At 49.4% G+C, this 137362-nt stretch overlaps 15 protein-coding genes, 2 long non-coding RNA genes and 1 other non-coding gene across 21 annotated transcripts; 9 read left to right on the top strand and 9 right to left on the bottom strand.

Annotated features, from left to right (window-relative positions):
• The first annotated feature begins 9668 nt into the window (after nt 1-9668).
• On the top strand, nt 9669-15764 carry LOC117866362 (uncharacterized). Of its 3 annotated transcripts, none has more exons than XR_011898490.1 (5): nt 9669-12238; nt 13877-14011; nt 14396-14476; nt 14712-15231; nt 15319-15764. It is a non-coding gene; the product is annotated as an uncharacterized lncRNA (long non-coding RNA). The 3 variants fall into 3 exon arrangements; XR_004642859.2 differs by having other exon boundaries at nt 9672-12238; nt 13854-14011; XR_011898489.1 differs by having other exon boundaries at nt 9677-14011.
• Nucleotides 15765-16378: 614 nt separating this feature from the next.
• LOC117866355 (uncharacterized) lies at nt 16379-19127 on the top strand. The gene is made up of 7 exons (XM_034750556.2): nt 16379-16807; nt 16927-17515; nt 17636-17755; nt 17867-17938; nt 18057-18122; nt 18599-18637; nt 18740-19127. Exons 1-7 carry the CDS (start codon nt 16419-16421, stop codon nt 18914-18916), a joined length of 1452 nt encoding a protein of 483 aa, XP_034606447.1. The 5' UTR covers nt 16379-16418; the 3' UTR covers nt 18917-19127.
• A 5359-nt stretch (nt 19128-24486) lies between these two features.
• On the bottom strand, nt 24487-26643 carry LOC117852414 (uncharacterized). The gene is made up of 2 exons (XM_034734546.2): nt 25403-26643; nt 24487-24908 (listed from the first exon to the last, which is right to left on the bottom strand). The coding sequence occupies exon 1, from the start codon at nt 26534-26536 to the stop codon at nt 25460-25462; it is 1077 nt and encodes a 358-aa protein (XP_034590437.1). The 5' UTR covers nt 26537-26643; the 3' UTR covers nt 24487-24908; nt 25403-25459.
• Nucleotides 26644-33332: 6689 nt separating this feature from the next.
• On the bottom strand, nt 33333-35496 carry LOC117866326 (amino acid transporter AVT3B). The gene has a single exon (XM_034750518.1). The coding sequence runs from the start codon at nt 35198-35200 to the stop codon at nt 33923-33925; it is 1278 nt and encodes a 425-aa protein (XP_034606409.1). The 5' UTR covers nt 35201-35496; the 3' UTR covers nt 33333-33922.
• Nucleotides 35497-37533: 2037 nt separating this feature from the next.
• On the bottom strand, nt 37534-37605 carry TRNAT-CGU (transfer RNA threonine (anticodon CGU)). The gene has a single exon. It is a non-coding gene; the product is annotated as a tRNA-Thr (tRNA).
• A 1316-nt stretch (nt 37606-38921) lies between these two features.
• LOC117841947 (high mobility group B protein 3) lies at nt 38922-40620 on the bottom strand. Its single transcript, XM_034722308.2, has 7 exons — nt 40438-40620; nt 40238-40327; nt 40058-40115; nt 39922-39966; nt 39502-39579; nt 39328-39423; nt 38922-39218 (listed from the first exon to the last, which is right to left on the bottom strand). Exons 1-7 carry the CDS (start codon nt 40476-40478, stop codon nt 39198-39200), a joined length of 429 nt encoding a protein of 142 aa, XP_034578199.1. The 5' UTR covers nt 40479-40620; the 3' UTR covers nt 38922-39197.
• Nucleotides 40621-42523: 1903 nt separating this feature from the next.
• Nucleotides 42524-45653, top strand: LOC117841796 (probable serine/threonine-protein kinase PIX13). The gene is made up of 5 exons (XM_034722246.2): nt 42524-42962; nt 43047-43462; nt 43956-44103; nt 44335-44480; nt 44564-45653. The coding sequence occupies exons 1-5, from the start codon at nt 42878-42880 to the stop codon at nt 45155-45157; spliced, it is 1389 nt and encodes a 462-aa protein (XP_034578137.1). The 5' UTR covers nt 42524-42877; the 3' UTR covers nt 45158-45653.
• Nucleotides 45654-56566: 10913 nt separating this feature from the next.
• Nucleotides 56567-57351, bottom strand: LOC117856047 (uncharacterized). Its single transcript, XM_034738470.1, has 3 exons — nt 57153-57351; nt 56975-57040; nt 56567-56820 (listed from the first exon to the last, which is right to left on the bottom strand). Exons 1-3 carry the CDS (start codon nt 57349-57351, stop codon nt 56567-56569), a joined length of 519 nt encoding a protein of 172 aa, XP_034594361.1.
• A 9254-nt stretch (nt 57352-66605) lies between these two features.
• LOC117866272 (protein LAZ1) lies at nt 66606-71184 on the top strand. The gene is made up of 9 exons (XM_034750441.2): nt 66606-66879; nt 67607-67884; nt 67982-68038; nt 68120-68228; nt 69051-69235; nt 69318-69406; nt 69751-70012; nt 70093-70344; nt 70520-71184. Exons 2-9 carry the CDS (start codon nt 67732-67734, stop codon nt 70835-70837), a joined length of 1425 nt encoding a protein of 474 aa, XP_034606332.1. The 5' UTR covers nt 66606-66879; nt 67607-67731; the 3' UTR covers nt 70838-71184.
• Nucleotides 71185-71304: 120 nt separating this feature from the next.
• On the top strand, nt 71305-75539 carry LOC117866258 (protein ROOT HAIR SPECIFIC 17). Its single transcript, XM_034750422.2, has 10 exons — nt 71305-71973; nt 72114-72188; nt 72257-72347; nt 72476-72552; nt 73111-73199; nt 73284-73467; nt 73565-73749; nt 73825-73927; nt 74007-74338; nt 74536-75539. The coding sequence occupies exons 1-10, from the start codon at nt 71788-71790 to the stop codon at nt 74945-74947; spliced, it is 1734 nt and encodes a 577-aa protein (XP_034606313.1). The 5' UTR covers nt 71305-71787; the 3' UTR covers nt 74948-75539.
• A 148-nt stretch (nt 75540-75687) lies between these two features.
• LOC117866248 (uncharacterized) lies at nt 75688-80149 on the bottom strand. The gene is made up of 4 exons (XM_034750412.2): nt 78432-80149; nt 78180-78340; nt 77157-77380; nt 75688-76774 (listed from the first exon to the last, which is right to left on the bottom strand). Exons 1-4 carry the CDS (start codon nt 79600-79602, stop codon nt 76045-76047), a joined length of 2286 nt encoding a protein of 761 aa, XP_034606303.1. The 5' UTR covers nt 79603-80149; the 3' UTR covers nt 75688-76044.
• A 13625-nt stretch (nt 80150-93774) lies between these two features.
• LOC117856040 (uncharacterized) lies at nt 93775-95444 on the bottom strand. Its single transcript, XM_072294455.1, has one exon. It carries the CDS (start codon nt 95047-95049, stop codon nt 93988-93990), a length of 1062 nt encoding a protein of 353 aa, XP_072150556.1. The 5' UTR covers nt 95050-95444; the 3' UTR covers nt 93775-93987.
• A 4917-nt stretch (nt 95445-100361) lies between these two features.
• Nucleotides 100362-104627, bottom strand: LOC117866236 (protein S-acyltransferase 10). 2 transcript variants are annotated; one of them, XM_034750392.2, is made up of 11 exons: nt 104420-104624; nt 104179-104293; nt 103555-103629; nt 103371-103442; nt 103106-103240; nt 102917-102950; nt 102286-102395; nt 101698-101784; nt 101491-101574; nt 100969-101034; nt 100362-100871 (listed from the first exon to the last, which is right to left on the bottom strand). In XM_034750392.2, exons 1-11 carry the CDS (start codon nt 104466-104468, stop codon nt 100697-100699), a joined length of 1002 nt encoding a protein of 333 aa, XP_034606283.1. In that variant the 5' UTR covers nt 104469-104624; the 3' UTR covers nt 100362-100696. The 2 variants fall into 2 exon arrangements, with proteins under 2 accessions (XP_034606283.1, XP_034606293.1); XM_034750402.2 differs by having other exon boundaries at nt 100725-100887; nt 104420-104627.
• Nucleotides 104628-111405: 6778 nt separating this feature from the next.
• LOC117834274 (dehydrin DHN1) lies at nt 111406-112814 on the top strand. Its single transcript, XM_034713890.2, has 2 exons — nt 111406-111807; nt 111933-112814. The coding sequence occupies exons 1-2, from the start codon at nt 111520-111522 to the stop codon at nt 112515-112517; spliced, it is 873 nt and encodes a 290-aa protein (XP_034569781.1). The 5' UTR covers nt 111406-111519; the 3' UTR covers nt 112518-112814.
• A 2431-nt stretch (nt 112815-115245) lies between these two features.
• LOC117841729 (GDSL esterase/lipase At5g55050) lies at nt 115246-118392 on the top strand. The gene is made up of 5 exons (XM_034722210.2): nt 115246-115836; nt 116980-117110; nt 117217-117453; nt 117558-117807; nt 117937-118392. The coding sequence occupies exons 1-5, from the start codon at nt 115527-115529 to the stop codon at nt 118161-118163; spliced, it is 1155 nt and encodes a 384-aa protein (XP_034578101.1). The 5' UTR covers nt 115246-115526; the 3' UTR covers nt 118164-118392.
• Nucleotides 118393-119060: 668 nt separating this feature from the next.
• On the top strand, nt 119061-119389 carry LOC117834284 (GDSL esterase/lipase At5g08460). The gene has a single exon (XM_034713899.2). It carries the CDS (start codon nt 119105-119107, stop codon nt 119387-119389), a length of 285 nt encoding a protein of 94 aa, XP_034569790.2. The 5' UTR covers nt 119061-119104.
• Nucleotides 119390-119663: 274 nt separating this feature from the next.
• LOC140221476 (GDSL esterase/lipase At2g04570-like) lies at nt 119664-120353 on the top strand. The gene has a single exon (XM_072291140.1). The coding sequence runs from the start codon at nt 119664-119666 to the stop codon at nt 120351-120353; it is 690 nt and encodes a 229-aa protein (XP_072147241.1).
• Nucleotides 120354-124476: 4123 nt separating this feature from the next.
• LOC117835625 (uncharacterized) lies at nt 124477-126893 on the bottom strand. Its single transcript, XR_004635956.2, has 2 exons — nt 125797-126893; nt 124477-124745 (listed from the first exon to the last, which is right to left on the bottom strand). It is a non-coding gene; the product is annotated as an uncharacterized lncRNA (long non-coding RNA).
• Nucleotides 126894-137362: the final 10469 nt, after the last annotated feature.

Below are 137362 nucleotides of genomic sequence, written 5' to 3'. Positions count from 1 at the left end.
GCGGGATGTTACCGCTACCTGATTCGGTAGTAGCTGGCCTAAAACGAGCGGAGTGGCCGGGGGACGGGCGTGCGCTTCTCATTCGTGATCGAAGAAACTAAGAGAAAGGGAGGGAGGAGAGGAACCGGGAAAGACGGGGAAGAAAGGGAGGGAGGAGAAGGGAAAGAAGGGAGGGAGGAGAGGAGCAGAGTAGGGTGGAGATTGAAGCTCGTATCTTCGCTTCGCTTGAGGTATTATTAGAAATCTCCTAATTTAGCTTAACTCATAGTTGGTAGATGTAGTAGTTGATATGCTATATAAGTGGTGTAGTGATTAATATTAGATGAAATCTAGGTGTTCATATCAGACATAAAAAATATAGGTGTTGGCGCTAAAAATCGGCTGATGATCTTTAGCGTTGGACACACGACCCAGGAGAATCTGCTTAGCTCCTGTTCGGGTAATCGCCCTGGTGCAGTTCGCGCGGCGTGCCAGTTAATCTGACCTGATGATTGACAAGGAAAGAAACGTTTTAAATTCTAGGGGTCTCGATCGGCTAAAGTTCCGATCTATCTCGAAAAGCGTATTAGCGAATCGGCCGATTTGCTATAGAGATGATCGGCTATAGAACAGCCGATAACCATGTAGCGATTGCAAGGAAACTACTAAAGTAGACTAAACGACGTTACAAATACAACACTTAAGACAGATCTAATCGGCTATATGACGATAAATAAGAATAACAGTAATAAAGCCGACAGTTCAAATCTCAAGCAGGATAACTGATGATAAAACTAGAACAATAGACAAAACCTATAATTCTAGTAAATATCGATAACTGGTGAATAAATCTAAACGAAACGACAGTGATGCGCCAGAAGTTAAAGCTTAGATATTACTCGATAAACGGAACTTACAGAATCAGCCGGAGATCGTGTCGATGCAGCCCTGCCAACCCGTACGAACTCGTGAAAGAAAAAGAAGTATTGGCGAAGTCACCGACTTGAAAGTAAAGTACGATGAAAAAATAGATTGTTTGTATTGATTGATGTGTTGTTTTACAAATCTCTAGAGATGGCTATTTATAGCCTATTACAACTGATTTCCTAACCGACCAGGGTCTATCTCTAATCTTAAACGAAAATAAATATTTACAAGCACAACTCATATCGGAGTTGGTTACCATATTCCCACGGGCCAATCTTTCTCTATCTTCCTTTCTTGCCCACCTTAAGCCCATATTGGCCCAGCTGCTCCAACCTTCCAATCGGCCGATCCCCACCAACTCCGTCTGCCAATCGTTCGAAATACTGTAGCACCAATCGTCCGATTACCAATTGTAGCGCCAATTGGCCGATTCCCAATCGTAACCTTTTAATCTGCCGCATCGGCCAATCCTTTCCTCTCTTGACGCCGATCCAAAACGTGTCAAAATCTGGCGTCAACAATAGGTTTGTCGATATAGTGGATTTAGCTTAGTTATTTATGTTATAGTAAAATTAGTTTGTTGATTTATTTAAATAAATTTTAAATGAATATTATTAGCTATGCACGAGTTATATTTTATATAGTTATTCAGAATGTAACTATTTTTGTGGTTAGTTGAAATTATTACATTTAGTTATAATTTTTATTCATGTCATGCATACCTATATATAATTTTTTGGAAGGTAGATGTGATTAGGGTTAGTTAAATTTAGTCATATTTAGTAATGCTCTCTGTTGCTGTCGTGTATATTGACAGGGTGAAGTAAAATTAAGTTGTTGCTATATTTAGAAAACTCTAAAATTGTTATTAGTTGCAATCCACGAGTTAGATCTTTATATAGTTGTTGAAATGTAGGTGTTGTTGGAGTTAGTTAAATTAAGAATATTTAGTAATAATATCTGTTCATGTCGTGTATATTGACAAGCATGTCGGAAAGTTTATTTTTCCAAGTGTTCTATGATCCGGGGGAGGTTAGATATAGTCCAGAAGGGGTAGATTTGTCTGAATTTCAGTCGTTTCGAAAACAATTACCAAGAGCAAGAGAGCTTTAATATACAACTGGCTATTTAAGGTTTTCAATCTTGTTAGAGATCAAGTTGAGCTGTCTGTTACGGCTGTAGTGAGGGTTCGACCTGACATAATATTTTGGGAGTTGATGCCGCTTAAAAGAACCCAGAACTGGAGAGCCTATGTAAATGCTTGTACTCAGTGCAGTTTACCGTTAATATTGTTTGTTGAAGTGTTCTAGAAGATTGGGTCTAGCAGATAGTTGCAAGAAGAAGTGCGAGGTGGGGAAGTTAGAGGTGAGGAAGGTGTGGAGATTACTAATGGGTAAACTAAAGAAAATAATGAAGATGGGGGTAGAAGAAGGAGAAGCAGAGGATGAAGAGGCACCCCGTGAGCCAAATGGCGAGGCTGATGAGGGGTAAGACATCTCTGAGTTACTTAAGGATGATGCTAATCCTGTACCACGGAACTGGTCAAGTTATGACCATTCCAACCTAGCAGTCAATGAAGGGGAAATATCCCTTGGGAGTATAAGGAAAATGAGGTTTGTGTGGGTGCTTTGTACCATAGTGGGGATGAGGTGAAGATAGTTGTGAACCCACTTTATCTTTGCAATGGCAGTTCAAGGTGGTGAAGAGCAACCCGACAGTGTATGATGTGTGTTGTGTCAGAAGTAATTACCCGTTTAGGGTGCACGCATACAAGGGAAAGTGGAAGGATTACTGGGAGGTGACTATAGTGGTGAAGCACCAATGCTTGCTGGATGAATTGCAAGCACAACACCGCAACCTCACTACTGATTTTGTTGCTCAATACATGTATCCTCAGATAGTGGAGAATTCTAGCTATGAGCCTAAGTCGATTATTTGTGCCATAGAGAAGGAGTTCAAGTACAAGATTAGCTACCACAAAGCTTACCGAGCCAAGCAGAAGGCATTAGAGATAAAGTAGGGTACATACGAAGCATCGTATGATAACCTCCCTGCCGTGTTGCACACTATATGCTAGAGGAATCCTGGAAGCTAGTACGACTTGTAAGCCTATCCCTGTGCTCAGATTCCAAGCAAACAGGTTCTGCAGTGGTCATTTTTGGCCTTTGGTCCTTGCATTGAGGCTTTTCAGCGATGTCGTCCAATCATTTGCATTGATGGCATGTTTTTTACTAGAAGGTATAAAGGCACAATCTTGACAACTATTCGGTCTGACGGTAACAACCAGGTGTTGCTGTTGGAGATCGCCTTTGTGGAGAAAGAGTCTAGAGATAGTTGGTATTGGTTCCTGGAGAGGGTTAAGCAGATGATTGTGAAGGACGTGAAGGGCATTTGTATGATTCATGATCAGCACAAAGGTATTCTATAAGCAATCGAAGACCTACAGAATGGTAGTGTGGAACGTCACGGGATGGCACAGTGGCCGTACTTGAAGAGTAGGTGGTGCATGAGGCATATGGGGGCAAACTTTCATAGCCAATTCAAAAACAAGATCCTTATGAAAATGTTTAAATGGCTATGTACCCAGAATTAGCAGAGAAAATTCCATCTACTTTGGAAGAAACTTGATAAGCTTACAAAAAAACAATCCGAAGAGCTAGGTAAAAGGCTGGTAAACAGCGAGGCCAACCACCCTGTATCTCTGGAGGATGTTGGAGTGAATGGTCCAAATATCAGGTGAAGACGGGGTAGGTCCATTGAGACATTCTCACAATGGATTGAGCATGAGCTGAAGGAAAAGTGGGCCTTACTGTTTGACGAGGGAGGTGCTAGGTGGGGTATAATGACTACAAACCTAGCTGAGGTGTACAGTTGGGTCTTGCGTGGTGTTATGGGACTGCCCCTAGTTGGTATCGTGGAATTCTTCATGTACCGCACCATGAAGTAGTTCAGGGAACGGTACGCGGTGGCTAATAAGTCAATGGCAGACAATCACAAAATTTATGAATACAAGATGACATAGTACATGGAGCAGCCGATTAAAAAGGCTCATAAGCATCGTGTTACTGAAGTGGGTGCCGTTGAACGCCGGTACGAGGTTGTTTCTAGGGACAAAGGTCGATTGGGAGGGAGGCACGAGAAGCACACACAGGAGTGCATCCTTACCAATGAAGGATGTGTTTGCTCATGCCACAAGCCAAGTATGCTTCATAGGCCTTGCACCCATGTCATTGCTGCATGCCTTGAGGCAAGGAAACTTCAGTCTCGTCGGTTCATACCACATTACTTCCTGAAGGAAACTATATGGGCCACTTGGAGGAACGAGGTTTATGGATATCGTTTACTAGGAAACTTCATAAATAATCCTGGTAATGCCACGCGTTACATTCCTGAACCTGATCCAGAAATGTTCCAGGGGGTAGGGCGACGCAAGAATAGATACATCCGAAATAACATGGATCAATCTGAAGCTGGTTCTAAAGTGCACATGTCCTCGAAGTGCCATGAAACAGGTGAGGACCGGCATGCGGCAATGCTGGACCATGTCTCTATAGGAGCACGAGTCGATGTATAAGACGGTAGAGCGCCTCAGTACTAGGTTCCTGCGGGCCGTCAGCTGCCGTGGTGATGACGCCGACATTCTACTTCCACCACGGGCTGCCTACCCCGGGTCGTCTTCAGCACCACCTACACAGCACGCCGGTTCGTCTTCAGCACCACCTACACACCACCTTGGTTCATTTTCTGCTGCACCCACACGTCCGGCGTAACCCGCGACGTCTTGTGCACCACAGGAACATGCAACCCCCCTCCTCCCCCCCCCCCCCGAGGGCATGGACTCCTCCACGTGCACTATCTTGGGCAGCTACTGCAGCAGGCCCTTCCACTTATGCGCTGGGTCCACAGTATTTGACCCCCACAAGTATGTGTTCGTTACTTTGTCATTTTCCATTCACCAATTGTTCTCTAATTGGTCGTACTAACTTATAATTTTGTGACACAATTCCGCAGCAGTTCAGAGGATATACTGTAGCAGGACCGCCTTCACATGGACTCCATGTGGATGACTTAGGTGCGTCATCAATACATGCATTCTATTCCATTACAAATACGGATTGAAATTGACAATAACACTTCTTGGTTCGATAACAACGTACATAGGCCGCGGAGGGACCGATGACAAGTCCGTAGAGGACAAGATGCAAAGGATGATATCTGCACAAGTGGACTCCTTTTTCAGCTATGACACTGGGAACATAGGTCCTTCGCAGTTGGGTGATGCGCCAGTGCCTCCGACACAGGGCTACACCCAGGAGTTCGTGACACCAACTGCAGAAGCACCAGGACGTCTAGCTCGCGAGGTTGCCCCTCCGGCGCCCTTTACGTATGACCGGTTGCATACTAGAGCAGCGCAGCGGGTCGCGAGATGTGGTCCTGGTGTTGTGCGTCACAAGCGAGAACGCATTTAGATATGGCCTCCTTTATCTTTTTATAGGCCGGTACAGACTATGATGTGTACGGTACTGTAGACTATGATGCGTGCTTCTTTGCAGACTACATTATGTAGGCTGGTGCAGAGACTTTGATAGGTAAGCCGGTGCAGACTATGATGTCCATACATGTCCTTTTCCTTTTGCCATTATGGACATGGTCCATGGACCATGTCAGTAGCGTTCTATATATCAGACATTCAGGCAACGTTCAAACACACTACTAACACTTCCCAACCCAAATCCAACGATTCTAGTGAGGTTACGTTTCCCTCTAAAAAATATCGTGGAGGGATGAGCAAGATGGCATTCCACCATGGAATGAGTGCCCCAAATACCACTGCGGCTTCCCTGCATGGTTGCAAGTATGGGAGGATCGAGTACCTAGGGGAAGAAGGGGTGTAGGTACTTCAAGTGTCCCGACATTGACAATGATTTCAAGATTAGTCCATCGGATTTCATTGAAAAGAATCCTAACACTTCATTGGGTGGGATGGCGGAACAAACAAAAAAATGGCTTTATTTGATAAGATTCTAAATTAACAGATAAGTAGGAAAGAGTAAATATTCGATCGCGAAATCCTTATTGGATTAGAATACTTCACCATCAGTTCATAAACATTTTAAATATGTTTTCTACGTACCGATACCTAGAACTAATCATGAATGAACATGTAGGCATGCACATTTATGGAATGGATCGACACTAGGCCTATAGGGGAGTTGCCATAATCCCAATGGTGCTAGAGACCAAAACCCAATACTATGGTAGGCTGGAAGCGGCTCGAGACGCGGCACGTGCTGCCCGGCTCGAGCAAGAGCGACGCATCCGCCAACAGCAAATCCGTTTGAAGGGCAAGGAGGATGAGCTGCAGAGGTGGTGCGAGTTAGGTGCTCGAGAGGCAGCACTAAAACGGCAGGAGGAAGAATTCAAAGCTCATCAGGCGCAACTCCTCCAGAAAGAAGAGTGACAGGAAAAAGATGAAGAAGCGGGAGGTAGAATGTTCCTCCAAAACAACGAGGAAGGGGAAACTTCCCTGATTCACCTAGTAGAACATTAGTTATGCTCCACCAATTTACATTACCTAAGGCATTTTATCCTAGGGAAAGTGCTCTTTAGGTTTGTCATGTTGGACGCCTCAAATGCCATTGTAGTGTTGTTTGTACTATGATAACATTTCATCTTCATACTTCAAGTACTCAGATTCTAGACTATTCCCATTATACTGCTCTGCTGCCAGTACAGTACTCAAATAGTGCTAAACCACTGTTGATGTAAACCATCACTGAAAAACCTACACTATAGATTGCAAGGACTCTAAACGTGAGCCTTCTCAGGTAGATGGGACTCGACACTAAGCCCTACATCCCTGCACCTGCAAAGCCTATATCTAGCCTTTTTCAGGATGATTGAACACGACGGGGTACTGAGCACATAGGGGCACAGTGCATCTCCATCTCAACACTCCTTATATTGGACCTCCCTCTCCCGTATCCTTCCACACCACTGAGCAGGAGGAAGAACAATGGCATCCTCAAGAGGGAGAGGTCGTGGGAGGAGGGGATGCTCCTATTCCCACCATCACTTGGGATCGCCCCCCATCTCTACCATCCTTTGGGGGTGCTGGCTACTATGAGGCTGGGCCCTCCCAGCTCTCGCAAAGTCAGTTCTACTAGAAAGTAGAGATGGCTCTATCCTCGGCTATTTCAATTACCCATGTTTAGGATAGCATCCGTGCCGCACTTGTCACTGCAATCTATAATTAATTATTCACTCTAGAGTTGTTGGTGTTCATATGTTGTGCACGAATTTCGTTTCTATTTGTTGTAATTTCGCTGGACAGCTATGTATCTAATGGCCGGGAGTTAATTCATTTTCAATTATTTCCTCGAAGCGTGCTGCCTCTCTTAAATTAGGAAGTTTCATATTGCAACCAATAATGACATATTTGAATATTTAGTGCTTCCAATGTAACTTGATATTTTTTTTAACTTGAAGAAAAAATTACACGAAAACACAATAAAAAAATTTAAGTTATAGCCGGTTCAAATGGCTATAGCCGTTTCAACCGTCTATAGCTGCCGGAGCGGGGTGGTAGCCGGCTGCTGCCCTTGGAACGGCGGTAACTAGCTACTGCCGATTGAAACTGCGGTAGTTAGCTCCACCGCTCCAACCACCATTTCAACTGGCGGTAACGTCCATTTAATTTTTTTATACCTACCGCCGTTTGGGTCCATTTCTACAAATTTTTGGATCGTCTATTTATTTTTGCAAATTTGTAAAGAAAATATAAAATAAAAAAATGGTCCATGTCATCGGGTTGGCCCATTGGCCCAAATGAAAGATGAGTTGGCGCCACCCCATCGCAGCCTCTTGAACCTGCACCGTCGCATCACCGTCCCTGAAGCCGATGCTGATGCATCGCGCCTCTTGACCCGGCGTCGGCGCATTGCCACCCCTGAACTGGCGCCACTGCATCGTCGACTCGCTGTTGTTGGCCGTTGGGTGACAGTACGTCATTACAGGCCAAAGTTTCGCTAGGAGTCGGCAGAGACTCCCTGCACAGGTGGACGGCAGGCGACGGCGAGCCCTATGCAGGCTAGCGGAGACGGAGACAGAGGGCGCGCTCGTTTTTGCTTCTGCTACGGCTGTTGCTGCAGCTGCACAACGCAGCTGCTCGGCTGCAGCTTGCAGCTCATGCAGTTCCAGCTAAAAAATAACTACGTAACCTTATCTTGAGACATAAAAAATTGCACAGCAATTCTCGACCGTATGCTTGTTGGCTGCAGCTATTATTAGCTTTCTGTTACAGCCACTGCCGCAGCGCAGCTGCTAGTCAGCTGATCCGAACAGCCAGAATATTTTTTCCGATCCGATAGCTCTCGGTCTGTCGGTGAACTGCCGTCCAAAATAATTAGACTAGCATAAATTACTATAATGCCCTTGTTTACAAACTAATTACGGTGGGAGGAACCTGAGGAGTACAAACAATAAGATATCAAATATGTACACTATGAAAGTAAACTTATTTCATGTTAAATCAAATAAATATTTCATATCATAAGTACTGTTGTATTGATGCACTTTTAAAAAAAATGATAAAACTTTAAGTTGCTTGACTTATAATGATACTTAGAAATGCACTCTTTTTAGGGAAAAAAAAGGGGAGCACTGTATACGTGAACATTCGATATACCTATGGACAAATTTGTATAAATTTGGCATTTTTACCATATCTTGGCTTTCCTTTTCATTGTTGCGTGCAAGGTTAGTGTACCTGATGATCCCTTAATCATACGTTGGCAGCAAACACGATAGACTGTTGCTGCTGGACCGTACCGGTGGTGGCAAACGATCGTTGTTGCTACTCTCACTGTAAATTTTATTCTCATTATTAATTATAGTGGCATGTCAACATTTGTGATTCTACTAAAGAGTAATGAATGTCAGCATTTGTGACAAAGTACTACTCTAAAGAGGTAATGAAGAGAAAGAGAAAACCACATGAACACTCTACAATACATTTATCCTCTAACATATCTTACATTCTTATCCATGAGTGCAGAGGCAGCAAACAATTTTCTTTTTCTAAAAAATATCTTATCCATGAAACAGTAAGATGAAATAAATGTATACATTAGCATCAACCAAATATGAGAAAACACTCTCCTTATATTCACGAGTTACGACAAGCGAGAGAGATCAACAGTGGGAACCAAGTCATTTCAAAGCATCGGAGATGCATTTTACCCCTGCTTACGTTTACGTACGTGGAGCGTGAAGACAAAAGACCAGATGAAGGTCACGTGTGTGTGTGTGTGTGGGGGGGGGGGGGGGGGGGGGGGGGGGGGGGGGTAGGGGACGGGGCGCCAGGGGCCCTGCCCTGGGGTCCGGGGACTCTGCTGGCGGGTTCACGCCTTCACGGGCGGCTCCAAGCCCCTAGAACCATTCTTCTCCAGTACTCGAGACCCCACTGATCACCACAGCGCAGCACGAAGATTCCCCTCTCGTGGCAGCGTCGATCATCAGCCTACCTGGCAGTGTGGCAGGCATGCACGAGCACGACAGCACGAGACCGAGGGAGCTAGGGCACTAGCTGGGCAGAGAGGGTAGGCTGGCGCCGGTCATGATGATCCGGTCACGTGAGTCGGGAAGGTTTTCTGTTCATTTCCGTTGTTTGTTGCGTTAGCTGGGCCAGGACGGCAGCGCAGCAGTAAAAAGAAAGGGCCCGCGTAGCAGAGCCCACGACCCGAGCGTTAACAGACGGCCTAGGGCCCATCAGGCACTGGTAGAGGCCTGGTGGTGGGCGGCCATCCAGTCCAACGGCAGCAGGGAAAGACTGCTAGGTCCGGCACGGCCGCTAGCGACGGACTCCTCGGCGCTCTTCACGGAGTCACAACTCAAAACTACACGAGGGCGCGCGGAGCACCGGACACCGGAGCCGGCACAACCACCGCACAAGGCACAACGCCGCCAGCCCGCCAGCCCGCGATAAACACGGTAACTCTACGCGCGCGCGAGACCCCGCCTGAATGTGAGCTCCGTTCGGCGGAATCCATGCAGTTCAATCGGGCTCCTCCTGGAGCCGCCGCCCGCCCGCCCTCCCCTCACCTGCTGCGGCAGCACGACTCCCCTCACCTTTGTCTATGGGCTGTGGCAGATCGAATGAGAGGAACCCAGCAGGCAGCTTGAGAAGAAGAGGAGCGGAATTGCGCGCGCCGGCGCCGTCTCAGCAAAATACAGGTGCCACGGACCCTCACCGCGTCGATCTCCAGCCACCGCGCGACCTCCCGATCGCCGGCGCCGGCGCTGCCGCGGAATGAACACCTGTGGGCGAGGGAAGCGCGGCGGGCTGGAGGTAGTGGCACGAGACCGATGGACGGGAGCGCGGGATGCATCAGCAGCAAGGTCAGCGGTGGCCGGCGAGCGGCAACGGTGCGCCGCCGGATGCCATGTCCGCCGCCCCCGATTGTTTCGCACAAGAGGCCCCGGTTCGTGATCCAGCTATTTTTTATTTGGCTCCTGAGGTTTACATATACCACCCTGATTTGGATCGCGATGATTTGGATCGCGATTATTAATCAAGATCCGAATATTTATATATAGACCCATTTTTTTACAAATACACCCCTAATTTGGATCGTGATCAATAATCGCGATCCAATTTAGGGGGTATTAGTAAAAAGCGATCCAAATATTTGCATGTGCACCCCTGCTTTGGTTTGGATCGGCGCTTCCGGCTCCGGTCTGTCCGCCGCCGCTCGCCGCCGGTCAGTATCGTGAAGCTCCGACCCGAATCAAGTCCAGGGAAAACGATTCGCTCCATTATTCCGTGGGAGGGGCGTCGATTCAACATCATCCCCGGCGAGCAGAGCTAGCAGCACTGCGCTTGACTTCACCGGCGGTTGGCCGGTCGTGGGCTCGCGGCGGCTTCTTTTGTAGCGAGCCTCGCCGCGAGGGTGCACTCCGTATCCACAGGCTGTAGGTCAGAGATCGACGGTGAGGGTCCGTGGCACCTGTATTTCGCTGAGACGGCGCCCGCGCGCGCAACTCCTGTTCCTCTTCTTCTCAGGCTGCCTGCTGGAGTGCTGGGTTCCTCTCATTCGATCTGCCACAGACAAGGTATGTGCGATCCACGAGGCGGTGCGAGCTCGACGACCGCGTGCGTCGTGGGCTGCGACGGAGGCCTCGGCTGCTGCGGCGAGTGTGGTAAGGCAGTCTTTGTAATTGCCCGTTCGGTTGTCTGACGAAATTGCTCGTCTGGGACCGGGTTGTGCGAACCTTAGAGAAGATTTAGTTTTGGCACGCGATAATTAGCAACCTTTCCCTCTCATACAGAAATCTACCACATGAGTGATGTTATCAGATACCGAGTAGAATCTTGTAATGGTATTCATCTGTCAACAGAAGTGGCTCCTGCTTTTTGCAATTCAAACTTCTGGTCCATATTTCTCATTGCTCCTGCTAATCTGTATTTCAGTTCCTCTTCTGCCCATAGAATTTATTTCTGAATGTAACTTTGCTCGTGGAGATTTGCACGATAAAAGTATACATGTCCGAAACTTGGATCAACAGAAACATCAGAATAATTGTGATCTGGGCCGTTCCAGTCTGACAGTTTTATTGGATTAGTTCTTCTGATCAGATATGTAATTTCCAATACATTCTATATACCTTTCAATGCTGCTATGATCAATTGTACAATCGTGAACACTACATACCTTATAAATCACTAAACGCTTTATAATCATATAAAATTTGCATTTTCTTCTCTTCGATGTAAATATATTTTTATGGCATCAACGTATTTCCTTGTTTTATTTTTATTCACATTTCTACCAACTAGATTAGGAAGTAAATCTGTATAAGAACAATAAGAGAAGTTCTGCAGAGTGAAACCTACGATAGCAATGCTAGCCATGCCAAATTAGAGATTCAAAGCTTCTATATGTAAAGAGGATATCAGGTTTTGGTTGAGGTAGATACTCTGGTAATTCCCATGGTTTACTATGCCATCGTTCTTTCTTGTGATATTTTTCTAGCATTGTTCATTCCAGTGGTTGTATTTTGCTGCACATCATCTATGGAAATATGGCCTTAGTGTTATTTTCCTAGCCGAACTAAATGTTCCTATAAATAATATATTTGCTTTGTAGCTGGTAAAACTGCCTCTCCCAGTTAAGTGGATTAATGTTTCCATCATCATCATCTAATTCTTGTTCAGCTCTACTTTTAAGCTTTTCTGAACCAATCTTAAGAAATGCTTAGAATACTGTCCGACTGCTGAACATGCTTTCAAGAAGGTGCAAGAAGCTGGGCTGTAGCATTCTGCTGTCTCGAGGTATTTTCTTGAAACCTGGTTTTATCACTCTTGATTTCTTAGGTCTTTAGTTGTGCATACATAATACCTATATGCAGCTTAAATCAGCTGCTGCTGACATCGATCATTATGAAGCTAGCATAGCCAGAGTGTGTTTGCATAAATGAACTGGTCAAACGATATGCAATACTATTTTGTCCTTTAGTACAATTTCCATTCTCACCATCGATCTATGATTGGTGATGAAGCTGAAGCCACTATCTTCTGCTTCGGTTTATATTCTGACCATATTGTAAGATGCTATCCACCCTGAGACATTTCAAGAGACATGACTGGCATTTTGACCATCATCTTCCCATTCAGAGTTATCAACGGCTTTGACTTAGTGACCATGTTTGCCTGTCCCATATCACGACAGAGAAAGGCTCAAGAAGAGTCCAAGACTAACCTACAACCGTCTCATAGCTTGTCACATATGAATGAACACAGAGCCCAGCAATTCTCATTGGTACATGTTTTTTCACCTATCATTGTCATCATCCACCAAACTATTCGGGTTGCTAGTGGGCGACCTTCACGCTTGATATCTTTCAAATTGAGCGTGAGCAAGCTGTCTGTCCTTGCCTTCAAGTTTCTATTCTTATATTATTCTAGTGGTTGACACATTTCAGTGAGGGTCAACTTGGAGTAAAGAAAAAGCACTCCTTTACCCGCCTGCCATTAGGTGCACCGTACACAGAGCCTCCTCCTGATGCTCTTTTCCTCTTCTATTAGAATATATGATGCGCGTGCTTAATGCTGCCTATCCCTGTTTTGTCTCTCTAACTTTCCTAAAGGTGAAGGGTCCTTATGTAGTCATTCATGCACATATAATATTCCCACTTGCGAAGCTTTATTAGCGGGCATGATGGGCCTGAAGTAGTTGTTAATTGTCTGCTTAACCGTACTGTAAATGCAGATAGGGTAGGGAGGGTGATTCTTCCTGTCTCTTGTCGAACCTCAAGTTGAAAACTTTTCCACCCCACTTAGGTTGACATCTCACCCCCAATCACCATTTGACACTGTTAACTTTGAGCTTAGGAAGGAAAATTCTCATGTCCATGCTTTTCTCAGTAAACAATCCAGAGTGCAGAATGAGTGTCCTGCACCACGAATGGAGACACCTTGGCGGCATTGCAAACACAATGCAGTCCTAAGTTTATCCCCTGCTAAATGAGAACATGTTGAAATGCTACTGTCCCTTTCACAACATTCCTTTAGGTCGAGAAGGAAGACAAATACAGGTATCTGACCCAGAGGATGATAGATTACTGAGTATTATTGGTGCACGCCTCCCCGTCCTCTATTTCAATTATTAAAAGTGCCAATGTTTATGGGTCAGATCAGGGCGGTGATCAGTGATGAGTTTTGTAAGGATTTTATAGTTAGAGTGGATGTCAAAGTAATTTTTGGTGGGAAGCCACCACTCTTGCAAGTCTAAAATTCATAAAAATTAAAGTACTGTATTTGTTTTTCATTTTAACATATGAGAGATGAATCATTCTGCCATTTGAATGCGGACCAAATGTTCTCATACTGACAAGTGTCATGAGCAATTCTGGTTCCCACTGAAGTTCCATTGTTAAATAAATTCCAGGCCTGTCCTTAATTTTTTTCTAGAATCTACGGGGGTCCAGGATATCATTGATTTGAAGAAAGGCTATCTGAGGCATGCTGCTTGTGATGGGACAGAATTTTAGCTTGGAGTCCACTATATGCCCTTTTACGTGGCCACGTGCCAGAGTCTGATCGGTGGTGAGTTATACCAGTGGCCAGCTTGTGTTTCAATTCAAGTATCATTATTTGACTTGATTAATAGTCACACTGGCCGACTCCTCATCTTCATGAAAAAGTATTTGCAGCTGCAACATCTTGTAAGCAAATTTTAGTCTCAAGTAACAGTTTTATTTGGAACCTGAAAGTGATATCCCTACATTAGTAGGTCAATCCGTTGCCGTAGATGAAAACTCCGCAGTTTATTTTCGGTGGAAATATGCAGAGTACTACTTTCTTAAGAAAAAGGGTTACATGTTCCATGTTTTACTTCGCCCATATTACTCCTTGACAGATATAGATTATAGACACTATCTGCTAGCTAATCAATTTCTGGCATCTGATCAGATTTCCCTGTGTTCGTAGCTCCTTTTTCAAAATCAAAAGGAAAAGAAGGGATGACGTGCGTCGCTTGGTTTCTGCTACCTGTTCCCTCAAAGTCTCAAGGCAAGTTCTACTTCCTTTTCTCCCTTCCTGTGTGTTAGCAGGTGCTGTCATTGAGTGTTAAGCACGGTCATAATATATACTCGATTGCTCATCTATTTAGGTTGTAGTTACAGACCAATCCAGTTGCCTGACAAGAGATGTGCTATCCTCAATTACGGAAAGGCAAACAAAATATTATGCTGTTTGCCTGTTCCCCTTTCCGCAGCTGACCCGCTGTTGATTTTGCTGTGTTCAGATTCTGGATCCATGCTTTCCTGGCATTCATACGCGTTAAGTGACACAAAGGAGTCAGAGAGTAAGTGATTGCAGCCCTGAAACCTTGCCCTCATCCACTGCCAGCGCCACCACCGTCCTTCACCAACCCTACGGTGAGCCCTTTCCACTGCGCCGCAACCTCTGCTCCAATGCTCGCCAAGTAAAAGGAACAGGGCAAGGTGGCGCGCAGCGCAGTGACAGCGTAGGGAACTATGCATAAACGACAGAGAGGTTTTGTTTTCTGAGAGTCAGTGATCGAAGATTTCAAGCTGCAGGCTGACCCACTCAAGTGGCAGGACGACTGTGTAAAGCATAGTGGCACTGATTACTGTTGTCTAGGAATATTCTCCTCTTTAACGGTTCAAGCAGAGTTATGATGTCTGTGGCTTCATTTAGCAATGATAAATCACCTGGCATGGTCACAGTGAAAGCCGAGGAGAAAATCAGCTGGGATTGGGGTATCGCCGAAGTCTAAAGTGACGTGATATGACGTTTCAAGTGTGAGTGCTCCCGGCATGAATGGCGTAGATCCTACTCGCTGAATGACATATCCTACAACTGATGTACGAGAGCATCTATCTTTGCAGGAATCATTTGGTGCAGGCAATGCTACATGTTCGGAGAAGGATATGGTCCGTATGGGGATCGGAAGAGGATGCTTTGAGTTGGAGAATGAAGCTCCTGCATCTATGGTGATGCAACTGGCTCTGACTAGCTCCTAATGGCGCATAAAACGAAAATTCCGATGACTACTTCCTTAGACCAAGTAGTAAAATGAAGTTTTGTTTGCGACTAGAAAAGGTCGACAGTTGGTACTTGGTAGGGAGTGATGTAATGTTACGAAATTCTTTTGTAAGCAATGTTTTAAATAGCGGGCTAAGGGGTTTAGCAGCAGCAGATAGCGGAGCTAAATGAGGTTATAGCGGGCTATAGCGGCTAAGTTGTTCATGAACACAAATAGTGGTACCATGCCTTAAATAGCTATAACTATAGCAGGAGATTTAAAATCTTGATTGTAAGTTAACGATACAAATGGACAATTGTGGTTATTTTGCTTGAAAGTTGAAACCCCCTAAATGTGTGCACGAGGAAGGCTATGACAAGTACCTTTCGTAGACCATCGGCCTCAGTCTTCCATCGTCTAATATGCTAACAGTCCCAGAGAGAAGGCTGCCACGTTAAGACTGCCGTCTCACTCGGACTTCAAATTTTCCTTCATTCTCGTCTGCTCTTCGCTGGCCATTTGCGACTGTGCTGGAATCTTCTTGAAGTTGATGTGTTATGTATACCTCTAAAAGTCGCGTTCTTCTCCTTGCATCTACAAAACATTAGATTCTTCTTGTGATATATCTGCAGAAACTACATCATGTGTAATGGTTAGCGGAAATAAAAGTAATAAGTTTGACTCTATCTAGAGAAAATTCGTGGTGAGACTGTAACATAAGAATTACTCACACGACTGAATCAAAGTACTCATTTAAAATTCGGCTAGTGCATATTTGTAAAACGAAAAGCGCCCCCCTAAATTCTCAATGATGTCTCGCCGCATGCTCGCATCATGCTGACGGTAGCAAGCGGATCATCCTCAAAAAACCCACCGGAAAATATTCCAAGCGCGCGTCCTACAAATAGGCCCCCACATGAATCAGCTTTGGTCCACGGCCCCTTCGATCCGTAGACGCATGCGATGCACCTGCACGCAGCCGGCGCGGTGCACCTCCAGTATTTCATGCCCCGGCACCAGCCGCATCAGGAAGCCACCGACCTACAGGTGCAGGATTCCTCCTCGGCCGTGTGCAGGCGCAGCTTGTCGTCGTCCACTTCGCCGGCGGGCGCCGCCATGTGGGAGTATCATCATCACCAGGCGGCGCATGCGGCAGCCTTGCAAGCTGCCTCCTCGTCGGCGTCTTCTCTATTCCCCTCCTGGAGCTCATCATACGCCGGGACCACGGCGGCGCTCCTCGGCTCCGCCGGCTCGGCCTTCGCCACCGACGCCTCGTCCTCGCCGCCCGACATGCGCCTCCCGGCTGCGGGGGAGCACGGCCACGGCCATCCATGGAGCCAGCACGGCGAACAGTGAGTACCCATTCATGACCCTCTAGCAACGCTCTATCGCATGCCTCTTGCTGTGTGAAGATCATGTAACTAAACTAGGTTATGGACACGCACGACTGTTTCTTCTGATGAAATTTCAGAAGCAACAGCACATGCTACAGGGAGAACTTCCTCGACCTGCTCGCGTCCAAGAACGTGACGCAGGAGATGTTCGAGGACGTCCCCGCCGACGCCGGTCACTACTCCGCGCATCATCAGGCTCTGTCAGGACGGCTCGGAGCAGGCTCCGATGTTGCACCGATCAAGTACGAGGCCACCGGCTCGCCGCTGTTCTTTGGGAACTCTAATCCTCCCGGTATGCACCAGGGGATGAACATGGCGGGTTGCACGCCATGCTACCCCTACGCAGACCACCACCAGATGAAGGAAGGCAGCAACCAGCAGCAAGAGCTTGCGGCACCGGCCATGGCTTCCTTTCTTCAGCAGCTGAGTACAAATACTAGTGTTGGCATGCATGGTAGTTTGGATTATTCGGGTATGGGACTTGACAAGATTTGCCAGGAGGGCCGAGCTGTGGAGGCTAGCGGCTCCTTTGGCATGAGGAGCTTGCCGGATCTCAGCTCTTTCAGTGGCTACAGATCAAACGCAGAATCGACATCGTCGGTGCAGCCGTACCTGAGATCCAGCAATCTGTCTGACAGCAGTAAACAAGAACAGGATATTGTGTCGGTAAGATATGAGCATGCATGTAATTGTTTATGCCAATGGCCAATAAACTACGAGTGATGGCAGCTACTGGCGAACCATTCTTTTGCAGAAGTGAACTGTTTTTGCTTGTGTTTCTTGAAGGCAAGGAGTAGCAGCAGCGGCAGTGGAGCTGCGAGTGAACGCAAGAAGCGGCCGTCCGAGGAGAGGACGAGCAACGTGAAGAAGTCGAAGCAAGAGGGCTCCAAAGCATCTCCTCCCAAGGTAACAACAAAGATGAGAACTGTCACTGAGATATTCAATTAACTTGGTACATCGTTTCCAATATTTCGCATGTCGACGAAATGATGATTTGAAAACAACAATCAAATGCAGCCACAAGTGCCTAAAGTGAAGATAGGAGAGAAGATCACCGCATTGCAGCAGATCGTTTCGCCATTCGGGAAGGTACTCCCATATGGTTAATGTTGTATTAAAATTTACTCTGTGCAAGCAGAGAAATTAAACTGCGAAAGAATGTTCCAATCTAACCTTTTTTATACACAATTATTTCATCTTCTTTCAGACTGATACAGCATCAGTGCTGTTTGAGACGATCAAGTACATCAAGTTTTTGCATGAACAAGTGCAGGTAAACATGTCCATTCCCCAAACCCCCTGCATTGCCCTGCACATTTTGACCTAGCTATAAAAGCTTCCGGAAAAGTAAAAGATTCCTATGCTCATCCTGACATTAGTAGCAAAAGGAAGTGTACCACAGATGTGCACTGTACATACACACAAACACAGAGGCACGCATCTTCAGAGATACAATGAATCGTTGCAACGACTGTATAGCTGGTTCCACATATGATATTGACCTAGTTGGACCCCCTTTTTCCATCAGTGGACTTCCTAGTCATGGCCCAGACGAACATAAAGAATGTTCGCATCTCGTCGTGTCCCACGCACACACACCACCGAGACATGAGAAAAGGACGGTGCCTGCTGCATAGTTGCACAGAGAATAGATGGCTGTCGCAATCGCAGGACCCTCGTTTTTTTTTCCAGTTGAGCTACGCATGCAGCTAGCTGATCGCATCCTGCTTTCTTTCTTTCTCCGTGCAGTTGCTGAGCGAGCCGTACACGAATTCGAGCAGGAACAAGGTACTATAGCGAAGTTCCATATGATTTCGTCGTTATCCAGAAGCTACATGCATCCAAAGGAGAGCAGAATTATTCACCCAGCTGCTGTTGCTTTTGTTTCAGGGTAACCTTCCATGGGTAGTGGAGCATGCAGAGACGAGCAAGGGAGATCAGGCAGAGCACGACCTGAGGAACAGGGGCCTCTGCTTGGTCCCTGTCTCGTGGACCCCGGAAGTGTACCGGGACGGCACCGCGATGGACTACTGGACGCCGGCGTACAGGGGCTGCCTGTACCGATGAGATCTCAATCGCCTGACTGCTAGCTGAAGAGTGTTCCTTGGCTCTGCTCGGTGTTACATAGGACGACGACAGCAGTTGATCTGCTTTATGGTGCTTTGTGGTTCGTAGCTAGCTTGTAGCACGATCTGGCTTGTTTAGTTTATTTGCAGTCCTGTGTTTGTTGATTTGTACTAATGAGTGCTGAAGAAATTATCTGAATTAATCGACCTTAGCTGCTCACAGCCGTCACATTTCGTAGCGAGGTTGCACCACAGCACCAGATGTAGTCACACGTTCGTTCGTTCGTTCGATGATGTACTTGTGATCGTTACAGAGTTTATATGATCTCAGACAAGAATTCTCTAGGCTCTACGCCGTGCATCAACCTAGCTTCCGCGCCTGGTGCTCCGTCCAATGCCTCGTGCGTGCAGTGTACAGACTACAGAGTGTACACGCACAGAAATCCAAGATTCCCAGCCTAGGAAGCACGAGCGATGCCAATGTGAGAAATAAAGCTGGGAACGACGCGGCCAGCTGAAGGCCACCGTTGCACCGACCGTGCATGCCACCGGGTTGCCCGGTGCCCGCGGGCCGCAGGCCGTGGAGGCAGACTTGCGTGTACGCCATACCGAAGTGGAACGCTAGCTGCCAGCAACGCCGTGCGAAGCGCCACCGCCTCCGCCCCCAGGTCCAAGCTAGATGCATGAGGGCCCTGCTCCCGGCCGGGAGGCCACGCGGCCGCCAGGCTCTGGCTGGCAGCGACGACGAATAGGGCCTTGTTTAGTTACTCCCAAATTACTAACTTTGGTACTATGTAAAAAGAAGATTCCCTATCACATCAAACTTGTACTAAATGTAGACGAAATTAAAAACTAATTACACAGTTTTGTTGTACTTTGCGAGACGAATCTTTTGAGCCTAATTAGTCGATGTTTGGACAATAATTCACAAATACAAACGAAATACTACAGTTGCGCATTTATGGCAAAATACCAACTTTACCCCTCCCAATTTAGGAACCAAACAGGTCCTAGAGCAACAAGGGGCGTGTTGTTCGGAGAAGGTGAGGCACCGATTACAGCCTCGGACCACGTACAAATACAATGAACTAGATTGCCGTGGTCGAGGTTCTCTGCGTTTAGCTAGATATTGACTGGAAGACAAAGACATGGGCCAATGGCGAAGGAACTGTCACAAGGTGGATAAAAACTGAGACCGAAAAATGTTGTATAACCAGCGAAGTGCACCAATAAAAAATTCCTAGGAAAAAGGCACATTAAACTAGCTTGTTATTACATAAAAAAATACCGCAACGGACAAAAATTTTGAGCTCAACCACTACAAGTAAGGGCCAGGGTGCTATAGTTTAGCACCCGTTACATTGGATGTTTGGATACTAATTAAGAGTATTAAATATAGGTTAATTATAAAATTAATTGCACAGATGAAGTCTAATTCACGAAACGAATCTATTAAACCTAATTAGTCCATGATTTGACAATGTGGTGCTACATTAACCATTTGCTAATGATGGATTAATTAGGCTTAATAGATTCATCTCGCGAATTAGACTCCCTCTATGCAATTAATTTTGTAATTAGCTCATGTTTAGTCAAAGATGTTCTTGCCGTCGGGGGTTTGATGCCTGGATGATTAGGCTGTACTTCACTCCGGACACTATCTGATATTGACCGCTCACCACTGTTGAATATGAGTGCAGCCTTGTCTCTCCTGTTGTGCTCGGCCATCACCCACCCGCCGAGCTCCTGAACATGCGGGTCGTTGATGTCCGGTAGCGGAAACCATCCTCCGGCGAGGGCTGCGGTGGGCGTCGCAGCAAGACATATGGCCACAACGGCGATGAGAAGAATGAGGCTGGTTCTCATGGCTAGACTTTGCGGGCGGTGATGGATTGGGGCAGTCCGGCAGATCGGATTTGCAAACTAGTAGTATGACTGAATCTTGGTTTTGGTGTGGCGATGCTGGAGGACAATGAGGCAGTTATATAGTGCTCGGCCTGGGCTGCATTGCCAACGATAGGCTGGCAATTGGTGGACAGCTGTACCATTGTTGAAAATCGTTTGATTGTTTCCTCCTATATAAGAGAAAATAATGGACTGATACGATTCAGAATCAGCTCCTGCCATGCGCATTCGCGTATAGTTTTAGCAGAGAATGATTCCTGGCGTGGTTTTTGGCGTGGAACGTTTCTAGTCGAGACGACGATGCTGTTATCAGCGAGTCGACGAGCGCTGTGGAAGCCGGAGCAGCCATGCATGCTAAATTCCCACATGCATCTCTTGAGTATATTTAGCAAAAGCAACAGATCTATAGGATCCATACCTGACGCGCCAATTGTCAGTATTTTAAACACGATAACCTACCAAAAGGTATCCCGAGGTAGTAGATTGGTGGGTGAGGAATCGCCGCACCTGGAGTTTCATAGTAAAGCACGGGATAAAGATACAGATTTATACAGGTTCGGGCTACCGGTTAGCGTAATATCCTACGTGATTTATACAAGTTTGGGTCACCAGTGTTGTATATTGTGTCCTACGCTTGGGCGTTGTTTAATTTTTGTTATAGTCCTGCTGATCTAGGTACCCCCGTCCTCCTTTATATACTCTGGGGTCGGGATAGCTGGTCTGTTATATGTAAGAGTCCTATTAGAACTACATGATATTAGTCATATTAGGATTATATGGGAATCTTAGTAGGAGTCCAGTTTCTTCCTTCCTTGCGGGTATTGAGATTTATCCCCGACAGATATAATATTAGTTATTATATCTCTATAAGAGAATAGGATTATTTGTTTCATAAAGTGTCGATATAAGCCTACTGTTCCCACAGATGAATGATATAAGGCATTAGTGAGCAGTAAAGTACTGAAGATTAAATTTAAAGCTAAGGATTTTATACCTTCTGTTTTTGCTGCTGCAGTGTTTTTCCTTTTTCTCTCTTTCCTTTTGTTTTTTTATTTCCTACATTTAGATAAAGAATGAATTTAAATTATATCATATCATAGAAGTTCTCCTAAATAGAAATCTGGAACTATTAAGGGAGCGATAAAAAAAAGTTAGTTTAGTGTCTTCATTTATTTTTTATCAAAATTCTGGAAGTATTTTTTTCACTTTTAAATTTGTGATCCCTACTTGACTTCCATATGAGCTAGAGCATAGATAACATGTAATTTTTCTCATGCATATTTCTTTATTTTTGAGTTTCTACATATATGCATTGAAACAGGACAAAAGGTTTACAAACGAGTAGAATTGGTATTTGTAGTTTTTGTACTGTCTATACTAATGCTAAGAACACCTTTTTTTTATTAATGCTATTATCTTGTTGGCGTATTGATTTGTAGTTCTAGGGACAGGTTTTCATTCCGCACACTATATTAAGAATTAGGATAGTTTTAGATCATTAATTGCTGATGCTCTTCGAAACAAAGATATAGGATTATCAATTCAGTATCTCAATCAGTTCCTATTTCATTTCTAATTTATTCTTGTCCCTTGTTATCAGAAATGCCTATTTTCTATGCTAGGAAGAACCTGGACAGAGATAAGACCTATGCATCATTCATCAATATGCACATCTCTTTCAGGTTTGATTCCTCCTTGTGCCCTGCTCCTGCTTTCCCAATTTTTTTCACAATCTAGTGCAATTGTAAAACTTCTGAATATTGAGTTAAGAAGAAACGCATTTACTGCTAGAATTCATCTACGAGAGAATCTTTTTTGTTTTAGTACTTTAGTTGTTAGCTTTTCAGGTTTGATTCCTCCATGTGCTCTGCTCCTGTTGTTTTCCCAGAATATTGAGTTAAGAACAAATGCTTCTACTGCTAGAATTCATTTACAACATAACTTTGTTTGCTCCAGTCCTTTAGTTATTAGCTTCATGTTGTCTGTCAGCTTTGGAAAAGATTAAAATATGATGAGATATTTTTGATATATTAATATGAGTTTGTCATTAGCACGGATGCCCCATACGGAAAAAGTAGATAAATATGTGAGGTCAGGATTAGAGTTATGGATATTTTTAGATCTTTAATTGCAGATGCTCAGCCGATGCTTAATCTTTAAGGAAAAAGGAGATTAAGGGAAGGGGGTCAATAATAGTTAACTTTCTTACCAGAGCAAGGTTCCGTCGACTCGCCTAGCGGCCTTCACGGTCGGAGGCCGACGGTGCGTCTCTTGCTTTCTTCCTGCGACCGTGATTTTGACTGGATTTTTCTGAGCCTCATTAGCTTTAGACAGGGATTTACTTCACTGATTTGGATTGAAAGCAACGGTGGGAACCAATGTCAGGTTCGTCAGCTTGACCAATGTCAGGATCTCGGATCATACCTTTCAAGGGGACACCCTCTTCCGATTGTTAACGGATGATTTGAATATATTGTCAATGATCGTGTGCTAGTTGTGTGGCTACAGGAGCGATGGATGTTTTCAGGAGTGACGGATGTTCTCAGCAGCGACGGTTCCGTCTCTTCCGTCATTCCACGAGACGGAAGATTTTATTAGCTGCGCGCTGTCGACGGGAGTCTTCCGGAGGGCTGCACATACATCGGGTAGGGTGTAGAACAAGGGTCACCGCTGCTAGCCGATCCAACGGTTTAGAATTAACGTTAGATTCCCCTGGACGGCTACGACGTCAACATGACGTGGATCAACGGCATTAGCGATTTGCCTGGGCCAATGGCGCGGGAAAGCAACCTTGTGAGGCTGCGGCCGGCCAGTTGCACCCGCCTCATGGTGTGTGCCCACCCGAAGACCGCATGGAACGGCCCCCTTGTTCGCGCGCCCTCTCCCAGGCTCCCAGCGGGATCAAGGTAAAGCTAGCGCGCCTACACGGCTACACCCGGTGCGGCCGGCGCAGAGGCCAAGCGCGCCGGAGATGGCTGCAGCGTGCAGCCAGTCCCACGTTGTTATTGCGATCGCGAAGCCCGTGTTCGGTTCGGTGATTCATTGGTTTTGCTCCCATGATTCCGGATTCCTTGACTTTAGCTTCGGCCGAGAAGGGTGCACACGGAAGGTGTGCTTTGCCGCGTGCGCTCCCGGAGTCACGGCGGTGTCTCAACTCTCGTGCCTCTCGGACAAGCAGAGACGGGCCAGACTGAAACGAATCATTTCAACCCTTCCACGCACGACGACGGTGAATTGGATTTATAGTGGATCCCTTCTCCACTGGCCCAATGCTGCGGCCTATCCCACGATTTCGGGCTGGGCCAAACTCTTTTATTGTAAGCTGGAAGTGGTATTGCCTAAGCGACTTATACCAAGGAAGGGAGAGTCATGGCAGCACACTTATTTGTATACAGTTTGACAACGCTTAAATTGACTTATTTGTATACAGTTCCATAACGCTTAAATTGAGTCGTTGTCTTATGATAGATGACCCTATCTATCATCCGGTGGCGGCAAGGCAAGGCAAGGCAACGCTAGGGTGCTATTCGATTGGACAACCCATCACAAAATAGTACTAATGATTGTCACGGCATATACCTCACCGAAGCTAAGATTGGTGCTTTCGAGTACCGATTGAAAGAAATAAGCTTACTGTGAAAAACGCTTTGTTTAAGACCATAGATCGACAACAAAGTAAAACCATGCCCGTTTTATTTTATTTTTGCGAAAGAAACCATGCCCATTTTGCACATGCCGACATGCGACAAATAAACGAATGCCGTCACAGGTTCCAGCGGGGCTATTTCAACATCTCCCTCCAGCCGCTGCTATCTTCGTCGAGTCAGACTCGATTATAACCGGTGATTCTTCCTTTTAGGTTCACGAGGAAATGATGGATAACTGGGTGCTTGTTTCATTACCGCACACAAGCAATCCTATCAGCTTCAATTCCCTGCTGCCCATGCATCATCTCCTTGTCATCCTTTCCTTTATGTCATCCATCCCTGTCCGTCTCCTAACCCCGGGGAATCGGCACATCCTTTTCAGGGTGTTTTCCTCCCCAGAAGGGCATCATTGTAGCCAGATCGCAAAGCTTCACCACGAATCTAGCAGAGTCAGACCACACAGGGCAGTTCAACGATTACCCAAGAGAAAGTCCTCAGTGGACCACAAACGCTACAGCATGTACCAAGTTAGAAATTATGCTAATATCTGATGACCATTCAAACTTGGAATGAGACAGAAAAGGACAAAAAAATCGAAACATGAACCTGACAGTATATACCTTGGTCCACAACACTGGATATATAATCATATTTCTCAACGTATAATCTTATATACTGAACTCAAGTACTCAACACGCTCAGCTCTGATATCACAAACCTTTATTCAACTTGAAAAATTAACGTAGGAACAGAGGATACAAACTTTATTCAACTTTAACATTAACAGAGGATACTTAATTTGAGTTAAGTTTGCACGACAGAAATTTAATCAAGTGACAGAACTTACAGGAGTGAACGTATATAAAAGGGGATTATTTCTGATATTGGACTTCAAAGAACGTATAATGCAACTGCAAGGATACCAAAGAATTTACCAAGAGCCATATATCAACACCGTTTGCCCAATAATGATGATCGCCATGGCCGCAGTCTCAACCTTCAATTAAGCTTGGTACGATCCACGATGGGGACTCGCCACGCATCGCCATGTTCCGGCCGTTAAGCCGGCACGCAAGTTTCTTGGAGCTCCGGCTCTCCAGGCTGAACGCCGACACGCTGTAGTTCACCTTGGTGGGACGCCTGTTGCTCACCTCATTGATGCTCACAGTGTAGATGGTGTTGCTCTCGAGGTTGCCAAATCCCGCCGTCGGCACCGCGAAGCCGTGGAGGGAATCGATGAAGAGCGCGCGGTCGCCGATGCCGGCGAGCTCCTGCCAAGCCGGATTGACGCCGCGGTGGTTGACGTGGAAGGCCTTGGAGAAGTCGACGTCGTCGCCGAAGAGGTACATCCACTTGGACTTGACGAGGAGGAAGAGCTCGTCGCCGGCGACCGCGAGGCGCGCCTCGGAGGGGAGCTCGACGGCCGGAGCCGGGATGACGGCTGCGACGGCGAGGGTGACGGCGTCGACGATGGCGGTGCGGCAAACGTCCTCCTCGAAGACGAAGAACTTGCCGCCTGCGTAGTTGATGCTGCTGGCGTTGCAGTCGGCGAGGGCGGGGATCGGGGCCCATGAGTCGGCGGCGGGCGGGCCGGAGGCGCAGAAATGGATGCCCTCGCCGCAGGACACCATGACGCCGTGCGGGGACCAGTCCCAGGCCAGGTCGTCGGTCTCCTTGAAGAAGGCCGGGAGCGGCGGGAGCGGGCGGGTGGCGCCGTTGAAGGGGTGGACGAGGGAGGCCGCGAGATCCGTGGGGTCGACGGCGAGGGCCCACCCGTGCGGTGACGCGTAGAGGCGGCGGCGGCGGTGGTGCGCCTCCGCTGCGGGGCGGGGCAGGCGGAGGTCCGGGTAGATGCGGTCCTCCCGGGGGCAGAAGAAGAGCCGGGACGGGGAGGACGGGAGGAGGAGCCACGGCGGCTGCGGCGGGGGCGCGGCCGCCGCGTCCCCCGCCGCCGAGCGCCAGGACGAGCAGACGGAGCGGAACCGCGCGATGTCAGCGAGCTCCGTGATCCCGCCGGCGATGTCGGTGAGGAGCTCCGGCGGGAGGTCCGACCAGCCCATGGCGGCCATGGCGATCGCAATTCGCAACCCGTATGCGGGGGGCCGATCGGCGATCGCGATCTGAATTGGGCCTTTTGTTTCTGGGCTGCGGCGTTTGCGCGACGGGAATACCGATTCGCTTCCCCCGTTTTTATGGGCGAATTGGGGATTTCTGAGGGCAGACGTGGCGCGTGCTGCGCCGTCAGCGGGGGAGGGGGCTCCCGTGGCTGTGGAGGGCGGTGCCGCTCGGGTTGGGTGCTCCGTTGCTTTCCGCTTGCCGCACGCGCCGTGCCCGTGTGTGCGGTGCGGGCACCTGTGACCAGCGTGTTGAGCGGAGGGGGTTGTTTGTTTGACTCGGGTGGGCTGGCTGCGCGCGATTGGGTTACCTTTGGGAGTTCAGGGCTCGTGGCTTCATGGCTCTCGTTGAAGCATCTGCGATTGCCACGCACGGTAATTGTTTGGGCTACCCAGAGTCGATAGGGTGCTGACGTGCTCGTTACAGAAGTTGCTGGGCCTGCTTATCTGCTGCAAGTCTGCGACAATCGGAAATTTTCCATAGATGCAGCTGGAAATCTGGAATGGTGTAGCTAGCGAGTGCTTTTGCGGCAGGCCGGCTACATTCTCGGGGGGGGGGGGGGGGGGGGGGGGGGGGGGGGGGGGGGGGGGGGGGGGATAAAGCGAGCCGGAGAGAGGGAGAGCTGGCGGCACAACCACAGGTCTACTGAGGGCCTGTTTCGTGTCCTGTATGGGGCTGAGTCAGGCTCACCGCATGCGGCTCTGTTAATTTGGTTGCCTGGTCAACCAGTGGAGTGAGGCTGGGCGTGTGCAAAAAAGGCCTCCCGGCCAGGCTCGAGGGATAGAGAGGAGTGGACGTTTCCGCTGGGCCTGGCTCACGCGGTGCAGGTGGAGCACGCGGGGCTTAGCATGCAGTGAGGGAAAAAGGATCGGCCAATGGCTAGGTGCATGTAACCAAACACGAGCTGCATCGGACCTGACTGTCTGGGTGCAGGCAACCAAACAATGGGCATTTGCATGATAACAACCTGGTCGGGTAGGGCTTGGCTCACTGGTGCGATGCAGGGATAGGGCGTGCAGGTAACCAAACAGGCCCTAACTAGCGCCACGAGGGCATCAGCGCACGCCGTGTTCGGCGATTTTGCTCCACCACAGCTGTTTTTCCTATAAGCTTTAGGGCAACTCCAGCCCTACAAATATATTCCCAGTAATCAGTTAATGACGACGATGCTCCACTATGTCTTTTCCAATAATCTAACCCTCCCCTACTTGAGGTGAGTTGAAATGAATTGTTGGTTCATTCTAATGATTATTGGCAAAAGCGAAAGATAAAAGAATCTGTTAGAACACTATTTTTGCATCGATTCCCCCAATTTGATAGTTGAATTGGGAAACGGTGATATGTTGGAAATGCTCTTAGTCTTAGAAGCCTTCTCAGGTTCTCAAGTTGCTTTCATCGAAGCCCATCTAATCTAATTTGAAGAAGAAGATGTACACCTTTACCATAAAAGTCGTACAAAAATCCAAAATATAATATATTAAACTATCGAGATGAACCCTAACAAGCTATTTTTCATCCTTGTCCTTCGAGGATGGGCGGGCGCGCCTACACGAGGAGGGGCATAGACCGGACTAGTGGCAGGCGACGTGTAGAGTCGGTACGGAGGAGCGACAGGATGTTAGCACGGAGCGGATGACAACGAAGTGGAGGTGCGATGGCGTAGTAGCATAGGGGTGGGGGCAACCACGATAGAGGCGTAGGACAGCGACCATGGAGACACGAGAAGAGTTGGAGGAAAAAGGAAAGGGTTGGGAAGGTAATGGAAAAAAGAAAGAAAGAAAAGGGAATGTGAAATGAATGAAAGAAAAAGAAATGGGAAGAAAGAAGATAAAAATATATAAAAAGCTAAGGGTATTATGGATATTTGATTTCTTCTAATCCATCTTAAAACCAAGCAAAGCCATTCTATTAAATGTCATTCTAACCAGAGATGTAGTACATATAAAAACTATTTTTGAAAATATGCAAGAGCTAGCAGCTATAGCTGTTTTGGTAGGAGGTAGAGCCTTGCCAAATGGTCCAATAGATTAAGCCTAATGAGGAGCTAATGGGTTCTTTTTATAAAAGAAGTACATATGATCTTGTCATTGTTGTCTCAGTCTCATTTCCCTCTCAACCGAAATTATTTAATATAGTACAAATCATGCTTCTAAATGAAATGGCTCAAATATGACCAGGGACCTGCATGTTATATGACAAGAGTAGTGTGGGTGCTCCAGGTGCATCAGGTGGTCCCCTGCACCCGACGATAAAACGTGCAACAACTATGAACGCACCAGATGGAACACCTACAAGCAATTCCTTTTCCATCAGGCGAGACTAGGCACTCAACGAAGTGAATTGATGAGTACCAAGGACCATCAAAGCAAGAGTGACAAAATAGATCAGAAGCATCAAGTGATCTGGCATGGATACCCATTGTTCACGTGATGGACTCCTGATATACCAATCTAGTGAGCGCAAGCGTGGATATATAAGCTTGCCACTCTGGAGATCCTTATCCTAACGCCTAATGTATGACCTTTGCGCAATTAGCCCACATAAACCACCTATAAAAGGCAAACCCTCCCGGTGATGGTAGAGCCCATTGAGGCATCAAACCAAAGTGAGATGCTTGTGGTGGCAGAGGACAAGTGGTCGCAGCTCCCACCGAAGCTTGTGCACCTCATTTGCTGTAAGTTTCCAGACACAGGCAACTTCATATGTATCCGTGCGGTGTGCACATCATGGAAAGTCGGCATTGCCCTATCTGCTCCACCTTGACATCTTCCCTGGTTCTTGAGCATCGTGGTCCTAGGCTCCAAGATAGACAACACATCCAATTCTAATGCCACAGCTCTGGTAAGATGTATTACATTCGTGTGGGTGGTCGCTCTTCTTGGTTCCTTGGGAGTGGTGCGTTCCAGGGTCACGTCATTGCCATCGTCGATCTAGTCAAGACCATGTTGTACAACCCATTGACAAGCAAGGCACAGGCCTTACGGCCTGCGCCATACCAGCCTTGGCTCGATGGTGTGTTCCAGGTATTGGGTGACGGTGATGCGGGATCCATGGTGGTGAACACTTGCACCATAACACGACACTTCGCATACTACCGCCCAGGGGTGCATGCAGAATGGAACATCTTCGATGAGCGCAAGGACATACGCCACAACACGTACAATGGTGGGAGGTTCTTTGACAACATGGTAGATGGAAAGACCTTTGTCATTGATGCTACTACACGTGATGTCATGACCATAGTGCTGGCACCATCAAGGGATAAGTTCTCCACTACACTCGGTGACTACCTAGTGGCATCGCACAGGAAGATTCTGAGGGCCCTTCAGTACCCACTTGATGGAAGCCAAGCTACATCTGCATCAGACTACTGCTTTAATGTGTATCGGCTGGACATGCTTGACGATAAGAAGGCCACATGGAGAAAGGTGGAGACCATCGGAAATGTAGTGCTCTTATTTGATTACCATGGCCATGGGAGAACCCAACAACGCAGCAGGGCTGATGCAAGACTGCATCTATTTCACGCACAAGAAGCGGATGTGGGTGCGATTATGTAATTACCGCTCTCTATGCCGTTATAACATTAAATGTGGAAGGGTTGACAAGACTATATCATTGGCTAACAAGCTTGGAGATACCTGGGTTATCCCTAGCTTGTGCGATGCTGATGAATAGGCTTGGTAAAGCAATTCAAATTTGATACGCACAAGTTGTGCTAGAAAGATCATGCGGCCTTCGTCGATCAGCTTGAAAACAATGGCATGCCTAAGTTCTTCGCTATGAGTTGTGTTATCAATACCTTTTATTATATCAATTTGTAAGTTTTGCAAGATTTAATAAAGTGGATTTTGCCATGATATGTTTTGTGCAAGTAGGACCAAGGACACAATTGATCCAATTTGTCCCAACTTTTCATCTTGTAGCCCTTTGTGTTAGGCTGATATGGGAACATCAAAGTATTTCACATGTCTCATCATGGCATGTTAGTCCCATCAACATTTTGAGTGAATATAATCAAATAATCATACTTGGTTGATATCGGAAGTGTATATGCTTTTTTCCCCCAAAGAATCAAGTTTTGTGGCAAATTTAGTTAGTGCAAATTAATCTATCAAGTTTAACATATCCAGATTGTGATTCAACATAATATCACTATTTATGCTTAAGTTGATATCGATTGTGAATGCATATCAACCTAACAAGTTATCAGTGTTATTAAATTCAAACATGTCATACTCAGTTAGACCAATATTGATCTTGAGTTTAAGTGTAAAGTACAATCATGTTGCGTATTTCAAAAACAAATATCTTAGCACCTGGATAGGTTCATGCACATAACATATCCATCTATTGAGTTGTAGATGTCATGTGTGATGCCAGAATTGCACGAGGATCATTCATGATCATGTTGATATGTAAAGTACAAATGTTCTAGAGTGTTCCAAAATAATTCCCTGGAGTCAAGCTCAGTTTGTGCACATATAGATCAAATGTGTTGTAGGTATTTGCAGGAATATATCGCATAAATTTTACATGATATGAAAAGTAGAACACTTTGCATGTTAAGAAATAGGTCTTCGAGTACCGAACTTAGTTTGCGGAATGTGTTGTGCCAAAGTCACATGAGGATTATTCATATGCTCATGATGTTGTGGAAAGTATGGATGATTTGGCATGTTTCGATACAGTTCCGCTAGCACCAAATTGAGTTTGTGCACTTTGTGAACTGAATGAGTTGAGTGTACCTCAGGAGTTTTCGGTACCGGCTAGAAATGGGCTATGCCAAAGTCACACGAGGATCATTCATGTTCACGCTGATGTGGAAAATACAGATGGTTTGGCGTGTTTTGATTCAATTCCATTAGCAACAAATTGAGTTTGCACATTTATGATTAGGATGAGTTGTTATTACTAACCTAGCAATGATGGCATATGCAATAGTTTCCACTATGAGCTCTTGGTGGGTACTCAAGGTGTGGTGCCCTTGGGCACCGTATCCACCAATTGCACAATGATAAGTTGCAAGTTTCACAATGCCAAGATGCCAACAATTGATCCACATTTTTAACATATCTTTCTATGTTATCCCAACTACTAGGTGGGCCATTCATAGGCAGGAGTTTCATTCCGAAAGTGCAACATCGAGAAAGGTTCAGGTGCTCACGCGGGTTAGGGTGCTACCATGCTCCCAACCCGCAGATGTGCCTCTAAATATGCATAAAAAATTCATCTAAAAATATGAATGGACACTCATTGTCATCTTCTACCATGCAAATTTTGAGAATGAACAAAAAAATTGTGCAAGATGAAAAAAAACGAATAGGTGCATAACGGGTGCGGATTCAGTTAGGCTGTCTGCACTCCTCGTACTTTATTTCCATCTCTAAAAGGAATATTCTATACTAGTCATCGAGATTCTCTCCTTTATACCAATTTCTCCTGCACCCATATAACTCTATATCTCATACTCTATACCAACTACCATATATTTTATTCAACCATCTCCAACTATATCTCTTCTCTCTCTCACGCCGCCTCCTCCCTCCCCCTCCCTCCCGACGCTGCCCCCTCCCCTGCGGAAAGAAAAATGAAGTCAGGAAGAAGTGAAGAACGATTGCAACCAACTGCGGCCTTCTCGCTCTCGCAATCTCGCGCGTGACTGAGATTATTCCAAAAAAAATGGCACGGTCCAAATAACTAGCCCATGTGATTGGGCTTCTGTGCTGAGCCGAAGAAAATATCCGGCCCAGTGCCAGCCCCCTCCTCCCCTCCTCGTCGCGAACTGCTTGCTGCTTCAAGTGTGCGTAAACAGATTGAGCTGTTCTTGTTTTTTCTTTTCAGTTTGTGTTTTAGCGTTAGGGCCCAAATGAGGAGTGAGATGATGCCTGAAATTGAGCCAAACCATGCCGTATCTCCTCTTCCAGAAAAGGTAGAAAAATCACTCTCACCTGAAAAAGTGAGTAGCGTATGTGCCCATCCGATTGGAAAGCGATAAGATTTTAAGAGCCACCACAACGTGCTACTGTTCACATGATCCCGAAAAAGCAGAGACGCATCCACATCAGGAAGAATGGAAGATAGCAACGGGTCATCATGTAGGGCCAGGCGAACCCCACCCGGAAAGAAAAATGAAGTCAGGACAAGCGATTCCTGTGTTGAATATGTTAGGCCGGCCGGCCTAGGCGATGCTGAGAGCCTGAGACGGTCGAGAGAAGCGGCGCCTCGACTCCACAAAAGCCGTTTCAACTGACTGAACGTCCAGAGCCCTTATCTCATCTGGTGTGGCGACAGTGACATCTTGGAGTGTTGCGCTACAATGCATGGCTCGGTGAGGCGATAAGCAGAGTGATGGGCAACCACCATGGAAGATAAGAACATATCTTTCAGCTAATGTGGTATGGCCATTGATCACGGGGGATTCCTAGAGGAGAGATTGAAAAGTTTCGTTGCGTTTTCTTCTGGCAGTGATGTTTCTGTATGCTTGCTTGTCAAGTGAGAAAAGGAAGGCATAAGGCATTTGCAGTAGCTTGGTGTATTTTGTAAACGTCCCATGCTATAACAGTCGTAGATGCGAGTTAGCTGAACCGAACCTAATGCCAGAGTAGAATTCTCTGAACTTTCAGCCTTGGGGACGAAACAGAAGGCCAAGTCCAGATGAGATTGTTTTCTGGACTGTCCTATGTTTGCTTGCTTAGAACAGACAACAGACGCAAACGTAGTACGAGTACTATACTTGACACAATTGCGTGGGCACATATAATAACAAGACTAAAATTAAAGGTGTACATCAACAAGTGGTGATACGGCTCGTCCCAATTGCTTGGCCAGTTTGGCTTCCCAATTAAAAAGACGCAAACTTAAAAGAGTATACTTTGACGGCTAATGATAACTCGAACTCGACCCAGTTCTTCAAGTGCATGTAACAACCATGGGACACTGACACTTCAACAACAGATAAGCTTCCATGATCCGAAAACCTTGTCCTTTCACCGAATCCATCGTGCACGGCAGGAGGAGCATCTAGGACGCATACATTCGTAGTACATTGCTACCGGGGGTAACTCAAGTCTGTCGTTGCAAAAGCATACAGATTTTCCCCATGCTATACAACCCACTCACGAACAACACCTGAACCGTAATCTGCCCTGGAACAATGCGACGATGGACGCAAAATCCACGCCCAAATCAACGAACAGCTGAGACGGGCAGGGCAGTCGTTCCTTCCTCCCCTGTTCCACTTCTCTGTACACAGAGCAGAGGCCCGACCAACGTACCTGAAACTAATGCGCCGAGGATGAATTTGCTCGGCGCATAGCAAATGCGTGCCATGGTGGAGATCAGACGCTGGACGAGTGGAAGATTTGCAGCAGCGACGTGTACGTGCCGAACACGGCAAGCGCGAGGCCGAGCACGACCAGGAGGACATCGGAGAGCACCCCGGGCCAGGCCATCTCGGCGCCGAACACCTTGAGGTGGAAGGAGGCCGGCAGCACGAACCCGAGGAGGACGCATACGCTGCTCCCGACGAGCGCCAGGAAGTCGGTGAAGTTGGGCACGTACATGGCGGAGAGCCCGACGGCGGCGACGAGCAGCCACCGGAGCCACCAGCAGTAGCGCTTGCCGTGGAGCAGACGCTCGGCGACCTCGTACACGGGGTTCATCATCACCGGCATCGTGAAGAAGAGGTTGATGCACAGCCCCAGCTGCACGGCGGCCGACAGCCACCCGGCGCCGAGGTTGGTGGTGATGATGTCCCGCGTGGCGTCGCCGAACGCGACGTACCCCATCACGCCGAACAGCCCGTACATGACGCCGATGAACGCCATGGACAGCCCCAGCGTGACGCCGAACTTCTTCTTGTTCGCCGCCTCCGCCTCCAGCGGCAGCACCATGCCGATGCCCTCGAACGCGTACACGGAGACGCCGAGCCCGTAGAGGAGCGCGCCCGGGCCGCCGAAGGCGACCACGGGTGGGGGCTTGGCGAGCCACGCAGCGACGTCCTGGCCGAGGACCACCCCCATGGCGCCGAGGTCGACGACGTCGGCGAAGATGCTGAGCGGCGCGAGCAGCGTGAGCGTCTTGATGGAATTGAGCCCGAGCTGGAACGGCAGCATCGCCCAGATGAAGAGCGCCTTGGGGGAGAGGAGGGCGGAGGACGACGGCGCGAATATCGGGTAGAGGTGCGCCAGCGTGTTGGAGATGAAGATGAGGTACCCGACGCAGAAGCTCACTTGGCTGAGCACCAGCATCACGTCCACGGCGAACCGCCCGTGCGCGCCGAACACGGCGTCCCCGAGGTCCCCGAACGAGGCGATCTTAGGGTGCTCGTCGGCGAGGCGGCGGCGGCACGCGACGAGCAGCATCATGCAGTAGAAGGTGAGCCCGGCGACGGCGGAGAGCAGCAGCGACCCCGCCGCCCACCCCGTGTGCGAGAAGGTGTACGGCAGCCCCAGCACGCCGGCGCCGACCACCGCGATGAAGACGTTGGCGAACGTCTTGGGCTGCGACGACAGCCCGATCTCGGCGCTCGCGACGCCGTGGTGCGGCAGGAGCGGCGCGGGGTCCAGCCGCGACGACGACGAGCTCGCCCCGTTATTCCCCATTCCAAATCCCATGGCGACGGACCGCCCCCGAATCTTATTTAGCTTGAGCCGATAAAAAAAGAAACAAAACCAAAAACAAAAGCGAACCCGCAGACAACACAGGCACGCCGATCCGATGAAGTGAGAGCGCCCCCTCCTCCTCTTCTCCGGCCGCCGGCGTGCTACAGAGATCCGGCGATCCCGCGACGGGGGAAATCGAGGAGGAGAGAATGGCTAGCGGGCTGCCCTGGGGCGGCGAGGAGGAAACGGAGGACGACGGCCGTGTGCTGCTACTGCGTCTGGGGGGACCTCGTCGCACGCGCGTGGCCGGCCTATTTTGTAGAGGGCAGCGGGCGCCGAGCCATTCCGGGGGTGGGGGGGGGGCGGAAAATATCATGGACCTGGTCCATGGGCGCGCTGGACTTTCTGCGTCATTGGGCCCACAAGGAGACGTGTGTCGGTGTATGGCTGGTGCGCAGAGGCCGTGCGGCGGCAGCGTTCCCTACGGGCCCGGCGGCGACGTGTCTTCGTGTGAAACCGTACAGGCTGCCGCACGGCTGGCATTTTCTTTGATTTTTCAGTTGGTTTTCTACCCTGTTTTCCTGGGAATTTTGTGGCGTTTCCCGGGCCTAGCTGGGAGCTGCGTCCTCACGGAGAGAAGGCGAGTAGCCGAGTAGTCACACTCACAAGTCACACTGTGTGCATGCGCTTTTTTACCTTTTGAGATCTTTTTCGCCCAAACTGGATAGTTCCCAAACACATATGCAAATATTGCCCCAAACAAAGTCGATGCAAATGTTTACTTAAAATTGAAAACGCCTTTTCGTATCCTTTGCCATGTTTCGCTGCGCGCATCATTAGTTGCGTGCTGGTGCGCGTGCGTAGTTGTTTAATCTACGTTCTCATTTTGGCTCCCCTGATTGATATCGTACGAAAAGCATATGATAATTGTCGTGTCTGTGTTTTTGTAATCGGCGTCTCCACCTGCGGATCACGCAACGTGAATGTGCTTGTCGTACCACCAAGTAGTTCGATCGAAGTTGAATATTCAAAAACCAAAAAATGATTGAGGTGGAGAAGTTGGTTTGCACCACTTGAACGCACATAGCAGAACCAGCATATTGAAAATACTAGTGTTTGAAAAGGTTCGAAAAGGATTGCCAGCTGCGTATTCGAGTCATGAATCCATGATACTAGGATACGTCGTCTGACGTGATCCGCTAACGATAGGGCTCATTTGCTGCAAGTTTTGTTCTTTTTTCCCTCTCTCTTTGACGGCCATTTGCGGCAATATTAGAAACTCTGAACCATGGCACCACTTTACTGAAAGCTCCAGACCATGGAGAAATATCTCGCACACCTTCGCGCAAAAGGATGAAAAGAGATCGCCCCACAACACACATGTACGGCTGATATTTCCCGCACATGGGATCTGCTTATCCATGCTCGTTTTCTAATCATGTACAAATCCCATCCAGTCTCCCACACCACACACGCAGTCCAAAGCGCTAATCATTGTCAGCTTCCCCGTCTTGTTTAATTTCCTCGCAAATTATCATCGCGCGTGTTCGGTTAATGCAGCGCGTCTGGCTACTGCCGATGGCCATTTGATCTGCGGTGTCGTCTTGCGCTTCGTAGCGAATGGGTTTGTCACTCCACTTGTGATTTGTGAGTCTGAAGCGGAACTCAGGGCTGGAACTGGAAGCCTGGAAAGTCACCAGGAAGCAACTAGGGAGCAAAAATACACATGCATGTCGGCTCTCTTCCTCGAGGTTGGGCTACGGTTGCTGACTGGTGCTAGCTGGTTTATCTGATACTGGGTCTCATAGGCCGATCGCCGGCCATACTGCTGTCGACATCGGTCGACGGCATGACCAAACGGAAGGTGCAATAGGTCATGGAAAAAGTTTGCCTGCATGAGCACGACAGCGACGCGTTTGAGAATTGAGAGCAACGTTGATGTCTTGATGTACATGCGGTCGGTCGGCAGTGGTCATCCCCTAAGATATGGCATTTCGCGACAACAGGTACGGTAGTTGCAGTAGCCAAGTTCGCCTTCTTGACTTTCAGGTGTGGTTACCAGCTTAGCATCATTAGAATTTGCAGGGCACTGATGATGCCCGTGAGGCTGTGGCCCTGAGCAACTGTTGTTGTTTGGAATTTGGTCGATCGAGCCAAATATTGGTGATATGCTATCACTCGATCAATCGGCGAAGGTACCAGATTTCCGAAGGGTCGTTGGAGGATGCTAAATGTACCAGATTTCCGAGGTCAACAAGATCTATAGCAGCCAACTTCAATCCAAAACGAAAACTGAGGATAAACAGAGAGTAAATAGCATTCTCAAAAAAAATAAAAAATAAAAGAGCTCCCGGCGAGGATCGAACTCGCGACCTTTCGCTTACGAAGCGAACGCAATACCACTATGCTACGGAAGCAGGATGCTGTGTGCTAACTATAAAGATTATTTAATCAATTCTTTCTAGGTTCACTTCGTTCGTTACCTCTCTTTGTTACGAAAAGAAAATATATGCACGAGCATCAGCATATAACGCCCCAGCGTCAGTACATTATCGTCGGCTCATGCCTCACCGGCATTTGAAACTCGGCCGTCGGCCCTCCTACAGTCCTACTTGCTTTCTCGTCCAGCCCAGCCCAGTACCCCATGCGATCTGTTCGGCTTTGGTTGGGCCAGTTTTGAGTGATTTTCGAGAATTTGTTATCTTCAATATTAAGTTCAACGGAACAGGTTATATAGAAAACATGTTAGCCATGCAAATAACTGAAGAAACAACCAACGGAGCACTCAATTAAGTCATCAAACAGTTCAACATTGTCATTATTTAGGAACAAAATGAAGATTTATATGCAGCGTCAATTAGCACACCAGACCGAAAGAACAGAAGAACAATTAATGATGTCTTTCCATGATGACCTTAACCGCTTGCTTGACTCGGACGCGCTTTGACCTTAACCGCTTACTTATCTGTGGGGCATGCTTTGACCTCAACCGCTAGCTTAAAATGCGGCATGCTTCACAAGACACTTGGTAACAGGCACTGGCGGAAAGCCATGAACTTCAGAATGATCTGTTGTCCCGGCCAGTGATGAGGTTTGGTATTTTCGCTTTTCAAGCACAGACAGCCCCAGCCCACAGCATCAGGTAAGCCAATTCACAAATACAGCAATATAACAACGCTACACATTTACTGGATGCATATGCAAATTCACAAATACAACAACATAACAACGTTGCACATTTGCTGGATGCATATGCAAACCGTGAGGTGGTGACGGCCACAGAACATGTTATCAAGTACCCATACTGTAGCAACAAGTGTAGCCTGCATTCCATTATCACAATTACACAGATAGTAACCAGCCGATGCATCCATGCAACGCAAATCCACTTCCAGCAGTTCATGAAGGGTAACAAGCAAACTGAATTATTATCTCAGTAAGGGCAACAAAATTTCCACCACACATATCTACTAAATTGCTACAGCAATGTCAAAAAATTGGACTAACTCAAAGAGTAACCGATTCACAGATAAAAGTCACCAAGAGTAGCCCAGTCTCAAACAGACACATAGATGAAATGGGCCACAAACACAGACTCGCCATATAAGACAGAACAGATCACCTCGATTTATGCAGGGCACACGCTGCACACCAAAGGAACGTATAAAACCAAAACATCTCAATTTATGCAGGGCACGCGCCGCACACCAAAGGAACATATAAAACCAAAACATTAAGCTAATAGCTGACTAGTCATTAGATTAGTGAATGAAACAGGTACAGCAAGTTGAGACACAAGTGGTTAGCAAAAGAAAAGCAACGGAGCAGCTAGCAGCATCCGGCTTTTTCTTTGCTAATGCACTAAACTAACAACCTCATGAAACACAAGTCTAATAGATCCCCATCATACAAACCTGTTCCAGAGAACTTAATATTAAAGATAGCAAACCAGTAAGCTAATCGGGGACCTAACACACCATTTGCTACCTCATGACCATGGAGACTCTATTTACTCATCTTCCTCATTTTCCTGCAGAGAGGAAATCAAACAGAATAAATATCCATTAGAACCACTGAATAGGCAAATATCATGGCACTGAAGACACATATCATCCATAAAATAGCTAAATTTTCTGTACCTCGTCGCTGCCACCATCCTCATCATCAACTTCAGACTTTGACTTGTCAGAGCCCTCATCATCCTGAGTCTTAGCCTTCTTTGAGCTTGTGCTCTCCTAAGAAAATCAAAACTCAAATTATGGAATAACAAACAAAAAAAAAGAATTGAGTATGCACCATCATTCCAAGAATACCTTCTTATCAAAGTTGGCCTTGTTCTTCTCATAGTCCTGCTTCTTCTGCCCAGCCTGGTCCACGTATGGTTGCTTCTCCTAATGATTTTTATTCCAAAAACAAAGAACATACACATTAGCCACTAACAAAAGAGTTGTGCTTTCATGATACGGTGCTGTATACTTTGACAACTAGATATGGGTGTTTAATTCCACTCTTAAGGTCTAACTCGACTTCTACTTTTTTTATTTGATTTTCTTTTTTTTTTCAAGAGGTAATAACTAGGCCACTTCAACTATTTATACTTGGCCCTAAAAAAACTATTTATACTTCAACATTGTGCATAAGCGTCACTGTCATGCTAAAAAAAACTATATATGCACATTATTAGATCTAAAATCTAAAACAAAAGGTCGATGGTATTCAAGAGATCTACTCACTTCCTCTGACATAGCACGCCACTTTTCCCCTGCTGCCTTGCTCACCTAATCCACCAACACGAAGAGTCGAAGAAATAAGACATCTGCAAATACCCAGAAAAAAAAACGGGGGGAGAACAGAGTGCAAGTGACTCACGGCCGCGACGCTCTTGTTATCAGGGTGCTGCGCCTGGTACTCCTGCCTGAATTCAGACCTGCCGAGCAAACGCACACCGAAACATGCTCAGTACAGGAGGAATCCACAAAACACCATAGAAACAAATAACAGATCTGGAGATCTGAGTAAGTAACGACTCGGCCGGGAGCGAGAACTTACATGAAGACGAAGAAGGCGGACGGCGGGCGCTTGGGCTTGCCGCTCGCGGCGGCCTTCTTCCGCTTGCCGGCGCCGCCGCCGGCCTTGAGCCTGCAACCACCACCACACAAAAGCGTTACCGAGAGCACCGCTCAGCCATCAAAAGGAAACAGGGAAGCCTCGTTCCGGCACAAGAACAGCGCCAGGCGCGGAGATCCTACCTGCCGTCGCCCTTCTTCGAGGTGTCGGCCTTGCCCTTCATGGTGGGTGGAGCTAGGGTTTTGCGGGGGGACAGGACGGAGGGGGGGCTTTCGAATCAGGGAGCGGAGGCGGAGGGTGGTGGCCTGGTGGTTGGTTTTGGTTGCCTTTTTGGGGGAGCGCGTTGATGCGGTGCGTGGCCGCGTGGGTGTGCGTGAACGGGAAAAGCAGGGACAGCGACCGGGTGGGTGCGGCATCTGCGACGCGTGGTTGGTTTGGTGGATCGTGTGAGTCTTGACCGGAACGTCGAAGAAGCGGGCCGTGTGATGGGTTCGCGGCTCCCCTAAATAAAATTAGGCCTGTAATGGGCCGCCAGTTGGTGTTGCTTACCGATGTCGAAATTACTCCCTCCGAAAACAGAATGCATGGTACTTTCATGTTTCAGTTAGTATTTTAGGGCTCATTTGGCCGGGCTCCCAAGTGCTCCGGCTTCGGTACTGTGTTTTAATACTGTAGCACGCAGGAGTCGGAGGAGTCACAATTTATAACTCCACCAGCTCCTCTTCATCTTGTGAGGGGGAGAGAGGGGAGAGAGAAAAGGAGCTCTAATCTAATGAACAGTAGCACTACAGTACCGAGGGAGTCAGAGCTGGAGCCGGGCGGAGCGCTATCAAAGGATGTCTAAATGTCCATGTGCATAGATAGAATTGATCTCTTCCTAGGACGTATGGAGCATATAAAATACTTCTACAGTATATATAAATGCCTCTTGAAACATGCAAATATACAATATATACAAAGTTGTGTGGAACAGTTCAATCACATGGTAGTCGAGGAACTTCTTGATTTGAAACAGGGCAGGGTGCTAGAACCTTAGAACCTATTTGGACATAGCTCGTTCCAAGACATTTTTCAGCTCTAGTTTGCACCAACGCATGTCTAAATTCTAATTGCAACCTGACCTTATGGAACAGGAAAAGCACTATTAGTCAAGAGAGAAAGAAGGTTTATCTACAGAGAGGTGACTTGAACACCTGATGAAACAATCAACAGTAACTGAAGGAAATAACCGAAATACATCTTGTTGGAATAATAATTTGATGGTATTAGTCTACGATACGAAATTGTAACTTTATTTCTTTTTAAGAAAACACATGGATTTATTTTTGCAAACAGAAAAAGGCTACCATTCATGAATAAATTTAGGTTCAGAGCCAAGCCAGCTACACCTAAAGGACTAAACCGGTGTCAATACATGAAGAAGTCTAACTGACCATTCCATAAAAAAATAAAACAAAATACTTGGGGACCAAAAGCTGTTAGCAGTGATCATCAAATAAGTCGGTTCAGCTTGAGTTTGGTTTAAACGTGGACAAGGTACGTGCACCATCATCATCTTTGAATAGAGTATCCTTTTTTACAGCGAGTTCAACATCTAATTATGAAACCCTTGCAAGAGAAAGGATGAATAGAAAGCTACGAGAAAACTTTTTTTTTAGGGGGAGCTACGAGAAAACTTTTGAGCAGAGAACCAACTACAATATCTATGTGGATGAAGAAGAGCCGTGGAAACACCATGCTTGGATCCGTACTTCGCGCATATATAGACTCTACTTGTCGTGTACTCTGACTCATGAGTTCTCTTCTTTTAATACGATGCGGAATTCTCCTGCATATTCGAGGAAAACAAATTATGAAAACAAGGAAAACAAGGACTTGTCATTTTCTATACATGTTCTCTTTTTTTTCCTGTATGCCATACGCCTGGTGTGAAATTTGCATAGAAAGTTATCACCAATTCTTCATAACTTTGTTATTCAACATTCTTCTTCTACATTGGAATGTACTGGCCATGGTCAAGAACACAAGAGGACATGCTATATGCGTAGGGTACGAATGCTATATTCCGGGATGAAACTTTCCAAGAACACGATCGCGAGTTTAGTTCCATGAATAGTTCCATACCATTGGCCAGCTGCAGCGGCCATCCTAATGTGAATGACGCAAGAGAAAAGGCAGATTGGAGAGACGAGAGAGAGTGACTACTTCCCCGTAATTTGCTGCCATTCTGAAGATTACATACGCTCGTCGTGTCCATGGACCGGGATACTTGCCATGTGCTCTAGCCAGCCAGTTGCACGGGTGCCGAATAACACCCGCTCCATGACTCATGAGCGCATGATCCTTCCACTTCCCTAACGCGAAGGCCTCCTGCCTCCACCCTGTCGCTCCTCTCCGGTCTCCACGGCTACGGGCTACGGCCAGGCCATTTTTCTCTGTTTTGTTATTCGTATGAACAGAGAAGCCAAGCACTAGCTGGACCGGAGCCTGGATGAGCACACGGCGGCCGAGACGACGCATATATACTAAGCCACCTGCTGGCCGGCTGCAGCAGGAAGACGAGAGGAACGATCGCCAGATCCGAGATTCGGAGGCGGTGCTGCTGCTTGCCCTCCGGCGGCTATGGGTAATTGTTGCTTCGGCTCCGACGTGCCCGAGGTGGGGGCCGTCAAGGCAATGGCCCATGCCCACCACGCGCACCCGCAAGGTACCGTTCGTATCATCAACGCATCGTCTCCTCTTTCATGGCCGACGCGCGTTTCGTTCGTGCTCATCATGTTTATCCTTGCAGTGGCAATGGCGAAGCGCGTCATGGCCGCGTCCAACGCTGCCCACGCCGCGGTGAGCCCAGGGATGCCCGGTAGGTCGCCGCCCAGCGCGCCATCCACCAGTAGAGGAGGCGCCGGCACCGGCATCAAGCGCCCGGCAGGCGGAGGCGCAACGACGAGCGGGGGCGGCGGCGAGGCGAGCCTGAACGGGAGGATCCTGGAGGTGCCCAACCTCCGGGTGTTCACGTTCGCGGAGCTCAGGGCGGTCACCCGGAACTTCAAGGCGGACACCGTGCTCGGCGAGGGCGGGTTCGGGCGGGTGTACAAGGGCTGGGTCGACGAGCGGACCATGAGCCCCGCGCGGAACGGCGCCGGCAGCATGCCCGTCGCCGTCAAGAAGCTCAACCCGGAGAGCTTGCAGGGCGTGCAGGAATGGCAGGTGAAAACGCTTTATGGTCAAGCCATTGTCTTCCGACTTTTCTGAACTTTTCGCAACACTGCATACATCTTCTGGTTAAATGAGCAGAAAATGACGGACACGAACTGCAGAAGAAGTGGTTAGGTGCTTAATTAGACTTTAGCCATCATCAAACTCTCGTATCCGCGAAGAAGTGGTTAGGGGTCATGTCATTATAGTCCTTGTTTCCAGACGCTTACACCACGTTCACATGTCCATAATTTCTTTTCAACTGGGCATAATTCTCAACTGCTATCCGTGTTCTTCATTTTTTTATTCCCCCCAAATTGGTGGCAAATGCTACGCCGCTCGACACCTCCACACGACAAGAAATCCGTGTTGACATTGGTGGTTGAGGTTGAGACTGAGATCCGCAAGGAAATGTCGGATTGGTAGCAGGCATGATGCGTGCTTAGTGATGGGCACGTTTGGTTTTGTTTATTTTCTGCTCATGCGACTGGTGATCCGTGTGCAGACCGAGGTGAATTTCCTGGGGAGGCTTTCGCATCCCAACCTGGTGCGGCTGCTGGGTTACTGCTGGGAGGAGAAGGAGCTCCTGCTGGTGTACGAGTACATGGCCAAGGGCAGCCTGGAGAACCACCTCTTCAGAAGCGAGCCACGAAGTAAGTTGACTTGGATCAATCACGCTGGTATCTGAATAATGTAGTAGTTCAGATTATATATGGCGATCACGATAGAACAAAACGAGATCATCATTGATTGTGCTCTTTCACATGGACGGTCGGTCGGTCGCACTGTCTGCACACGCTAGCTAGTTGGATTGTTCGTTCAGAGGTCAGAGTATGTCGGTGCAGCAGAGATATGATAACGCTTTCAATTTCCCGTGCGACCAGAGGGCGGAGCCGCCGTGCAGCCGCTGCCGTGGAGCGTCCGGCTGCGCATCGCCATCGGCGCCGCCCGCGGGCTGGCCTTCCTGCACTCGTCGGAGAAGCACGTCATCTACAGGGACTTCAAGGCTTCCAACATCCTTCTCGACACGGTACGCGCGCACGACACGATCCCGCTGCATTTTTCCCAGCGCTCCGATCAAACCACATGACGCCGAACTCCCCTGTCACCCAGCACTTCAACGCCAAGCTCTCCGACTTCGGCCTCGCCAAGGACGGCCCCGCCGGCGGGAGCAGCCACGTGACGACCCGCGTCATGGGCACCTACGGCTACGCCGCTCCGGAGTACATGGCCACGGGCCACCTCTACGTGAAGAGCGACGTGTACGGCTTCGGCGTGGTGCTGCTGGAGATCCTCACCGGCATGCGCGCCCTGGATACGGACCGGCCGGCGGCGCAGCACAACCTGGTGGACTGGGCCAAGCCGTTCCTGGCGGACCGCAAGAAGCTGGCGCGGCTTGTCGACCCGCGCCTCGAGGGCCAGTACTCGTCGCGGGGGGCGCAGCGGGCGGCGCAGCTCACGCTGCGGTGCCTCGCCGCCGACCACAAGAACCGGCCCTCCATGCGGGAGGTGGTCGCCGTGCTCGAGGAGATCGAGTCCATGTCCAGGGCCGCGGCGACGAGGATGGATGGCTCGGCGTCACCGCGCCCCGCGGCGGCGGGGCGGAACGGGCACGCGGCTCAGCGACACGGGTCGGGGTCGAGCTCGGACTGGGCTGGCCCGGCTGGTGGCCGCCGCACCCACCCGTCGCCTAGAGTTGTTGGGTAGCGCGTGCACGAATGAAAATGCTGCCACGTCTGGCTTGCTGAACGTGGGAGGTTTCACCACGTGCCACGCAGAATACTGTTTCTGGACCTTCAAAGAGGCATGTCTTGCTCCTGGAGTCCTGGTCTCATATTGGTGATGTACAGTGTTCCATTGCAAACTAATGAAACCAAGCGCATCCTTTGACCGATGTTTAATTCATGGTCGTAGGAGTGCCAAACTAAACAGTTTAGGTGGCGAGGACTAAACATGAACTAATTATAAAACTAATTGCAGAATTCTTAGGCTAATTCGTGAGAGGAATCTATTAAGACTAATTAATCCATCATTAGCAAATGGTGACTTTAGCACCACATTGTCAAATCATGGACTAATTAGGCTTAATAGATTCATCTTGCGAATTAGACTCTATCTGTGCAATTAGTTTTGTAATTAATTTATGTTTAATTTGAAATTCAAATTAGTATCAAACATCCGATATGACAGGTGCTAAACTTTAGCACAAGGAAAGCACTAATGCCCCGAAAAATGACAATTTAGACCTGGAGGATGTTGTTTTTTTCTGCTTGTTTTTTTTACGGCAGTTCATCAAAAGTGTGGTTGTGGCGTGGCCTGCAACGGCGGCTCAACGTGGTGAACATAAATAAACTTAGTCTCGTTTGAGTCCACCCAAGTAATTGTTCAGGTGGTAGTTAATAATTAGCTGAGCACCAACTAACCATTATGTCACTAGCTTGCCCAATCCTGCTAAAATCAACTAACAAATAGCTAATAGGTGGTTAAATGACAAATCTACTCATATGACCTTGTTCCATTTCATATTTTTATATTTGCCCGCTGCTGAAATTGTACAAAGGATATTATGGAAATACCCTCAATCACCTATTCCCTCAATCTCAAATTGTCGGTGCGAAATTTGGCCGAGAAGTAAATATTTGTAGTTTTGTCGTGCGTTAAATCGGATATGACCTAGCACACAATGACACAGGATGTATACTGGTTCAGGCAACGTGCCCTACGTCCAGTCGGGGTCAGTCGGTCGACTTTATCCCTAAGCCCAGGTGCTCAAAGTTTGCAGTGGGGGTGCAAATAAGAGGAGTATGAGAGGGGGGTTCCCGAGTCCTGACCTTGTTCTCGTCTCAGTGGAAGAGAGTGGCTGGAGCTCAAGCGTGCGCTAAGTGTGCAAGAGTGCGTGTGAGAACGTTCATCTCAAAATCTCCGTGTGAGAGTGTCCGAGCATGTAGAAATGGAGGGTCCGAACACTTTTATAGTACAAGGGAACGACCTTACAAGTCGGAGGGGATAAGAGAGGGATGTACAGGCTAGTCTTATCGAAACCCACGTCATCTTGTGCGGTATGGCCTCCGTCCTCGGTCCCTGTTCTCTTCGTCAGGCCACTCCGTCGTAGCGAGTAGGTTTACGACTGCACTGTGCAAGGCGTGTGCAGGGCGTGGCGCGGTACGGTTCTGCGTACGGTCGGCTGACCCGGACGCTTCCTCGTTATCCATCCCACTTGCTCCCTAGGCTCACACCGAGCAGGCATCCCCGGTCGGTTGTCCCAGTTGGCCCCGACCGAGTCGGTCGGGGGGAGCGGCATAGGCGGTACGGTGCATCCCCAGTCGGGGGTCTTGGTCGGGAGAACCTAGCCGGGGTCAGGCTGCGGCCCCAACCCCGACCGGCTCCTTCTGGTCGGGGTGCCGACTAGGCTTCCTGGTCGAGAAGACTGCTAGTGGCCGGATCGAGGCCTCGGCTTGGCCGTGTGTAGCTGGCCTGGCCCAGGTGTACATTGTGAATGTGCCCTTCGTTCGGCCAAGTGTCGCGGGAAGGTAGTTCCGTTGGGGACCCCGGGTCTACGGACTCGTCAAGAGCTCCCGAGCCCCTTTGGGGCTTTGTTGGAGTCACGAAGGGGCTTTCGGTCGGAATGTTCCGTCAGGGGGAACACACGGGGGTGTTGTTTGTTTTTGTCTTGTTTGCGAAGTGGGCAGGCCGCATTGTGGGTCCAACCCTGTATTTGAGACAATAAGGATGAGCTCCCACGTGGGGATCGTACCATTTCCTCATGGCCCGGTACTTTTGCCTCGATTTCCGGCATCTTTTACCGCGCGGTAGTCGAATCGTCACCTCAAAGCCAGGCACCTTTAGTGCGCGGTTACTGAATTGTCGCTTCGATGCCAGGCTCTTTTATCGCGCATCCATGAACGTCCATCGTAACCGTTCCTGGATGGTTGACGGTCGCCCGGTTATAAATAGGAGGTCTTCCGCATCTAGAGTCCCCATGGCTCGGGTCGTAGATCCAGTAGGTTTGAGATTGCTACTCTTCGCCATGCGCAGCTTTGGCCGCTCCTCATGATGCCAGAAGATCTCTCGTAATAGGTGTTCCACCTCCTTATCGCAGCCTCCTCCGGCATGCCCAGGTGCCACGATGCGAGAAGAACTCTTGTAACGTGGATCCACCGTGCAATGAGGGGCTGGATGAGAGGGCGAGGGCACCATCTCGGGAGGAAGGGGGAGCATGGCCTCCTTGTCCTCGATGCCACGCTCGTACCCTAGGTCGCCGATCGCCGGAGGTCATCATCCTGGTCTGCCACGTGCACGGTGGATTCTGCGGTGGAGGGCCAGTTTACCCGTATGTCCGAGACGCGACACTCATAATCCCTCCATGCCTTTTCTTCTTCGTCCAGGTCACCACAGAGGGAGGAGAGAACTTTGCAGCTGAGCTGCCTTGGTTCTTTTACCTTCCTCTCCTCCTAACGCCCCTTGCCTGGAGGAAGGAGATTGATGAAGAATCGGCGAGGATGGGTCGACGAGCGAGATTTCGAGCGCAGCTTTGTTGCATTATTGCTCGCGCTCTTTTTGTTTCTTTCGGTCCCGAGTCGTAGGGTAGTCTCTGGGTTATAGTCGCACGCTTTGCGTGATATTGTAAAGCCTTTGGGCTCCTGTGTTTGCACGCTTTGCGTGATATTGTGAAGCCTTTGGACTCCTGTGTTCGCACGCTTTGCGTGATATTGTAAAGCCTTTGGCTTATAGTTTCAGCTTAATGAAAGCTTATATTCGACATGTGAGTCTTGGGCCCATCGCGCCATTGAGGCGGGTTGTCGTCGGGACTTTTGGTATTTTTCCCTTTGTTCGCCGCGTTGCGTAGGGTAGCCGAGTAGTTCAGGTGTTCAAGCCCCCGAGTAGGTGCAAGCGCCCAGCTCTTGAGGGGACGACTGGCAGAGGCCGCAGGGGCGCGTCAGATAGATACTGACACCCAGCTCCCAAGGAGATAGCTGGCGTGGGCCGCAGAGGCGCGCTGAGTTGTAGAGGGTGCCTGGCTCCCGAGGAGGGGACTTGTTTGTAGTCTATTTACTGTCGGGTTCGCACGAGCGGACCCGTTGGGTCTAGCCCCCGAGATTGCGGCCGACTAAAGAGTCGGTTGGAGGATGAGCACTTTGGTACCCTTTTGACCAAAAGCGAGTCGAGTGGACTGTAGCGCCCTTCTCCCGAGGAGGGGATCTGTTATCAGTCTGGGTTCCGTCGGGTGCACGCGAGCACACCTGGTAGGTGTAGCCCCCAAGCCTGCAGCCGACTGGAGAGTCAGTCGGAGGCTGAGCACTTAGGTGCTCTTTTCTAGGGCCTCGGACTTTGGTGTCTCCATTGGTCAGGATGAGGTGGTCCTTCTTGCGAGTCGGGGTGCTTGCCTATGTTTGTTCTGACCATGACATGTGTCGTTGGTCACATTCCCGAGTTGAGATATGGCAACCCGAGCCCCCGAGCCCCGTTGGGCTCGGTCGGCGTTAGTCAAGTTTCATGCATCACCCCGTCTGCGGTCTCCGCAACTGGAGGGGCTGAGCTAACGTCGCTTGCCTCGATGGCTCGAGTGACGCGCTCGGTGAGCTGGCTAATGGGCATGTCCGGGTGGAATTCGGGTCTGTCGTTCGTAACGGGGTCGGCATAGCCCCCATGTGGCATTCCACTACTCCTTAACCTGCCTCCCGGCAGATGCCCGAGCCATTTCGAAGGTCGAACTCAGGTGGCCCGCTAGCCTCCCCTCGATGGAGATTCCGTGGGCACAGCTCGAGGTCTGGATCGAATGAGAAGGTTGAGATGATCCCGTCCGCTTCTAAACAGGTGAAAGAATCTAGGCCCCTAACTTGTGTTTTGGTAATCAATGACGACCTTGGTGGACTAACAATTTCATTGAGAAAGGTATATGATAGGGTTTTCTATTTTTACCGGTCAAAAGGTGCTCAGCGGATGTAAATTGACCGGATTAATAGGCTAGATAGCCGTACTATCAAGAGGGGTCAATTTCATTTGCTTGATGGTTCAATAGCGCCACTTTGCTCAAACAATTGCGTTGCATGCATATGGACTAACATAGTTTGAGAAAGTGAAAAAGATGAGAAGAAAAAGATGTTGTAGAAGAGTGCTGACTGCATAAAGGCAGACGATCCGCGCCTTAGAGGCGGACGGTCAGCCTAACTTAGACAGAGGTATGTTTGTTGGCTTAGGGGCTTTTGCTTAAAGGCAGACCATCCGTAGGTCTTTGAGCAGACCGTTCGTAGTTTATAAGTTCGAACTGACTACGTTGAAAAGTATACCGCGGACCGTCCGCAACCTCTGTAACGGTACAGTCTGACACGTATTAAATGATGAAGTAGCCGTTGGACTTGAACAGCAGACGGTCCGGCCCTTGTGAGGCAGACGGTCTGCCAATCTCCTGTTTTCACGAGTTTTGAACCCAATGACTAGCTTTTGGAAGAAGGGCTATTCATACTTCACCCCCGGGCATAGGTGAGCCCTCTTGGCACTTTTAAAAGCTTTGTTGACATTCTTGAGCCTTCTTCCACCTCTCACTCATTCACTTTGCTTAGAGATTGCATTCTTGTGAGATTGAGAGCATCTTGATGCATTGCATCAAGAGTTTGAGCTTTGTGGCACTAGGAAGTCTTCAAGCAAGCGTTAGTGGCTTGTTACTCTTGGAAGTTGCCACCTCCTAGATGGCTGTGGAGCTGTTGAGCCCTTCAAGAAAGATTGTGAAGGAGCCCTGGCTATTCTTGTGAGGGGTTTGTGCTTACCTCGCAGGAGCGGTGAAGAGCAACATTAGTGGAATCGAGGTTTCGAGAGGTTCTTTGATTCAAGCCAGCTCAAACATCAAGTAGTGTCTTGATAGAGGAGCGGTTTAAGCATGGAATCCACCTCAACGTGGATTAGGAGTGACCGGCAAGTCATTGACACCATGGGAAAAATTCGTCTCTTATGTTGTTTGGTCTTCTCTTTGCTCAATCTCTTTATTGCAATTTACTTTGAGCAAATACATTTCCCGAGTTTGAATTGTACCTTGTCACCCTAGGTTTCAAACCCTCACCTAGTTATAGAGTATCTAGAAATAGTTTTCCTCTTGTGTTACTAATTAAATTTCTTTAGTGTTGTGGTTTTAGTTGAAACCACCTATTCACCCCCCTCTAGTCGGTATCCTAGATCCTACAGCAGGTTGGGCGAAGGCCATTGGGGCTTCATCTGCATTTTCCCCTGGCTCTGTTTGATGCGAGGCGACTCGAGCCCTTCACGGGCCGGCCTTCGAACCCCGGTCGATCACAGCTCATATCGAATGAACCTCTATTGCTTCGTGACGTGACACAAATCAATTGAAATGCAATGATTGCATGTATGGGTTGAATGTATGATGCATGAATGAATGCATGCACACATAAGATGGATGAATGAATGAGTGCTTGTTCGCAGGGCAAGCAAATGAGGGATCGGTAATGTTACCTCGGTCGAACTCTCGGACATCACCCCATTTATGATTTTCGCAACTGGAGGGGCTAAGCTGGCGTTGCTTATCTCGACAGTTCGAGTGATAGGCTCGGGGCACCCTTAGCAGGTATGCCCAAGTGGAATCTGTATCCGTCGTTCGTGACGGAGTTGGTCATATCCTACATGTTAGTTTGTTCGAGTGACACACTTGGGGCACCCTTAGCTGGTACGCCCGAGTGTAATCCGTATTCGTCGTTCATGATAGGGTCAGCATGTCCTGCATATTAGCTTTCCACTATTTTTAAATGTCTCCCATCGGATGCCTAAACCGTCCGACCGACCCTAGTGCCTACCAGCCTCTGTTCGATGGAGGCTCTGACGGTGGGTCCTCTCGCTCCGTCCGACTGACCCGAGTGCCTACTGGCCTCGGTTCAGTGGAGGCTCTGATGGTGGGTCCCTCCGCTCCCCTGCCTCACAAGGCAAAGGGGCGCTTGCATGCGGTTATGCCCCGTTTTTCGCGACTTTGCTGCAGAAGTAGGTGGGCCCCTCCCGGGCCGCCCCCCATCACGTAGGGTCGCATCCCGTCGGTTGTGTCCTTTTCGCTAGGGCTCCATGCCCCCTTCCCTGTTAAATAGGGGGAGGGGCGGAGGTCTTCTAGCCTATCCTTTAACCTTTCCTCGATCGATGCCGCTTCCTTTTCTATTCCTCCGCCCAAACTTCCTTGTGTGTTGTGGTGAGTTCTGAGAGAGAGAGGAGAGTCAAGGGTCAGAGCGAAAGAAGTCTTACAGATCCATTCAACACCTCCTGTTGTGCGATGTCAAACTGGAGGTCATCCATCGTGAGGGAGGAACTGCTGGAGGACTTCGCAAGAAAGGGGTTGCTGCCGCCGAAGGCTGTTGTGGGTTGGAGAGTGCTTGAGGCGGGGGACATCGTCCCATGACCCAAGCCAGACGAGGTCATCTTCTTCCTCGCTTTCCACGAGCGTGGGCTTGGATATCCCACGCATTGGTTCCTACGCAGGCTCCTCCATTGCTAGGGGTTGGAGTTGTAGGACCTCAACCCCAACGGGGTGCTGCATATTGCTGGCTTCATCATCATCTGCGAGGCCTTCCTCGGGATGGAGCCGCACGTGGAATTTTTTGTGAAGTTCTTCTCCGGGTGAGCCTGGTCCAAGGAAAGGGGGAAGGAGAGCCTGCCAGCCCCAGTCAGAGGGTTCGCGCTTCAGAGGAAGCCCAAGGTCGCCTACCCACCGTATACCCCTAATGATTGTAATCGGGGACGGCACGATGAGTGGTTCTACATCCGGAGCCCGGTAGACCGAAGTTCACTGGAAGGAGGCCGACGAGACAGGAGAGCTGGGTGTCGGGACCCGCTACGAAGCAGAAGAAACACATGGAGGTACTCGAGCCAGCGCTGTGGCAACGTGTGGAGGAGGGCCCCAATAGGATGCGGATCTTTGACACCTTATCCATTGGCAGATCGCTCCGTTGGGGCAGAGGGCACGACTAATGTGGAAGTATTCCGGCTTGTCGGATCCCGATCGCGTGTCGTCAGTGGAGATGCCAAAGAACGAGATCGAGGCGCGCCTCGATCAAGTGTTGCAGTTGGGGGGTGACATGACCCTCACTGGGATGCCGGAGCCCTTCCAAGCTGGAAGGCGGCCCGACTTGGTATGTCTCTACCCTTGCGCCATGTTTCTTCTTCATCCAGTCCTTCCGACTGATTTTGGGCCATTCACCTCACAGGGGCTAGAGCGTTACAAGTCACGACAAAGCCTCCCGAAGGGGCCGGAGGGCGCAGCCCATCAGGCTACCCACAGGATGGCAGCGGATGAGAGGAAAAAGAAGAAGGCCGCGAAGGCCTAGAGGCAGGAGGCGAGGTAGTAAAAAATTAGACGGCGGGTTCACGGCAGCGAGAGCCCGTCAGCGAGAGCTCGTCGGCTGTAGGGGTGGAGCTCGAGTCTTCCAACCGCTCGGGGTCGGGAGATGATTCGGACTATTCGGGGGACGAGACGAGCAGGAGTGTCGTCGTGATTTCGACTGGGCGCCGCGAGCCCGCCACCGCGCCCTCTGGCAGAGAGCGTGGTACAGAGAGATCTTCTGGTACCCCCTGAGTCAAGGAAGCGCGCAGCAGACGGGGTCGCCGCCCGCGAGCGGGAGGCGAAGCGGGTGCGGTCGCCGCCACGCCATTCGGAGGTGCTGCCAGTGTTGAGCGTGACGGTGCGTGGCGGTCGGCCAGAGGGATACGGTCATATGACGGTGGCCCAGGAGTCGGCAGACGCACCTGGTCCTTAGCAAAGGGATGCTCTGCCAGTCGTTGCAGTGAATCCGCCAGGGGCCGGGGTGCCCCCACCCTCGGTCGTCCTGGTACGGCTCGGGTGGCAGTCCCCGAGTAGTTCTGGTTCAATAGACTTCCTAGTTCCTCCGATCATGTACGTGACTGTAGCTTCTCTCGCCTGTGTGAACACGTTGTTCAGCGTGAATAATCCGTTCCCGTGTCTTCTTTTGTAGTAATTCGTCATCGGCTCCCCTAGTCATCACGCTGCCTCCTGTACACACGGAGTGGATGCTCAACCTGCATCAGGTCACGCCGAGCGATGGGAGGAGCGTGCTGGAGTCAGCCCAATCCACGTTGATGGGGCTCGTCCCCCTCCCCTCCGCCCACGCTGGTTGTGCCTGCGCCGGCGGCCGCGACGACGGCGACCCCTGCGGTGACGGCGGATCTCGCGGCGGTGGTAACCGTGGTACTCCCTCCCCTACCGGTCACGGAGGAGGTGAGAGAGGAACCCGTGATCCCTGTGTCACCCGGAGGAGGGGCGCACACCATCAGCTCGCCCTTCTGGTTGGATTTGGAGGGGAGCGGAGAAGCTAGGGTCGAGGCCGCCGATGAAGCAGCGGAGGTTCACATGTCCCCCCGAGCTGGCCCAGGCCCATGCTTGGGCGAGTACCCTTCCGAGCCCGCCCGGGGGTGGCGTGTTGGAGGCGACTGGAACAGAGGAAGAGCCGTTGTTAGCAGGCCGCAACATCCCGGTGGTGGTCCTCCCTTCCGTCAGAGAGGAGGTCACAAGGGCTGTGGATTCAAGGGCCTCGCCATCTCAAGAGTGGACAATGATCCTGGTGCCACTCAACACTGCGGCAGCTGGACCTTCAAGTGGGTCGGAGGCGACTGACAACCTGGTGTGGCCTCAGCCGGGCGAGCCGGGGAAGGTCCAGTTCATGCTCTGCGACGGGAGGGAGCGGGAACTCTAGGACCTGCTCACGAGTGGTGGACTGTCGATGTGGTCGGGCCTCACCTCCATCGTGGCGAAGTTGAAGGTGGCCTTGGAGGAAGCTTGCCTTGCCTATCGGGCCATGTCCGTTGACCTGCCGTGTATCGGAGAGGTAAGCCTTCTGCAATCCTAACTTCCTCCCTGGTCATTTGTTATTCAGCCGGTTGTCTTAGCGTGCCTGCCCTTATCTTACAGAGCCTGGAGAAGATATCGACTTGTAAGTCCTGGTTCCTCTAGGAGGAGCATGGTCGTCTGGAACGGGATGAGGTGGCGTTGCGGCAGGTCGGTGACCTTGCTCATAAGCTGGAGACTGCCCATCACGAGTCCCAGGACCAGGCGGTACGCGTGGCCACTATGGAGGAGTGTGCGACCGCTGCTGAGTGGGTGCTTGCCGTGACGGAGTCTCATCTGGTGGAGGTCGTGGTAGCGGCCCGAGAGCGCCAGGAGGCGGAGCGCCGGGTGGCCGAGCGGGCGACTGCCACCAAGCAGGTGCTCGCGATGGTGCAGGAGGCCCTAGGGGCAGAGCGAGCGAGTCGAGAACATGCCGAGCAAGAGGCCGCTCGGCTACAAGGGAGGGTGGCCCAGCTGGAAGAGGGGCAGACCATCCTTGAGAGCGCCAGTCAGGAGCTGGGTGAGAGGAATGCCCTCCTGCGGCAAGAGCTGCAGCAGTCGAAGGAGGGATGCGTCACGGTCGTCGCTATGATGGACAGTAAGTCCCACCATCTGAAGAGTTTGAGGCAGGGTCATACCCCTTTTTTGCCTTCCGCTGACTTGGTCTCTTATGCAGTCTTGGAGGGGGAGTTGAGGACGACCCAGGCGACGGTCACTCGGAACGCGAATGCGTTGGCTTGGTCCCTGGAAGAGCGGTCCACCCTCACGGATGAGCTCAACCAACTTTGCGACGTGGCACAGGTGGTGGTTACTGAGGTGCTCGGGTCAGGCTCGAGTATCAGTAGGCCTGCCGTCCAGCTTGCGGAGGTCCCGAACACAGTCCGAACACTTATCTCCGACGGTGTGTTTCACGGGCGTTGGGGGTGCTGACGTCGGTAGTGACCCACTACCCTGACCTGGACTTCGAGGTGATCTGGAGAGGGTACACCGATGGAAAGGAGCTTCAAGGAGATCCGGGCGCTGGGTCAGAGCTTGGTCCAGGGCGCGCGAACGATCGCCGCGCACGTGACTGCGACATGGGTCATGGAGGCTCGCCGCTCATGGATGGCTGCATGCGCAAGTCAGAAGGGTGCCACTAATCCTGATGCAGTGGTGCAAGCTGGGATGGAGCCGGGCATCATCCTGACCGAGACCGACCCGAGCGTCGACCCGACTGCGACTGGGGAGCCCTCGTCCTTGTCTGCTGTGCTGCCAACCGACCCGGCCGAGGGGGAGCGGTAGAAAAAGGGTAGTTAGTTTCCTTGTGTGTGATAGAAATTTGCACAGGACTGTGAGCCCTCGAGTGAACAATTTTAAGTTCATTTGTGATTGTGATGGGGAGCTTGTCCCACCCGTCCTCTAATTCACCCTTAAGCAATTTCTGATTTTCACCCTTTTCCTTTCAGACCTACCCGTTGACCGTAGGCTGCAACCTTAAGAACCCAGGCATGGCCCGCGAGGCTCAGCTGCTCATAACTGTAGTCGTGGCGATGTCCGATCGGTCCGCAAGCTAGAGCATAAGTTGCTTTTAGGGTAAATTAGAGGATGGGATGCCCTTTCGTTCGGGCGCGCCCTTTCATTCAGGCGTGGTGCGTGGTTACCCAATAAGTAAAGAGGGGGTGGTGCCGCACCCCCGTGGAGGCCCCGAGCGACCCTGGCTGAGAGTGCTCGGGCCGGGGTGCTGTAGGAGCAAGTGTTGAATGGAAAAGGACTGGTAATGAATCGAGCTAACGAAAGAAACAACGTAACTGCTCAATGTTCCAAGTGTTGGTGAGGATGTTGCCGTCGTCGTCCTTCAGTCAGTAGGCGCCTGGTTGGATCACCTCGGCTACCGCGTGCGGTCCTTTCCATGGCGCAGAAAGCTTGTGCTTTGTCATTGGTTGTTTGGATCCTCCGTAGCACGAGGTCGCCGACCTTGAGGGTTCTTCCCCGAATCTTCCTCTTGTGGTACCAGCGAAGACTCTGCTAGTAACGGGTAGAACGAATGAGTGCCATCTGGCGCGCCTCCTCGAGCAGGTCAACCGCGTCCAGTTGAGCCTCCGCGGCTCGATCGAGGTTGAACGCCTTTACCCTTGGAGCACCGTAGTCGAGGTCGGATGCTAATACCGCCTTAGCACCGTTCACCAGGAAGAAGGGGTGAACCCAGTCGACTGGATCGAGGTTGTCCTTAGGCTCCAGGTGACGGCTGGGAGCTCTGCGACCCATCTTCTGGCATATTTCTTGAGCCGGTCGAAAATGCGTGGCTTGAGTCCTTAGAGGACCATTCCATTAGCTCGCTCGACCTGACCGTTGGTTCGCGAGTGTCCGACCGAGGCCCAGTCGACCCTGAAGCCGTAACCGTCGTAGAAATCTAGGAACTTCTTGCCAGTGAAGTTTGTTCCGTTGTCTGTGATGATACAGTTAGGGACGCCGAATCGGTAGACGATGTTGAGGAAGAACTTGACTGCCTCTTGTGTGCGGATGTTGGTGATGGGCTTCGCCTCGATCCACTTTGTGAACTTGTCCACTGCCACAAGTATGTGGTCATGCCCACCTGGGCACTTTTGAGGGGTTCGACCATGTCGAGGCCCCAGAATGCGAATGGCTAGGGGATGGGGATGGTTTGGAGTTCCTGCGCCGACAGGTGAGTCTGCCGGGCGTAGAACTGGCACCCCTCGCACCTGCGGACCACCACCTTTGCATCGCGTAGCACTGTGGGCCAGTAGAAGCCTTGACGGAAGGCTTTCCTGACCAACGAACACAGGGCTTCGTGATGTCCGCAGATTCTGGTGTGGACTTCGAGGAGAAGCTGTTTCCTCTGGTCGGTCGGAATGCACTTCATGAGTACCCCCGATGGACTTCGTTTGTAGAGTTCGTCGCCGATGGCAACGAACGTTTTGGCGCATTGATCAATTCGTCGCGCTTCAGTCCTCTCTGGTGGGAGGACTTTTTTGAGGATGTAGGCGAGCAGCGGCGCCCTCCACTCGGTCGGGTCAAGCACTATCACCGCGGAGTCCGGGTCAGAGCCCCCGAGCCCTTGGTCGGGGTCGGGCCACATTGATGCGTTGGGGCTCCCGAGCGCCTGGTCACGACCAGGCTGTATTTGGGTCGGATTCACCTGGATGCGGGTGGATGGCTCATGAAGATCATTCACGAAGACTCCATCCGGGACGGATCCTGCTTGGCCGCCAATTTCGCTATGGAGTCAGCAGTGTCGTTGTCCTTTCGCTGGACGTGGTGCAGTTCGATTCCCTAGAACTTGTCCTCGAGCTTCCGCAGCTCTTGGCAGTATGCTGCCATGAGTGGACTTTTGCAGGAGGACTCCTTCATGACTTGGTCGTCCACTAGTTCTAAGCCGTCGAGGATTTAGAGCCGTGTCGCGCCGAGCTCGATGCCAATACGTAGCCCGTTGACGAGGGTTTCGTACTCTGTGTCGTTGTTTGAGGCTGTGAAGTGGAGACGGATTGCGTAGCGGAGCCTGTTTCCCTTTGGGGAGATCAAGACAACACCAGCCCCCGCACTGGGTCCCATAACCGACCTACCGAAGTACATCGTCCATTACTCGTGGGTGACATCTGGGGTCGGGGTCTGGATCTCCATCCATTCGGCGACGAAGTCGGCCAGGGCCTGAGACTTAATCGCGGTGCGGGGGGCGTACTTGATGTTGTACCCCATGAGCTTGAGCGCCCTTTTGGAGATCCGACTTGCGGTGTCGCGGTTGAGGACGATTTTGCCCAGTGGGTACGAGGTGATGACTGTCACTTCGTGCTTGGTGAACTAGAGTAGGAGCTTCCGGTTTGCCATCAACATGGCGTACAGAAGCTTCTTGACCTGAGGGTAGCGCACCTTGGTGTTGGTGAGTACCGCACTGATGGAGTACACTGGTCGCTGGACCTCTAGCACGAGTTCGGGCTCCTCCCTTTCATCGACGAGGACGACGCTGACAACGCAGTCGCTTGCCACGATGTAGAGGAGGAGGGGTTCTTCTCGCTCGAGAGCGACGAGGACCGGGGCTAAGGTCAGCAACGATTTGAGGCTCTCTAAAGGCTTCTGTGCCTCTTCCATCAGACAAACACGTCCGACTTCTTAAGAAGCTTGTATAGCGGCATCCTCTTCTCGCCGAGTCAAGAGATGAACCGACTCAGAGCAGCCAAGCAGCTTGTGAGCCTTTGTACGCCCTTGACGTTGCGTATGGGATCCATATTTGCGATGGTCGTGATTTTTTCGGGTTCGATGCCATGCTCAGACACGATGTACCCGAGCGGCTTCCCCCTCGGAATCCCAAAAACGCATTTCTCGGGATTCAGTTTGACGCTGAACCTTTGGAGGTTCGCGAACGTTGCGACTAGGTTCCCGATCAGGTCACTCGCTCGAGTCATCTTTGCCACTATGTCGTCCACGTAGACGGCGATAGTGGCCTTTGGCTGCTCAACCTGATCGGGTTGGTCGGGCGGGTCGATCTGATCGGTGAAGCACCGTTGCATGCACCGCTGGTAGGTGGCACCAGCGTTCCTCAAACCGAACGGCATGGTCACATAGCAGTACGAGCCATACGAGGTGATGAAGGAGGTCACAACCTGGTCGGACTCTTTCATCGTGATCTGGTGATTGCCCGAGTAGGCATCTAGAAAAAAGAGGACTTCGCATCCTGAGGTGGAGTCGACTATCTAATCTATGCGCGGTAAAGGAAAATGATCCTTAGGACACGCCTTTTAAGGCCAGTATAGTCAACACACATTCTCTATTTTCCAATTTTCTTTTTTACAAGAACTGGGTTGGCAAGCCAGTCAGAGTGGTACACCTCCTTGATAAAACCGACCGCTAGGAGTTTGGTGATCTCCTCGCCTATAGCTCTGCACCTCTCATCGTTGAAGTGGCGCAAACGTTGCTTGACGGGCTTTGAGCCCAGGGCGATGCGTAGTGCATGCTCGAAGACCTTCCTCGGGATCTCTGACATGTCAGCAGGCTTCCATACGAAGACATCCCGGTTGGCACGCAGGAAGTCGATGAGCTCGCTTTCTTATTTGGCCGGGAGCTTGGTCCCGATTCGCACCGTCTTCGTCAGGTCGCTGGGGTCGATCCCTACCGCCTTGGTCTCCTCGGTCGGACTGAAGGCGCTCCCGAGCGAGGCGCTTCCTGTTAATTATGGGGTCGACGACGAGGGGTACCGACCCGATCGGGGGATGCAGGGAGGATGGTCCTTCTGATCGAACGTGATTGGATGGTTCGACCAACGCAGGAAAGTTGGGATAGATGAGTCAACGGCACGTATCTCTCAGTAACTGTGGTGGATCCACTTCGGATTTGCTTGATTAGTCATGATTAAGCCGCCTGATATGCGACTCTCATGCCTTAACCAAGTAAACACGAAGTGCCGTTGGATTTCATCCGATTTAACCACTTGAACAGGACCGAATAGCAAACCCACACGAAGGTGAGCGGTTCCAGAGAATACAACAAGTCCACTGAGTTACCAATTTAACCATTTAGTTTGGCCATAAAACAACATCAGAGTTTACAAGGTTCAGAAGAAAAATAACAGAAGGTAAAACAACGCGTGGAAGCTACTTCATCGGGGTCGGATATCCCTGGTGAGGCCAACCGGGACATCAGTGATCCCTCTCCTCGCCGTCCGAGGAGGGATCCCACTCAACCGTCCAACCCGGAGGGAGTTGGAGCGGCCAAGAGCCAGCAGAGGGAGGCTCAGAGGTAGCAACTTCACCTGAAAAAGAAGAGCCACAACAAGGCTGAGCTACTAAGCTCAACAAGACTTAACCGACATGGAGTACGCTACTCTACCACTTCTAGACATGCAAGGCTTTTCGGCTGAGGGGTTTGTTTGCCAAAAGCGCTAGGCGTATCCCTACTCTCAAGTTTTAGCTCAGGTTCTAAGTTCATTATCCGGTCTAGGTTTGCAACCTACTCTAAACAGACATAGAACCAACCAAAGGTATATATATACATCATCATTAAGACCATATCATCATCAGATTCCTTTACTTACTCAGGGTGACATAGCGATCAAGCAGTCTCAAACTGTGAGAGGCAGACGAATCGATTCGAGTTTCTTAACCATGCATGGCGAACCTAATCTCACGACATCCGCGCACCACAAGGGTCGCTTCCTGTGTCGGCCGTCCCTATCAATTCCCAGGCGCGTGTCAGGTCCAAACTTCCCTTGGCATGCAATGCTCCACAGTCTCGATCTCTACCGTACTGTGACCGCACTTGCACCCACATGATGCACCATGGGAACCTCGTTCCAGGGACAACAGGGGTATAAGCCACGCCCTAGTTCAATCAGGTACTAGGCTTCCCCATCCCATACTAGGTATGAGATTAGTACTTTCAAACACTTGATCACGAACACCACCACTGTCGGGCCTTAGCAAGTTTCATAGACAGACGGGGCGATTAGCCGACCACCAAAGAGTTACCCAAAACCCTGCCCCGTCCATCGTCCTTATAGTTGCAACAGAAGAGGAAACAACCAACTCCTACAACTCGCGAGTGATAGGGAATCACTCGGCTTTTACCATTTCCTAGTTAAGCAAGACATCTACACGGTCCAACAGCTAGTGTCCAGATCAAGGGAGCTAAGTTATGCATCTATGGTTCCAAACAACTCCTATACGTAAATGCACAAGCATGTTAAAGAAGGCATGCGCAAGTTTGGTAAAACACAGGGAATTCATGCATCCGGGGCATGCCTTCGAACAGGGAGGAGGGAAGCTGCTCGTCTTCTTGGGTGGCTTCGGCTTCTGGAGGCAGAAGCTCGGCTACACCTTCATCTTCTGGCGCTGGGTGTAGCTCGTAGAAGCCGTCGGCGAGACGCAGCTCTACACGAATGCAACGCATTGGTTAGCATTTAGACGGTCATTTCAACAGCAACACTTGCAAGTTTGAGCCCAGAAACTTGCGGCAAGTTATAGGAGGGTGGGGAGGTTCGCTTGAGTTGGTGGAGATCAAGATATAAGGGTCGGATGGGGAGGAACTTATGATCTGACCCTTAATCTAGAGGAATAGATGTGCTAGGGGTCCTCAGACGTAACGCTGAAAAGTCCCCAAGTTTTATACATACACCCTCGGTTCAAGGAAAAAGATACAGCCGAGCCCTCAGGCGAGGCGGAGAAAGGTCGGCGGAACAGACAGGGTCGGGCGAGACGGAACCAGGGTCGGGCGGATAGGAGGGGTCGGACAAGGCGAACAAAGGGTCGGTAGCTTACCTTCGTCTTATAGATGAGGCTTGGGGTCGGGAAAGAACAGGCTTGGGTGGAAAGACTAAGGCTTGGAACAGCGGCGAGGATGTCCGGTGGTATTCCGGCGGCGGCGGTGCTTCTTGTGGATCACAAGCAAGCTCTTGTGCAGCACGGGAAGCAGGGGCTGGTGGATTGGGGAAGGTGATGTTTGAGCGGAGAGGAGAGTTCCTCAGACTTAGGCGGTGGCACTGTGAGCATGAACAGGGAGCAAACGGGAGGGCAGCGATGGCAAAGGGGAACTCCGGCGGGGCTCCGGCATTCCCTTTTTATAGCTGCGCGGAAGAGAGAAGGGGGAGCGGCGCGAAGGCCGGGGAAGAAGCGATGGAGTGCTCTGCCGGGGCGGTGATTGAGCGACGAGGGCGGTTGAGCAGGACTTCGGGGATGACACCGGCGGTCATTGGGCACCGATGACAGGGCGGCGCAGGCGCGGGTTTGCCGGTGGTTGAGATTTGGCGGAGGCGGGCGTCGTTGCGCGGTGGATCTGACGGAAGTGACCAGGAAAACGGCGCTAGAAATGAGGGCGCACAGGTGAGAAGACAGGCGGCTGCGGTCGCGCGGGCAAGCGCGGAGCAACAGATTGTCGGGGCGGAGCTTCTGACAAGGCGGAAAAGGAGCTATCGCTGCCGTGGTCTGGGTTGGCGGAGGAGGAATCGTCGCGTAGCGAGGACCGGGGCGGCGCGACTGTGGAGGGGCGACGGAAAAGACGGGCGGCATCGGGCTCTGCAGCCGGGATCTGGCGATGTGATGATGGGCGCGGGTGGCGAGGTGCTGCAGAAAGGGTAGCAGAGGAGCTTCCGCCGCGATTGGGGAAGGGGGCGCGAGAATCCATTCGGTCGTGACCAGCGACGAGGCGGAGCGGCGGGCATCGGGGGAGTTGAGCCACGCGGCTAGGGAACTCTGAAGCAGGCATGCAACTCGAGTGCGCCTGTCGCGAGAGATCTGGGGGGTAGATCTCGTGGGTCCACCGGTCAGTCTCGGTGGTCCACGGCTCAGATTGAAGGGAGGCATTGTGAGAGGACTTAGAAAGATCCGGCGGTGAGTTGGGGGTCGGCGGGGTCGGAACTGGGGAAAACGGCGAGGGGTCGGATCGCAGGGGGTCGGGACCGAGCTGGAGGTTGAGCACTTAGACTTGGTAAACTGAGATAGGGGATCAAGGAATCGGATTAAGATTAACACGAAGGGTTTTTATCCGAGGTCGTTACAGTAACGCACCTTGCACTGCAGCTTGGAGTGGTCAGCGTCAGATCCCCCAAAGATCATGAGCAGGTTTTGGGTTCGGGGAAGCCGTCTCCATCCTTGCCCGCCGCGGCTTCCTTGCAGGCCGCGTCCTCCTTGCTCTTACGCTTCTTTGGCTTGCCGGCTTGTCACAGGAAGCATTTGAGGAGTTTGCAGTCCTTGTAGACGTGCTTGATGGGGTAAGCGTGGTTGGTGCTAGGGCTCTCCATTAGCTTCTCGAAGTGATTGTGCTGGCCCGGCTGGGGTTGCTTGCCCGGTCTGTCGGCCGCGGCAACCAAGGTTGGGTCGATCGGACGTTGCCGATTCTTCTTATTCTTCTTGCCCCGTTGCGTGGAGGGGCCTTCGTCTCGATCTTCGCGCTTGGCCTTACCCTTGTCCCGACCGCCGCTGAAGACCGCCCCGACCGCCTCCTCGCCGGAGGCATGATTCGTAGCGATATCGAGCAGCCCACCAGTGGTCCGGGGCTTAACGCAACCGAGCTTGTGGACCAGGGACTTGCAAGTCGTCCCAGAGAGGAACGCGCTGATGATGTTCGCATTGCTGACGTCAGGAAGGGAGTTGCATTGCTTCGAGAACCTGCCAATGTAATCCCGCAGGGTCTCGTTAGGTTCCTCCTTGCAACTCTTATGGTACCAGGAGTTTTCAGGGTGGATATACGTCCCTTGGAAGTTTCCTACGAAGACCTTCTTTAGTTCTGCCCAGTCACGGATGCTGCTGGGCGGAAGGAACTCGAGCCACGCTTGAACAAACTCCCCTACGCCAATGGGGAGGTATTGGATGATGAAATAGTCATCATCGGCTCCTCCGGCTTGGTAGGCAATCCGGAAGTCTTCAAGCCACACTTCAGAATTCGTTTCCCTAGTGTACTTGGTGATGTTGGTGGGCGGTCGGAAGCATTGTGGGAAAGGCATTTTTTGGATGCAGCGACCGAAGGCCCATGGTCCCGGTCATCCGGGCTGGGGCTCCGGTCATCGTTCTGGACGCTCAGTTGACCATCTCACCTACGGTGCACTTCTTCACGCTCCTCGTCGGACCGGTTGCGGGCTGCGTCGGCCACTCTTGCCACCATCTATTCGACATCGACATCGTGCCATGCCAAGCATCACACGTGGATGATGCTGCGCGCGTCATGGTTCAGCCCGATCTGCTCGCGCACGGGCTGACGCCGTGGCGCCGGTGCCGGGTCGGGTTGTGGAGCTGCCGCAGCGCTCCACCCTGCCCGACATGCCTGTGGGGGCGAGCGGACGGAGCGGTTCGGCTGGTGCAGCCCCAGCGCACCGGTTGGGCAAGAGGTTGTGTGTCGTTGTCGCGACGCGGAGCTCTCCACCTATTGTATGGCAGCGGTTTCCACCAGCACCCGGAGGTTCCGGTGGATTGCCTGCTCCTTAAGGTCAGCTGGCTCGAGGAGGCTGCGTAGTAGCATCGCTGCATTGGTGATGTTCTATCCGGCCCCAGCGAACTGCGGGAGGTCGTCCCCTCCTGCCAGGATGTTGTGCTGGACCTGGCGGGCGCGGCCTCGAGCGTTGCTTGCCGGGTTGCGCGCGTGCGGTGCGGAGTGATGCATCGGGCGCACGGGTGGTGGTGGCTACTGGTCTTGCTGCCACTATCGCAGCTCATTGCCGTGCGCCTGCACTTGCACCAGGGCCTCCGCGCGGTGGTTCGACGTGGTGTGAGTCTCTACAGACTCCACCACCTCCGGAAGCTAACTCAGGGCATCCGCCATGGCGCACTTCCGGGATAGAGGATGGTCAAGTGCCGTCACGTCGCCAATGCTGAAGCCGTCACTCTTGAGCTCCTCATCGCAGAGGTTGTGGAAGGAGGTGGGAGCGTAGTCCGCCATTCCCACGAACTCGCACGGGTGCAGCGACGATGCCATGCCCCTCCAGAGCCCCCGTGTGTACGCGTCCGCCGAAGATGCAAGGCCGAAGGGGAGCTAGGTGCGCGTCGGGGACATCAGAGCGCCTCCGGAGAGCTGGCTGAAAATGTTAGCCAGTGAATACATGACAGTATCCATGTCATTAACCGTGGGGCTCATGCCCAACACGGACTCAATGCGGAGCGCAAGTGCCTCCATATCAAGGTCATCGAGTGGCTCGTGAATGACGATGCGAGCCACCTTTCCCAGGGATGCCGGGGGAGTCGTCTCCTCTCAGAGGTGAAGTACGCCGAGCTGATCAGCGACGAAGTCTAGACTTCCAAAGCGGGAGGCCTGGAACGGCACGAAGACAGGTAGAACCAACGTCCCACCGAGGGTGGGAGCGGGAAACTCTAGCGTGCCGAAGCGAATCGTATCGCTCGAGCCCGCCATGCCGAAGGTGGTGGTGAGGTGGGCCATCCGATGATCTGCAAAACACAAACGCAATGGCATCTTCCCCACGGACAACGCCAACTGTCGGTGCGAAATCTAGCCGACAAGTAAATATTTGTAGTTTTGCCGTGTGTTAAATCGGATATGGCCTAACACACAATGACAAAGGATGTATACTGGTTCGGGAAACCTACCCTACGTCCAGTCGGGGTCAGTCGGTCGACTTTATTCCTGAGTCCATGTGCTCAAAGTTTGTAGTAGGGGTACAAACGAGAGGAGTATGAGAGGGGGGTGCCTGAGTCCTAGCCTTATTCTCGTCTTAGTGGAAGAGAGTGAGAGGAGCTCAGGCGTGCGCTAAGTGTGCAAGAGTGCGTGTGAGAACGTTCGTCTCAGAGTCTCCGTGTGAGAGTGTCCAAGCGTGTAGAAGTGGAGGGTCCGTCCCCTTTTATAGCACAAGGGAGCGGCCTTACAAGTTGGAGGGGATAAGAGAGGGAGTGTACAAGCGCTGCTTAGTCTTGTCGAAGCCCACGTCGTCTGGTGCGGTATGGCCTCCGTCCTTGGTCCCTGGTCCCTGTTCTCCTCGTCAGGCCACCCCGTCGTAGAGAGTATGTTTACGGCGGTACTGTGCAAGATGTGCGTAGGGCGTGGCGCGATATGATTCTGCGTACGGCCGGCTGACTCGGGCGCTTCCTCGTTATCTGTCCCACTTGCTCCTTGGGCCTACACCGGGCGGGTGTCCCCGGTCGGTTGTCACAATCGGTCCCGACCGAGTCGGTCGGGGGGAGCGACACGGGCGGTACGGTGCATTCCCAATCGGGGGTCTCGGTCGGGAGGACCCGGTCGGGAGAACTCAGTCGGGAGAACCTAGCCGGAAGAACCCAACCGGGGTCGGGCTGCGGCCCTACCCCCAACCGGCTCCTTTTGGTCGGGGTGCCGACTAGGCTTCGTGGTCGGAGAAGACGGCCAGTGGTCGGATCGAGGCCTCAACCTAGCTGTGTGTAGCCGGGTCGGCCCAGGTGTACGCTGTGGCTGTGCCCTTCGTTGGACCAAGTGTCGTGGGAAGGCAGTTCCGTTGGGGACCCCAGGTCTACGGACCTGTCACAAATTATAGGTCGTTTTGACATTTTAAATTCATAACTATTCATTTACACTACGTCTAGATATGTAGACAAAATTATAAATTTAAAAATACTAAAATAACTTATAATTTGAAACGGATGAAGAAGTATCACCCTCGGCCATGAGCTGCATTACTGCTGTCTCACTCGATGACCTCACAGTTTGGAAAACATTGAATTTCGTTTCAAAAATTTACGGAGAAGATTGGGCAGAAGAATTTTGACAAAATAGAATCATCTTTTCCCATGGTTTTGGAGGAATTCCTCGTTGGGCCTCGTATTCGTTTCCATTTTTTATTGGTTCTCATCGAAGATTCGAAGTTGTTCTTCTTCGCACTTATTTATTTTTTCAGCCTCTTCCCGTCGTCTTCCGCTTCGCACTTGTCTAGCGCCGACTTGCCGTGCCAGTTCGGAACTTTTTCAGCTGGAGCCGCGTAGTCCCGGAAGTTATCGACGCCACATCAGCTGGTCAGCCCCCACCCCTCTTGGCATCCGCCGCCGGCCTCCCGACCGAGACCACGAGACGCCGGCGCCGTCCCGTTGCCCCCCTCTTGTCGCGGAATAAGCAAGGCGCCTCCGGCCGCCGCTCCCCCGCCGCCCGAACCGCCGCGGCTCGATCTTCAAGCCGGCCATCGAGGCCGTTTCAACCCCGCGCTGCCGCTCAGGTGTTCGATTCAGCTTTCTCCCTGGCTTGAAGTATTCGAATCGAATCGTGGCTAAGCTAATCCTCTCTCTTAGCTCATCCAATTAGTTTAGGAGTTGTCGCGCGTGGTGTAATTTGAGCGGAATTTAGTCGTCCCTTTGCTTTGCTCACACGAGAATGATTCCAGTGGAATGGAAACTTTGATGGTTTCCCTTGCGACAGGAGGATTTGATGTTTGGCTATCTTCATTAGTTCCCGGGTTCTCCCTTACTGAATATAATCTGACTTGTTTGTTGGTCGAGCTATGTGTAGCATGGTTCTATTGCTTGTTGTAGCGGTGAGGTAAACATTGCCTTCAAGAAATGACACTTCTATTTCCTTTTTTCTAAGAATGGAATCGATACTGCTAAAGCTACGAATTCGTTAAGTTTGTCACATTCTATTGGTTGTTCACATGCTTATTTGAGCTTGGATTTTGTCGGACTAGCAATTCTTAATTTCGCATAGGAAAAAATTTTAGATTAATTTGGCTTTCATCTGAGAGACTAACCATTCATTTGTATGTTAGTGGTATCTATTAGGTTATACCTCCAAATCACTACTCATTGTGTGACTATTTATTTGTTCCATAATTGCCTAGGAATGGATTGATCTGTTTGGCAGTCTGTTTACCATCTGAGATATCTTATTAACCAGTTGAACTTTTGATCATTTATTTAAACTCTAATCTTAATACACTGGTCCTGCAGATAAGCACAACTTGGACTGGTAATTTGGTTCACGTTCTTGGAATGCTCAGTCTTCTAGTGAACGTGTAGTTTTATGATGTTGAGGACTAAGAGCATAGGAGGTCATCAAAGTGTTATCAGCTTCCATGAGGGTCAATCTTGGGCTCCTCTTGCCCTTAATGGACAAATATGCGGCGCCGACATGGGCCATACTGATATCAGGATTCTTTATGCTGCTTTCTGTTTCTCTCTCGATGTACTTGATATTTGAGCACCTCTCAGCATACAACAATCCAGAGGTTTGTGTTACTATCACACTATGTTCAGTAATGAGTACTTTTTATATCGTTTGTGAGTAATCAAATATCCATATTAACCATGTTGGCTTTGTTACAGGAACAGAAATTTGTTCTTGGTGTTATCTTAATGGTCCCTTGCTATGCTATTGAATCGGTAATATATCCAAAATGACTCCAAACTCTTTGCTGATTGGCTCTAGTGCATCTAATTAATCTTTGATACTTTTCTCAACAGTATGTTTCGTTGGTAAATCCGGACACCAGTGTCTACTGTGGCATCTTGCGTGATGGCTATGAGGCATTTGCTATGTATTGCTTTGGAAGATATATTACTGCTTGTTTAGGTGAGTTATCTTCTGAGCCTCTGGGGCATTTTAGTTTCGACCCTCAGAGGTTGTTACATGCATTGTAACACGTGCTTAAAAGATGGATCTGCACTTTCTGTTGTAAACCAGTAACATCAATCCTATTAGATGCATATTTTATTTTTCTCTTTTGAGGGTACATGGGTCATGGATATGAAGCATGCTTGAAATTCAGTTATGTGGTTTTGAAGCGAGGCATGATTTTATCTATTGTTTTTGATATTATACCAAGCATTCGTAAACTGGATACTTTTTTCGTCCGCACAGTTTATATTCTTTAACATGTACTATGGTATGTTTGGATGGAGGCTATTTACGGTATGAAAGGGTTTCTTCATGCCTGTGCCCTACATTGTTCAAAAGTAACAGCCTATTGTTATGTTGTTATCAGTGCATTAAATCCGGCAAAAGGGGGTCTCTGTAGAGCTTCCAAGCCTTTGTCATGCAACTAGATGAAGTCACTACCCTTCTTCATCCATGAACTAAACAGCGGTTGATCTTGACTTTCGTTATGTTGACTGGAAGATATGCCAGAACCCATAGGAGATGTCAACATTATTCTTATTCTCCTACTGTTTTGTTCTTGGTAAAATAAAAGAAGCATCAACTTGTTAAAGATATTATACGAGACTGATTTGTTAACAGTTTGGTAGATATATTTCCGCGCAGCCTTTGTTTTCTGTATTTTCCATCATTGTTTCATTTGGGGAATTTATATAGTTGCAATAGCTTTACCTGTATCTTTTTCAACTGCTGTTGCTTATTTACTACATTTCATTGTTTACTGCAATTGTAATATAGGTGGTGAAGAAAGGACTATTGCATTTTTGAAGAGGGAAGGTGGTGAAGATTCCGGGGAACCTCTTCTGCATCATGCCTCTGAAAAGGGAGTCATTCATCATCATTTTCCTATTAATTACATATTGAAACCATGGAGACTTGGTGTGCGGTTTTACCAGATTATCAAATTTGGTATATTTCAATATGTATGAACACTTGTCCTTCTAGTTGAATTAGAACAGTTAAGATTTGCAAGAAACTTTGGTTAAATACTTCGTACACGTGCAGGTGATTATAAAGACACTCACAGCTAGCTTGTCTCTTATTCTTCAACCTTTCGGTGTATATTGTGATGGAGAATTCAAATGGGGATGTGGGTAAGATGCTTTTTTTTTCATTTTCTTCATCCAAGTGATAATTGTGCATTTGCTCTATTTGTTGAGTCCCGAAGGAAAAGAATCATACATCTCTCGTTTATTGAATATCTGTAGTGTTGAAAGTTGAAATAGTTTATTTTGAAGGATGTCGCATAAAGACTATGATAGATATATGGAAATGTGCAACGATCTCTTTGTCATCTTGACGATGAATTGTCTACTAGTATGAACTGTGATGGCCATTTCTTTATCCTCTGAAAATATATGCACTGCATTTCACTCCTTTTCTGTAATATATAAATGGTGAGAATTGCACAATTAATTTTGTTCACTCTGTACTGCAGGTACCCATACTTTGCTGTAGTCCTGAACTTCAGTCAATATTGGGCCCTATACTGTTTAGTGGAATGGTACACGGCTACTAAGGATGAATTGGCACATATTAAGCCATTGGCAAAATTCCTTTCCTTCAAGTCAATAGTGTTTCTGACTTGGTGGCAGGGTGTGATAATTGCTATCATGTATTCTTTGGGCTTGGTTAGAAGTCCATTAGCACAGAGCTTGGAGTTGAAATCAAGTATTCAGGATTTCATCATCTGTATAGAGGTACCTTACCTTTTCAAGTTAGACAGGGTCTCAAAATTATTCATTTTACTTATCATATTTCTTGTCTTCCTCCGACACAGATGGGCATAGCATCAGTTGTTCACCTGTATGTGTTCCCTGCAAAACCTTATGAGCTATTAGGTAAACAATATTCACCTACAAACATTTCAGTACTTGGGGACTACGCAGCCTCAGATCCTGTGGATCCTGATGAGATAAAGGATATCAGTCGACCTACCAAAGTGAGGCTTCCGCAGTTGGAACCAGATGAGATAATTGCAACTAATATTAAAGAGAGTGTTCGAGACTTTGTAATTGGCAGTGGAGAATATGTGAGTTTTTACCTGCAGATCACACCTCAAATCAGTACAGTCTATTGTGTTCCTTTTTAAACTTGATGGAGCTAATAGGATTTTTTTTGGCATGTCCCTAAATTGACTAGATGGAATTTTTCTAGGATATCTCTCGCAGTTTATCTTTGACGTCTTGTGCTTATTTTTATACTAGGTCATAAAAGATTTTAAGTTCACTGTTAACCAAGCAGTACGTCCAGTGGAGAAGCGCTTTGACAAAATGAAGAAGAACATCAAGTTCAGGCAAAGCCGGGATGACAATTGGGTGAATGCATCAACACCAGAGAGGACAATTCGTGGTATCGATGATCCTCTCATAAGTGGGAGCGCCAGTGACAGCGGGATCGGTAAAGGGAAAAGACATCGCAGAGAACCAAGCTCAGCTGGTACTGTGGACGGTTGGGAAGGTACTGAGCTGGCACCTGATGGCTTCATCATACGGGGCCGCCGGTGGGAAATCAAGAAATCGTGAATTCGTGATCCTCTTTCCATACCGCCAGCGGTGAAACTCTGCAGATTGGAGCATCCGGCAATTGGCACATATGTTTCCGGTGACTTGCTGTATTGCTAGTGAATTTTGCTACTAGCATGAAGCTTTGGCTGGGCCATACCTACTGCGCAGAACTTTTTTATGTGGTAGACTAGTAGATTGTGTACATAGCAGACCATTTCCTGTCCCCTTTGATTTCTGCTGACAGCCGGGGCCAGGGAACTGTACGTGCTTATATTAGCCACTAAAAGTGTGCTTAAATTCAATCTACACTGTTAACTTCCGTCTATAAATATTTGTTCTTGGTGCACATAAGTTTGACCCTTTTATTCTTCATTCTTAAAATAAAATATTACTCGTTGAACAACTGTTAATGCTTGTATCTGGGAGATTTAGACGACAACATTAAAATTTCGGAAGTTGGTGTTTCGCACACCAGGTGTTCCATGAATCATGATGGAACGAAGATGGTGCGGTGCAGCGTGCGGTGGTGGGTGATGCTCGCTCGCTGCGCGAAAGACCAAATAGAAGTTCAGATTGGGCTAGGCCTAATTGGTTCAGGCCGATGCCTTGTTGCCAGGCCCAGCCCAAATTATCTAACAGGACTGGCAGGGCTCGGGCTCACACCTCTTTTTCAGTGAGCCGCCTCTCCTTCGCTCCACTCCCCGAGGTCGAGGGGTACAGGTTCCTCGTGTTCTTCTCCGAATCCCGACGCCGCAGACCTTCTTGGTTTCCACCTCCACCTCCTATCCTACACGGTGCTGACTTCTGGAGGCATCAGAAGTTCAGAACACGTCGTCGCAAAGCCGCTGCTGCGAATTTATAGAGCGAGAAACAGGGGCGTGTGTGCATTGTTGCAATACCTGCGTGAGCAGCAGATGCGTCATGCCTGCGCGCGGAGAGTGTAGATAGTTTGGCAGCCGACAGCGCGAATGGGATCGAGGCAGCGGCGCCGTTATCACGGAGGTTGCGCGGTGCCGGGTGTGGCTCCGGGAGCGGCGGCGTGCTTGGCGGCGGCGCTGCTGCTTCTCATGCTCGCGTTCCACTGCGTCCTGTCGCCGCCGCTAGGCGACGGAGGCCGCGACGACTCTCCCCGGCCTCAGAGCCCCACGTTCGTGGTACGCCAATCTGAAGCTGCGATTTTTCTTTACCTCATTTGTTCAGGCTATGCAACCCCAATGATCTCTGTAGTTTTAATCTGACTGCTATGTGGATTCATCATTCATTACGCTCGTTCTTTTTTTTTTTTCTGGAGCAGTCGAACAATCTGGGTGAATTGCGCAGGAATGTGCTTGCTGCCGATACTACGAACGCGCACGCTTCTAACACTACAGTAAGTGGCGTATGCTTAGGGAGTCTTCGAGTTATGTTTTCTGGTAACTAATCTGGCTGGATGTGTAGGTTGGTGGGAGCCAAATGGGGGAAGAACTCTGGGGCTCGGGGGCTGGAAACGACTTCTACGGGTGTAGCAACGCCAGCGCTGAGTTTGCAGGTGAAGAACATTTCTAAATTTTTAGTTTCAATATCTGTTGCTTATGGTTCTATGTTTGAGCTTGCAACTGGTGGTGACTGATATAATAGATGGCATGATAAAAGAATTGCATTTTGATGATATGACAGGAGCCGAAGCTAACACTGAATTAAATAGGTACTTGATGATTGACGCTAGTGGCGGCTTGAACCAGCAGCGAACAGGGGTAAGGGGATAATATGAATCATGGCAAATCTTGAGTTTCTTGGTTTTGTTGAAAATGTATCTTCTAGTTCAAGCATGAATTATAGGAAGTATGCTTGCAATATTTGTTTAGCTTACTATAATTTTCTTGGTGATGAGACTGCAAATCTGAGAGGAAGCATTAGCATGTGGCAATAGGCTTTGGCAGTTCCATCCACTATTTTAAATCTGTCTTGTTTATTTTATATTGGCATGCTCAGCATGTACCAGCTAGTTTACCATTTCTACTTAATATGAGCGCTTGTCAGTGAAGTCAAAGGCTCAAAACCCTTAATTCAATGAAATGCGACTTCATATGTACATTTTTCCACATGATTCCATATGACCACCAGACTAGTAAATTTTACTGACCCATTTTGGGTATCAATTGGCATTGGCTTGTATATTTGAACAATTGGATGACTCCACTATGTACATTTTCACCAATTTCGAGATTAAAATAGTTGCAAGCTTACTCACTATACCATTAACCATCCTTAGTGTTGCAAACCCTGCAGTTCATTCTGATTTTTATTTTCAGATCATAGATGCTGTTGTTGCAGCACGCATTCTAAAAGCAATTCTTGTTATACCAAAGCTCGATCAAAAATCTTTCTGGGAAGATTCAAGGTTGCTACACTTAACCTCCACTATCCAGTTATTCATCACACTGAAGGCATGGAGCACACTCGCTAATTTTATCCGTTTTTGCAGTGATTTTGCTGATATCTTTGATGCTGATTACTTCATATCCTCCCTCTCAAAAGATGTAAAGATCGTACAACAACTACCTGATATGATCGGCAAAACATCTCTCCCATACAAGATACGTGTCCCTAGGAAATGTACACCCTTATGCTACGAAAACCGAGTGTTACCTGCTCTTTTGAAGAAAAATGTAAGTCATACTGTTTCTGTTTTCTATGTGTCATCTGTTTCGGTTTCACAAGTATTTCTGGCATAACAGATTTTTGCATGACATCTGAATGTTTCAGGTGGTTCAATTAACCAAATTCGACTATCGGGTTTCGAATCGGTTAGAAACTTACCTTCAAAAACTGAGATGTAGAGTCAATTATCACGCATTGCGATTCACTGATACAATACATAAAATGGGTGAAATGCTTGTTCAGAGAATGAGGGAGAAAAGTGGCGGACGCTTTATCGCTCTTCATTTAAGGTAATGTCTTGAGCCATCTGCACTACCTACTGCCGTCCAATTAGCTCTGCATTTGATCTTGTCTGTACTGTTCAGATTTGAGCCTGACATGCTTGCCTTCTCTGGATGCTACTTTGGAGGTGGGGAAACAGAGAGAAGGGAGTTGGGCACAATACGTAAGAGATGGAAGAATTTGCATGTAAGAAACTACATTTGATCGTGATCATGTGATATTTCTTCTAGTTTTGGATGTTTTCATGTTTCAAAGCTCTATGCAGGAAGCCAATCCTGACAGAGAACGGCGCCATGGCAAGTGCCCCCTAACCCCAGAGGAGGTTGGATTAATGCTGAGGGCCTTAGGATTTGGAAGGGATGTACACATGTATGTTGCATCAGGAGATGTGTATGGTGGAGAGGAAACTTTGGCACCACTGAAGGCACTTTTCCCAAATTTTTACTCAAAGGAAACACTGGCAAGCAAACAAGAGCTGGAACCGTTCTTGCCATTCTCTTCTCGCATGGCTGCCCTGGATTTCGTTGTGTGTGACCAGAGCAATGTTTTTGTGACGAACAACAACGGCAACATGGCCAGAATGTTGACTGGCCGCAGGTATTTTTCTTTTGCAGCAGCATCAACATTGTTTGTTGCAAATGTTTCTTGTAGGCTACTTTGCCTAGCATTCCAGTTAGCTAAGCATGGATGGCATGTGAAATGTGCAGGATGGCACCAAATTATGGATGAACATGATTTTATTTTTATTCTTTCAAATGATGCTGAAATTCTGAACAGTAGTGTTTGTATGTCAGGAGATATTTCGGGCACAGGCGGACCATAAGACCGAACACTAGAAAGCTTAACTCCCTCTTTCTGAACCGAACCAGTATGAGTTGGAACACATTTGCTTTCAAAGTTCAGACATTTCAAAAGGGATTCATGGGGGAGCCAAATGAGGTAGAGCCTGGAAGAGGTGGATTCTATGAGTACCCATTGGATTGCATCTGTCAAAAGACCAAGGGAAATGCTGAGCGTACTATGGATCATCTAAGCAAGGATGCTACCATTATTACGGAGAAACATCTTACTTACAGAGACGGGAGGGATCTGGACTTTATGGAGCACACACCATTGGCAACGGGCTCCTCCAATGAGACGGAATCGGACTATAGTCATGGCAACGGTTTGGACATTCCAGAAATGGATGATATGATCTCAGATTAATCACAATCGGGTCGTCGCATGTATTGCCTCAAAGTGATTCCTTTGTTCGTTTCATATACATCATTAGTTAAGATTATCAAAGAACTGATGCTTATGTATAGTTACAAGCAGGTGAATCATTTGAAGTAAACTCCATGCTCCCTGAAGAACATTGCATCTTGTATGATGATGAACTACACAATGAAACCAGCTTGAGACGATTACAAAGTAACAAACACCTCTGCTGTGCGTCCAGTCCGCTTCCTGAAGCAAAACAGAGGCCCAGCAAAATCATCTCCGCGCGCCGCGCGCCGTCGCGGCTGGCGTGTGGAAGCTCTTCCAGGATCTGGGGACGGGGGAAATCACAACTGACAGCTCGACCTGAACCCTGTGCGTTCCGCCTAGCATTGCCTGCAGACCGCAGCCCAGCAGTTTCGATACACGTACATCTGCATGTTTTCCATAGTGATCGCTATTCCTCCGTTTGGAGGAGCAGGCTGTTCGGTTCAAACTCGGAAGGGTAACTGGGATCAAATTTGTCTGTTACTTCGTTTCTTTGCCAAACATTTGTAACTTGATTCATTTTAGCCTACAAATACTATGTTTAGATTTAGCCATTGCTTGGATTAAAGTGCTTAGATCAAAATTAACCATCACTACTCAGGTGACTTGTGTTCTTGCTAAAATTTGGGCACCCGATTCAATACCTAACGCACAGGCGAGCCAGCCATTTGAAAGCAATTCGCACAGAGAAGCGTGTATACAGGCTAACACTGCATTTCATGAACATATTGTTCTCTTCCCCATTCCACATTGCTCACTCAAAAGGATTCAACTATACCGGCATCGGGCAAGAAGGGAAATCAACAAACTCAGTGCACCGGTAAGCATACAACCACCAAAACGGGCATTTTACCTATACGAACCTGCTGCTATGTTATACCGACGATAAGACTCTTACCCAAACTACGTGGACGAGCCTCGGTTCTGTTAGTGAACTCAGAAGTCAGGATTTCACCACCAAAAAAATCTCCGTGAGCAACATTCGCCCAGCATATTCTGCATCAATGCCACTCGATGAGGGCATTCACTGTCAGATGCAACATCAGGCTGCTAAGCTATGAAACTTTGGCATTCTCTCTGGACAATCTTTCCTCTTCAGCATGTCTTAGGGTCTGCTCGAATGCTTGCAGTGAGCTGGAGGCGAAGCTTTCTAGGGCTTGGACAACACGCTGCAAGCTAGTCTGCAAACTGCTTGCGTCAAGAAGATGGTCATGGTATGTTTGTGCGCTTGGAAGCCGGCTGTGCCGGCCTGGTACCAGGGCCAGCTTCTTGTTCAGCACATCTGCCTCCTTGTTGATCTCCACAGTCTTCCTTTCCAATATCTTGTTCCATCTTTCTCTTTCCCGGGTAGCAATGATCTGCTCTGTTTGTTCAACATTTTGTTTCTCTGACAGCTTGCGCACACTGGACACAAGAGCTTGTATTGAGATAATGACTTCCTTCTCAGAAAACCGATCCATGGCTTGAGACCAGCTGTTGCAGATGACAAACACAAGGGGAGCACCCACTCTTCCAGGCGAATAAGGAGGAACTCCATCGACTGTCTCTTCAGCCTTGTAGTTAAGGCAAAGTGATAGCCATCCATTCAGCGCCTTTATAAAGCTTCTCTGTTCATTCACCCAGGAGGAAAAATTGACAATCCATTTCATCAACTCTAGTTCAAGCTCCAATGCCAAATCTCGACTGCTTCCGTCGGGGACAGCTGAATCCAGGTTTTTCGCCTCTGACATCACTTGACACTGTATCTGGTAGCAGTCCAACTTGTCTCGCCACATTCTCACAAACCTACAAAGAGGGACATCAGTCTTTTGGTGCATGCTAGCTTACATAGAAATTTTAAATGCAAGATTATAAAGAAAATTCAAACTAATTTAAAGTTCTACTTTTGATAAAAGCATACTGGCTCTCCATTTCCTCAACAGAGTGTGCTACCAAATTTATGTGTAGCTGAATAAAACAACCTCATAGAAATGCAGTACTACTGAGGTTGCTTCTATACAATTAGCTTACTTCTGCTGATTGCCATGTCATTTGGTTTATGGTGCGGTATATTGCAATATAATTACCATACTTTCTGATAAGCATATAACCAGTGTAATCGAAACAAACAGAGAAATAAAATGGAACATCTGACAAAATACTTCAGGGTGAAAAGAATAGAGCATACCCTTGGATTAAGGCATTAATTTGTGGCCACAATTCCTCATCCCTTACTCTGTTTATCTTTTTGGAAACTTTAGCAATCACTCTTACAGATATTCTTATTTTTGTTGATAGTTTTCTGACCATATTTCGGGTCGTGTCGATCTTCTGAGCTTCAGCACCTTTCTGATCCATGAACTTAAGCCGCTTTGCATTCTTCGCAAGCAGCAGACGCATTTTCTCTTCAGCCTAAAAGAGCAAGAAAATAATTAATTACGACATAAAAACTATAAAGGTATGCATTTCAAGTAATAGTGTAATATGTTACAAGAAGAAGCATCCTGTGTTACTGAAACTAGCGAACACAGAGAGTTTTATCCCCGAAAAGTTATCGATTTACTACATGGATAATATTATAAAGTTAAAAATAAATCCACCATAAGAAAACAAACCAAAAAATGTTCTACTAAATACATCTGATGTTATCACTATTTTGCAACAAACAAGGTTCTAATTCTAGCTATTTTTTCTATTAGTACTTCCAATTCTGGTCGTTCGATCCCGAAAGGCACTTTACAAGGTGTAAAGTCAATAAAACCTTTTCTTAAATAAGAAGCACGTTGGTACAAGATAGGTGGAACAGTCCTAAAATTACATGGTTGGGGATGTATGTCTGTTTGATAGGGGGTGAGTAGGGAGGAGGGGGACCTGCATGCTGGCCTGCTGGGAGCATGGGATCAACCTTAAGATTTCGTCACCACAGAAGATATAAGATTATAAAATGAATTGCACTGCTACTCGTCAACTTGAGATAAGAGACTCTGGTTAAGACTAGTACTCAGTGGCTCCAATTGGATGGGACCACTATGGAGCAACAGATTTGCTTTTGAAATCTGAACTACTAATGTACTCTGATAGCAACTTCATGTATCATCAATATGAGATTATACTTGACAATATATTAACATGCTGCTGTTCATAGACTAAAAAACTAACAGGTGAATTATTCATCCATAAACATTAGACAGTAAGTATAAGGCACACATACCTTAACCTCATCATACAATTTCTTCTCCCAGATATAGAGCTTCTGCAGTGTCAAAGACAGGCTCCTTCCACCCGACACCTTCTCACCTCCAACATCCAAGAGCCCGACGCCTCCAATGTCCGAATGCGGCAAGGCAATCGCTGACACCATACGAGATGAAACTATTTCCAAATATGAACAAGTCAAACCAAAGAATTTGGGCATAAGCTATTCTGAAGACAGTGCTGAGTATTGGAAGAACAAAAAGCTCACCATGGTACACTGAGCTCCGGTGATTGTACCTCCGCCTACCGACCTCAAGAATCGGTGAAAGCGCCCTGACAGCATCTGCAGCTCGAACAAACTGCGCTTTGATCTCGCCGGCAACGTCTGAACTGTCAACGGTCCTCCGAGGAGTCGGCGCAGATGCCGCAACGTTACGCTGCGGCGGCGCCTGGTGTCGCGCCACGCTGCCCCCGCCAATCACCTCCTTATCGACGACAGAATTCTCCTCTTCGTCGACCTCGGCAATGCTGCTGCTGACGCCGCCGAGCGAGCTGCGCCGGCTGCGTGCGCCGCTCCCGGGCGCGGAGTGCTCGCCCGCCACCTGCTTGACGACGGCGTCGTCCTCCTCGAGCTCCGGGATGCCCTCCTCCTCCCGCACCTCCCGCGAGCTCCGGCTCGGCGTGTACGCCGACGCCGCCGCCGCGGCCCCCATGCCGCCAGCATCGTAGCAGTAGTTATCGTAGACGTCGTAGTCGCCGAACACGTTGAAGAAGTCCCACGAGCTCGACCTCGGCGGCGACGGCGGCGGCGGGGGCGCCCTGCCAGCCGCCGGCGCCGCGGGTTCGCCGCCGTACGAGTGGTACTGCGGGTACCCACCCGCCGCCGGCGGCTCGAAGGAGCCGTAGTACACGCGCTCCGACGCCACCGCGCGCTGCTCGACGGCGACGGAGGCCGGGGGCGGGCGGCTCCTCGCGTAGTAGAGCCGCAGCGACCCCGGCGGCGGGTACCCACCGTACGTGGGCTCCGGCGCGTAGCCGTAGCCGGCGTACCCGTAATGCGGGTACGGGAGCGGGTGCGGGTGGAGCGGGTCGTGGCCGGCGAGGCGGCGGGGAGGCGAGGAGGACACGGAGCCGGACTCAGAGTCGGAGGAGGGCGCGAAGTTGATGTGCGACGAGGAGTGCGGCGGCGAGGCGGCGGCCGTGGGCGGCGGCGGCGGCGCGTCCGCGCCCTTGCGCGCGGCGGGGAGCGCGAGCCGCGGCTGGGGCGCCGTCATGAGGAGGTGGAGCGCGGCGGCGGCGGACGCGAGGGATTCCGCGAGCGCGTCGTGGGAGTCGGCGAGCGCGTAGCGGTGGCGCGCGGCGGCCGCGAGCAGGTCGGCGCGGCCCCGGCACAGCGCCACCGCCTCCTGCTCGTCCAGCTTGGACCCCTTGCACCCCATCGCTTTCGCTCGCCCCCGATCGACCGATCGAACGATCCGCAGGCCAGATAAACGCTCGGCTGAAACCTCGCTCAAACCCTCGCGCTCGCGGCACGCCGCGCCATGACGCTCTGGGGGTTTGGGGTGATGGGGAAACGAGACGAAACGGTGCTGACGCCGAGCGAGCGAACCGAGGCCGTGTGGGGTGCTGGGGATTATAACGTGCGGGGCGCGGCGCGTGCGCGACACTGATCTCGCCGGCCGGGGGTGGCGTGGGGTGGGGTGGTGTTGCTGTTGATGGGAGGTCGCCCTCACCCACCGAAGCGGCGAAGTGAGATGAGAATCTTCTCCTCCTTGGTTTGTTTGCACTCGCGCGGCGCCTCCTTTTTCCGGGCTTGATGTGGCAGGGCTGCGCTGCACGGCGCCTCGTGTTTGTTCGCTTGCGGCCTCCCTCGCGGGGTGGCCGGGTGGGAGAGGATGGCCGGATGGCGGAGAACGGACGAAACGAAGCAGATGGATGGATGATCTCGTCTTCCTCTCTCGGTCGCGCGAGTGCGGGTGTGGGGAATGTCATGGATGGGGCAGGCAGGCAGGCAGCACGAGGCCAAAGCCGCCTTCCTCTTTACCTCTTTTGTCCGCTTGCATTTGGATGGGAGCGCACGAGAGAAGAGTGGCACGCAGGCCCGGCTCCGGCTTGCGGCTGCGGCATCTGCATGCAGCCGCAGGGCGCTCTGGTTTGGTGGCAGGGCATTGACGCCCCCGTCTTGATTGCGCCCGCGCTCACCGCCACGTACGGGCTTGACCGGTCTCCATCAGCGGATCCGCCAGGGTGCGACGCGCCCGCTGGCGCCTGCCCGCCCGTGGCATGCATGCTTCTGCTTGGAACGGCGCAGTCGTAGCCAGCCGCCGTGCATTGTGCAAGCCTACTGTAGCACTGTGCCATGTGACTGTTGGTGAACGGAGAGTGTAAGGGGATGCCCAGGCTAAATTTTAGTCATGTCACATTGGATGTTTAGATAATAATTAGAAGGATTTTAATTATAAAACTAATTGCAGATTCCTATGCTAAATCGCGAGACAAATCTATTAAGCCTAATTAATCCATCATTAGCGAATGGTTATTGTAGCACTACATTGTCAAATCATGGACTAATTAGACTTTATACATTCGTCTCGCGATTTAGCCTAGAGGTTGTGTAATTAGTTTTATAATTAGTCTAGGTTTAATATTCCTAATTAGTGTCAAACATTCGATGTGACGGGGGTTAAAATTTAGTCCCCTCCTTCCAAACACCCCCTAAATCTCCAGCTCTTTTAAAAGAAAATTGAAGTCCAGCTCATCAATTTTGTTTTCGACTTTTTCCTGAGATTTCAGTTTTCAACAGCAATTTAATATGTTTTGATGGTGGTGGTACTGAAACGTTGGTACCAAGTGGGAGGAAAAAGGAGGATTTCTGGAAACCAGAACCAAATTCGAAAAAAGAGAGTTACTGCTGCTACCACCACAATGATGGCCCGTGAAATGCTCATGCACCAATGACAGGCTCGCTTTCCCTTTTCTTTCGCTCTTTCTTTTCCATCCCATCCTCTTTTTATGATTGTATCTCCCCATCGACCCATTTTTGCCACTGTTCTCACTACTCCATTCCGGAGTGGTCGAGTGGGGAGCCCAGGACCACCGCAATCCTTTTGGGAACAGCAAAATGTAAGCCGACGAGGGTGGAGGGGCCGAGAGGAAACGTAGCACCAAGATGGCAAGATCGCGGCGCGACTCGGTCTCCGCTGAGGATTTCACTCAGGCCAGGCCAGGCCTATCGTCTCTGGCACCTGCCCTTGCTGTGCTTCGGCTTCCTTTTCCATCTGGAGAGTCTCAGAGAGTCTCTCTGGAGCATGTTTCAATTACGTGGGACCCGCGACGTCTGACTGATCTTTTAACCCCATCAACCACTGTTTTTGGTTTTTGTTTCAGGGCTGTCTGTTACTTAGGCTAAAGTTTAGCTTTTATCACATCAAATTAGGAGGATTAAACATGAGCTAATTATAAAACTAATTGCAGAAGCCCTAGGCTAATTCGCGAGATAAATCTATTAAACCTAATTAATCCATCATTAGCAAATGGTTACAGTAGCACCACATTATCAAATCATGGACTAATTAGGTTTAATAGATTCGTCTCACGAATTAGCCTCCATATATACAATTAGTTTTGTAATTAGCCTATGTTTGATACTCCTAATTAGTATCAAATGTTCAATGTGACGGGGCTAGCCCTCAATCATTTATCCCCATGCCCTTTATAATGCTCTGACTCTGAGCTAGTAGTGATTTGTGAGCTTGGTGGCCCTTTTTTTTCTTGGCACTGTTGGCAATGGGACAGGCTCATTCGAGGTACGCCACTGTCTTAGGTTCAGTCACGCATCACTGTTCACTGCACCTCCCTCCCTGTTACGATATGCTAATACGCGAGCGTGCACTGTGGCGTGAGCAGGGGGCTCCATCCATTGGAAGGAAACAGGACAAGCTGAAAATCCAGACGGCGCTGCGTGGTAAAAAATGCTGGCCTTGCACAAGAGGCCATACATTCCAATCATGCATGCAACGGGGGGCAAGGCTCTTGTCTTGGATCTCCTCCGTCCGTCGCCGGCAACGGCTAACCCTGCAAGGGTCCTTGAGCTTGGCTGTCATCCGTACCTTTCCCTCAGCTGATTGGTGATCGGGCAGCGGGCGGCATTGGCAATCGACGTCGGTGGGAAGAGAGCGCCATTGGCGTGCCGCGATCCCATCCAACGAACAGGACAAGGGCCTTGTGTGGACGGAGTTGTGTGTGTGCAGGTAGATCACTGTTGACAAATGACAATGTGGAAAACAACATCTTACTTTCTGCTGCTCGTTAGTAAAAATCATGCAAGTTGACGAATGACGATGGGTATCCGGAGCACAAATCACAGCTGGAAGCGTTCAGAACGAAATATCACCATTTTTCTACAATTTTCGGTTAGACACTTGATCGAGCAAAGACGACGACGCAGGCACGTCTACTACAATAATGTTAGCTTCATTTTCTGCCGAAGTGCCCATAGCATTGTCAAAGTTACAAGCTGGCAGACACAAGATAGAGAAGCACTGCTAGATCTCCGGCACCACCAGTCCACCACAACTTTACCCCAAAAGCCATCCAGATCAGCACCGCTTCCATCACCGGTTCATCAACTTTACTCGCCAACCGTCGAAGATGGAGCAAAAGTGAGCACATAGTTAACCACTAGTCACAAAGTCGACTGTATATTCTGCTTTGGGAGTTCGGGGCCGCAGGCAGCAAGAATCCATGGTTTAGCCATAGATCGGTAGACGTTGTCACGTTGGTAATGGTTAGGGGGAGGCAGCTCAGCATGGCGCCCACGCCGGGGAGTGACAAGAGGAAGCAGCTCACTCTTCCAACGAGACTCACACTCACTGTAGATGATCCACGGAAGAAAGCGACACGTACGCTCCTCGTGCGCTCAAGCTCAACCTCAACGATCATCATGCGACGGAAAGAGAGGTGGCCGCTCGTCGCTTCTGTTTAATTTCTATCTCATCGGGACCATAGCTTTACATGTTTCTGGTTCATGATCTTTCCTCTTGACACTTGCACACAGTTGCACGTAGCTCTGTCACGCACTCCCAAGCAAAAGGAAATGGATGTACACTAGTAGGACTGTAGGAGTACCGCTGGAAAATAACACTGTCCATAATGTATTATGTCGTGAGTCGTGACACAATGTAGTGAGTGCACTGTAGTGGAAAGAGCGATTACAAGTGCAGTGGCTGTAGACAGTGGTTACAACATGCAGTAGCAGCACACAAACAAATTACAACAGGTAGATGGTGGATCTTTATCTTGGGCCATTGCTACCAAGAGTACCAGTGATAGTATCTGCCATTTGCTGACATAACAGGGTCTGATATAAACCCCCATAGGGACAAGGGTGAACTGGTGATCAAACTGGTAACCCACAGGCGAAGAGCTCATAATTCACGGATCAGTCCATGATTGCTGCTGCCTTTTGTGGGACAGGAGACCGTACGCTGCACGATTTCAGTGTGATTGGAGCAGCGATTTGTTTTTCCTCTTTAATTAATTCTGTCCGTCAGTAGATAGGATTTGTCATGGAGTACGTGGGGGCGATCCTCTTTAATTTGCCTAGAAATTTCATTATGAAAAATAAAGTTTCAGATTATGCCGTGGAGTCTCATCAGGACACTGATACGGGGCGACGCTTCTAACGACATCTCCAGTATATAGTGCAGCCGTACGAGCATATATTCTCCAGTAAGATTGGAAACAATGAAAGACAGTGCTGCACTTTCGGAATGCATTGGACTACACTGTGTTCAGTCTTCAGTAGACAGTAGTAGCTTTGAAGAGGACGAACGATTACGTTGTGTGAATAACAAGCTTGCAAACAAAACTACACAAAAGAATGCAGTGATCCAGTACGGCAGTACTACAAGATCACTGATTGCATGGCATGGAGCTCTTTCACTTTCCCTTTCCCTTTCTATTGCAGAACAGCCGGAAGATTTACCCTAGCTAGCCAGCTACCTACCTACCTAGTCCTCGAATGAGTGTTGATGGGGTGAAGTATTTGCCTAGACCGTAGATCACATGAGTTTCAGCAGTTGAATACCCAGTAAAGAAAATTCAGGAGGCCATAAATTTTGCATATACAACTGGCTACTGTGCTGTATGGACGAATCCTTGGAGCATTTTCTTCTGCTGTATGGACGAATCCAAGGTGTGTAGATCAGTTGGCAGGCATGTTTGCTGGCAGAGTACTGCTTCTACTTGGCTCCATCTCAGGAGTCAGCACTGGCCGACTGGGAGTTCACAGCAACGTCTAGACAATATGGTAACGACGGGAGACTGAACATGGATGGAAGCTAATTACCCGGTCCCCAGTACTCGCAAGCGGCAAGCTAATACTACAACTAGCCTTGTACTCGCATGCTACACTAGTATAGTGCCATTTCTGCGGCACTTCGTGTCTACAAAGCATAGGGAATGCAGTAATTTTATGCACCTGTCAGTTCAGTGTCCGAAGCTTCTAAATATACTCAACTCCTATACGCTAAAAGGCCGGTATATTATACTATCAGTTTTGTGTCAGAGAAGGACGCAGCTATTCTTGCCAAATTTGTGGTTTAGCCCTTGGATACCTACTCTTCTGGATAAAAGCCGTTGTTTACTTTGTGCACATAGAACCAGCACTAACCATGCTGAGATGCATGTGAGATTACTGGTCACCACTTCTAATCCAGCTTCAGCAGTGTCTCTGAACGAGAGCTATCACTCGCCTCAGCCCGGCACAAAGTGTTGTACGCATGGAGTATGGAGTATAATACTCAATGAATCATCCAGCACACGTAGACTTGGAACTCGTCAGTTAATTGAGGCGCAAACATCTAAGCAAAGGACAGCCAATTTTTAACACTACTACCACTCTGGACATGGCTAATACAGTACTACCCAAAAAAAATTACCACCTCGTAAGATGTTTCTAGGACAAGAACTTATCCTTCTATACGCCAATGCAGTCAAACTTCACTACAGAAAAAGGTGGGTAAATTCTTGCACTGGTAGGGTCATCCTGACTAATTATTCAAAAAAAAAAAACGGGTCATCCTGACTCCTGATCATGCATCACCTGGTCTGAAGCCCATGCCATCTCCATTTCTTTACCGCATTTCACACACAAGTAAAGATGCAGCTCGCACATCTTTTTTCACGTACCCCGACCAGCCGACCTCGCAGCGAATGAGTGAAAGTGCAGTTCCGGTTGGTCAAGTCCTGCCTCGAGCTAAAGTCACAGCCGGCCACAGGCCACGGCCAGCCAGCCGGGCTCTCCTCCTCGTGCAGGCCACGACCTGATTCGCATATCCCTTTCACTCGCTTTGCCCTGTGCTTTTGCATCCCCTAGAATCTTGTGTAGCCAGCTTTCAGCCTTTCACCATGGATTCTTTCACCTAGCTTTACTGCTTTTCGTTTTGCTTCTCTAGCTCATGTTCTCGCTTCTCCCTCTTTATCTTTCCTCGGCGATTTTATCTTTTCAGACAGTATAAAGTTGCGGCAAAGGTTGCTGATGCGGGTGGGCGCCGGGCCCTGGCAGCTAGCTCAGCTCTGCCCTGTCGATTTCAAAGCGTATTTGAGCTAGGTAGGGCGACATGATTCGGCTTGGATACCCAAAGAAAAGCTCGCTTGCCCATGCGGTGCAACGATGGCCACACTATCAAGAACCCACGCACGCACGCACGAACGCACTCGCACGGTTATTTTTGCAGTGCCGCACTGAACCACAGCTTGCAAAAGGGAGTGTTGGTACGCTCTGCTACTGGGGTAGGAATGCCTGAAACCGTTAAAAACTAGTGGGAGGGTCTAGTAGTTGGATCACACACCTTTTGGTCAAGATTTGCACGCCAGCCAATGCACAAGGACACAGGCAAATCACCCGTTCCACCACTAAACTGTGCCTGAAGCAAAGATGGTGCCAAGCCGTGCTCTCCTCTCCTGGTAAAAAAGCATCCATCAGAAATTTTAGAGCGAACAATGTTCGTACTGAACATCCAGCTAGACACAGATGCGTTTTACAGCTTTCTTCCGTGGCTCTTTGCTCAGGCCTCAGGCCCTGTTTGGATACAGGCTCATAAAGTTTAGCACCTATCACATCGGATGTTTGGATACTAATTAGAAGTATTAAATATAGTCTAATTACAAAACTAATTACACAGATGGAGTCTAATTCACGAGACGAATCTATTAAGCCTAATTAGTCCATGATTTGACAATGTGGTGCTACAGTAACCGTTTGCTAATGATGGATTAATTAGGCTTAATAGATTCGTCTCGCGAATTAGTATAGGAGTTATGCAGTTAGTTTTATAATTAGTTCATGTTTAGTCCTCCTAATTAGCGTTCGAACATCCGATGTGACCCCTCCTAAAGTTTAGTACCCCGCATCCAAACACCCCCTCAGTCGGCATGTGTGACCAACTCCCACGCCATTTTTACTGTGGATAGACGCGGCCCTGCCATGTCCAGAAGCCAGGATAAGCACATGAAACTGATCCAAAAAAAACATCGAGCGCAGCCATGCTTGCTCCATCTACCCTTATCCGGGGTACCATGATGGTGTAGCGGTTGGTGGCTGACCAGCCTTCCGGGGATTCTTTCAGAGCAAAGCGCCCAGCACGCAGCTGCCAAGAGAACACCTGGTCCAGCTAAATTATGCGTACTACTAGTTAGTGTCATTTCCTCTTCCTGTCAGCAACTAGCTCCTGTCGTGGGTAGAACTGTGTCGACGCCATGATCGGACGCGAGCAACCGAGCATGCACGCCGGAGCACAGGTCCACCAGGCCTACGGAGTCGGCTGGCAACAGTTGCGGCCGTGCAGCGGCGGTTCGTGCGAGACGGATCGCAATAACCACGCCCTCTATCCCGCTAGCTAGGCCTAGGCTCGAATGATAAAGGCATGGAGATGTCGAGGCGTGGACCTAGTATAGTATGTGCTGCAGCCTGCAGGTGATCCAGATTCGTGGCGAGTCGTTCTGCAGGCGCAAATGATTGCCATGGGAGAATTCAGAGACCTCTGTGCCAATGATTTCAGCATTGCGCATCGTTAAAGAATGCTTCAGACCTTCTTCAGCGGCAAGCACAGACAAGCATAGAAGAGACAGGAAGTATGTAGTTGGATCACACGAGTCGCGTAGCCCATCTAGCGGCCCAGTAATTTTAACCCATGAAAAACCGTTACAGCCCAGCCCACGCGCGGACTGGGTGAAGCACTGAGGCCTATCTCAGAGCCCATTTCGTAGCGGTCTAAACTAACCCGCTCCTCCGTCCGTTCCATGCTCCCCTGGCCCGCTCCCGTCCCGGCTCGCGGCTCTTCCTCCCCCAAAAAGATCGTCCAGCGACGACGGCGCTCATCCACGGCGCGCTACTTCTCAAGACACTAGCAACTTCCAGCAAAGATGGTTGGAGCCTGCGTTGAAGTCACTCCCTCCATTCGTTTTTTATCGTTCTGCCAAACTGCAGAAGCAGCGCGCTTCTCCAAACAAGTGGGATCCCGTGCCGGGACATCCTGCCACCAGCTCCATGTTTGAATCAAATTTTAAAAGGGCTATTAATCTTAGACCCTGTTTGATTCCTTTAGACGAGTTTGGATGGATGAACCAGTTAGACGGGACAAAGGATAAGATTATTCCACTTGATGTTTGATGGAGGGATGGGAGCGTCCCAATTTCGTTGTTTGGTTGGAAGGACGAGGACAGATGAAATAAACGGTCTTTGCATTCCGTTAGCCGTGAGGTCCACTGTCAGTCTCAAATAAACTTTATCCCTTTGCTTCTTCTTCTTTGTTTGCCTTTGCAACACCGCCAGTGCCCGCCCCCGCCGCCTGTGACGCCGGTGGCCTCCCCCAACCTCGACGCCAGCCCGTGGCCGCGATGCCGATCACCTCCCCCGCCCACGATGCTGGCCCGCGCGCTCCCACGACGGCCACGCGCCCGCGACGCCAACGCCGGTCCGTGGTGCTCCCAGCCATCCTCCGCCGCCCTATTGTTCCGCCGCCGCCCCAGCCATCCTCCACCACCGCCCCGGCCTTGCTCCACCGCTGCCCCGAGACGCCACTACGCGAGACGGCGTTAGCGCCGTCCGCGAGGGACGAATTGGTCTGACCTTTTTTAGGTACGGATCCATCCCTCTTTTTCGAGGAATATTCTACTTTGATGCCATCCTCGTACCACCAGATCTCCAACCAAACACATGTAAAAGTGGGATGACCCCATCCCGTCCCATCCCTACATCCAAACATACCCTTAGTCCATGGACTAAACTCTAGTTCCACCCTATTTGGTTCCATGGACTAAAATGGACTAAAGTCCATAAATATTGTTGAACAAAGATCATTCTGCCCTTCTTCCCTACCCCTGCTACCCCGTGCCATCTCGCGTCTAGGATCTTCCTCCGCCCGTATCGCAATAGAGCCCACTCCATTCCCGTGCCAGCCTCGCGCCCCTACCGGCGCCTAGGTTTACGTCGGGACGCAAGCAAGCGGGCCCGGCCTCGCGCCCCTGCTCGCGCCGACCTCCTTGCCCGATGGCCATTCATCCCAACGGCAACGGCACCCCGCGGCCCCGGCAGTCTGCGGGAGGCGACGGCGGCGGGCAGCGACGACAGCGGGCGGGAGGGCGGCGGGGGCTGGGAGGGAGGACGGCGGGCGGCGACTGTAACATCCCTAGTTTAAGAAAAATAATTCAAAGGTTAATTAACGTGTTTGAGCACTCAAATCACCATTAAACCTCAATTTACCGCTTGTAAATTTTCAAATTTTAATTAAATCTTGAAAAGCACCATAAAAAGGGTAAATTGAAGTCAAATGGGGCCAAACCAGAAACTAAATGTGAAAAACCATCAAATTAGGTTGAAAGGTAGAAAAACATCCAAAGTTAAAATTCCAACCTTTGAAAGTTTTTCAAAGTCACCAAGTATTCAAAAACACCTCAAAAAGCTCTAATTGGGGGTAGTTGTTAAAAACCAAATTTTGTATAAGAACTCAACTTTTGGCCAATATAAAAATCGTATAACATTTCAAAACAAACAACTTTTGTTATTTACACATCTTCTAATTTTGAGTGGAAGGCCCTCAAATTTCAAATCAAAACTCAGTAAATTTGGGGAAAATTTGAATTTCAGCCATGTCTAGCGTTCCACCAAACTTCCACCCTTTTTATCTCTTTTTATGTTGATAGTTTGATACTTGGGTCTTTGTAAGAGTTGTAGTGTAAGGTTGGACAACAACTTCTACCTTTGAAAAATTTCAAGCTTACTTCAAATTTTTGGAGAAAAACCAGTTCAAACTTGCAGCCCTCACACGCCACGCAAGCCCTCACCACGTGCCTGCGCACAATGCCACCACGTCGCGCCTCGGCGTTCGCACAGCGCCGCTACCCTATCGCCACCGGCAATGGGACATGTCCTTCCCCGGCGCTGCCCAATCACCATGCGCGCAATCCTTACCCTCTGCCCGCATCTCTCCCTGACCAATCACCGCGACGCACCCACGCGCGCTCCTGCTCGCGCCCCCGCCCTCCCCGCCACGTCATGCCGTGCCACCTGCTCCGCCGCCATAGCCAATGCCGCCAATGAGGCAACAACTCGGTCTCTCCCTCCCAGCCAATCCTCGCGCGCGACAATGAGCATCTCGCATCGCCCCATATCTCTCCCGGCTACTCTCTACAGCCCGCCCACGCGCGCAGCGTTGCCGCGGCCAATCCCGGCATCTCCAGCTTCCCTCCGCCACTGCCTGGCTGCCTCCATGCACCCCGGTGGGCCCCCAGCCCCACGAATGCCCTCTACACCTCCCCGACACCCTCCTCGCGCTTTAAAAGGAGGCCAAGCTCTCCCCATCGCACCCCTCCGCCACTTTCCCCTCTGCCAGAACGTCGCCGCACCACCCGAGCCACCTCGCCATCGAGCTCGCCCTCCAGAGCATCGCCACCGCCTCGTAGCCCCTTCGGTAGACCTCAGGTGCACCGCTCGAGCTCCCCGAGCCACTGCCGAGCCTTCTCCGCCACCGTCGGCGCCAGAGCAGAGACTCCTCCGCCGCTGCAACACCCTCGCTGTGGACCGCCGTTGTCAAGCCTCCTCCGCCCACGTTTCCTTCACTGCATCAAACCACGGTGAGCCCACGACCGTGCCCGAGTCCTTTCCTCCTCCTGTTGCCGCCGCCGCTCGCCAGAATTTCACCGGCAAGCCGCCGATGAGGTCTGAGGACCTATTTGAGAGCCTCCAAATCTTCGTAAGGTCTAAACCGTAAAACTGTAGGACCCTTCTGTGAAAGTTTAACAGTTCCAGGGCTTCTCCATGAACATTTTTCCTTTTCTGTTTTGTTTTAGGTTTAAAATGGCTGAAACATTGGAAATGTGTAGGATTTTGTAGAAAAATGGTAAAAATGTGACTCCTAATGCACATGGCTAACTAGGAAAAATACTTATTTCTGTAAAATACATGTTTTACCTTGCTTAAATAAATGCATGCGGCGGGAGGGAGGGAGCCAGGTGGGAGGGAGGGCAGTAAATGAGACGTAGGGTTGTCCCCAACACCCTTTAGGCCTAATTTGGAAACCCCAATCCCTCTGGGATCCCGAACTTTTTATTGGGTAGGTAATCCATGAGGATATAATCCATGAGGAGTATCATCTTAGTTCTTAGTGGGGTTTTTCCATCCCTAGGTTTTGCTCCCCTTACTTCCAAAAAGTGCCTTAGTCCACTTTAGTTCAATTTTATGGACTAAAGAATTAAAAGTTTTAATCCTAATTTTAGTTCACCTGTTTGGATATTTAGGGACTAAAAAGTGCAAACTTTAGTCTAGGGGAACCAAACACTCTCTTAAAATTTGAAGCCAATGGATCGCTGGAACTAACACGAGTTAATAGTGCACTGTATTAGTAGCTAGACCCCGGTTGTGTTTAAACCACTGTTGTTCTTGTTCCTTGTCTCCTTGAGAACGGGAACCCGCTGCCTCGACAGCTCGGACCACGGCGACCCCGAGCAAGCCGCAGCCTGAGCCAGCCACGGCCATGGGCATTCGGGGGTGCCAACCCTGTCGGGCACCCACCCAGCCGGCACCCCGGCATGGTCGCGTTTCATATCCGAGGCCACCGCGGCGCTGCCCGCGGCTCGCCTGGCAGCTTCCTCGCGTGCAAAAATTAAAGACGGGGCCCTTGACTTCGGCGGCCTCGGCGAGATCACGAATCCGCAGCCGCACGTGGGGCCGCAGGCGCAGCGCAGGAAAGCAGGCCAGCGAACCGGTCGCCTGGGAGAGGAAGAAATTCAGCGAAGTCGCGCGGCCGTGCGCTGTGCCACCGCACCGATGCTTCCTGCGAAAGCGCGCCGGTCCGCGCGAGTGTGGCCACTTCCGGCGACCCGGGAAGTTTGAGGAGACCCAGCCTGACGTGCCCAAACCGAGATGACTCGCCATGCGCAGCGCATCGGCTCGCCGCTCGCGGATACGGGAACCTGGCACAGCTCGGCGGCGACCGAAGTAGTCAGGCCGCAGTGAGGAACGCGGGATTCACTGATTCAGTTCGTGCAATGCAATGCCACGACGCGAGAGGCTATGTGCACCTGCGGAACTGCAGTGCGATGCATGCGTTCGATATGGCCTGATCTTCGCTTTTGCCGAGCAAAACACGGTTCGCCAGTCGCCACCAGTTAATTAAGCACGCCCCAGGGGAGAAATGATGAGTGTGTACAAGTGGCTGGAGCCCCGGACATGGCCAATTGGCAATGTCACCTGTACCAAACTCAAAGGTGAATTCTTTCCTTAACTCGCTCATCGGCTCATGTCATCTCCAAATAAACAAGACCAAGTTGCCAAGGCCGAGCACGGGAGGTTGTAACTTGGACATATTTTATGGCCTCAGCTCAGCTGGCACCAAACCTAGTCTAACGCTAACCTTATTTTTAGTTACTGCAACGCGTGTGGTGACGAATTGGGATGGCGCACGAACGTTGCCCGTCTGTTTGACGACGAGGTCCGCCGTTCCAGGAAATTTATAAATCCATGACATGGTTTCGAGTCGCAACAACGATGCTAGGTTGAACAGAACGCGCTGGCGGCTTTAGGACGTGACGGATCGAGACCGTCACCGCCCAGTTGGAGTATGAGTTCACCCAGAATCTTGCTTCAAGGAACGGACAGATTATCCCAACGGTATCACCTGGGGAAGGCTCACAGTTATACATACGCGAGCGCTTATATGCTCCTACTTCCTTTCGGTTGGTCTTTGCTTAAGATACGCTATCTTCGTGTTGGAGGAGAGAAACGGAAGGGATCTTCCGAAGAATCCATTCTTTATGGCATGACATCGCCTTCAAAATCAAGGAAGACATCTACCAAAAGAAAGAACTTCTTCCTCTCACACTCAGCGTTGTTTCATGTTCTTTCTTTTTTCTTTCTTTCTTTCTTTCTTTCTTTTTTGCAGCTTATAGCCTATCTTAAATCCTTAATTTCTTGCTTCACCTGATTACGATCTTGCATCGTGCATTCCCATTTCCTTTCGCTGTACCACGTTACATTGTTCATGTGCTTATTTTGGTCTCACTACTTTGTAGTATTATTGCAGCCTCGCAGGTGGGTTAGGTGGTGGATTAAAGAACGAGTATAGCGAATGAAGAAGATATGCTGATTCCAAGTCAAAAGATCGCTCCAACAGAACTAACCCTCGATCGACGACGACGATAATAGTCGTTGTTCAGGTCATCAGCCCGAGACTTTCAGATGGGCATTGCAGAAGTGACGAATTGACTCGGTGGAGCGGAGCCGCTGTTGCTGCCACGAAGGTCATTCTCACCCCCCCTTGTCTTCACTCTTCACTTCTCCAAGTCGTTCCTCCCTGCTCACGTCCTCTTCGTTTCTTTGTCATGGGGATCGGTAGATTGCACCTCGGGCCTCGGCATCCATCAATCTCCTGCGTGAAATCGGCAGCCGCGCCGGTTCCTCTTACAGGAACGGCAGGAATCTGCCGCGTTTGCCGGCGGCAGCACTGGAATTCAGAGTCCCGTCGTAATCTAATGGGAAGAACGCGCCGAACGTGATATTCCTCCGCACTCTGAAGCTGCCACGCATACAAAACGGAAAACGGTCAGGCATCTCAGAGCAGAGCAGGGCCACCACCACGGCACCACCTGACCGCCATCATCGGCACGACGGCACCACGGCCAATCCAGTGCGCCGGACCGGCGCGAATGGCGCCTACGGCATCCCATCACTGATCACCGATCGCACCCTCCGCTCTCCCCTCTCTGATGGTTGCTGCGGATCGCGCTGGAAAAAGCCTGGTGCGGATCGCCACACCCCGATCGAATCGGCCAGTGCCATCCGTCCATGATCCGTCCACGTGACCTCACCGAACCCAACCAACGATCGGGGAGGCAGCCGCCTCGACCTCACAAGCACAAGCATGACGACGTACTCAAAGAGGGCGCGCGCCTGCCCATGTACGCACGCGCTCGCTCGAGACTCGATCCTCCAGCGCACCATGCTTCCTGCTCCACGAGCAGCCGCGAAACTGCCCGAGATCCAGTGATCAGTCTCAGAACTATACAGGGAGGAGAGATCGGCTGGCACAACTGAAACGGAGAATGCAAGCTCATGAACAGAGAATGGCACTTAACATTTTTTTTCTCTCTTTCTGGAAAAAGCGCCTTCGCGCTCCAACTCTGAATTCTATGATACAAAGAAAATGGAGCGCCCTAAAACGTATTTCATACGGCCACATTTCTATGTACAGATCCCATCCAATGTCCCGCAGAATCTGATCGAGTTTGCCGGGTTCCGATGGTTTAGTTTGGGCTCGTTGGGGGGATCAGAAGGCTGGGCTGAGGATGTTGAGGAGGGAGACTCTGGTGTTGACGAGGGCTCTGAACACCTTCTCGCCGCTGCTCTCCACGTCCGCGATGCACCGTCCCAGGTTGTCCAGTCGCTCGAACGCTGCCTTCCGCTCCAGCTCGTCCGGGTCCACGGCGGCGTCCAGCTGGGATACCGCGGCGGCGGACTCGGCTCCGTGGACGTCGGCGTGCTGCCTCTTTGCTGACCGGCGCTTCGCGCGCGACATCCACCGCATCAGGTCGGCGACCCACCAGATGCGCGGCATGGGGGAGGCCGGCCTGGTGGTGACGACGACGTGTCTCGGCGTGGCGGACGGCGTGGCGAACCTGGCGGGGGAGGGCATCCAGCACGGCGTGGGCTCGACCTCGACGCGCGCCGTGGCGGCGGCGACGGAGAGGCAGGACACCCCGGAGAAGACCGCCGCGGAGGCCGAGGCCACGGCGGCGGCCGCGTCGACGACCGCGGCGGCGATGGCGGCGGCGTCCGCGGGGAGGTCGGCGGGCGGGGGAGGCGGCGCCTTCGCCGCCACGGTGCGCGCCGCGGACGCGATCCGCGGGAGGTCGCGGCCGGACCGGCGTAGCGCGCGCGCCGCCGACGCGAGCCGGGCGGGCTCCTCCCGGCGCAGCGCGGCGCGGGCCTCGGCCTGGAGCGCGGCGAGCGACACGAGCGCGTCCCGGAAGCTGCCGTGCGCGTCGGCGAGGCGGAGGAAGTCGTCCAGCAGCCGCTCCGCGAACGGGGACCGCCCCAGCCGGCGCAGCGGGTCCTGCGCCTGCGGGTGGTGCAGCAGGTCGGAGAGCGAGACGAGGACACGGCCCAGCTGCTCCGCGCCCTCGGCCACGGCCTCCGCGGAGGCCCCCGACAGCAGGCGCCCCACCAGCGCCCGCAGGTCGGCGACGTCGTCGTCGAGCTGGAGCACCAGCGGGTGGAACCGGCACGGCAGGCTCGCCGACCGGGCCCGGTACGCCGCGGACTTGTTGCTGGGCGGCGTGGGCGACTTGGGCGCCGGGAACGAGATCGTGCGGCGGAACCCGGCCACCATCCTGACCCTCACACCGCCGTTACTTACTCGGATGGATGGATCGATCGATCAACTGCAATTCCCTAGCGATGGGGCGATGGCTACGTGCGGACGGCGCAGCGGCGGGGGCACGTTTTTTAAAGGGAGGGAGGGCGGAGTGGGATTCGGGATGGGATGGAACGCTCGAGGAAGCCGTCAGCCGGGGGACTGGGAGGCATGGATCAGCCGCACGGCCATGAGGATATAAAAGGGGGCGAGGGGGAGGAAGGAGCGTAGCGGTGACGAACCGGTCAGGGTTTCTGGAGGCTGGACCGATTCTTCTAGAGTCAATTCTCTCTCGGTGCCACAGGTCCTATAGATTTTCACGAACTTCTAGGTGCCATTGAAATTTTGATTTATCCCTCTATACCATTCCATCCATCTATCCCATTATGTCATTCCATCCATCTATCCATCTATGAACCGTTAAGTATGGCAATTTTGCCCTCTCGGACCTGAGCTCACCTGTCAGCTCATCTCAATCTCCTCTACCCTCTTTCTCGCTCTTCCTCACCGAAGGTGGCTCCGGCCAAGCCTGCTCCGCCTTCGCACTCGCTCGTGCCCGCGGCTCGTCCCCGGCCACGTGCCTGCGCTGCCGCCCTTCGAAGGTGGCTCCGACCGCAGCGAGGCTTGACACCGCTTGCTGCCCGCCTGAGGAGGTTGTTCCTGGCAGCGGCTTGCAGGAGGACATGCATGCCTCCACGCAGACCTTGACGACAAACTAGATTTAGGCGGTGACAATTTGGATTATAGGGAACTTAATTTGATGGCTTGTTCAATTAGTATACTAACACGCTAGATTTGCGGCAGCATCACAACCTGCAGATGCTGGAGCAGAGCTCCCTGGTCGCCGCCTCTCTGATCTTCTGTGACTGCTGCCTCTACGATGGGGTGGCCGGAACTCGCGTAGCTAATCTTCACGAAGCTGCGCACGCTGACCGGCTGCTGAGAGGGGCATGGACACAAAGCGTCTGGTGCGGGAATGAGATCGAGACGGTTCCATGCTGTGCCGACGCGGGGGAGGCGACCAAGGGGGATGAGATCGACGTGGACTTGACATCGCGCTTTGACGGGGAGCACACCGGCCTCCTCCGCGGCCTCGCGCCACGCCGCCTCGTCCAGCTCCCACCCGCCCTTGGGGATCAGCACGCCCCCGCAGGGCCCTTCTTCTGCGAGCCGGGGCCGGCGGAGGACGGGGCAGCAGATAGGAGCTCCGGGGCTAGGCGGAGGACGGGCCGCCGGGGAGGATCTCCAAGGCTGGCGGTGGGGAGGAGCTTCTGGACCGAGCGGAAAGAGGAAGAGGAGATTGAGAGGAGCTGACAGGTGGGCCCAGGTCCGTGAGGGGCAAAATCGTCTTTTTCCAGCTACACTAACCGGTTCAAGGGAATTGACTCGTTCTTGTACGACGCCGCCGCCACGCCAGTCACGCTCGGCGCGTGCTCACTGGGTGTGGTGGCGGCCGAAGCCCTCCGCTTTGGGGTGGGGGCGGGTCCCGGCTGCCAGAGGTACAGGGGTGGGTGCGGACTGGGGTTGGTCCGTTCGATGAAGTGAACCTTTTCCGTGCTCCGTGACGGGCGGAGCGGGGGATGGGCCACGGTGGGACTGGGAGGGAATTCGGTGGGGTCACGTGGACTGACTCGTGGGGGCCCCTGTTCTCCAATTCCGGAGGCAGGCGGGACCCGGCGCATCTTTTCGGCATTCCAGCCACAACGCGCGGTCGCAGCCGAGCCCGTGAACGAAGAAGAACCGTAGCTGATGCGCCACCTGACAGCGATCCAAATTCGTGCACAGTCGCATGAACACCGCTCTATTGCCTCCATCTAACGTGATTGGTTGATACCCTCGTGTCTGCAAAACTCGTCAGCGTCAGTGGCTCGACTTGGCACCATGTTAATTGCCAAGGTATATGTGCGTGGAACCAACCACGTCGACCGATGGCGCCATGGCCGATCGATCGTTTCACACTTGACTGGCTAGCAGCGGCAGGAACAGGAGCTCGCTTCCTCGCCGTCCCTTAGCCGCCGACACTGGCTTGACGACTTGACTGAATCGACTGTTTCGACTCGATTTGAACGACGGACGGTTCGGAGTTCAGACGACTGGAAGGCGAAAACCCCCACGAGTTCGTCCACAACTTCAGCCGCCGTGCGTTCGGTGCACCTGTCTTGCTCTGGAGATTGGGGAGGACGGAATTTTCTCACACACCGACGTACACATACATCCAGTGATAGAGCTCGGCATGCATTATCGCTCCTGCTGCATGGGCTAACATGTGCAGAGGCGAGCTGAGGTCACGGTGAGCCGGTGAAGCTCGCGACGTTTATATCTACTAATTGGCACATCCCACGACACACGCTGAAGGTTAGGTGCCTCCTGTTGTCTTCTGGGAGAAAAAAAAATCGCAGAACACGCCGGAGCAAGAATCTGATGGTAGTGTGCATGAACGCCTGTAGGCTGCAACCTCAGAAAATAAGAAAAAATAGGACGTGATGCAGATAGCCGCTGCGAGCCTGCGACGACGATCGGGATAAGGTACCGTGTACCTAACCTTGGTGTCACGATTTGCACGCACGAATTTCAGCTCAGTGGCTAACAACCACTACTTAATTCTCCAACTTGCATTGCCACCGTCGTCCTGGCCAGACAAGCAAAGCAGGGCCGGCCTCTCGAAACATTCAGCACAAAGAAAACAGACAGGCACTCGTGCAACTTGCGAGCGGTCTCAAGATACTCTGTGTCGGTTTTGGTTGGACGAAAATGAGAGAATATCTAGAGGCTACTTGCCATTTGAAAAGGAACGGCGTTGATTCAATTCCCTCGTGATTTATGTGTAGCGTGTCTACGAAGAGATTTGGCAAATCAAAGACATAGCAGGCTGATATCCGGTCAGCTGTGCGGGTTTTTGTCTGTAATTCGATCAAACTCGGCGGATTTAGGCAGTCGTCGATCGAGTTTCGTTTCTGCCAAGCGCCAAGTAGTCAATTCAAGGATGTTTGTTGAGACCGTGAGGACTTTCTGTAAAGCCTGCGACTTTAACCTCACCTAGCAGGCATCCCTAAGTGGACTTCGTCTAACTGAAAGTCATGGGTTTGATCAGGACCGGCCGGTAAGCAGCACGTAGCGCGAGAATTCGACACACTATCCTCTGTCAGTTTGTTTAAGACGAACGTGCCTCCTTTTTGTTCTTAACAAAAAGTTCAGTCAGGCAGAGACAAGTTTGCTTACGTTTGTAGGTTTGACATGCAAAGAGAATAAAGATCCGTGGAAGAGTTCTTGAGGTGCAAGCTGAGATCTCTGATCTCTCTGATGTCATCCATCGATCTCTGAATTAAAACTTGGTATAAGAATTAGGTGGACGGATGCAATCAGGAGTAAAGTAATGGATGGCTGTGCGTGCAGCTAGCAGACCACGATTATTCTTCCCAGAAACGAGTTGAATGTATTGGGACAGTGTTAACTACTGTCTACTGACATGCTGACCGTAAGCTGCAATGTTTTAATGGAGGAAAGCGTGGTGCTGTGAAGTTGGGACTAGACGACTCGGAGGTTCGCCAACTGACCTCGTACCAGGTGCAACCTGGATGGACATGACGAAAATGCAGGTGCTAAAGCAAAAGAACTGCCTGGGACAAAGAGAAAGGGGGGAAGCAGTTGAAGGCTTGAAGCAAGACAAGTGTGAATCGTCAAGTTTCTGAACTAGATGCAGCGAATAAAGAAAGATACACAACTGCTATTCCCCCCATAGCTTTCGGCAAAGAACTGTGAATTAATAAGACGGTTAGTATTGGCGTGTCCTTTGATGGTAATTTCACACATCTGGATCCGAGAAGAGAGAGAACTGAAATCCTACAAGGTTTGCTTCAGCTTCTTGTTAAATGATTAGCACAATATCTTTTGATCAGTTGAAGAAGCAGACCCCAATACCATCAGTGTAGGCTAAACTTTGGAGCAGATGAACCGGAGCTCATGTCTTCCATCAGTTTCAGTATACACTACTATACAGCAATGAGGCACGTCACTGTTCAGTGTCTTTTGGATAATACCACATGGGTGAATGCATCTAGTCTTGGCGCAACATGATGGTCCAGTGGATAAAAAATCTCCAGGGCTGCGGAGCTGATTGTTAAGCATATCTTACCCCTTTCGTTACCACATACTATAACAGAGCATGGAATGGCGCTGAACTCTTGCTGCAAATGTGCCAGTTGCACATTCTCTTGTCATAGCCTCACAGGGAAGGGACAAACAGAAAGTGGAACTGAGAAAGAAATAACAAGATGAATCTGCACTGCACAGCAACCGTTGGCGGCTCAACTCAAACTGCAACCAACTCCACTATGATCCCGTGTCCTGTACCTGTGGAGTGTGGAGGTAAACCTAGTACCAAGTACTTTCCTCGCTATTGTGTTGCTCCCTCTACCACCGTAAACATCACATAAACGTTAGCATCCCAGTGATAAGGCCTTTTAGCAAAGTAGTTGGATTTGCTATCGCGTGTTTGGAGACATCACCAAAGAACCGTTCGTCACGAAAAGGCACGATACGATGTGCGAGCACGTGCATGGGGCGTGCTAAACGGCTACTCGCAATTAAGCAGATTAGGACGTGGTTAGGACTTCAAGAACTGCAAAAGGCGCATAAAGGGAAAGCGGCTGCTTCTCGTGCCAAGACAAACGAGTTGCGTCGTCAGTGCCGGGGCACATGTCGATAGTCGATACCACCCGTGGTGGCCGGAACATCAAAGAGCCAATAGAATCCGGTTGTCTCATTGATGGGCATACAGGTTTCTCCTGTACCACATGGCACTGCGAGAAGTCGCTTCTCTACGCACGGCACTTCACTAAAACTTGCTGGATATCATTTCTGAAACTTGTTGTGAACTCATCTGGGCGTCGATCGGAGCATAAGGGGCGCAACCCGTGCTCGTGGAGTCGTGGTGTGCTCAGGTCGGTCGGCAGAGTCACCATTGCATTTTACAAGTTTACAACAATTGTTCCCGCAACCGCGGTAAGCTGAAGGCACGGCCGCCGAAGATGGTGCTTATGCGTACTTGCACCCACATATCGGTACAAAATTACAAAAAAAGAAAAAGAGAACTATGAAGATAATATACGAAAACACCAGATGGCAAGTAACACAAACCATTCCATGATTGTTGTCTCCTGTTATGTATTTTTACTTTGTGTTAGAGTTATCTTGTTTTATGTAATATCGTCGATGTAAGAACTCGCATGCTTTCTTCCCCTCTTAAATGACAATGCAGTGCTCCTGCAAACCTTGCAAAAAAAAAAAGGTAACACAAACAAGAACTGCTCAGGATTTGTAGACTAAATTCTGAAACTACAAACCACACCTCGAATGTACATCTCGACACAAGTACAGTCCAATTCTATCTGTCCTGAAAACCTATGTGAAAGAAAGGACATAGAGAATTACAGATGAACTCTGAGCAACTGGATCTCAGGGCACACATTTTCTGAGTGAAAATGTACAAATGGCTATGCACAAATAATGAACTCCGAGAGCATCTAACGGCTGCAGGTCACTAAAATTTGCTTCCATTAGCGAACTGTTGAACAAAGAACTGAGGAACTGGCTAGATGGGCAGAGAATCCTATGGCACAGCCTATCAGCAGCAACGGCAGCAAATGACATCTCGGCATGTGTAACGAGCAGCTCTAGCTTCCAGATCCTCAGCTGGGGGCAAAGCTTCCAGAATATATCCTTTCTGGCTGGAACAGCAGAAGTCGTAGAGATTTCTGCATATGCCTTTACTGAATGGATGAACTCTTTCAGGTACTCCCCTGCAAGTGATACAGCCTTGTTTCAACACTATGCTATTATCTCGACGATAAAAAAACTATACTGATGACAAACCGAGCTGCTCTTATAGTGACATACCTTAAGTAGAATATGCGCTTCCTTCTGGCAACTTCATAGGTTGTTTGATTTGTTAGAGCAATGTACCTGCAAAATGTATCAGGCCAACAAGCATTTATATACAAAGTGTTATTGATTTGGGGTTCATGAGCTACATAACATGTCATACAAATATGAAAAGTATGTAAGATTCTAGCTAAATGTGCCAGGAAGAAGTGGATCTGTGGGATATCAGTTCTATTGCTGCCTTGTAATTCATGTGCCATGGGTTTCCATTTTGTTTCTTTTGTTTTGTTTGTAGCTTTCTTCCCCCCTGTGTTTGTCACTTCTACATGTATTGCGGTGAATAGTTTCAGCAATGTTCATCCAAGTTTGAATTAACAAGTTTTTAAACTTTTTTCCAGTAGAAAGAGCGAGCAGTTGTTCTCGACCTACTGACTCAAGGAAAAGAAACGTAAATTTGAAGCTGCACTTGGACATTTAGTAAAAATAAAAATAAAAGCCTAATTACTGCAAGACACATCAGACATGGAGAAAACTTACGAATGAAACCCCAACAATAGCAGTAGGAATATAAGGATAAATATCAACACTGCCAGCAATATTACACCAACAAAGTCCTTCCACCTGTAACCATGATGAACAGGGCGCTCATTAATAACATACAAACAAAGACTTGATGTTCTAAAAGCATAAGATTCACAACATATGAGCAGCCTATAAAATTTTGAAGAGTATAACATAACATACCAGGCCTTGTCCACATCTAAACGTAATGACTCGATGTAGAGAGCAGCAGTCCAGATACACAGTATTGTTTCTTCAAATATGTACCACCTAGGAAAGGTTTGTTATACAACCATAAGAACAAAGAGAAGGATCAACAATAGTATCATACTGTAATTGCACAGCACAACAACAAACAATATGAACATTCAACACGGAGCATTGTGCAATGTCTTCTGACAAGGGTCACATGCCAAATAGTTTCACATTCTTAAACAGACAAAAGAAAAACTGAAAATATCACAAAATGGGGAGCTGCCGATTCTCAAGTACTCAGTTGCATACAAGTGATATCTGTCTATTGGTACACAATATAAATACTACATAGTATTGGTCTGATCAATATTTGCTTTCTGTTGCAAAGAACTGTTCAATTTCTGGGATATATCTGTGGATACAATAAGGTCCTCAGAATGATCATCAATGGCCCAATCAAACAAATATGCTTTGCATGCAGTGTTTCTGCAAAAGTTATGGTAGTGTATACTCAAGCACAGCACACCGCAACTGATGTGCAAGTGGACGGAACATATAGGGAAAGACACAACTCACCAAAAACGGCAATGATTCTTTTTGCCAATGCATGTTCCAAGCCATATGCAGTGATGATCGAATTGAAGGACACATTTATCGCAGTCATGGCAGTGCCTTGTACGAGGTGGCTGCAAAAGGATGTTGGTAGCAAAAGTTGAACTTTGACTATCAGCAGCAACAAATCATGGGAAATTTTCTAAGCATGATGCAGTGGCATTTTGGAACAACAGCTCTGAACAAATAAGATAGCAGAAGTTCACTTCATAAGAGTGAAGTCCTGTGTCCGCCTAATCAGCTATAAACTGGGAAATCCTCAACAAAGCATTAAGTTTTAGAGGATTCTTAATGTACAGTAACCTTCACGATCAGATGGATCTTTGAATGTCATAAACTGACAAAGAAACAACTAGTCAAGCAAGGATGTGAAGAACAAAGCTTTGAACAGAAGTTTTGAACAGAATTGGTAAATTTTGAAAAAGGTTGTACTGAACAGATAGTTACTCTTAAAATTCAGTCAAATACATGAAGATAAATGGCTCCTGCCAGGCTGCCACCAACTCACTTCGTGCACAATGCAACTATACCAATACCCACTTGCATGTCAAAGTTGCAGAACATTCAGTGCATAACTCTTGAGGATAAAGATTACCTGAACAACCCTGCAGTAGGTGCAAGTCCAATCCCTAAAGACAATGAATGAATATTAAACATATTACTATGTGTCCAATACAAGAAAGCTAAAATGAACAAAAAAACATTAAAAAGAAATGGCACCACTTCAGAAAGACATTGTTGCCCCAAATGAAAAGGAGAAACTTCTCAATAGTCAGAGCCGTACCTGCTGCTTGACCCTGGAGGATATAGATCCATAACCATCTGCGCCCATGACGATGAAGGTGTCATTGTGCTAAGTTTCTGTAGTTGAGCACGGCTGGTCGGGGAACTTATGTTTCCATTTCTTGAATTTGACTGCCTTTTCTTAATCATCAAAAAGAGAGCAAAAGAAAGTGTAAATATCAATGCATGCCTCCCACACATTTTCCTGGTGCCCGAGAGATCAAATTACCAGGTGCAGTGCTATGGTACTAAACTAAAGACATTACTTTGAAAGAGCAGCGGTATTGACGAAGGTCGCATGCATTGAGGAACCAGCTCTCATTACATCAACAACATACCTGATAACACAGGAGCACATAAAACACAGAGTTAAATACTTTCTCATTTCCTTAACCAACATATCGTTCCACCAGTGGAGGATGAGGACAAAGTCTACACAATGGTAATTACCCTGGAGATGAGCCAGCTGTGTAGAAGTACTGAACTAGCGTGAGCAGAACAAGCACTCCGTACACCCCAATATACCTGGAATGAAAAGTGATATGTGAGAAAAAGAACAGAGAAACCCTTGGTTTAGATAGAGCAGGGATATCCACTTCACATTTTGTCAAAACTCAGGAGTCAGAACACAACTTGCAGACATAAATAGGAGCAATACATGCTACATACTGCATAGAGATGGAAAACAGCTATTAAACAAGTATAGGCCATGAATTTTAAGCAGAACAGACAGTATGACACTTGCACAAGTAGCAAGACGATGTGCAATTATTGAATCAAAATGCCACCCAGAAAGTCATGTTATCTAGGTCCAGTAAGTTAGCTTACATCAATGATCAGATGCAGAACCACTTGCCTAAGCACCCAAAAGCTAGTTCCCCCTCAAATCAGGTAAGTTTAAAATCTTCTGAAGATAGTTAGAATAGTGCTAGGCAACTAAAATCATATAGTGATGTGACAACCTAGAGCTAGAACCATGCTTCTCCACACCAAGCAAAAAACGACGTGGCATCCTGATTTAGACTTAACCGAGCAAGCATGAGAAAAATTCAGGGGATGTCAAGTGCAAATCACCACGGCTCCTCATGGATTCGCCAGTCGAGAGTCGGATCGAGGAAGAAGACGGCGCCGACGAAGAGCACGTGCATCAGGAGCACCATGAATCTGAGCCCCAGCGACGACCTCCTCACTGAGCAGAAGAAGCCACCGGACGGCCAGATCAAAACCCCCCATAAGCACAGCGACGCACCAAATCGAGGCAAATAATTGCTGAATTGTCAACGGACGAGGACAGAATCAGGCCCCGGCAGCGTACCTCGATCCGAAAGGCGGGTGCCGGGCTCGGTGGCGGAGGAGGACGCCATTGACGCCGTCTCCGTCGCCGTCGCATCCGACGGCGGGGCTGCGGCGGGGGACGTCGGCTCAGTAGGAGGACCCGGGGAAGGAAGGTCACCGGCGCCGCGCGGCTCTGGGGCGTCGGAAGCGACGATTTCGGTAGAAGAAGCGGGGGAGGGGGATCCGTCCCGGCGGGGCCTGCCTGGCAGACAGAACATACTATTGTCTCATCGCGATGGGTGGGGCCCGTCTGGAAGTGAGAGTGGGACCAGGCGTGGTCGCGAGGTGGGCTGGGATTTGTTGCGCTGCTGTGCAGTGCACCTGTGCCACCTAAGGAAGTACATTGCTACACGTCAGCGGTCTTATAGGTCGTCTCATGCAGTGCCACGTAGGATTTTTGATGATGTGGAGGAGAGAGAGCGAGGAGAGAGAAAGAGGTCGTTGCTTCGTGAAACAACCACCTCATGAGCTAAATTGTAGGATTACGAGATAACTTAACAACCATTGTACGAGTTATTGTTGCCATACAACTCATAATATTTTATTTTTCTTATGCACAAATTAAGAAATTATATACCACTATCAGACAACTTATAGGACAACCCATTGTACGAGTTACCTGTTGAATCATCTCAAGATTACGTGTCAATGCATGAGACCATCTATTAGACGACATCAATGTACTTGCCCCTAAGTTGGAGTTGATAATTTGATCCAGATCAGAGACAACACTTGTCGTGGTTCATGCACACGATAAGGATGTCCATGTCCAAAATTATGACATGAATATAAATCAATACTCCTGCATGGAAAACATGCATAAATAACGAGAGAGCCATCCAAAAGATAGAAAGAAAAGGTGACGATACTTTCTATTTTTCAGATTCCAATGAATGATGGGGGTCGGAGAGGCGGGAGATGTGACGTGAACACGGAAGAAAAACGAAAAAAAAAAAGTTTAACGTCGAGCTATCGCTTTCTTTTTGCTGTCTACTGGGCCTTCATGTGATCTTAGCAATAGCAACAAAGGGATCTTTCCGGTATAAAAGCTGCTTCCAGTTATTATTATGGAAATTAAACAGGGAGATAAATCATCCTGTTTCACAAGCCCCACTAGTCTTGGCATCAGCGTGGGTGTCGCGCTGCTGCAGCTTGCAGAATGGTAGGTGCTGTACTCTGTTCAGATTGAAGTTCTGTTAGACATGAGATGGATGCGATGTGATCCAACCACCAACCAGATGCGGGGATCTTGTGTATCCGACGTGTGTGCACGTGTCGTGACTCGTGACTGAAACGGCGGGAAAAAGGGTGGATGACCAAGCCCAATGGAACCAGATCATTTACCGAGTGACAGAGACGGCTTTGTAAAATTGCCTTCATCTCGGTTCTTTGGGCCCAAACCACACTGAGTGACACACATGCTCTTTTCTCCATTGTTTCTCTCGCGTCTACGAAGCTGATACCCATGTGCATTTGTATCTTGCAATTCGTTTAACAAAGGGTATTCATGCCATTATGGAATTGCTTGTTATAAAATGTTATCATTACAGAGGTTGAGATAAGATGTGTGTCCTCGCAATTTGAACATTTTATACGTCATGAATGCCTTTGGACCCGCTTTCAAGCTTCGGCACTTGCATGCGGAGCCCCTTGCTTTAGCTGTTTTCAACCGCCGTTTAATTTCTATATGGCTTCCAAAGCCCAGGAAGCTAAATAGCTTCTGATGTTTGAGATTAGTGCGGTCAGTCATGGCCGCACGATCTCCATCTTCTCCGTCCGCGCACTCTCCCACTCTCTCTCTACTCTCTTCACACACAACGCCGCTCTCGGTGGGGTCGCCACTGGGGGTGGAAGAGTCGAAGTGGTGTGGTGTGGACGGGAGCAGCCGATGGCGAGTCGCCGCCGGTGGTGGTCGAGACGGTGGTGGTTAGGTTTTGGGTTTCGGAGGGGGGGCTCCAATGGCCGTCGGGCTTAGAGGAGAAGGCTGAGGGGCGGTGGTGGCGATTCGAGCGCAGCAGAAGGTGAGGCGGTGGGGGTGGCGAGGGTCATCGGATTAGAATGGGCGGCGGTAGACAGTGGGTGGGAGGCGTGGCGGCGCGCCAGCCGCTGACCTTAGTGGTGGAGGCGGCGGTGGGGCGAGAGGAGGCTGGGGAAGAAGAAACCGGTGGAGATGGGCCGCTGGTGGGCCGGAAGCTGATCCAACTTCCGTGCGCTAGATAAGAGCCCCCATCTTCAACATCTCCCCTCTTCCTTAGATCATGACATCCCCTCTTCCTTAGATCATGACAACGACAGGCTACGACGGTTTTGGTGTTGCTCATGGCACAATATTGGCGTATCATCGTCCACTTGCTTCCTCCATGAGCTTTACAATCGACCACCTCTTAGGAAGGAGTTTGGCCATGGCTTGCTCACGCCCGTAGCGGCTACCAAATAAAATCTCCCTTCCCCATCCGACGTTCTACAGTGTGTCATCGGCTCATCGCCATAGCTTTAGCATCGTCGTCCCCCAGCCCATCCTCAGTTCTTCACTGCCAAGCCGCTATTGTTTGCGCGCGGTAGGTGCTGAACCTGGTTGATGAAAGACAACGGGCATTTGACAAATGCGGTAGTTTGTCGGTGGAGGACATGAGAAGTGAGGACGCCGAATATAACAACAGCGTGCGGAGTCATGAAGCAAGACATGTGGTAAGAAAATGTCCTGTTAGGAAAGATGCATAGGGTATATTGATCTAGAATTTTTTAAATAATGTAGTTTTTGGAAACAATTAAAAGATAGATGGCAAAACGAATCAACCGAATAAAAATGGCACTGTCACGGTGTCACAGCTGACCTCGTTGTGCTGCTGTCAGCCATCCCATGGCGAACAAGCCCAGATATCGGCTCACCACCAAAAGGCCGGACAAGATGGGCTCAATTGGCTCTGGGCTGGCCAACTAGTGCTTATTGCCACGCAGGCCTACTGGCCGTCCTTGGGCCGAAAGAAGCCATTTATGCAATTGATCTATTTTACCATCTATATTTTGTAGCATTTCAAAGAATTGATTTCGGCAACATGGGAAGCTCTGGCCTCGCCGACGGGGGTACTGATTGGTTCCACTGGTACATCGACCTGTGCTCCCGCGCAGGTTAATATTTTTTAGAAGCTATTGTATTTAAAAATTATTTAGAAATTAAACTTCTAATTAATAATTAAAATGGTTTACCTACTACTCTCTTATTTTTCAATACTTCAACATAATACTTATAGAGATATGTATCTTTGTCCAGTTGTGATTGATTTTTAATTAATAATTACTCAATGCACTTTTTCATCCATATTCATATTTTTCCATTTTCTATCACACCTCCAATCCTCCATACATTATATTTAGCATACAAATCAATATTTTTCATCGATTCTCACATACATGTATAAATGGTCTAAAGGGTGGCACTCATCATGTGTATATATTTTAATTTAGTATTTTTATATTAACAATAACATAAATATGTAATTTAAAATCATATATTAATTTACCTTTTAACATTTCTGTATGATGCACATGAAGATAATTAGATTAAGATTTAAATGTTTACTTTAGGTTATTTTTAATAACGACATACGTGGATAGCATAGATAAAATTTTAGAATAATATTTTAAGTTATGCTTTATAATGATGTGTATTAGTAAATTGGATGAAGGTTATGGGGTTACTTTAGATTATTTTTTATAATAGCTGAGCTCGGAATTGAAATATAGGTTTAAAGCTCATTTTTGAATATTTTCATAATAATAGTGGTGGGTAACTTTTTAGAAAATATAATAGATCAATGGTTATGATTATTAGAGTTTACAGGATTGATGTTTGACGTTTTTAATTTTTATGAGAATTTGTTTGTTTTTTCAAGCTTGTCTCGTGGGAACTAATGCGAAGCCTCCAATGGAAAAAAAATGAGACTATATTACTAAAAAAAACTATTCCCATAAGCTAGCTCTCGTTTGTTAAATATTCGAACACACAATGATTATGTAGATATATACTTAATATCTCCATCCAATTGTGATAGATTTTAGTTAGCAACTACTCTATAATATTTTCATCCACATTTATAATCTTTAACTTTTCACTTTGCATCGCAGGTATGCGCTTAAATTTGTTTAATGAACCTTATGTTTGAGATACAATTTTAGCATAGAAATCTATATTCTCATCACTTTATATCCTTATAAATGGTGACACACATCATGCGTATAGACCTTAATTATTATATCGTATACCAATAGTGCAAGATATAGACGATTTAGAATCATATATTGTTGTATATTTTTAATTAAGGTTATTTGATTCAAACGTAGAGTTACCTCGTGTTATTTTTAATAATGGCATGTGTGGGTAATAGAGATGCAAATTTTAAGGGGTTTAAATTTTTTAAGTAATAGTGGTAGGCAATTCAGTTGCAAATTAGGGGGTTATTTTAAATATTGTTTATAATGGCATAAGTGGGTAATTTTGATGAAGATTAGGGGCTACTTTAGTTTATTTTATATAATGGCAGAGGTGGTTAATTTATATATAGATTTAGGGGGTTACTTTAGGCTATTTTCATAATGGCATAGGTGGGTAATTTTTTAGAAAATATAATAGATCCAATGGCTATGATGATTTGAATCTATCGATTGATGGTCGGATGTTTTGCTTTTTGTGAGAATTTCTAGGATTTCTCTCTTTTTCTAGAGTATCCACCTAGGAATTCTAGATGGCTTCATCTGGAGGCTTAAAAAAGAACCTCCAATTAGTAATAGTAAGATAAGATTGGTGCTCAATGCTCGCCGGTCTGCCCTGCCGCGATCGGCGCGGAGGGATCACGAGTTTTTGTCGCTCTGGCTCCCCCACTGAGATCGTCGTGCACTTGCCTGCTCCTCCCGACTCCCGGACCTCCCTCAGCGGCCGTCTGGCCGAAGTGATTTGGCGCTCCGCGCTTTGAACATGAACTTGATTCTGAAGGAAGCATTAGCACGCCAAACATGGAGAATCAGATCAGTACTATAGCACTACTACGTGGAGTATAGCAGTAGTGCAGTACTACCTGCACCAGGAAAAAGAAGTAGTATTGTGCATGCAGTAGTACCTGGAATGCTGATGCACCATGCACGGCTGCGTGTAAGCTCTGTTCACGTATGATTCTGGACTGAATGTCCCCTCTTCGAATCAAGTCTCTGTCATACTTAACATTTAACAACGCAACGAATCCGTGATCGCGAAGTCGGCAAGCAGAACGCAGTGTTCCCCGCGTACGTGCCACGGGGAAGCGAGCACAAAAATATCCTGGGCATGTACAGGCTTGCCTCAGGCAGTACAGGCTTGCCGCTGTGCGGGCATGTGGCGGTGGGAATCAATCGAGTGAGGCGCGCCCCGGCGTGCCGCTGCGCTGAATCGATTCCTGGAGCCCGTGTCTGCTTCGCGGTACGACGCCGGTGCAAAAGCCGGGGGCCTTGCCTCCCAGGTGCCCCCTCGTCCGTGGACTCCTTTCCAGGCAGGATCCAATGCCTTGACTAGTTTATCCGGCGCCGATCCGACTCCCGGTGACGAGGCGCGCTCTGGGGCTCTCGGCGAGCTAGTTTAATCCTCCAGCTCCAGTGAAGCGATCCTCGGTTCACCGAGGAATCACCTCGCCGTAAAAAATCAGAAAGTGTTCGATCAGGACCAGGAACCGGCGCCTTTAGGTCCAGTCCAAATCGCGCCCTGCTGCTCGCGACTCGCGGCGCCAAACCTTTTTCCCCTCTGCGATGATGGACAGTTTCGGCATCTACGTTAACGCATCGAAAGTCAATAATCGATGCGAGCTGAAAGGGGGGAGTAGGGGACGATGGCGTGGCCCAAGCTTTACCCAGAGAGGCAGAGAGTTTTCCGCAGGGGAGGACGGCCGAAAGAAAGCAAAAGGCCGACACGCCACCGACATTTTCGTCGACGAAAGCTCATCAAAGCGAAAGGGGAGGAGGGAAATGGAGGGTCCCGGCTCCCGGGAGTTTTAGAAGTCCAGGACTTTTGGGGTGGCTGATTAATCCTGCCCAACCGGATAGCTTAGGCCGGCCGGGGCCAAATCCACTCACGAGCCCCCACCGGCCGCACTGTTTGGTTCCGGCCGCCCGGCGACGGATCAGTGGAGCCCCGCGGGTCCGGCCCCACATGTCAACGTCGAAGCCTCTCGACTTCTCTCGTCGTCCGAGTCATGCACCCCCCGTGCAATCACGCTAGTGGCCGTGCCGCCCACTGGCAACTTGCAATGAGAGCTTGAAAACTTCAATCCGGCAACGTAAGCTGGAATTGCGAACGCGACTTGAGAGATCTGATAAAGAGGCGAGAGCGTCCGGCTGGAAACTGATGCTAACGCCTTGGTGCCCCAATTGAAGCCTGACGAGTCCAAAGCGAACAAAAATGCTCACCTTTTTTTATTAAGGTACTTATAAATGAAAATTAGGAAACTGATCAGCGGAAGACAAGCGTCGCGCGGGCAGCGGAGCAGGTGGATAACGCCAAGCCGGACGGAAAGTGGAGCAGAGCAGCAAGAGACCAGAACGCCACGCCGACCGACCCACCTCCGATCGCAAGACGCGAGCCGTCCACGCTTCCTCCGATGACCACCCGCGCGCGTCACCAGGCCCGCCCACATGGCGCCGACCTCTCCCGACGCCGCCCACCGCGGCCCGAGGCACCGCCACGTCGGAGCCGGGACACGCGTCGCGCCGCCACTGGCCCCGGGCCCCTGCCCACCATGTCCCCGTCGTCGGCTCGCCGGCCTACTGTACTCCGTTCTCCACACCCTAGCTGATCCGTCTTCCTCGCGTCGCGTAGCCACCGCGTACGCACGTTACCTCTCGCCTCTCGGTCGCATCAACGAGCTGTCACGTTACCATTGCAGACACCTTTCGGCCGCCCAGCTCAGCTCGGGAGCGCCTCCTCTATATAAGGAACCCTCCGGCCTCGCCACAATCTTCATCCAAAAGCCAAAGCGAGTCTCACAGCAGTCAAGAGCGAGTTCTAGTAGCGTGCTGATCTGTTCTGTTGTTTTTAGTTGGGAAGCCTTTAGTTTGATCATGGAGGATGAGAGGAACACCCAGCTGCACCACCAGGGCGGCGAGGCCCAGGAGAAGGCCGCCGATCAGGTGGAGGTGAAGGACAGGGGGATCCTGGACACCCTTCTCGGCAGGAAGAAGCCCGAGGACCAGGAGAAGAAGCAGGAGGAGGAGCTGGTGACCGGCATGGAAAAGGTCACGGTGGCCGAGCCTGAGAAGCACGAGCACAAGAAGGAAGAGCACGAGGCCGGGGAGAAGAAGGAGAGCCTCCTCGCCAAGCTGCACCGCACCAGCTCTAGCTCTAGCTCGGTAAGTTCATTAACATGATCTGCATAGCTTAATTAATCTGGATCGGTACGCGGCTTCTTAATACATTATGACACGACTGATCATTTACGTGTGTACTGATTCCTGGCTGCGATCGTTGCGTGCAGTCGAGCGACGAGGAAGAGGAGGTGATCGACGAGAACGGCGAGATCGTCAAGAGGAAGAAGAAGAAGGGCCTCAAGGAGAAGATCAAGGAGAAGCTGCCCGGCCACAAGGACCACGCCGAGGGCGAGCACCACACGGCCGTACCGGCCCCGGCGCCAGCGCCCGTGGAGACGCACGCTTACAAGGAGGACGACCACAAGCCGTACGTCCCGGCGCCGGCTCCCCCGCCCGTGGAGACGCACGTCCACCACCATGACCACGCCGTCGTCGTCCAGAAGATCGAGGACGACGCGAAGACCGACGCCCCACCGGCACCGGAGGAGGAGAAGAAAGGCCTCCTTGACAAGATCAAGGAGAAGCTCCCCGGTGGCCACAAGAAGCCGGAGGACGCTGCCGGCGCACCCGCCGTCCACGCGCCAGCGCCGACACCGCACACCGAGGACGTGAGCAGCCCGGACGGCAAGGAGAAGAAGGGCTTGCTGGGCAAGATCATGGACAAGATACCCGGGTACAACAAGGGCTCCGGCGAGGAGGACCACAAGGCCGCCGGCGCTGCTGCCGGCGAGCACAAGACCACCAGCTCTTAAGCTCGCCCGCGTGTCCTGACCGGGCCTTGATCAGAAGCGTTTGGCGTGCGTTTGGTTCTGCAGTTCTGCTTTGCTTTAGTAAGTTTGGTTTCAAGATGGGTTGCGCGGTCAAGGCCCCGGTGTGTTGATGCCCGTACCGGCCAGTGCTGGTAGTGAGCGTTGCTGCTTTGTTGTTTGCTCTGGTACGGGCATAGTTTGGTTCCAAGTCAGGGTCTGGATGTTGGGTGTTGCGTATTGTAATTCGGCTGGGCTACCTGGGCATTATGCCTCAATATTTACTTTGGTTTCTGCCCAGCATATATATTGTCACGTTGTGATCCTTGTGTATTATCATTTGAAAGGGGAGTTCTAGAAATCTAGCTACCTCATTATCTTACTTCTAGAGCTCACGCAATGGCATCCTCAATGTAACTTATATTATACAAAAAATAAAAGACAGTGTGACTTTTCCCGGTGTCTCTGACATTGTGACAAGTGTAGGACATGATCACATGAAACTGTTTTACGGGCTTCTTTACGGGCCATATTTCGTTATGGGCTTTGCGACGGCCTATAGTAGCCCATGTCCACTCTCCTCCTCTGTGCAATTTTTGAGAAGCCCATCAAGAACTTGAGCAATTTTAGAGACCAAGATGCATCATCTGGGCCTCATTGGTTCACATCCCCATGATACCGGAGGAAAAATAGCGCCAAGAAGGTTCTTTTCTTTTCTTTTTTGATAATTACTAGAGCTAAGGAGTTCAGGAGTTGCCACGCGCGTGTTGGTAATGTCACACCAGAAAACCCACTGTTTGGTCTGATGCGCGCATTGAACCAACAAGGTTTGGTCCGGGCGTGCAAGATGCAAGTGGTGGCACGCGCTCAGTACGAACCGTACGTGTGCTTGCACGCGCTCCCGCGTGCATGGGAAAAAACCAGGAAAGAAATGGCGGACCTGGTGGCTGGTTCCTGATGCCAGATCACGGCATTGAGGCCCTTCCGGCCGTCGGCCGAGTCCGTCGTCTCCGCCATACCGGGTTCATCCTAGCCTAGGCCACGCGCCCGCGCCCGCGCCCACAACTCGGCGGTGCTAGCGCCGCGCACGCTCGACCTGACAGAGCCAAACTGAATGGGCCTAGCGGCGGCATAATTTGGCAGGTTTCCTCTCCTCAGCAGGGGCAAAAAAAAAATGCAGTTGGAGGCATTTTTTACGCGAGTGACAGAGACACACAGTGATACTCACCCAGAAAAGCCAGAGAAAGTGATGATGAGCTAAGATGGAATCTCCATCGGTGATCGATGGACCTGTATCGGAATGATTACAGCTAGAACGTGTGCTCTGTGCTGGTGTTCAGTTCTTGTAGTGCTTGTTCGACGGACGGATCGAGTGCCTCGGGTTGAACACGCGGAAAAGAGCAGCAGGGAAAGATGGCCCGTAGGCTAATGCACACTTGCAGGATACAATCATGTGTCTCTGTGTAGTGGAGGAAAAAGGGGTGCAATAGAATACGGTGGAACAGAAAAAGGCCTCGATGATTTCTCGACGCTCGTGGCGCCAACTCAGCTTCAACAGCCATCTAAAGTAAACTGAGTTTCAAGTTTCAACATCAACGACCATCGCAAACGCAAAAAGAGTCACACTGAAGGCACGAATTTGGTGGAATTCTCCACTGAAACCGTTGTATGGGAGGATTACGTGCTCTTCCAAACGGCACCGTCTGGTAACGTAGGGGACCTGGTTGGTAAAGATGCGTGCTGCTGCTACCTGAACAGCGAGCGACCCACGGTAAAACAGGTAAAAGTTGTTAAGTGCAGGGGCATCAGAATTCAGATCGTCTGAAAGTGAAGCTCAGAGATTACCCTCTTGACTCGTCGACCTCAAAAAGAAAAAGGTGGCACTGTCCACTGCTGTCGTTTTATTTTTGTTGCTTTGCAAAGGGGGCGAAAAAGGCCACGCGTATACATATGCATGGGATCTTCTTTTCTGTCCGCCAAGCAAAAAGCTGCAACTGACATGCTAGCAATGCGATGCGATGCAAGCTTCAGATGTAAGGAATGGTAACAACAATATGAAAATGAACCAGGCGTAAAGATTGAATTATTGGATGCTTTGCGAAAAGGAAAACCGGTGAATTAAGCGTACAAGAATAGGCTACCGAGCAATTAACCGCGGTGCCTGCAGACTGGATTCCGCTTGGCCTTCTCAATCCTTCAAGATTTGTAAACGTGTTGCGGCTACAATATGCTTGTACAAATGTATCGGTGGCATTGGTTGGTGGAATATATTCTTATTGACAATGTGATTTCTGGAAGTAATCAATTCAGTTAAGCCAAGTCATTCCTGGCCAGGTGTTTGTTGGTAGAACATATTCTTGCTGACAATGTGGTGGTTCCAAGTAACCAATTCAGTTAAGCCAAGATTGCTTCAAAAAGGAAAAAAAGATCTCTCACCAAAAGAAAAGAAAAGAAAAGAAAAGAAACTCATTCTACTATGATGTGCATGTAGCCCATAGCAGGACCACGGCACTTGGGTGAATGAAGATCAAGCAAAGATTCCATCAAGTTTAGCTGGAAATAAAGCACATACCGAGAGATCTGCCTTTCCACACGGTTACAGTGCTTCTGCATCCCTTTTGTTTTCCTTCCTCCAAGTAGCAGTACGAAACAAGAGAGATTCACAAGTACATAAGTACATGTAGGAGATCCGAGATCCTACCCCAGTGCACTCTCATTTCTACTTTCTAGTCGCCGCACTCCCGTCTTCGACGGCGTGGATACGTCCGACTCCCCGGACCCGGATGCACTCGCCGAAGGAGTCCGGCAGACCGGCACGGCCCGCCCTCTTTACCAAAGCCGCCTTTGTACACGACTAGTCGTGGTGCCGTGCCACTGCCACGGCCCCTATCGGCCATAAAGCGAGCCACTACGGCTTGCCACCTCCCCTTTAAAGCGCCGGCCGAGCCGTGCCGGTCTCGGCCCGCCCTTTCCCAAAGCCGAGCGCACCGCCCACCCCCACCCTGTAATCACTAGATGCCGCACTACGCCGGGCAGGCTGCACAGCATCACGGCCCGGCCATGGCCACCGTGCCACAAGTGCGAGTGCTGCTGCTGCGCGCTCTGCTCGCTGCTGCTACGTTCGCATGCGCCGCGGCGGCGGCGGGGAGCAACAAGGTGCCGGCGATCTACGTCTTCGGGGACTCCACGGCGGACGTGGGCAACAACAACTACCTGCCGGGCAGCGCCGTGCCGCGGGCCAACTTCCCGCACAACGGCGTCGACTTCCCGACGTCGAGGCCCACCGGAAGGTTCAGCAATGGCTACAACGGCGTCGACTTCTTGGGTAAGCACTCGGCTGCATCGCGACTTGCTCATGTGTGCTCTTGAACTTGGCCCAAAGCTTGCGAGATGTGTTGAGATAAATGGCGTAACTGCATGCATGCTTCGCTGCCGAGCTCGTTTTCTCTGCCATGACCGCGACTTCAGCTCTGAAGAAGGTTTTTGGTGGCGCCAGAGCTTCCAGCGAAGAATTGCTACAGATACCCAAATCTTTAAGCTGCTCTAACGCCTTAGCCAATTAGTTTCGCTTTCCTAATTTCAGGACAACTTTTGAGTTTCAGTGCTGACAACTGATAGCAAACGAAAGCATGCGCGATCAGTACTTAGCCGCGAGCGCGGTTAATTTCAGTTAAAAGAGGCTCAGGGGATAGGGCTTGGCAGATAATCTCTGCATGCTTGCTAAAGACGGGAAGAAGAAAAATATGAGTATTGTCAGGAATCAGTTTGTTTGTGCTATACTGCTACTAGGAAATGATCATATATATGCGCATAATTCAGTGGCCAAAGTGAAGGCACTGCACTTGCAGGCTTTCAGACAAGCGATGGACCTCTGCGTGATCAATTGGCGCTGCTGCTCGCGTCCCACACGCGGTGCAGTCGTGCAGACTGCAGACATTGCAAAGCGTGGCAGTGTACTGACGTGGTAAAAGGGACTGATCACGCAGTTTTGTGTTCGTCGTTCAGCCAACGCGCAGTGCACATGAGCGTCTGAACGAGCAGGCTGACTCGCTTGCGTTGGCGCTTGAAGGAGGGGCGGACACAGAGGAGTAGTGGACGCCACGCACCCACTGCACCTCTGCGTCTGCTGCCAAAATCTACACGCCACATGAGAAACAGTGAAACACGCAGCACATACGTTCTGATCTAACCCGTGGTCACCCACTTGCCCAAACATTTTACTTAGACTTTCCTGATTATCCATGAGTACCTTTGAGACTGCAAATTGACTCTCAAGTGCTCTGAAAATTTGCTGCTATCGAATCTTTCAGTGACGTATGAGTGTAGAATTTTTTGTCTGCAAGTACAAGTAGACAATCCCAAAATGATCGGTTGCTCAAAGTTCTGAAATAAAGCACTGCAGCGAGCAGTAGCATTGCGTTGTAAACATGTTCATCTGGCTCTAAAAAGTTTCGTTCATCTTTATCAGCTATGAACATGGGCTTCAAGCGCAGCCCCCCGCCATTCCTCGCCGTGGCCAACAAAACCAACAAGCAGGTCTTCAGGGGTCTACTGGGAGTGAACTTCGCCTCTGCAGGATCAGGCATTCTTGACACGACAGTAAGCCACTAGTGACCAACTAAATTAACTGCAAGCTACTGATAAGATTACGAGCCCTTACACGACAGTACTGACAAGACGTCGATCCCTTAACTTGTTCGTGCAGGGGAGCTCCATCATCCCGTTGAGCCAGCAGGTCGAGCAGTTCGACGCCTTGCAGCGCAACATCTCCGCGCGCATCACCCAGGGGGCGGCCGACGCCGTGCTGTCGCGATCGGTGTTCCTCGTCAGCACCGGCGGCAACGACCTCTTCGCCTTCTTCTCGCGGAACAGCACGCCGTCGGACGCCGACAAGCAGCGGTTCGTCGGCAACCTCGTCTCGCTGTACCAGAACCATGTCAAGGTAATAGGCCGATCGCCGCCGCGCCGTGCTCTCCGGACCTCATGATCTGCCGAAGATTACTCTCACTGAAACGAAAACGTGTTCCGCGGCGCGGTGGGTTTCAGGCACTGTACGTGCTCGGCGCGAGGAAGTTCGCGGTGATCGACGTCCCGCCGATCGGGTGCTGTCCGTACCCCAGGAGCCTGCACCCGCTCGGTGCCTGCATCGACGTCCTCAACGAGCTGGCGCGCGGGTTCAACAAGGGCGTCAGGGACGCCATGCACGGCCTCGGCGCGAGCTTCCAGGGACTCAAGTACTCCGTCGGGAGCTCCCACGCCGTCGTGCAGAGCATCATGAAGCACCCGCAAAGGCTCGGTACGTGCCTGAACGCATACGCCTTTCAGATAACTGACTGATCGATGGCAACGCTGGGCAGAACGCGGTTCAGGTTTCAGTGGATTGTGATCTGGTTTGACGGAGGAAAATGTTCGACATGTCGTGCAGGGTTCAAGGACGTCACGAACGCGTGCTGCGGGTCGGGGCGGTTCAACGGCAAGTCCGGGTGCACGCCCAACGCGACGCTGTGCGACAACCGGCACGAGTACCTGTTCTGGGACCTGCTGCACCCGACGCACGCCGCCTCCAAGATCGCCGCCGCGGCCATCTACGACGGCTCGCTCCACTTCGCCGCGCCGATAAACTTCAGGCAGCTGGTGGAGGACCAGTGCTAGGCAACTAGATAGCCGGGGCACGAGGCCCCGTGTAACCGTGTACCGTGTTGTTACTTACCGTGTGTGTGCCATGGTGATATTGGTGTTTAGGATACGCGTCTCTTGTGTTCACTCTGTTCCTGGTGGTTTGGATGGTGCTGGGCTGATGGCGGCGGTGTGTGTGGTTTGGACTCGGAGATAACATGTCACCTCTCGTGATCTCTGTGATAATCTGAACGAATTGGGTGCAGGTGCAGAGCGTGTTCGTAGACGCGTGACTATGATTGGACCCTCTTAACAGAATCTGCTGCGGATAAACAGTGTACATGGCATCTATACTTCCTGGACTTACACCTCAGAAATCTTTTAATCGTCCTCGGCTAAAATTTCAAGCATTCAGAAATACCCGGGAAGAGCCAAGAGCATCACGCTTTCCTATGCAGCTAGATACGAACGCAAGCTCTAAACACGTCGGTACATTCCTGCAGGCCATGCCGTTCTTGGTCCCAGCTAATATGTCCTAAGCCGCACCAGTTGTGTGCCTGTCGTGACGTCGCGGTTGCCTCCGAGGCGCTACCGGTCTAGGCCATGTGGACTTCGTCAAACACATTTCCACCCTTAGTTTGATTGCAAATGACATCTAGATGATTCGGCGGTATGTTCTTTGCATCTAATAGAATGTGACAGGTATACATTGTTATACAAGCTACCAGCTTTTAATAACTGGTAATACCGAGTCACGGACAGAGGATCGTGGAATCGCAAGTTGTGTTATTCCAGAACAAAAAACAGCGTATCGGCGAGCTGCTCAATGGTAATTCTCGCTGCTTTTCGTTAATTTCTGATGGAACCTTGTGCTCTCTGTCACAGTATATATACATCCTCGGTCAGGTATTCTGAAGACCTGACCACCTGAACACAGATACTAAGACCAGAGCACGAGCAAAAGCAACAGAGCCGCGATGGCCAACCGGGCCGCTTCCTACGTGCTCGCGGCCGTGTGCCTGCTTGTGCTCGCGGCGACGGTCGCGGAGGCGAGGCACCCGCGGCTCGTCCCGGCGGTGTTCGTGTTCGGCGACTCCACGGTGGACGTCGGCAACAACAACGACCTGAACATCTCCGTCGGGGCCAGAGCCAACTACCCCAAGTACGGCGTGGACTTCCCCGGGTCGGTGCCGACCGGCCGGTTCAGCAATGGCCTCAACACGGCGGACTTGCTAGGTAGGTTAACGTACTGCACTCTGTAACGCCTACAGAGTTTACTAGTTGAGCAATGCGATCCGTGTTCGATGACTGACCAGTGCACTCTGCATGATTTCACGATGAACAACAGCTCGGGCGCTTGGGTTTAAAAGGAGCCCACCGGCTTACCTCTCTCTGACGAAAAAGACCGTCACGCCCCAGATGTACAAAGGCATCAACTTCGCGTCAGGAGGGTCCGGGTTTGCAGATGACACCGGCCGTTTTCTGGTACATTCAGAACTAATTGCCCGATGCACATACAGCTTATAGCACGCAGAAATGCGGTGCATATGGAGACACAAGGCGACTAATGTGAACTTGTTTGTGCAGTTTGGCGAGGTGATCCCGATGTCGAAACAGCTGGAGTACTTCTCAGGGGTTGTCAAGCACATGACCAAGCTGTCAGGCGCGAAGAAGACCTCCAGCTTCCTCTGCAGGTCCATCTTTCTCATCAGCGCCGGCAGCAACGACATGTTCGAATACTCCGCGTCTCCTGGTCCTAGCGACGACTACAAGTTCTTGAGTGGCCTCGTTGCTGCCTACAAGCAGTCCATCACGGTACGTGCAGCACGCCACGCTCTGCGTCTCTGTTCATCCGCTCTAGACCTCAAGAAGAAAAGTTACCGAAATCGGCATGCCGGTGACGTTGCAACGCGTCCTCTGATGATGTATGCACCGCAGGCCCTTTATGAGATGGGCGCGAGGAAGTTCAGCGTCATCAGCGTCCCGCCGCTGGGGTGCCTGCCGTCGCAGCGGCTGCGCCGGCTGAAGCAGATGGGCACCCAGGGTTGCTTCGACCCGCTCAACGACCTCTCGCTGCGCTCCTACCCGATGCTCGCGGCGATGCTGCAGGACCTGGCCCGCGACCTGCCCGGCATGGCCTACTCCCTCGCCGACGCCTTCACCATGGTCTCCTTCGTCTTCGAGAACCCGCGGACCGACGCCTGGAGTAAGCGATCCGCACCTTAATCTCACCATTTTTTCTGAGCAATCCGGCGTGTGTCATCGTCGGGTTGATCGCGTCCGTGCCTGCAGGCTTCACGGAGCTGGAGGCGGCGTGCTGCGGCGGGGGCCCGTTCGGGGCTGCGTACGCGTGCAACGAGACGGCGTCGCTGTGCGCCGACCGCGACGGCCACCTGTTCTGGGACGCGGACCATCCCACGCAGGCCGTGTCGCTCGTCGCCGCGCAGACCATCTTCGCCGGCAACCGGACCTTCGTCAACCCCATCAACGTCAGGGAGCTGGCCCTGCTGTGACTGTGATTGATTGGTTCCGCGCAATTTTCTTGGGATTCTCCGGGGCATGCTTTGCTCCTGGTACGAATAAGCATTACTAGTCACACAGGACGGACGGGGTCAGCAGTGTTTGGATACGTTTTTCCTAATCACGTTTGGATTATAGTCTAAGCGAAATTATTTTCACTTCTTGTTTTTCGCTTCTCGTAGTTCAAACCTGTAAAGCGGCTTACCACATAAGCGAGAATCGGTGGAAATAAGCAAAACGTTTGGCAGGATTTTCGCTTATTTCCATCCATAAGGCGCTTATAAGTGGAAACAAACAGGCCGTAGAGATGCGCATGGCCAGCCCGAGCGCGTCAAGTAGAAATTTGTTTGTTCTTATTACATATTTGATTTGAAAACTTGGATGGCGTTTTTCTTTTCCTGAGAGTCAAAAAGAAATTCTTGCCACGACATGATACTGGATTTGTCATCTGTATGATAATCTCGTTCCTTAATGAGCAGTTCCCCTGCGTCATGGTGTGCGAACTGCTGCTTAATTTCTTTCAGTGAACTGTCGCCAAGAGTTGTTTGGGCCTTGGGTCGTTAAGGGCAGAGCGAGCCATTTTCTCTGTTTCGGCGCCACGGCAGAACGAACGAGGCTTGATGGGCCTAATTTGGGCTTCCGAAAGGACACTGCTTCAGCTTAACAAGCCCCCCGCAGTTTGGGCTTGCTGTGTCCATTGCTATGAATCAGCTACGTATGAGCCCAGATAAGAGGAAATGTAGTTCATCGGAAACCGCCCAGATTACAGCGTGGATTATTGAATCTAACCACCTAGGTTTTTCTAATTCTATTATCTCTCTGCACCCACCTATCCAACTCACTAACCACCTTATAACCTACGGGATTCCTACGAAGATGTGGAATACCTAAGAAGTGGAGCAATACCGGTGAGCAACACAAAACATTAGAACTTACAACAGGAAGTCTGATTTTCCTCTCTTCTTCTCCGCTAGCCGGGATCTCAGGGTCCTCATTTTGGGTCCTTTTGTCATTTCCTAGTTGTGCGCTCCCGTGGAGTTAGTTTTTCTAAGTCATGAGTTGTAAGTTGCTTTTGTACCTCTTTTTTGTTTTGCTCTCTCTTCTAATAAAAATTCGGCAAATCTCTTGTCGTCCGTTAAAAAAAAACCTACGGGATTCCAAATAGTCCAATTATTTATAATCTATAATCTCGATTTTTATATAATTTTTTTCGAAACAAACGTCTGTATATGCTCACATAAACGCACGCATACTCAATCCTATTAATACATGTATGCATCCCAACACTGTATGAGCATATTCGAGAAACTGAGCCGACCGATTCTCGAGATTGATGAAATCACTGCTAACAGCTTGTTAGCTCGCTGTTGACCGGCACCCACCACCAAAAGAATATCGTTGGTTAATTCCTAAAATAAATTCAGAAAAACACACATCAGTGCCGAGTCGATGACTCTAGTCCTGGTCGGCAGTTTCCACTAGAAGAAATTTTACCAACTACGCTCATTCACAAGGTGGGCACATTTCGTATTGAAAAAAGGAATATATATCCCTTTTTGTCACGCCGTGCATGTCTGCTTATGCATGCTTCCCATTCATCCAACAGGAATACACATGCTTGCTTCCTTGTCAATTTTGAATCAAAATATGTAATCGTTCTGGTTAATCCTTACGTTTTGGACGTGGTTCAGATTCGTGGTCAGAGCAAAAGGTAGGCATATCGATCCACCTGACCTGGAATCCGAAAAGGAAAAGTTGTTGCACTCTGACCCAGACCCAGACGAAACGTGCTCCTCCGCTTCGATTGCGAGGGTGTTTGGTTCTCTAGTACCTCTTATCACGTCGAATATTCGGATATTAATTAGGAGGACTAAATATAAGCTAATTATAAAACTAATGACACAGATGGAGGCTAATTCACGAGACGAATCTATTAAACCTAATTAATCCATCATTAGCTACAGTTTGTAGCATCATATTGTCAAATCATGGACTAATTAGGCTCAATAGATTCTCTCGCAAATTAGTCTCCATTTGTGCAATTGGTTTTATAATTAATCTATATTTAATACTCTAATTAATATCTAAACATTTGATGTGACAGAAAATGTGACAGAGATTTTAGTAGGCGCTAAAGAAACAAACATCCCCTCCATGCGTCAACATGTCAAGTGTCAACATCGACTAGGCAAGAACATCCCAAAAATCCACACGAACCTTTCAGCTTTTCCACCGAGAAAAGCTCCAATCCTGGAGTAGCCGCAGTAGTGGTGCACAGCAGACGCCCCGGAATTTCAACCGCTAAGGCCAGTGTAACTGTAGTTCACTGCGCTGCACTAGCACTACTGCAGCTGCAGAGCTGCTGCCGCAGCAAGCCAGCAACACAGACGAGCCTCGCAGATCAAAGCGACAGGCAGGGCAAGGCAAAACGGCATGATGGCGCATGCAGCGTCTGTGGGGGCTAGGCTCCGGCTCCGGCTCCGCACCCCCGCGGATGGCATTGATCACGGCCGCCCGCTTGGTGCCGCCACAGTACGCTCCACCCTCTCGTGCTCCGGCCGGTTGCCTTGTTCGTGGCGTGGAGGTGGAGAGATCCCCCGGCCATCATCAGGGAGATCTTTTGGTGTGATATGAGCTGACCCCTTGTGCCGTCGTCGACTCGTTTGTGCAGTTGCGGAAGCATTTCTGTGCGCGGCCAGGTCTCCGATCCATGGCCGCTTGTGTTGAAGAAGGCTGCCGCTGCCTTTTCCTTTTCAGACAGCTCTCGCCTCTCGCTGTTTCGGACACCTTGATGGATACGGCGCCCAAATCTTTTGCTCCCCAAATTCTGAGCAGCCATATGCGCGTGATAGACATATATAGACCCCGCAGGGTACTGCCGCGTAGTAGCTTGGAGCTCTTACACCACACACACACACACCAGAGAGAGAGCAAAGAACGAAAGGTGTCAGTCTTTCATTATTAGTTGTGCAGCTGTTCAATCTGGGCCGTGTGCCCGTGTCCATAATGATTTGATTCCCATGGCGCCCTGATCATCACCCTCCTCGATGCATGCTTCATGCTTGACATGAAAGATCATCCAAAGATATACTAGACTCTAGCACATCTGCCTAGACCGCATGCGTTACCTTGCAATTTCAGAAAACCTGACTGTTAGCCGAAATAAGCATGACGGGACTCAGGGATCAGCAAGATGATTTTTTATCTTATTTATTTAATTCCAACCGTTTCCTAATTTGAGTGCAAACTGAACTTTCGTTATAACACTAATCCAGCAAGATTGTTGGGCATTTTTTTGGGTACCTAGCAGGTAATCCAGCCAGACCAATCTTGTGTGTACAGTGTACACCCTCATAGGGCATTATCGACAGACCAACTAGCTGTTATGCAAACCCTGATAAACTACTGTCCATATATACCAGTCACTCATACTGATACTGTGAGTTACGCAGTACCCAAAAATTACACCAGCATCATACTAAGAGAATATAAATGAAAGAAAATATTTTTATTCCTTGGGTTAACCTCCATCATGATGTGAATATACGGTCATGAGCCACGACCTTCAGGAACAAACTGAGCTAAATAAGCAGCCGCCTTACTCGATCCATATCCAGTATACATTAGAGACACACATTAATACACGAACATCCCATTCGGCCATGCTCCCTTTATCATCATATACTAGAAACTTCAACAATATTGGCGATGCACCAAAACATTAAGGCATTTTCCCTTAACAGACATAGAATATTGATGATTCAACATCATATGAACATGCATTAATGAGGATTTGGGACACAACAAACCTGATGTAGGCAAAAGAAAGTTACCAATCAAAACATACCATGCAATTCAAAATCAAAGTCATCTAGAATTTTCACCTGTTTGACAAAATACAACGCATTTTTTGGAATAAAATACATATATAGGCACAATGGGGTGGCAGTTTAGTTTAAGAGTACACAAGGAACACCTAGTAGGAGAAATCAATCCTCTGACGCACATATTTCTTTCCTCATTCCACTAAAACAATTAATTCATAAAACAAGCAAGCATGAGCCCAATAAAATAGATTTATCATACAGTCTTGACATCCTGTTGAAGATCAATAAATTAAAACATGAATGTTAGCATACTTGTAACATTATCCCAAAAAACAGACGAGCTAGTATGTACCACATAAACAATGAAAAATATTGAGGCTATCCAGAAAGAAATATAGAGCTTTTTTTACTGTTTTTGGATAGGTATCATCAGTGTTAACCTTTTTATAGATCCTAGTATGTATTGATTGTAGAATAGTTAGGATATAGTTAAATGGCCACAATGGAACATTTTTTACCCAAATACCATATCTGTATCAGATCAATATCGAATGCTACTTTTTAAGTACATCCACACCGCCATTCTCCATACAAAGATGATGATCAGATCTGCCTTCACAACTTATAGTCAGTACTACTATCTTTCTTTCCTTTTTCTTGAAACAAGACATTATATTCTTTCTTAAGCATTTGATTACCATTGGTGCAAACAAGTAAAAAAACATAAAGCTTCCGGAGTATAACAAGTAGTCAAGCTCCACCGGCCACTGTATTTTTCATGCTTGTAATGATTAGACTGCACTGGGTGAAGCTACAAGACGAAATGGAAGGAGAAGCAGGCTTTGGACTGCCATATACTACCAGTTGTTTGCCTATCTGAGTTGTTGAAAGACATTGACAAAATTCACTCGGTCACAGACTGTACAGGTAGCTGGGTCTCAGGGTCAGGGAGGTCTGCGGGTGAAATCATGATGCGCATGAAAGTTCTGTATACCTGCTCCATTTCAAAAAAAAAAAAGTTCTGTATACCTGCAACTTGGGCTCATGCATTCATACCAAAGTTTATTGGAACAAGCAAAAAAAATAAGGAGCAGATGCACAGGCTGGGGAAATGATAAAGCCAAGGAAAAGAATGGCACATCTCATCATGACCATCACCAGTCACTGGCACAAAACCCTAGCTAAGCTAGAATGGTCAGAGAGGGAATTTATGCGAAACATATTCTAGCAGTATTCGAGTATTGTGGTATCACGGACTTGAGATCTTGACCAATACATCAAATACTAGCAAACAATCATGGCAACCGGTTGTGTACACTTACATGAGCTTCTCATTGCTGGCCTGGCCTCATATTCAGATGTTGCAGAGATGAGCCTCATCAAAGATCAAAGAACAGGCCTGCATGCGAAACCAGCAAGAAAGCAAGAACTACGTGGTTAGTCTTCCGAAGAACTTGGCTGTTAAAGAATGATCAGCGGCAAAAAGGACGGATCCGAAAGAATGGCATGAGGAAGGGGTAACACCATCTTCACTTCCCCCAACACCATGGCCGGCGGGGCTCAAGGAAGCAGACTAAATTAGGTTGGCAACAAAGCAGATCAGACTACCATATGTAGCTAGCTCGCACCAAAACTTTCCCCAAAAGCATGTCATGGACCATGATGAACCTTAACTCAAGGCAAGAAAACAAGAGGACATCAAAAGGCCCAGTAAATGAACACGCAAGAAAAGGCAGCAAAGCAAGCTTAATGAAGGCGTTTCTGACACAAGTGATGATCAAATCTAAGGAGGAAGCCCTGATTTGTGTCATGCGGGCTTTACAAAGGGAGGCCTACACAGCTCCATTGGCAGTATGCCCACCTCCAAAAAAACAACAGATTTGAGAGACTTTCTGCAAGATCAGCAAGGAGGTGGACAGAATGCCAAGGAACTCTCAGTAAGCACCCCTTTGATAAGCACACATGACTGGACTACTGCTCTCTTGCTCTCCGAGCTGTGCATCGATCGATCCACAGCTGCCTCTCTCGCTCACCGTAATAAGGATGAGCTCCTTTACAGGGCGCGCTATTTATAGAGACTAGAGTGGAGCTAGGGTTGTGGCTTGTGAAGAGGGATTCCGGGGAGGGGAGGGATGCGGGGATGGGCATGCAAATCAGATGGATGGGATTGTGCTTTTCTTGGTCTCCGTGTGTGAGTTGCAGTGGGAGATCTGAGGGATTTGATATGAGACGATGGCCTCAAGCAGGCCTAGGAGTAGTAAACTCAGATCTCTCTCTCCATCTCTCCCCATGGCTCCATGCCTACAGATTAAACTACAACGTAGCCGCAGATTTTGGGGCTATACTGAGCGCCTTTCTTCTTCACCTTGATTCTCTAGCCAAAAGGAGGTAAAAATCATGGTTCTTTTGGCAGCTGGAGTTCAGTATCAGTAATAAAATAAAATACCGTAGTACACTAGGGGAGTATTATACTTGGCTATGTGTTGTCACTGTGCGAGTGAGACTAGATACACCCCACTAAAATTTAGAACATATCACATCGGATGTTTGATGCTAATTAGGAGTATTAAACATAGGTTAATTACAAAACTAATTGCAAAGATAGAGTCTAATTCGTGAGACGAATCTATTAAGCCTAATTAGGCCATGATTTGACAATATGGTGCTACAGTAACCATTTGCTAATGATGGATTAATTGGACTTAATAGATTCGTCTCGCGAATTAGCACACGGTTCTGCAATTAGTTTTATAATTAGCTCATATTTAGTCCTCCTAATTAGTATCCGAACATCCGATATAACACTGCTAAAGTTTAGCACCTAGTATCCAAACTTTCCCTGCAGACGGCTGGGGTAGGGGTTGTCATATTGGTGGGTGGCCTGATGCTTTGGCAGGATCCAGATTGAGATGAGTGATTGAGCCGGGGAGCGGGTGCAGCCGTGCTGGAGTCCCCTTTTTAGGGTTTGTAGGGAGTTTCGATGTGTCCAACGTGATCTCCGTGGATTAGAGGAAGGATTATTCTTAATACTAGTGCCACGTATGATTGCAACTTCATTTATTTTAACAACTTTGTGTTCAAGCATAAGTCAATTGCACGCATTTTCTCATCTGACATTTTTTACGAGTACTCCCTTCAAACTTAAAGATACATCGTTTTATCCTCTAAAATTATTTTGTGTGCAATTATTCAGAAAAACATCGTGTGCGAGCATAAGTTAATTGCATGTATTCTCTCATCAGCTTAGTTCAATGTAGTGCCTACTTCAATCATGAATATCTACCACTTTAGCCTCTCCATCAATGTAGTCGTGTAGGTTTTCTTGTAGTGGAAAATCTATCAATACAGGTTCGAGTTCACACCGGTGCTCTTAGAGTTTTTAATTAATTTAAAAAAAATAGTGGTGCTATAAATTTAGTGGAGAGTTTTTAATTAATTTAAAAAAATAGTGGTGCTATAAATTTAGTGGTAGGCGACATATCCATCTACGATCAAACATATACGATAACTTCTTCAATCTCAAGATATGCAAAATCTCTTTTCATGGTGCTTGTTGGGGTAGGATGGGTGTGGATGCGTGTATATATAAGCGTTTGTATATGTTTTGTGTTTCGGGGAAAAAATATGACATAGTTCCTTGAGAAGTGTCTACATTGCATTACTCTCGTGGCTTTGACTTCCTCTAGATGTCGGCCACGGCAGCCACGCGCCTATAGCCGACTTCAAGTCCACCGCCAATCTTGTTGTCTTTCTCGATCGCGTGGGACCCTCTGTGTCGTTGTCAAGATTTGCGGATCGAGACTTAGACTAGTAAATTTCTTTTATGCGCGTAAGGCTTCGGATGGTGGCGTGGGAGACATGGGGTTAGACTGGTTCGGGCAAAGGAAGACCCTACGTCCAGTATCGGGAGATGCTTGTGTTACCCACGCGGGGTTCTGTAGTAGGGGTTACAGTAGTGCGAGAGAGGGAACTGATCCCAGGTCTCTTGAGAGTGCGCTCGTGCTCTAAGTGGGTGCGGGTGTGTTCTATTTGCCTGGAAGCCCCCCCATCTCAGGCCCCCGGTTCTCCTTTTATAGCGCAAGGAGGCCACCGAGGTTACCGGTGAGACCGGTTGTCAGGAGAAGTAAAAGAGATAAACAAAGCTAGGTAGAAAACAACACAAGGAGAGGGACCAAGTCCCCAGGCCAGCGGCGCCCTCGCCGGTCTTCGGCTCCTGCCAGCGCGTCTGCCGGAGGAGGACGACCGCCGTCGCGTCCCGTCGATGGTCTCCTCGACAGCTGTCGCCGCCATATGCGATGATGGTGTTTCGTCGTGGCACCTGTGTCCGTTGGGGGAGGCGGCGGATCCCGCCATCTGCTGACGGCCCGCGGAAGGCGGACGTCGCGTCCCTGTCGTCGGATGCGTGGGGCGCAAGGACGGACGCGACTTCCTCCTGCTCTGGGCGGCGCAAGCCATGAGTGCCCTGCTGCGAATCAGGGGGATCTGCGGCCATTGTAGCCTGTGCGGTCGTGGCTACAATGTTCCGCTCGGGTACTTGTGGCGGGTCACGTCGAGGGACGCGGGCACCTTTCTGCGTGCCAGAGCCGCGGTGCATTTATGGCGAGACCGCTGGGGGGCCCACAAGATCCGCGCCCTTGGCCGTCGGTCTGTGCCCGAGGTGGACACTTGTCTCGTGGGCCGGGATGAGTCTGACCCCCTACGCCCGGGGTCGGGCGAAGCGGAGCCTTGCGGTGAGGGGTTGGGCGCTCCCAACCCTGGGACCGCGGTTGGGCGAGGCGGAGTCCCGCCATCGAGGGGTCGGGATTGTCCGACCCCGGGGCCCTGGGTTGGGCGAGACGGAGTGGGATGTTCTCTGCCTCTACTGGGTCGGCGGTAATCGTAATTACCGCAGGTGGGCCTGGGCCTTCATGACTGTTGCTTTAAGCGGCATTAGGAGGTCGTTAATATTTCCCCCCAACACTCTGTGTTAGCCCACCGCCTTGCGTGTCTTGCCCGTCATCCTTGTGTATGTGTCACCCCTCGCAGTAGCCTTGTTCACCTGCGGGTTTTGCTAGGTTTGCCTGGTTTTGCAAACCAGACAGCAACAAGCGGTTTAGATTGGGTTGGTCTCATTCTACGACTTGCACGGAACTGGTGTTGATTGGGCTGGTTTGACGTTTAGACGGTTTGAGCCATTATTGTTTGACTGCAATGAAGAATCGTCTTCTTCCTCCATGCTTTCAGCCATCATCCATGATCTGCTGATTCACTGGCTCGCTAGCTCGCTATGTAGTAATGTGGGTTCCCGTTCTCGTCAGTCGCCACTACCTCTACCTTCCTCAACCTCCTTCAGTACCTCCTGACAAGTGACAATATGCCCACAAGAATTCTTCTGTGTTTATTAGTTGCAGTTTGCTCCAATCCCAGAAATAGAATAAGAGCTTTGCTAAAATCCTTTCCTGGGCTTCCTTGCGTAGTAATATCAGAACCAATTTAGCAAGATCGTCACTCAATTTTGGATCAATTTTGGTAGGTACCATTGTTGGTGTTTAGATCCGGCAACCTATCGAGGGGGTGCCCGAAGTAGTGTTTTGGTTGGTGGGCTTCGTCAAGATCAAGAACTCGAAGGTAAACACATACACACGATTTAGACATTTTCGGCCGCTAGATTGCGTAATACCCTATGTCATGTGTGTTGGTTGGATTGAATTACTTTGGAGGAGTCCCTACCTCGCTTTATATAGTCGGGGGCAGGGTTACAGGTCGGTTGGTTACAAGAATTCTAGTCGGATACGACTAGAAGAAGCCTACCTATTACAACAAGTACTTTCCTAATCCTCAACTAGTTCTATCTTTCCATGTAGACTACGTCGTCCTGCACCATGATCTCCATGTCAGATGCGTATCGGTGTCCAGCCTCATATTTGGTTCTTTCCAAATCTTCTGGTGGGCCCATAGATGTATGTACGATAAGCCACCGAGTACTTTTTAGTCAAATGCAGCAATTCTGAATACTTTTGTAGACTTCACCGACTAGTTTTAATACTCTGTGAGTACTTTATCAGGTTGAATCTTCAAAGATACCCAAACACTGCCATGTGGCTAGAATGTGCTCAAGCCTCATTTAACTTAGTCTCGTATCCTTCAACCTTAAATTTTATATGGAAGTGCGATGAAAGTCGCACTCCATTGGAGTAGCCCTCGATCCTTAGGTTGAATCAAAGAATCAAACTGAGCGTCAATCTGTAATTTGCATCACTTTGCCCTTAAAACTCGGAGAAAAAACTTTTTGTTGATGGACACATGGCACACAGCCCCCGAGCCATTAGCCGACTAGTTTGGTGGGTATAAGGGTCAAACTTGGTCAACGTGACCAACTTTTCGAATATTCATATCTTTTTCCGAAATAAAAGAAACCACCAATCAATTTTCCTGAAATTTGGGAATCCTTTAAATCGAAGATAATTCACTTGCGCAGTTTTTACTATGCCATTGTTATAAATAATGGAGGAAGTTATCTCTTCCGTTTTACCCTTGCCATTCGCCTTTCCAACTTCTACACTGTAGCCCTAGCGCCACCGCCACTGTTCGATCTCCGAACACTAGCGCCACCCCCCCCCACCATGTAGCCCCCGAGCGTATGCGACTGAAGACGCTCGTGACATCAAGGATGGGAAGGAAGACCAGCAAGGGGAAGGATCCTTAGTTGCCAGCATCCAAGTATGGCAAGACTAATCAGACCGCGCCACCCAATACCGTATGCGCCTGGAAAGAGTTGAAAGCAATCGAGGGTGACATCAAGGCTTTGGTCGCTGCAAAGCTGTTGCAAGAGAAGTACTATATTCAGTGAAGCTCCGCCTTCGGGAATGCCTACCCATTGGAATCATATCCAAAGTAGACAGTAACCTTTCTGCACTTCATTGAGCGTGGCCTTAGATTGCCCACTTGTGATTTCTTCCAGGATTTTCTTGATTACTACAAGTTGGAGTTAGTGCATCTGAATCCCAATGGAATTTTCCATACTGCTATTTTCATCCACTTCTGCGAAGCTTTCTTAGGGATCATGCCGCACTTTAAGTTATTCTGAAAGTTTTTTCGTGTGAAGCCACAACCCTCGAGGGAACACACGCTGTGGGTTGGAGGCATCGGAATTCAGAGCGGGAGACAGTAAGCAGCCTGTATTTGGATTACGAGTTGATATACTATAATGCCGGGTGGAAAGAAAAATGATCCTACATTGGCAACCATGATCTGAATCTACCCAAGTTGACCGTACACCGCCCCTCTTGGAACAACCGGTGGCTTGATGAACTGAAACATAGAGATTGACTCCAATTACCCGAACTTATGGATAGAATTTCCAAGTTGAAACAAGAGGGGATCACTGGAATTGGAGTAGCCTTTAGCTTTATGAAGCGCCGAATCCAGCCTTTACAGCAACGATGCCACTATGGCTATGAATACACTAGTCTCAATGATCCATCCAGCTTTTCTCCTAATGAAATCATCACAGATGAGATCATGGTTAGGCTCAAACGAATGTTCAAGGACGTGGGTGGGATTCGCACTATTGTGTGGGAATTCAGCGCCCACACCCGCCAAAGCCTGTAAGTACTCGTGACCGTGGTTGTAACACCCCGGGTGTTTAAATTGTAATTAGACTTAATCATCTGCATAAACATGAGCATCATGTCATTGCATTAGTTTAAACTCCTGAAATTGTCATTTATTGATCAAATGAAACTTTGTGAAGCAGCTCAAAATTTTGCTATGTAGCTATGCCTCCGCCCATGGCGCACCCACGCTTCGCCATGCCGCTTACCCTTGCTACCGTCGCCTTGCTCCTGCTCACCTGCGCTCGCCATTGCTGCACCTGCGCTGCGCCACAGCTTGCCAGGGCTGAACCGAGACTAGCGACTGCGCCCTCGGTTTATCTCCTTCCCACCTATCTGGTCTCGCCTCCCTCTCCCTCCCATTCTCCTTTCTTCTTCCTCCTCCGCCCAGACCAAAGACAAAAGCAAAACAGAGCCGAGCAGGAGCATGGCGCCTTCGCCGACCAAATCCCCCGTCCCTGCCTTGCCAAAATCAAATCACCACCACCCCAAGCTAGAAAACCTCCCCATCTACCTCCGCCACCTCTTCTCGCCCGCCGCCATGCACCCTAGCGCTGGGGATTGAAGTCCCCGTGCAAACCACTGCTGCCGGACACAAGACTCCACCCCACCATCAAAGCCCACCTTCCCGGCCTTCTCTTGCCCCACCAACCCCAAAAATGAAACCTAGGTGAGCCCCTGGACCTCAGGCTCTCACCAACCTGCCACCTCAACCATATTTCCACACGTGTTCCCGTGCATGCCGCCGGGCGTGCGCCGCCGCTCGCTGCCGGAATAGCTAGGGTTCGGGTTCTGAGGCATAATCTAGGGAAGTGTGTGCGCCTTAACGTTGATGCTCTCGGGGTAGTCACCAGGGTGGGGTGTTGCCGTCTTGCACCGCAGTGGCCGCGTCGCCGCCGCCATGCGGGCGGACGTGCGTGACCGAGGTAGAAGAAGGAGGTAGGGGTGTTGGGTCTGAAGGAAATAGAACTCTAGGGGGTTTTCCGCTAAATGTCTAGGTTGAAGTGTGAGGTGGGAAATATTTGAGGGATTAACTGTAAGAGTCAGGGGCTGGTTCATCAAAGGAAGGACGAATCTGTTGGAAAAAGTTATTTTGGAGAGCTTTCTTGCAAAACCGTTTTTCCTTTTTCGGGTTTAATTTTGTTTAAAATGGCTGAAACTTAGGAAATCCGTATAAAATCATAGGAAAATGCTAAAAATATTAAATAAATTATGTTAGGTTTCTTATGAACTATTTACCTAGGAAAAATTACTTGTTGTGGTGCACCATATGTTTCAAGTTATGAATAAAATGCATGTTGTTAATCTCCTTCTATTTGGAAGGCATAGCTATGTTGTTCATAAAATCTTGTTAAATTCTCAGTAGTATATATTAGTGATGAAAACTATTCTGAGAGGTTTTTAGCACTAAATCACTGACATAACTCCAGTTATAATTTATTCTTTATAATCTACCATGTCACCATGTTTGATTTTTAGTAATTTCTGTGTTAATCGAATCATGCTCAAATATTTACAGCAAGCTTTAGGTGTGGTGAGAAAGCTCCCATAAATGATTTATGTTCATATACCTATAGATGCTTCCTGAACATTTATTCATGTTAATAGTTAGTTTAGTTATGAAAGATACTTGCTGCTAGGTTTTGTAGGCCCACAAATTATTATTTATGCTCTTTATCAGTAGTATATTAATATCTTAAAAGTTCACTAGCAAAATCTTTATGGTTATGTGCATATGCCTTTTGTTAGCCTCTAAAGTGTATTGCTATGGTTTTAGCCATGAGCATTTTTCCTGTGTAGATAGCAATATGTTTTGATGCTCTCTTTTAAATTTTAATCCATGTATGATTGATTTGTTGCACTCTCTAAACTTGACTTCATGGATGTGTCATCACCTTTCAATCAACTGGTACATATGCATTTTTATGTAGATAACCCTCATCGACGGTCTGTATGAATTGATCGCCGCACCCGAGAGTGAGCATCGTGAAGCCTCTCTAGTTGAAGCATCGCAAGGTTTGAACTAAAGTTCAGAAGAGCCCAAGGCTAGTTGGGAAGGTAAGCCCCGGAGCATAACCCTTAATTTCAAAACTATACAATTATCTTAAGTACATGTTTACTTTAATGCATTAAGTTCCTAGAAGTTGAATGAAACCTTAGTTGCATTATCCCTAGGACTCCCAGGTTCAAAATACTAGTATGTGTAGGTTGATAGAAATGCTATGCTTAATTAAGAACTGCAAAAGTCGAGTGATTGCCCATCACTCATGAGACATAGGACCTTTCAATATTTATGAAAACTTACTTGAGAATGAATCACTGATGAAAGAAAAGGTTGAGACCGGGCGGAGATAGAAAATAAAGTTGAAGTTAGCATTGTGGTTGTGTCGGGCATGCATCCCAGGCCCACGAGTAGGCCCTGTGCGGCCCACTAAGGGGCGTACTCGGATGTAATCAAGACTCGGGGGCTACGCAGCAAAGAAGCGTATTCCAGTCGGACTCCCAAAGACTAGTTAGGTATACATATGAAAATTATTATGTCTACACCAAGTAGAACTCTGTAACCGTACCCAAGTAGGATTCTAGCTTGTAACCCTGCTCCCCCGATTATATAAGGGCGGGCAGGGACCCCCTCAAGGACAACCCTCTCAGCTCACCCGAGTTCAATACAATCAACACACAGGACGTAGGGTATTACGCGATCTAGCGGCCCAAACCTGTCTAAATCATGTTCCTTGCGTCACCATTGACTCCTTGATTCTCGACGACACCCACTGCACAAAAGACCACCTAGGGTACCCCCTAGGTGGGTTGCTGGTCTAAAACACTGACAGCTGCGCGCCAGGTAGGGGAAGTCGCCGAGTTTCTCTGCGCGAGTTCAATGGCATCTATCATTATCAAGCCTATTTTCACCTTCGAGGGAGGCACAACCTTTATTTTTGGATCTTAGCTCTGCATCACCGATGGCGCTGGATCATTTCAGCGTCAGATCATTAGCGTCCAGGAGAAAAAAACCTCTCGACGAAAGCTTTCCTCAGCCAAAAACGGGAGATTTCGTCAAGAAAAGCCAAATTTTCAAAGTCAGCGACACCGAGTTCGACTACGCTTCGGACTCGACTTCGGTTTGGATTAGTCGACACAAGCCGGAGCCCCAGTCACTTCACAAGTCGACTTCGACTCCGAAATGATTCCCATAGGGATTCCGCAATACAGCCGAAGTCTACCAAGGTCTCCTTACTCGAACTCAACTCGAACACGGGGAAGACAAGGATTGCGACTCCAACTCGGACTACGTTCGAGAAATTCCATTATCAGGGCCAGCCTAAGGTTTGGTAGTCACTTCAACGCCCCAGGGCAGGTTCGTTCACTGGCCGGGGATGAGGCCATCCCTCGTTACCCACGACTACAAGTCACGTCTTATAGCTCACATAGACAACCTCCCATACCAAGAAGGCATCCCGCTGACTTCAAGCCATGAGTAGAGCATTACAGAAATCACAACATCAAGCTCTGGAAGCTACTACCCAGACAGAGAAATTATTGTCATCACTCAAAACAATAATATGGGCACTAGCCAACAAAGAACCCCTCGATGGATAGCACAGCCCGACAACGTTTCAAAGGATGAGTCATCGGCTAACGCTCCGCAAGATGAAACTTCAGATCAAAGAAACCAAAGAAAGATACGGAACATTACTCGGGCTGAACATCGACAATCGTGTTCCTTGCGTCACCATTGTCTCCTTGATTCTCGACGACACCCACTGCACAAAAGACCACCTAGGGTACCCCCTTGGCGGGTTGTCGGTCTAAAACACGCACAGGTTGCGCTCCGCCTGTGTCAATTAAGGTCCGTTCGTTGTGTCCCTGCTGATCGAGTTTGAACTATACTATACACATTCTGGAGTAAGAAGTAGTTGAAACTGGTAAAACCTAGTACCTTAGGGCACGATTGAAGATTGAGTTGGTCCTGTTTCATATTCGCGTGCTAGTCAGTAACTTACGGCAGGCCCGGGGAGGTACCGGTAGGGATTAGCACTCAAGGATCGCAGGAGTTCGCAACTGCCATCGTTCTCTAAGGGGATCATTTGCCATGTGTTGCTTGACGGGAAATGCATATGTCGTGTGTATAGGTTCACCTTGCAAGGTTATAAATCTAACCGATTCGCCGTCGCTCTCAGTTAAGAGAACCTTGACCACTGTGTCACATCGTAGTAAGAAGTGGAATGATAGGAAATGTGAAATGATGTTGTTATCTAATCAATTGTTTTTCCACACTGAAAAGTTTTGAAAATGTTGCTCACTTAGAATGGTTAGCTCAACCTTAAATTGGATGCTAAAATTTGAAAGTAGGGATCCACTCATAGTTGCTTTTTGGCAAAACAAACCCCTCAGCCAAAAGCCTTTCATACTAGGAGTCGGTTAAGTATATAGCATAGTTGGGTAAGTCTTGCTGAGTATTAGCATACTCAGCCTTGCTTTGTTGTTTATTTTCATATTCTAGTGATGAAATGATAGAGTTGGTTGCCGGTCAAACTTGGGATGGCCATCCTTTACCTGAAGGGCGGTCGGTTGAGTGGTCTTCGATCTCGCCTTGAGGTGGTCTCATGTTGGATGACATGTGGTGGGCTACTCATGTTGTCATGTACCTTTATTTCATGCTTTATCATTTAGACTTCTGTTGTATTTTATTTGAAGAACTCTGGCTTGTAATATTTATGAATTTGAACTCGGTTTGTAAATTAATTATGAACTCTATGTTTGTAACCTGAAATACCATGTTATATCATTTGCGCTCACCTTTGTGTGAGACTTGTTGCATGTTGTTTCGATCGAGATATTTAGTGCTTTAATCGAGCTTGACCCGACGGACTGTCCGATTACACCGTTTTAAGTGTGTGTGATCGGATTAACCATTAAGATGATGGTTAGCACACTTAAGCCGGTTTAATTTGGGCGGTTCCGCCACAGTGACCCTCGAGTACTTCTTTTGAATGTACTAGTCAATTGACTTGTCTCATTTTGTAGGAAGGTGTTGCTTTGTAATTCTTCGCTCCTCCTCCTCCCAAATCTGAAGATGTTTGTGAAGCCGCTCCTCACTTATTTACGTGGGAAGTCATGAGAGGCGATGACCAGGAGGAGGAGGTAGTTGAGTCCTCCAGCGGCACTAGTTTTGATGTTGCGGATCAATACGAATTCAAGTCCCGGCCGTCTGCTAAGGTCGGATCATCCTCCGTGGCAAAGAAACGCTCAGCCAGAAATGAACTTGAAGTCATGATCACTCCACCACCAAAGA

This window comes from Setaria viridis, chromosome 1 (genome assembly GCF_005286985.2).
Source record: "Setaria viridis chromosome 1, Setaria_viridis_v4.0, whole genome shotgun sequence".
Classification (NCBI taxonomy): Eukaryota; Viridiplantae; Streptophyta; class Magnoliopsida; order Poales; family Poaceae; genus Setaria; species Setaria viridis.
The sequence above is the reverse complement of the archived record's forward strand: the minus strand, read 5'-3'. Positions and strand labels throughout refer to the sequence as shown.

What these genes read in the sequence shown, in the direction of transcription:
- LOC117866355 (XM_034750556.2), top strand. Translation starts at nt 16,419, where the DNA reads ATGCACCTGCACGCAGCCGGCGCGGTGCACCTCCAGTATTTCATGCCC. An exon ending in AAGAACAGGATATTGTGTCG is followed by an intron (nt 17,516 to 17,635) that starts GTAAGATATGAG and finishes TGTTTCTTGAAG; the next exon opens with GCAAGGAGTAGCAGCAGCGG. An exon ending in TTTTGCATGAACAAGTGCAG is followed by an intron (nt 18,123 to 18,598) that starts GTAAACATGTCC and finishes TTCTCCGTGCAG; the next exon opens with TTGCTGAGCGAGCCGTACAC.
- LOC117852414 (XM_034734546.2), bottom strand. Translation starts at nt 26,536, where the DNA reads ATGGCCGCCATGGGCTGGTCGGACCTCCCGCCGGAGCTCCTCACCGAC.
- LOC117866326 (XM_034750518.1), bottom strand. Translation starts at nt 35,200, where the DNA reads ATGGGATTTGGAATGGGGAATAACGGGGCGAGCTCGTCGTCGTCGCGG.
- LOC117834274 (XM_034713890.2), top strand. Translation starts at nt 111,520, where the DNA reads ATGGAGGATGAGAGGAACACCCAGCTGCACCACCAGGGCGGCGAGGCC. An exon ending in CCAGCTCTAGCTCTAGCTCG is followed by an intron (nt 111,808 to 111,932) that starts GTAAGTTCATTA and finishes CGTTGCGTGCAG; the next exon opens with TCGAGCGACGAGGAAGAGGA.
- LOC117866272 (XM_034750441.2), top strand. Translation starts at nt 67,732, where the DNA reads ATGAGGGTCAATCTTGGGCTCCTCTTGCCCTTAATGGACAAATATGCG. An exon ending in CAGCATACAACAATCCAGAG is followed by an intron (nt 67,885 to 67,981) that starts GTTTGTGTTACT and finishes GCTTTGTTACAG; the next exon opens with GAACAGAAATTTGTTCTTGG. An exon ending in TAATTGGCAGTGGAGAATAT is followed by an intron (nt 70,345 to 70,519) that starts GTGAGTTTTTAC and finishes TTTTTATACTAG; the next exon opens with GTCATAAAAGATTTTAAGTT.
- LOC117856040 (XM_072294455.1), bottom strand. Translation starts at nt 95,049, where the DNA reads ATGGTGGCCGGGTTCCGCCGCACGATCTCGTTCCCGGCGCCCAAGTCG.
- LOC117841796 (XM_034722246.2), top strand. Translation starts at nt 42,878, where the DNA reads ATGGGTAATTGTTGCTTCGGCTCCGACGTGCCCGAGGTGGGGGCCGTC. An exon ending in CTTCAGAAGCGAGCCACGAA is followed by an intron (nt 44,104 to 44,334) that starts GTAAGTTGACTT and finishes CCGTGCGACCAG; the next exon opens with AGGGCGGAGCCGCCGTGCAG. An exon ending in CCAACATCCTTCTCGACACG is followed by an intron (nt 44,481 to 44,563) that starts GTACGCGCGCAC and finishes CCTGTCACCCAG; the next exon opens with CACTTCAACGCCAAGCTCTC.
- LOC117866258 (XM_034750422.2), top strand. Translation starts at nt 71,788, where the DNA reads ATGGGATCGAGGCAGCGGCGCCGTTATCACGGAGGTTGCGCGGTGCCG. An exon ending in TTTATCGCTCTTCATTTAAG is followed by an intron (nt 73,750 to 73,824) that starts GTAATGTCTTGA and finishes TGTACTGTTCAG; the next exon opens with ATTTGAGCCTGACATGCTTG. An exon ending in AGAGATGGAAGAATTTGCAT is followed by an intron (nt 73,928 to 74,006) that starts GTAAGAAACTAC and finishes AGCTCTATGCAG; the next exon opens with GAAGCCAATCCTGACAGAGA.
- LOC117841947 (XM_034722308.2), bottom strand. Translation starts at nt 40,478, where the DNA reads ATGAAGGGCAAGGCCGACACCTCGAAGAAGGGCGACGGCAG. An exon ending in TCCGCCTTCTTCGTCTTCAT is followed by an intron (nt 40,116 to 40,237) that starts GTAAGTTCTCGC and finishes TTTGCTCGGCAG; the next exon opens with GTCTGAATTCAGGCAGGAGT. An exon ending in GGCGTGCTATGTCAGAGGAA is followed by an intron (nt 39,580 to 39,921) that starts GTGAGTAGATCT and finishes AAAAATCATTAG; the next exon opens with GAGAAGCAACCATACGTGGA.
- LOC117834284 (XM_034713899.2), top strand. Translation starts at nt 119,105, where the DNA reads ATGGCCAACCGGGCCGCTTCCTACGTGCTCGCGGCCGTGTGCCTGCTT.
- LOC140221476 (XM_072291140.1), top strand. Translation starts at nt 119,664, where the DNA reads ATGCGGTGCATATGGAGACACAAGGCGACTAATGTGAACTTGTTTGTG.
- LOC117866248 (XM_034750412.2), bottom strand. Translation starts at nt 79,602, where the DNA reads ATGGGGTGCAAGGGGTCCAAGCTGGACGAGCAGGAGGCGGTGGCGCTG. An exon ending in CCGGAGCTCAGTGTACCATG is followed by an intron (nt 78,341 to 78,431) that starts GTGAGCTTTTTG and finishes ATTTGGAAATAG; the next exon opens with TTTCATCTCGTATGGTGTCA. An exon ending in AATTGTATGATGAGGTTAAG is followed by an intron (nt 77,381 to 78,179) that starts GTATGTGTGCCT and finishes TTGCTCTTTTAG; the next exon opens with GCTGAAGAGAAAATGCGTCT.
- LOC117841729 (XM_034722210.2), top strand. Translation starts at nt 115,527, where the DNA reads ATGCCGCACTACGCCGGGCAGGCTGCACAGCATCACGGCCCGGCCATG. An exon ending in CAACGGCGTCGACTTCTTGG is followed by an intron (nt 115,837 to 116,979) that starts GTAAGCACTCGG and finishes CATCTTTATCAG; the next exon opens with CTATGAACATGGGCTTCAAG. An exon ending in GAAGCACCCGCAAAGGCTCG is followed by an intron (nt 117,808 to 117,936) that starts GTACGTGCCTGA and finishes CATGTCGTGCAG; the next exon opens with GGTTCAAGGACGTCACGAAC.
- LOC117866236 (XM_034750392.2), bottom strand. Translation starts at nt 104,468, where the DNA reads ATGGCGTCCTCCTCCGCCACCGAGCCCGGCACCCGCCTTTCGGATCGA. An exon ending in ACAGCTGGCTCATCTCCAGG is followed by an intron (nt 103,443 to 103,554) that starts GTAATTACCATT and finishes CTGTGTTATCAG; the next exon opens with GTATGTTGTTGATGTAATGA. An exon ending in AATACCGCTGCTCTTTCAAA is followed by an intron (nt 103,241 to 103,370) that starts GTAATGTCTTTA and finishes GATTAAGAAAAG; the next exon opens with GCAGTCAAATTCAAGAAATG.
- LOC117856047 (XM_034738470.1), bottom strand. Translation starts at nt 57,351, where the DNA reads ATGTGGCCCGACCCCGACCAAGGGCTCGGGGGCTCTGACCCGGACTCC. An exon ending in CGACGAACTCTACAAACGAA is followed by an intron (nt 57,041 to 57,152) that starts GTCCATCGGGGG and finishes TTCGTTGGTCAG; the next exon opens with GAAAGCCTTCCGTCAAGGCT. An exon ending in GCAAAGGTGGTGGTCCGCAG is followed by an intron (nt 56,821 to 56,974) that starts GTGCGAGGGGTG and finishes TACTTGTGGCAG; the next exon opens with TGGACAAGTTCACAAAGTGG.